This window comes from Dromiciops gliroides, chromosome 4 (genome assembly GCF_019393635.1).
Source record: "Dromiciops gliroides isolate mDroGli1 chromosome 4, mDroGli1.pri, whole genome shotgun sequence".
Classification (NCBI taxonomy): Eukaryota; Metazoa; Chordata; class Mammalia; order Microbiotheria; family Microbiotheriidae; genus Dromiciops; species Dromiciops gliroides.
The window spans coordinates 70,545,109-70,665,849 of record NC_057864.1 but is presented as its reverse complement, the minus strand read 5'-3'; the positions used below and the strand labels follow the sequence as shown (position 1 = coordinate 70,665,849).

Genomic DNA, 120,741 nt, shown 5'->3' with positions numbered 1-120,741 from the left:
TCAGAATCAAGCTGTCAGTCTTCAGGATTGTGAGGAGGGCAGGGGCAAGTCAGCATCCACCTCCAAACTCTGCAGGGAGTTAGGAAGTAAAGGCTCATTCCTGTCAGAAGAGTCAGTAGGTGTGAGTCAGGCACACAGGGAACAGCAAAATTGAGTAAGAAGGTGCCATTTTATAGTCAATTTCTTCAACCACCACCGCACAGGAATAAATAGGCTGAGAAAATGATCCAGGATAAAAGAATGATCCAGCCAAGACTCAGGCAGAATTTTTTTTTTAATCCTCTTTAAATACTGTTTCATTATTAGACTTCTTTCCTTTCACTGAATGATTTTAGCAACTGGTAGAATCATTTCATTGTTAACAGAAAGCACTGATAGCCTTGGGAACCAACTAGATTGGGCTTTGATTCCACTGCTCTGATGCCCACTTCTGCTACTGACTTGGCAGGTGAATGCGAACAAATGGATTTAGCTCCTTTTGGTCTTGGTTTCTATTAGCCGTGTAACCCTGGGTAAATCACTTAACCTCTGTTGGCTTTATTTTCCTCCTCTGTATAATGGGGATAATAATAGTATCTACCTTGCAGGATCAATGTGGGGATCAAATGAAATAATACTTGCAAAGTGCTTTGCAAACCTTAAAACACTATATAAATGCTAGCCATTGTCATCATTATTATTGTTATCGAGAAGTCTGAAAACCAGGAACTAAAACTTCCATCATTAAATAAAACTGCTATATTGTACCTGAGTTGACTTTTTAGCAACTTAAAATATGTGACCTGTGTGATCTTGGATGAGTCATTTCACTTCCCTGTGTCTCACTTTCCTCAACCATAAAGTGAAGGGGGTTGGGCTAGATGGTCTGTGAGTTCCCTTCAAGCTCTAGATCAATGGTTAATTGGCTGTTGTTTGTCCTTCACTCTCAAAGAGGACCATGACATTGGGTGATGTCATGACTTGCAGTGAATTGGATTAAAGTGAGGGAGGGAGGGGCAACTGGGTGGCACAGTGGATAAAGTACAGGCCCTGGATTCAGGAAGACCTGAGTTCAAATCTAGCCTCAGACACTTGACACTAGCTGTGTGACCCTGGGCAAGTCACTTCACCCTTATTGCCCCACCAAAAAAAACACAAAACAACAACCCAAAAACAACAACAAAAAAAAAAAATGAGGGAGGGCTGTGCAAGGTCACCTACTTTACTCTCACCTCCAGAGCCATCTGGGTGCAGTGGCAACATATATATGGGGATGACTGGAGATGGCCCCAGATGTTTTTAAGGCAATCAGGGTTAAGTGATTTCCCCAAAGTCACACAACTAGTAAGTGTCTGAGGTAAGATTTGAACCCAGATCCTCCCAACTTCAGGGCCAGTTCTCTATCCACTGTGCCACCTAACTGCCCTGGTTAATTCACACACACACACACACACACACACACACACATATATGTATATGAGGGATACCAGAGCAGTGAGGAATCCAAAAATTGTCACATGGACAATGGTTGAAGGAATTGGGGATTAGACTTGTCTTACAAGAAGGGGGTAGAAGTTGGGGCAGGGAAGGAACTAGAACCAAATGGATAGAAGTTACAGTAAGGTGGGGAGATTTTAGCTCAAAATAAGAGAAACAATACTTATAGGAGTTGTGTAACAACTCAATGGGCTAAGTTATGAGACAATGAATTCCCTGTCACTGCAAGTCTTTAAACTAAGACATAAATCCTCTGTAGATGGTCATAGAGGATTCAACAGACATTTTAGAGGCCTTTCTTTGGTTCTTTTCATATTTCAGGGATGCCAGGACAACACTTGGACCGTCCATCTGGCATCCCTCACTTTGTAGATGAGCCACCCACCTCCTTTTTCTGTCACAGACTTTGATATTTTTTTCCACTATGTCTTGGGCCTAAACCATCATTGATAATGTGCTACAGTCTACTTATGCCCACCATGTGTCTTTCCATTGCTTTTTTTCCTTTTTTAAAATCTTAATTCTATTTTCTTTTTTTTTCCAGTTACGTGTAAAGATAGTTTTCAACATTAGTTTTTATAAGATTTTGAGTTCCAAATTTTTCTCCTCTCCCGTCCCTCCACCCTCTCCAAGACATCAAGGAATCTGATATAGGTTATATATATATATATATATATATATATATATATATATATATATATACATATACATATATATATACACACATTCACATTAAACCTATTTCCACATTAGCTATGTTGTGAAAGAAGAATCAGAACAAAAAGGAAAAACCTCAAGAAAGAAAAAAAAAAAGTAAACATAGTATGGTTTAATCTGCATTAAGATTCCACAGGTCTTTTTCTGGATATGGAGAGTCCATTGCTTTAAAATAACAACAACAACAACAACAACAATTCTTTTGGAATTATCTTACATGATTCACAGTCTTTTTTTTTCAACATTTGTTTATGATTCACAGTCATATAACATCACCAGGAGAATATGGGTATTATAAATATGCATCTTTGTCATAGCTTGGCATCTTCAAAAATACTGCACGGTTTTTCAAGTGCAATCTTTTTCTGATTTTAGGTCTATTTTGAGTCCACCTACAATACCTGATCTAGATGTCTAGTGATGGTCTAAACCAACTGGTTGATGAATCTGCCCTCTGACATTTACTAGCTGTGTGACCTGAGTCATTTTACTTAACTTGTTTTTTTTTTTTTTTTTTTTTTAGTGAGGCAATTGGGGTTAAGTGACTTGCCCAGGGTCACACAGCTAGTAAGTGTTAAGTGTCTGAGGCTGGATTTGAACTCAGGTAGTCCTGAATCCAGGGCCAGTGCTCTATCCACTGTGCCACCTAGCTGCCCCTCACTTAACTTGTTTGCCTCAGGTTCCTCAGCTGTGAAACAGGAACAACAATAACATAACAATAACATCTACCTTGCAGGATTGTTATGAGGATCAAATGAAATAATATTTGTAAAGTACTTAGCACAGTGCCTTGCACATAGTAAGCATTATATAAATGCTGATTCTCTCTCCTGTTCCCCTCCTCAATTCATAATCTCAGTAATATCCTGATGGTGAATACTAAGTGGATAGTGTGCATACAAAAAGATCTGTTCCAGTTCATGCTTATTTGTTGTCATCTTTCCAGTTTCATGTTCAAATGCTCCCAGAATCATCTTCTTAGCAGTTTCTCATGCCAAATTCTCTGTACGCTTGAACTCCAATCAATTACCTGGCATTGTTTTGTGAAATTATACTGTTTAGGATATTTCATCATACTTTTGCATGGTGTTTGGCAAATGAATTTGCACTCTAAAGTAGTGTTGCTAAGTTTTTAAAAAATGGAGTATTTACTGCCTTGAGACCATTGTCTCATTGTCTCATTGTCATTGTGACACCTGTTTTGTTTGGTTGTCCTCTCAGAAATGGTGATAGTCATAGTCAATGCTTTTATTTTTGCCCATTTACCAGTTGACTGAATAATTTGTTGAAGATCAGGTTTTATCTATTATAACCATGTGTAGTTTCTTTTCTTTCTTTCTTTCTTTCTTTCTTTCTTTCTTTCTTTCTTTCTTTTTTTTTTTTTGCGGGGCAATGGGGGTTAAGTGACTTGCTCAGGGTCACACAGCTAGTAAGTTTCAAGTGTCTGAGGCCGGATTTGAACTCAGATACTCCTGAATCCAGGGCCAGTGCTTTATCCACTGCACCACCTAGCTGCCCCAATTTCTTTCTTTCTTTTTTTTTAAATTGACATTTATGTAACACTAAGGTTTTCAAAGAACATTATATACATGTTCTCATTTGATCTTCACAATAACCTGTGAGTTAGGGGTAGCTAGGTGGCACAGTGGATAAAGCACCTGCCCTGGATTCAGGAGTTCATGATTTCAAATCTGGCTTCAGACGCTTGACACTTACTAGCTGTGTGACCCTGGGCAAGTCACTTAACCCTCATTGCCCTGAAAAAAAAAAGTAAAATTGAATTTAGAATAACCTGTGAGTTAGACATCATCCACATTTTATAGATTAGGATATCAAAACTCAGAGAGATTAAGTGACTTGTCCAGGGTCACACAGCTAGTAAGTGTCAAGTGTCTGAGGCTGGATTTGAACTCAGGTCCTCCTGAATCCAGGACCAGTGCTTTATCCACTGTGCCACCTAGCTGTCTCCAGTGATGTTTTTTTAAAAGCTATGGTAACCCCTAGATATAGGTGTGGGACCCATGATTTAGTTCATATAGAGAGCTCCAAGATGAGGAAAGACCAACACCTTCTCTGTACCATATAATCTGAGAGGTTCCTGTGACATTGAGATTAAATAAATGACTTTCCATGAATCCCACAGCTAATATGCATCAGAGGCTGTACTTGAGCTCAAGTGCTCTTGGTTCTCAGGTCAGCTCTCTTTCTACTCTGCCATACTGCCCCTCAAGTGACCCATGAAACATAAAAATTCCAAAGGGCCCTTAGTACTATGGGGTCTCCTTCTGTCTCCGGGCATGCTATTGGTGAACTGATAGAAGACATCACACTGTTCTTAGACCACCAAAAAACATTTGTTTAACTGTTAGTTCTTTCAATGCATGGTCTTCATCCAATGATTGGTAACTGATGCTTCTAGGATAATTGAAAGAACCGAACCACATATGAATGGATATTCTTGAAATAAATGAAACAAGAAATAGTAGATAAATGGAAGAACAGTGGCAAATAATAGAGTTGGAGGAGGAGAGGTCAGTGTGCATCCAAAGGTCATAAGAAATGACACATGATGCTTGAAGTGCTGATGAGGAACTTATTAAGTAAATAGACTGGGGCAGCTAGATGGCGAAGTGCATAGAGCACTGGCCCTGGATTCAGGAGGACCTGAGTTCAAATTTGGCCTCAGACACTTAACACTTACTAGCTGTATGACCTTGGGCAAGTCACTTAACCCCAATTGCCTCACACACACAAAAAAGAAAAATGTAAATAGACTGTCATGAAGAAAAGTGCAGAGGATATACCACACCTTGTTCTAGAAGATGAACAAGCCATGAAGGTTTTGACAAGATTCTCTAAACAAATCCATACATGTATCTTTACACTCGGTGCCCTCAATTCTACAAGAAGCAATGATGACAATGAGGTAGAAAAATGGCTTATAATCAAGAAATGAAAGATGAACATTTTTATACTATTGAAAAGTTTTAAGCCTATACATCATGAATGGTAAAATGGTATGTATGGGTGATGTCTTTTGACTCATGCATAAATTGAATTTAAGTAAATCAGAGTTGTATGAAGTTCTCCACCTCACGTTCTCTTCCTGAGCCATTACAGTCTAGTAGCAAGACAAAAAAGTCAAGATGACTAGTGATGACTTGGGATGTGGTGGATAACCTCGGCATCTTTGATGTCCAACCAAGCTCTAAGCATTTTACAGCTCCTAATTCTGTCACCTTTATGGCCCATTGGAACAAATTGTTCACATCTGTCCATTCCACCAGGGCAGTCTTCACATGCTTGGGGGAGACACCCCATCCCCCAACTCACTGAGGGGTTTGAGGCCTATTAGTTGCCCTTAACCTGGTATAGTTTGTCTGCCAAAACAGTTTACCTGGGTGTAGCTGCTGCTTATGCTGTAGCTTTTTGTTGTTGTTTGCCCTTCATTCTCTGTGGTTTTTTTGTTTGTTTGTTCGGTTTTTGTTTTTTTTGGTGAGGCAATTGGGGTTAAGTGACTTGCCCAGGGTCACACAGCTAGTAAGTGTTAAGTGTCTGAGGCCAGATTTGAACTCAGGTCCTCCTGACTCCAGGGCCAGTGCTCTATCCAATGCTCTACCTAGCTGCCCCGCCCTTCATTCTCAAATAGGACCATGACATCAGGATGATGTCATGATTTGCAGTGAATTGGATTTAAGTGAGGGAGGACTGTGTAAGATCACCAACTTTATTCTCTCCTCCAGAGCCATCTTGCTCCAATGGCAAGACATATATCAAGATGACTGGAGATGGCCCTGGATGTTTTTTTAAGGCAATTGGGGTTAAGTGATTTGCCCAGGGTCACATAACCAGTAGGGTGAGATTTGAATTTAGGTCCTCCCAACTTTAGGGACAGTGCTCTATCCACTGTGCCACCTAGCAGCCTCACAGTTTATTGGAGCCACTAGTGAAAATTGGATGGCAGGTGGACACCAAAGGTGGAAAGCAGCCATGAAAAGGGCTTGGCAGCCCTCACACCAGGGGTACTAGTCTTCCCTGACAGTAATATACCCCCTTTTTTTCTTTTAGAAGAGAGAAAGTGCTGACTACAGCAGATACCAAATAACTTCACCACTAAATGAGCTTGACTATATTTTAGCAGACAGAAAATAATTGGCTACTTATGTTTATGAATTCATTAGCAAAGAATTGTGGATTTAAGTGTAAAAATGAACACCGATGAATTGAAACACTTCCCAAAAAAGTATTTTTTAGCAATAATCCTGCATGTTCCAGGTGAATAACTGGATCCAAGCAGTTAGCCCTCTGTCCTCCAATCTCTGACATAGGCAGCACTGACCAAAAGTCAATGTTTTTGGTTCATCCTCCTAAAAATTAGTTAGTAATTAAACTCTCTAGTTTATTATAGAGAGGATTTTTTAATCAAAGGAGTGTTACATAATGTCTGCCTCACTCCTGACACTTTCTCTTATTTTATCACAGGGGATAAGGAACTTGACCTGTGATTTCACCAGTACCAGGAAGTCCTAGATGAGGAGACTCCCTTTACTGATGCAGATCAGTTCCTTCTCTGCTATTGATAGTCTTAAGAATTGCCTAGAGCAAAAGTGTCAAGCACAGGGCACACGCCCCAGTTCCCCCAGAACCAGATAAAAATATAATTAGAAAATATTTCACAAAATAAACAAAAATGCAATAAAACATAAATAATATGTGATTTTCTAAGTCAAGATGTTGCTACAAGGATTCTCATATATGGTTTAGTGGCCCCCATTTCTAACTGATTTTAATACCACTGGCCTGGAGTCCTTTGACTTGCCCAGGGCAATATAGCCAACAAGTATCCAAACTGGATTTGAATCCAGAACTTCTTGATTAAGGCATCAACTCTCTACCATGTTGCTTCAATCGTTTTATACTATACTAGTTAGCTGGGCAGGGAAAGGGGATTAGGAGCCCCAACAGCAGGGATGAGCAGCTGGTGTACTCAGTCTTTGGGCAAACAACTGGCTCATGATAACCCATTCACCTTCCCTTGCAGGACAATGCTCTAATTAGCTGCAGCACACTGCCCAGGAACAACAGTTCTCCACCCCTCACAGGAAAAGCTTTTGCAGGAGATATCTCTTTGGGGAAGCTTGCCCGTCACACAACAAGAGGAGGAGAACATACAGACTGTTCTGATCTCTGGGAGACACACACACACACACACACACACACACACACGTGCACGCATAGTCTCAATTCTCTTGAGAATTTCAGAGGTCAATTGAGTCCATTTTTCTTCATTTTATTGGCCTGGGCTTTGTCTATAAGCACCTAACTTGAGGTGGCTAACTTCAGTATTAACCTTCCTTTCCCCTCATCCCATCCTACTTACAAACTCAGGTCTGGGACTTTGGGTCTGGCAGATAAAAACAGCTTGAAGTAGTATTTAGTGCTGAGCATTTGGGGGATGGTGGGAAGGGGACCCAAAAGGTGTAATGGTAACAAAATGGATCCTATCTTTCTGAGATTGTGTTAAAAATTCCTGGGAATTGGGATCCTTGAATACATCTTTGTGCCTCTTTTTAGTAGAAACTGTTAGTTATGAACCCAACAATCAAATAGGCGGGGCAGCCTTGAGGTCCTGGTGGGGAGTCATCCAAAAGATGATGGAAATATGCTGGGGGGGTGTGGAGGGAGGAAGAGTAAAATGAAGCTGGGGGAGGGCAGGGAGAACAATACCTGTGCATTCCTTTTACTAGTAGCACTCTTGGGATTAAAGAGGATTTTGGACTTTGGTATTCTTTTCAATAACATGTTCCCTTTTTAATTTTTTTTTCCTGATGGGGAAAATATGGAGAAAAAGGATACTTGTCAGAGTCTGTTTCTTCCTGAGTAAGTTCACTTTGGCGGGAAAGGAAATCCAAGGGCTGAAATGTTCTATTTTCGTACCAACAGGCTCCAGGCCCCTGAAGACAGACTCTAACGCTGTCAGAAAGGAAGTGCAGGGTGTGCTACTTTCTTGAAATGCAATTCAATTAAATTCTGTAACCATTTATTAAGCACCTATTAGGTACAAGGCTGTGTGCTAGCTATATAGTATTAGCACCTACTATGTGCAAAATAGTATGAACTATTGGGGAACTTTTATCTTTTGAAATCCTCTTCATAAGGCCCCCTCTTTGTGAAATTAGATTTATTTAAAAAGAGACTCTAAGTCTACAATGTAGTATGCCAGCTCTGTAAATGAGCACAGGCCCCCAGGTTGAATCCTAAAATAAATTAAGCAATGATACATTTAAAAATCAACCTAAGGGCAAATAAGAATTTCAGTACACTTAAATGGAGAATGTCTTAAAATTCCACTGACACCCCACATCTTTGGGCTTCTGAGGTTCAGTGCTACCTGTAAGGTCAATAATTGTGCCAAGTGAAAGTAACACATCTAGATGCGCAAACAGCAAAAATTTCCCAGGTTTGTTACTTTTCCTTAGTTGACATTCTTCTGATTGACTCCTATGTGCTACAGAGTAGTTATATGCCAACTCATCTTTTAAAGGCATAATGTTCCTTTTCACTGCACAGCCTCTGAAGCATGGTTTCCTGGCTGTTTCATTTCGAAATCAGTCACCTTTAAAGGTCCAGCTGTGGAAAGTCCTCTGAATGCCAAGTTAATGGAACATTAGAACTGGACAAGACCTCAGAGCTCATCTGGTTTACTGCCTTCCTTTTCATAAGATCATAGAATAATCAATTTAGAGTCACAAGGCACATCAGAGATCATTTAGGCCAAAGCTTCTTAAACTGGAATGTAATGTAACTGAATGTGGAGGTCGTGAAAAATTTGGCAACAGCGATAGCTTATATATACCTATTTTATGTACCAGTGTATGTGGAATTGGGTAAAAATTTCTTGGTTGAAAAGGGTCATGAGTGGAAAAAGTTTAAGAAGCCCTAGCTAGGTTAGCACCCCCATTTTACAAATGAAGAAACAGAGATCAAAAGAGGTTAAGTGACGACTTTAGGGGGTGAGTGACTGGGATGGGTTTCAAATCCAAGTTTTCTGATTCTATATCCAGTACTATTTCAATTACAACATTTTCACAAAAGGGAACTAAGGTTCAGAGAGGCACAGGTTGCCTATGAAAACCTATCCCTGGAGACCCTATTACTAGTTGGGTCAAAGAAAACAAATGCAACATGAAAATTATTTTCTAAACTTAATGCACCCATTCTGCTAGAAAAGTAGACGTAACTCCAGGACTAACCCAATGATGGCTACTGTCTCGCCCTTAGAACTAAAGCAGCTAGGTAGCATGGAGGATAGAGCTTTGGGCCTGAAGTCAGGAAGAGCTCAAATTCAAATCTAGCCTCAGACACTAACTAGCTGTAGTACCTTAGGTAAGCTATTATATTTCATTTTCCTCATCAATAAAATGTGGATAACAATAGCACCTAGCTCCAGGGTTGTTGTGAGGATAAAATAAGACAATATATGTTCTTAGCACATAATAAAAAGTGTTTATTCTTCTCTCTGCCCTCTTGGGACTTTGAGATGAGTCATTACTGGTCCTAGCCATTAATCTGTTGACTCTCACTGCATTTGGGAGTGTCAGGAACCAGGAAAGGCTAGAACCAGGTGGGCACAGGCAACTGGCATGGCTCTATATGGTATATGCCAGGCAGCTGGTATCAGAAGTCAGACAAAGTAGCCAACATCAGAAGATTAAGGTTTAAAGAATCCAAAGATACTAGGCCAAAAATAAGGGCTTAGAGTACTTCAGGTAGGAGCTAGATATGCTTGGATAGAGGTCTGCAAGAAAAATTACTGTGAAAGGATCACAGGGCTTTTTGTCCTTTGAGTTCATTTGTGTGACCTGAGAAAATTCACTGATCCTCTCTAGGTCTTGGTTTGCTCATCTCTAAAATGAGGGTGTTGGACTAGAAGACCCCTGAGATCCCTTTCAGATGTAAGTCTAGGAACTTATTTGGGGATGAAAAAGGAAGCCAGAAATAACTGGGTCCCTTGCTCTGATAGCCCTTGCTATCCTGCAACTCCCAAAGTTTTCTCCTTCCAAATCTCTGCAAAGAGTTCTCAATGTGTGCCAAGGGTGGGGGTGGGGATAGATATCTTATAAATATTTTCCTATCCGTTCCCTTGGTTCAGTCTTGCTCTCAACCTCCCTGTCTTTCCACCCTCACAGAGATGCGCAGATCCAAAGACCCTGGAGTGTTGCAGAGGTGGCATTTTGCATCTTTGGCTGCCCCACCTTCAGGATGAACCTGCTTCCTGGCGATGTAAACTAACCAGTTATGCGACCTTTTGTTAGTCCCTTTCCCTCTCAGGTCTTTGTTCCCTTAAAATGAGGAGGTTGAACTAAATGACATCTCACATTGCTTCCAGCTCTAACATTCAATGATTCTAAATCAGGTACTGATCGATAGGTTCTCCTCTCCCCTCTCCCCCTTCCTATCCTCTCCCTGTTGTGTTACGTGAAACAGACTTGAGCAAAGGGATCTGAGTTTTAAAAGATCTCTTCCAGGAAGCTGGTGGTTTGATTTTTGAGGTGAGAAAAGGAGAAAGGAGATATTGAATCAAATGGACTTATTGATTTGTGTCACAAAGATTTCATGTTCTACTTATTTACTAAGTCACTAGGGTGAAAGTGGTGGAACATTGGCTACCAGCATCATAAAAGGGAGCAGAAGGGAGGTCAGGCCAGACACTTGCATTTTCCAAACACAGCTAAAATGGCTGCTGAGTGAAACTTGTGGACTGTGAGGTCAGGGGTGAATAACACCCATGCTTATCTCTCCCTCTTCTCCAAATACTCCCAATTCCTTAAGGCTCATATAAAAAATTTACCCCACCCTGGACAAAACCTTGAGAGGCAGTGTGAGATAGTGGAAGGACCACTAGACTTAGAGTCAGAAATATCTGAGATGAAATCTCATCTCAGATACTTATTAAGCTATTGAACTGTGGGCAAGACAAACTCCAAGTCTCAGTTTTTTCATTTATAATAATGATGATAATACCCATAAGTACTTTGATGGAGTTGTTGTGAGGATCAAAGGAGAAAATATATGAACTTTGCAAACTTAAAAAGCTATATGAATGTCAGGTATTATCATCATTATTATTTGTAGTACTATTGCTGAGCAGCTTGTGGCACAGTGCTGGGTCTGAATTCAGGAAGACTATCTTTTTGAATTCAAAACATTAGCTGTGTGATCCTGGGCAAGTCATTTAACCCTGTTTGCCTTAGTTGCTCATCTGTAAAATGAGTTGGAGAAGGAAATGGCAAACCATTCCATTATCTTTGCCAAGAAAACTCCAAATGGGATCATGAAGAGTTGGCTATGACTGAAACAACTAAACACCAAGGTATTACCAGTTTAGCAGCATTAATGGAATAGTGCTACTTACCCTGTTACTGACTCATTGACTAAATAGGTTTTTCCCAGTATAAAAAAATCCTTCTTTGCTCTGGGTAATGTCAGTAGATGAGTAATTTTCTTTACTCTGTTAGCTCTGAACCCCCAGCAAGAGATAGTAATTCTGGCAAAACACCTGGGTGTTACCTCTATCTCTAAAGAGATAACTTTTCTCTGGGGATGTTTTCTTCCAACTTCATTCCCAAAAAGTGTAATCCTGCCTAGCTGTTGAGGCAATGTAAATGTTTAAAACAAAGAAAAGTAAACAACTCCTCCCTTTTCCCCAGCCAATAGCTAAACCATTTATGTTCTCATGAAGGAGCTCTAGGGGAAGAGCTGTCAGGGGAAAAAATATAGGATTATTGAAGTGGAGATTGTCGTGCATGTGTGCATGTGTGTGTGAATGTGTGTGTGTGTGTGTGTGTGTGTGTGTGTGTGTGTATGGAAGGGTGTCATTCAGCAACACTTACTTATGTTACCAAAGGGTCCAGGCAACCACCCATGGTCCTGGCCTCTTTATTTGTGGCTGTTGTCTCTGCCTGATGCTTTTCCCTTTCTCTATCTCCATGTGGCTTCTATGCCTTCCCCTTTTTCCAGTTTTATACTGCTTCTGTTTGTGTTAGGACCTGGGTTCCTTTTTGAGCTTATCATCTAGATTTAGTGAACTAACTTTTAGAGGACACCTGGGTTTGTCTTAGTACTTAGAGTAGAATAGATTAGCTATACAATACATTGTAATAAATGACCATAGTAATCTTATATATGATAAACCCAAAGATCTAAGATTTTAGGACAAAAATTCATTATTTGACAAAAACTGCTGGGAAAACTAGAAAACAGAATGGCAGAAACTATAGACTAACATCTCACACTGTAAACCAAGATAAGGCTAAAATGGGTACATGATTTAAACATAAAGGATGATACCATCAGCAAATTAGGAGAGCATGGAATAGTTTGCTTGTCAAATCTATGGATAAGGGAAGGATTTAAAAGAAATAAAATATAAAGAGCATTACAAAATGTAAAACATATAATTTTGATTATATAAAATTAATTTTTTTTTGCACAAACAAAACCAATGCAACAAAAATGAGAAAGAAAGCAGAAAATGGGGGAGGAGGCATTTGCACCAAGTATCTCTGATAAAGTCCTCATTTCTTAAATATATAGAAAACTGAGTTAAATTTGTAAGAATATAAGTCATTTACCAATTGATAAATGATCAAAGACAGTTTTCAGACAAAGACATCAAATCTATCTGTGGTCATATGAAAAAATGCTCTAAATTACTATGGATTAGTGAAATTCAAATTAAAATAACTCTGAGGTACCACCTCACACCTATCATCAGATTCACTAATATGATAAAGAAGGAAAATAATAAATGTTGGTGGACATGTGGAAAAAGTGGGATACTAAAGCACTGCTGGTAGAGTTGTGAACTGATCCAACCATTCTGGAGAGCAATTTGGAACTATATCCAAAGAGTTATAAAACTGCCTATTCTTTGATCCAGCAATACTACAGCTAGGTCTATATCCCAAAGAGTTTTTTTTTTTAATGAGAAAAGGACTTACTTGTACAAAAATATTTATAGCAGTTCTTTTTGTGGTGGCTAAGAATTAGAAATTGATGGGATGCCCAGCAGTTGGAGAATGGCTAAACAAGCTGTGGTATATAATTGAGATGGAATATTATTGTGCTATAAGAAATGACAATCAGGATGATTTCAGAAAAACCTGAAAAGACTTAAATGAACTGATGCAAAGTAAAGTGAACAGAACCAGAAAAACACTGTATATAGTATCAGCAACACTGTGTGACAATCAACTATGAATACCTTAGCTCTTCTCAGCAACACAATAATCCAAGACAATTACAAAGGACTCATGATGAAACATGCTATCTGCCTCCAGAGAAAGAATTGATATCTGAAATATAGACTGAGGGGCAGCAAGGTGGCGCAGTGGATAGAGCACTGGCCTTGGAGTCAGAGGACCTGAGTTCAAATCCAGCCTCAGACACTTAACACTAGCTGTGTGACCCTGGGCAAGTCACTTAACCCCAATTGCCTCACAAAAAATAAATAAACAAACAAACAAACAAATAAATTCGGTTGGGTTAAAAAAAAGGCAAAAAAAAAAAGAAATATAGACTGAAACATACTCTTTCCTTCCTTCCTTCTTTCCTTTCTTCCTTCTTTTCTTTTTGTACAATATGACTAATGTGGAAATATTTTACATGATTGCACATGTATAATCTATATCAGATTGCTTACCATCTCAGAGAGAGATCAACAGAATTTAGAAGTCAAAACTTTAAAAATAAAGGTCACCTTGAGGTGAATCCTGCCATTCTTCCTCCCTTTTTGATTGACTTAGGAAAGCCAATGGATGCCTCACAAAGGGATCATCACTTGGCTGGCCATATGATAAACAGCTCAATATCTGGTGTTATCCATGATTAGATCAGTGAAAGACCAACTCCTTTTCACTAGTCACTACAACCAATGCTGATATTTCTCATTTTTGGTTACCTATTAATGTATATTGTGAGGTAGTTGTGATATAGCAGAATGTAAAATATAGTTGGAGTTAGAAGTCTTGTATTCAAATCCTGACTAAAATTTGCCAGGTGTTGGGCAATGGGTTTAATGGGTTAATAACAATTGTACTATCCTATTCACAGGGTTTGTTTGGTTTCTCTGTGTGTGTGTGTCTGTATATATGCGTTTATGCATATGTATACCTATATGTACATGTATTACATATACACACACACATATATATGAAGTACTTTGTAAATCTCAAAAACTTCTATAATATAAATGTCAGTTATAATATTCATCATGGTATTTAGGGTCTTAGGCATTATTAGAATTAGAATGGATTTTTGAGATTATCTAGGTTAGAAATTGAAGCCCAAAGAGGGAAGTACCTTGACCTGGATCTCAAACCTGGGTCACGCTGCCTCCAGACCATTAAACTGGACCTTTCCTGGTGCCATGCTGCTTGAACATACCTGCCCCTGAATCTCTGTTAGTCTGGGGAGCTCCCTGGAACTTGCTCTTGAAGTGTCTTGAGGACCAGTGAGGTTAAATGATTTGCACAGGATCAGACAGCTAAGTTTCAGAGTTAAATTTTTTTTTCTTTTTGCAGGGCAATGGGGGTTAAGTCACTTGCCCAGGGTCACACAGCTAGTGTCAAGTGTCTGAGGCTGGATTTGAACTCAGGTCCTCCTGAATCCAGGGCCGGTGCTTTATCCACTGAGCTACCTAGCTGCCCCTCAGAGTTAAAATTTGAACCACCCCAAGCTCAGCCACTGGCTCTGCTGCTGGATTGTAACATTCAAGGTTATTTATAGGTTGTCTTCCCTATTAGACTGTGAGTTCCTAAAGAAGAGGGACTGTGTTTTACCTTTCTTCATATTCCCAGTGCTTAGCACAGTGCCTGGCACATAGTAGTCAGTGAATAGGTATTTATTGCCTGAATGACATTTAAGATTTTATTACATATTATCAATTTGTGCGTGTAAGCCTTGTATCTTCACAATTTTCTTGAAGGCAGAGAGACTATTCTTGACTTCCTTTGTATCTCCCCAGGCACTTAGCTGGGTGGTGGGTGCCCAGTATTAGGCACTCAGTAAATCCTTAAGTAAAATTGAATCGACTGCAGTAATGGAGCATACGCAGAAGAAAGCCTGTCAATCAGGACCTGGTGATGTGGCAAATTCACCAAGTTCCTGAAAGGTAACTGGAGCTTCATGCCCACTTAGCTTCCACAGCCATAAAATATATGGTGGAGTTCACCCTGGGAGCTTGGCAGCTGCTGAATAATGACGTAAATATAGTAGAAATGCTGTTCCAGGGTGCCCTCTAGTGATCCAGTACGCAGGCAATATCTCTGAGAACAAGTTTCCCCAGGAATGCAGGCTTGAGATGACGCTGAATTCATCCACACTTCAGTCATTCACTCTTGGCTGACTACTTGAGCACACCAGCTTATTATTTGCCCCTGTTGCTGCTGCTCGTGTTTGTGTGTGTGTGTGTGTGTGTATGTAAGTAAAAGACTAGGCCTTTGGTATATAGCATAGTCCAGGAAAACTTCATAGGATTCAGTGGAATGTAAATTTTGGGTCCCTCAACAACTACAACAACAAAAAAAAATTCAGGGCAATTGAAGTCAATACATTAAGTTTCTACTGTATGCCAGGAACTATACTAAGTACTAGGCATACAAGGGGAAAAAAATGAAGCCATTCCTTCTTTCCTGAAGGTGGTTCAGCAGGTACAGAACTGACTAGTTAACCCAAAGCATAGACCTAGTAATAAAAAGTGATTTCAATAGATAAATAGTGCTATTAACCAGAAGGGTTAGAAAAGGCTTTGTATAGGAGACAAAACCTGAGCTGTGCTCTGAAGGAAGCTAGGCTTTCTACAAGTTGAAGGTGAGACAGGGATCCATCCCAGGCATGGGAGGAGAGACTTGTGTAAGAACATGGAGATAGGAGAAGGAATGTAGTAGTATTTGGGGATGTGTATAGCTTGTGGCCTAACTGGAATGGAATAGAAAACTCCAGAGGCAGAGCAACTTGAAATAAGAATAAAAATGTAGTAGGTGGGAGCCAAACTATGGAGGGTGGGCACTCTATCCTAGAGGTAATAAGGAAGACACTGGAGATTTTTGAGATGGTAGTGGGAAGATCAGTGTTTTAAGACTGTTGATTTGCAACTGAACAACTTAGCTATTCTCAGCAATTCAATGATCCAAGACAATTTCAAAGGATTCTTGATGACAAATGCTATCCACCTCCACAGAAAGAACTGATGGAGTCTGAATGCAGATCTGAGCATATTAGTTTTCCCTTTTATTTGTGTGTGTGTGTGTGTGTGTGTGTGTGTGTGTGTGTGTGCGTGCATATGCACACTTCTTTTTTTCCTTTGGGTCTGCGTCTTGTTTCACAACACAACTAACATGGTAATATGTTTTGCAGGATTGAACAGGTATAACCTATATCAAATTGCTTACTGTTTCAGGGAGGGGGGAGGTGAAGGAGGGAGAAAGAACATTTAGAACTCAAAACTTTTTTTAAATGAATGTTAAAAATTCCCTTTACATGTAACTGGGGGAAAATAAAATATTATTATTATTTTTAAAAAAAACCCTTTATTTAACAGTCATGTGGAAGATGGATGGGTTGGGAAGGTGAGAACCTGGAGGCAGGAAGGGTTAGTGTCCCAACTAGGTTAGAGATCCAAGAGATGCTGTGGAGGTGATATGGGATAGCTTTTGTCACCCGCTGTTAATTGCAGAATACAGGGCAAAGCAGGCCTCCTAATTTTGGCTTGTAGTGTAGGGCTGCTTGAGCAGGGTATACATTCATTTTCTTCAAAAGATGTTATACTACTTCAAAACAAAGTATACCAGGGCAGCTAGGTTGCGCAGTGGATAGAGCACTGGCCCTGGAGTCAGGAGTACCTGAGTTCAAATCCAGCCTCAGACACTTAACACTTACTAGCTGTGTGACTCTGGGCAAGTCACTTAACCCCAATTGCCTCACTAAAAACAAAACAAAAAACAAACAAAAAACCCCCCCAAAAAACCCAAAGTATACCAAAACATTCTTCCTTCCATTTCAAATAATGCAAAAATGTAACAACATATTGTCCATCTGGAAAGCATCATCAGTATCTATCACACTCTACTTCTCACTGTTATATTTTGGAAAGAAATACAGCTTACTTAGCACAATGCCTTGGCACATAGTAGATGTTTAATAAAGTTTGTTCATGACTTGACTTGGGAATAGGCATTATGAGATAGTCTGGTCCAGGGTCTACCACTACCTGCAATAGTTGTCATTACTGTGGGCTTCCATTTTCTTATCTGGTAAACGAAAGGATTAGATTAAGTAGTTTCTCAATCACCCCTTTAATTCTCTTATTCAGGGAAACTACTCCCAGAATTAGAGAATTTGAGAGTTTGAAGGGATCCACTTGCCATCTAATTCAACTCATAATCTCATCACTAGCAAACATTACAAGTAGTCATCTAGTTTTTGCTTGAAGACTTCCAACCAGGGGGAATTGGCTACTCTCCAAGGGACCCTATTTCCAATTGTTATTGTCCAGTTGTTTATATTTGCAAAGACACTGGAGTGATTTGCCATTTCCTTCTCTAGCTCATTTTACAGATGAGAAAACTGAGGCAAACAGGGTTAAGTGACTGGCCTAGGGTCACACAGCTAGTAAGTGTCTGAAGACAGATTTGAAGATGTCTTCCTGACTCCAGGCCTGCCAATATTTCCAGTTGAATAGCTCTAATTCCGAAATTATACCTTTTAGCAGCTTTCATTCATCCTTCTTCCCAGTCCAAACAGAATTCCCTAATGTAAATTTTCTGCCTCAAGCCAATCTCTTCACAATACTTCAAATATGTCATTTCCCCTCCAGGCTTCATGCCTTTGTTCATGCAATTCCCCTTGCTTGTAAGCCACTTACTTCAACTCTACCCTTATTCAAATATTGCCCATTCTTCCCTCCCAGGCTCAAATACTGCTTCCCCAGGACTTTTCATTCTACTGTGGTCCTCCTCTGTTCTGAACTCTTAAAACACTTACTGTCTCCCTTACTCAGCTTTGCTTCTCCCCCCCCTCCCCCCCCTCCCCCGGGCAATGAGGGTTAAGTGACTTGCCCAGGGTCACACAGCTAGTAAGTGTCAAGTATCTGAGGTCAGATTTGAGCTCAGGTCCTCCTGAATCCCGGGGCCGGTGCTTTATCCACTGCACCACTTAGCTGCCCTCTCAGCTTTGCTTTTTGTTTTGTTTTGTTTGGTTTTTTTTTTTTTGGTGAGGCAATTGGGGTTAAGTGACTTGCCTAGGGTCACACAGCTAGTAAGTGTTAAGTGTCTGAGGCTGGATTTGAACTCAGGTACTCCTGACTCCAGGGCCGGTACTCTATCCACTGTGCCACCTAGCTGCCCCAGCTTTGCTTTTAATAACATCATCTTGCTTTGTTTTTCCACCATTTAATTTTGTATGCCTTATCTCTGCAATTCGATTTTAAGCTTCTGATAGATGCAATTCTGTTATTCCCCCTTGGTGAGCCTAGCAGAGGATGTGGCACAGTAATAGATAAATATTGACTAAGTCTTTAATAAATGGAAAAATTTAGGAGACTGGATTGATATTAACAAAGGAAAGAGTCTGGGAGAGTGATGAAGTCAGAAGTCAGATTATAAAGGATTGAAATGTGAATAAAGGATAAGGAAGTGGATGATCGTTTGAAGTGTCAAGGGAAGGAATTTTTTTTTTTTAAGGATAGGGAAGAGCTGGGCATATTTTTGGTTGGTAGGGAAAGAATCAGTAGTAATGGAGAGATTGGAGTTATAAGCGAAAGAGGGGATGATTGAAGTAGGAAGCTCTTGAAGCCTCTAGGAAAGCATGGGATCAAGGGGACAAGTGGAAGGCTTTGGCCAGGAGAAGGGCTAGCTGGGATTGGAGCAAAGAAGGAATGCATGAGTGAGGCTGTAGAGAGGTTTTCTGGTATGTGGGAGGGGAGAAGAGAAGACTCCTGACAGATGGCCTCAATCCATCCAAGGCTGCTGCCTTTATTGGAAGCTGGGAGTACACATACACACAAATCTATTTGTTAAGCCTGAGAAAGAGACCAATTATGTTTGTGAATCCTCTAGTTTTCAAGGGCACGGTTTTTGAAAAGATACCTTTTGATATGCTAACAACCCCTAATGAAGTCTGTTTAAAAAAAAAGGAGGGGACCTAAATTATCTAGTGAAGAATAGATTTACCAGCCCAGACATAATCAAACTATACCAATTGATTGAATTTTAGCCATTTCGTGGTCATTAGCCACAATTGAAAGCCACGACTGATTTTTCAGAATTTTAATGCTTCGGAATGGGTGGTAGAATTGCCTTTCAACATCCTAACTCTTTTAGTTTTGCTTCCATAGTCTACCCAAAAGGGGTACTGCATCTTTAAAATAAAACAAAGGCTTGATTCTGACTGATTTAAGCCTCTGCTCACTTGCCTGTCAGGAAAACTTTAAGCATAGCCTCAGAGAGCCCCTAATGAGAAATCTCATTAAAAAGTCATCTGAAATAGGAAAACAAATTGGCTGCATAACTCTGCCCACTCTTTTCCTCCTCATTTCCTCCTTCCCTTCCCAGACTCCAGGATTATAAATGGCAATTCGGAGTGAGTCATCAGGTCGGGAGACAGGCACAGTCTAAATGGGTCTGTCTTTCCCCTGCTGTCTTGATGACATTTGTCTTGCCTCACCGACCGACTCCAATGTTGCCCAAACAGCGGGAAGGAAATGTACGTAATGATGGCCTGCCTAAAAGCTTTGATTTGGGGTATTTAGGTGGAACTTGGGCTTGTAATTGGTGACGGCTCTCATCGGCTGATTTCAGAGCCTCTCCCTTAAAAGCTTGGCGAAGGGGAGCTGAAGTTTCCTTCTTTCTACGGATATTTTTATAGACCTTGGGAGGGTTTCCTTGTGAATATTGCTTCACAAAGGCAAGGATCATTTTCAAACCTGACCTGATTACAGGCTTCTTATGAGATCTGTCCCCCTTTTCTCTTCCCCCGTGAAGGAAAGCTGAGGTAAATCTGGAGGGTCATTGACTAAGGGTAGGCTTCCTGCCTCCCAGCGCAAAAGGAAGTGGGGGTGCCCATTGTTCAGAGGAAGGGATGCTTTTTTCTTCTTTTATTCTGGGGTACACAAGAGGAAGGTTCTCAACTCCAGACAATCTTTCCACACCTGGCATCCTGGATAATGTTTGTAGGGGAGAGGACATCCTTCCTGGAACTTTGCTGCCTTACTTTGCATAACTCATTGGAGTAGTGGGTTTTAATCACAAGGTTTGACTCTCTTATTGTGGACACAGATGCTACATGAAGTGTTAGACTGTGAGGTGGTCCTTGCTGATGCATAAATCTATCCCTCCATCTGCTTATATTTCTTTCTCTGTCCCCTTCCTGCTCCCCTTCTCCTTTTCCTTCCTTCTCTTCCCTTCTTTCCTTCTTCCCCTCCTCACTCATTTTTATTTTCTTCTTTTCCCCATCTTCTTTTCTTTCAACCCTCTCCCCCCATCTCACTTTTTAGTATTTTTCTCTTCTTTTACTCTCACTCTCTGGTGCTTTTTTTTTCTTTCTTATTTCCTCTCATTATAACTTCAGTTATGACCTTCCAAGAATAAACTAAGCTTTCCTGCAACCAGAGCAATTCTTCCTGTGATCCCAGATCACAACAGGAAGCTAGAGGTGTATATTTCAGGGAAGATGGCAGGAAAGACGCCAGAGCCTAGCAAATGTATTTCCAAACAATAGCAGACAGACATAATTTTTCTCTTTACATTGCTCTGTTGGCTTATTGGCATTTGATGAGGGTACGAGGATAGCCTTACCATGTCACGATTTAGACTTGGCAACAGGGAGTGGGAATGTCACCTCACAGGTGACAATAACACTCACTAATAGAGCACTTTGTAATTTCCCCCCCTAGGCTGAGTCCCCCTTATCATCCAGTGTCTAGGGATGAAGTGCGGTGGCTACTCATGGGTTAGACCTCATTGTTGCTGATCATCATGCATCTGCTACCCCATCTGGTAATATCAACTCTGCAGAACAGGATGCCCCTCCCAGGGTAAGCTCATCACTGCTAATCTCAACACCATGCCACTAACTCAAGCTTTGATTGATACCACCTTTCTCAGCCTCTTTTCCCTTCTGATTGGAGGCCTGGAAGGTGGAGTAGCAAACTCCTGCCAATGCCTTGCTTTATAGAGGGCAGATACTGGACTCTCAGATCACTCAACTTTGTGTTTGCTGCTCCACCTGGTTTCAATGCCATGTGGCCATGGTGTATGTCCCCCCCATCCCCCCTTCCTGCTGCCCCCACTTTCCCGCCTCCTTTTGTTTGTCGTGTCCCCCAATTATTAGACTGTAAGCTTCCTGAGGGAAGGGACTTTGTATCCCCAGGATTCAGCATGGTGCCTGGCACATACATAGTAAGTACTTAATAAATGTTAATTGAATTGAATTGGGCCTGGCTCAGGTGATCAATCTGATTTAGGTAAATCACTTCATTTCTTTGGGCCCTGTTTTCCTCATCTGTAAATTGGGGAGTTTGGACAAGATAAACTTTTAGGATTTCTAAATTCCAAGATCAGAGACTCCCTGACATTTCCTGAAACCAAGAAGCAGCAGAATGGGGGGAAACAATGGATGATGAGATCAGGGAAAGACCTGATTTGGACAGGAAGAGAATATACTGTACATTTGGGGTATTTTGACATGATACGTTTGAGGTGGTAGCAGGACATCAGGGTGAAAGCATCCATCAGGCAGCTTTAGATATGGTTCAGGAGCACCATGCTGAAGATGTAGCTTTATGAGCCGCCTGAATAAGAGATGACAAAAGGCTGGAGAATGGATAATACTAATTACTCGTCTAAGTCACAAACATTTTGGGAATAGTTTAGAGTTTGCAAAATGCTTTGTATACATCCTTTATCTCATTGGAGCCTCCCAATAGCCCTGAGAAATAATACAAGTAAGCTATATAAAAGAAGAAAATGAAGCCTCCAGTGGTTAAGCGACTTGTTGGTCACAGGCAGTAAATGTTAAAGGCCCAGTTTGAATCTAGCACTGGCAACACTAGACCAGGCAGACTCCCAGTGGATGAGTTCTTTAAGAGAACAGACTTGGAAGACAAGGCTTTGAGGAATGATGATAATTAAGGGGCAAAAGGAGGAAGAGATGCCAGGTGATAATAAGTCATTATAATCTCTATTCCACAAAGATCTTTCTTGAGCTTTAGTGCAAATTAACATTTAAAGAAAATTAAAATTACCATTTTATAATTTTTTTTAAAAACTGAAAGTACTTTAATCACAAAAATGAGCTCCCTCCTCCTTAAGAACAAGAAACCATGACTTTCTATTTCACCTTTGAAAGCAAGCCCTTCATGGGGACCAATCTGAATTTGCTGATTCTGTGGCTAACAATAATTCGGTCACATGGCTGACTGGACTCGGATACTTGAAGCAGGTTCCAAAAGTAACTCCCTAAAGCAGCTTCTGTTCTCTGACCCAGAGAGCTCAGATGCAATGATATGATGGTGTTGCTCTCAATAAAACAGAGTCACTGACCAGCCCAAGCAATCTTCCTCAGCCTGTGAGGAGTTAATGTATACCACTCAGCAGAAAACAAGTGGCCACTGGAGGGCGATCAAGGGCCAGAGAGAGGTGGACTGTGGATTGTCTGGTTGGGGAATGTGATGGATAGAGAATTTGAGTTCCTTGAGGACAAGAATTGTGTTTTCATCTTTTTCTCTATCTTTAGTGCTTAGCACCGTGCCTGAGAAATAGCAGGTGCTTAATGAATGCTTGTTGACTCAGTGACCCAGGAAAAATATCATTTGTAGGATATTCTCAGGGGCAGGGACTGCTCCTCCCTATTACTTTCTTTTTTTCTTTTTGGCAGGGCAGTGAGGGTTCAGTGACTTGCCCAGGATCACACAGCTAGTAAGTGTCAAAGTGCCTGCGGTTGGATTTGAACTCAGGTCCTCCTGAATCCAGGGCCGGTGCTTTATCCACTGCCCCCCCCATTACTTTGTGTGTGTGTGTGTGTGGGGGGGCAATTGGGGTTAAGTGACTTGCCCAAGGTCACACAGCTAGTAAGTGTCTGAGGCTGGGTTTGAACTCAGGTCCTCCTGAATCCAGGCTGGTGCTTTATCCACTGTGCCTCTTAGCTGCCCCCAAAATTACTCTTTTAAGAAGTAAAATAGGCAGGAAAATGGGAAAGAATGAAGGGAGGAAACATTTAATTTTTAATTTTTAAAAATCATATTTATTTTTATAACCCTCATTTAAATTTTTTTGAGTTTCAAATTCTCTCCCACCCTCTGGCTTCTCCCACATGAATTGAGAAGGCAAACCAAATGATGTCCATTATCCTGGTGAAGTCATGCAAAAGAGAAACAAACATTTATTAAGTGCTTTACTATGTGTCAGGTGCTGCAAACAGATTTTAAAGAAATAGTCTCCTGGATACTTTAGACATGTGCCTTCTTAGAAGAAAAGGAGGGAAAGCAGAGAAAAGCCAGGAGAGTCACTGCTTTGCCGTTTGTCTTTTGGGTGGGTTTCAGCATCCCAAGGTCTACACAAACATGTCTTCTTGTGGAGGCAGAACAGAAGAACATATTGCAGACTCTCCTTCCCTTCCTTGGTGATTGTCCTCCATGCATTCTACTCTCTCAGCTGTGCTCAGCTTTTCAAAGCTTTTCTTCTATTCAGGTCCAAAGGGGAGGAGGAGCCACTCTATCAGTCAAGTCAGGCTCTTGGCCAGTCCCGAGATCAGGGCAAAGCTCCCTGAAGGCTTCTAGAGAAGGAAGATTTCTGCCCAATGAGCAGACATTCATCTCCTGTGTCCTTTTTTTTTTAAATTTCTTTTTGTGGGGCAGTGAGGGTTAAGTGACTTGCCCAGGGTCACACAGCTAGTGTCAAGTGTCAGAGGCTGGATTTGAATTCAGGTCCTCCTGAATCCAGGGTCAGTGCTTTATCCACTGTGCCACCTAGCTGCCCCTCCTGTGTCCTTTTACAGTTCTGTCCTCCCCAGAATGAACATTCTCTTCCAGCCAGGCTAGTCTCCACACCCTGTGGTAATGATGGTCCCTTTACTTCTGAGTCTGTCCAAATCCTACCTGTCCCTCAAGATCAAGCCCCACCTTTTCCATAAAGCTTTCCCAACTACTGCAGCCTACAACATTTCTGTTCTTTGAACTCCTGAACTACCTATTGTGTATGCCATTCACAAATCAACAAGTATTTATGGAAAACTTATTATGTGAGTGGTACTGAGCTGCCAGGCACAAAGGAAGAATAAGCCACCTGTTGCAGCCCACAAATAGCATCTAATTCAACACATTTACTTAATACTTTAAGGTTTATGGAGGCTTTTCTCACAGCAACCCTGTGAAGTAGGTAGTATAGCTATAATTCTCTTCATTTTACAACTGAAGAAACAGGCTCAGTGAGGTTAAATGACCAGCTATCGTCAGATAAGGAGCTAAGTTCAGAGAGACTCAGAAATCAATAAGTTGGTCACTGGGAGATGAATGGTTTGGGGACATAGCGATTCCCAAGAAGACACAGCTCAGCAAAGAATGTGTGCTGTGTCTAAGGGGAACTTTTTGAGCACCTCATGGAGGGGAAAGTCACAGAGTTTCATGGTAGGCTTTATCTATATCGATATCATCTATATCTGTATCTGTATCTGTATCTATATCTATATCTAATCTATAGCTATATACACACACATATATAATTTCCTCCAATTATATGTTAAAACAATTTTTTAACATTTGCTTTCTTTTTAAAAATTTGAGTTCCAAATTATATCCCTCTCTCCTTTCCCTCCCCCACCCCAACAGTAAGCAATCAGATATAGTTTATACATGTACAATCACGTAAAACATTTCCATATTAGTCATTTTGTACAAGAAGACTTATAAAAGAAAGAAAGTGAAAAATAGCTGCTTCAATCTGTATTCAGACAATATCAGGTTTTTTTCTGGGGTGGACAGTGTGCTTCAGCATGAATCCTTTGGGATTGTCTTGGATTGTTGTTTTGCTGAGAATAGCTAAGTCATTCGCAGTTCTTCATGGAACAATATTGCTGTTATTGTATACGATGTTCTCCTGGTTCTGCTTACTTCACTTTACATCAGTTCATGTAAGTCCAGTTTTTTTCTGAAATCATCCTGCTTGTCATTTCTTATAGCACATTAATATTCCATCACAATCATATACCACAGCTTATTTAGCCATTCTCCAATTGATGGGCATCCCCTCAATTTCCAATTTTTAGCCTCCACAAAAAGAGTCGCTATAAATATTTATGTATAAATAGGTCATTTCCCCTTTTTGTGGGGGTAATTCTTTTTTTTCCAGGGCAATGAGGGTTAAGTGACTTGCCCAGGGTCACAAAGCTAGTAAGTGTCACTTGTTTGAGGCCATATTTGAACTCAGGTCCTCCTGAATCCAGGGCCAATGCTTTATCCACTGTGCCACTTAGCTGCCCCAGGGGTAATGCTTTTATTTTTAAAAAAATTTTATTTTTTAAAGTATGTTATTATTTTCCAGTTACATATAAGGATAGTTTTCAACATTTGTTTTCATAAGATGTTTAGTTCCAAATTTTTCTCCCACCCTCCCCAAGACAGAAAGCAATCTGATATAGGTTATGGATAATTCTTTTAAACAACTTTTGTTCTTTAGCACTTTAGTAAACAGTCAAACCTTAACATTTTTGTGTTTAACTTCTGCAACTTAAAGTATTCACATAATTCTATTAGTAACCTCATTTTCACTTTTGTATTGGCGACTGCATGCATTTGAGGCTGTGCCCAATAGACAAAAAAAAAAAAAGAGAGAGGTAGGATGTGTGTAAATCTGTGGAGTGGCTGGCATCCTGCTAGGCTGTCACTCAGTGGTCTTGTTCACTCTATTGTTGTAAAGAACTCCCTGTATATTTGTTGCATATTTTCATTGTTTGCCTTTAAAACTCAAGTTTTGTGTTGTCCCCAAAGCACAGTGCAAGTCCTTTGGGCTCTAAGCTGAAATGTGCAAAGTTAGTGATGTGGCTTAGTGAAAAAATAAACATATTAGATAAACTTTGTTTTGAAATGTCTGCAGCCACTACTGGCCTAATTGACCAGCTAGCTAGAGATGTGGAGCCTACAGATCCCATCAGCCATTGCTGTCTCAAAGTTAAAGGTCAACTTGTCTCTGCTATGCTTGGATACTCTTGAGACCTGTAGGGATCTCAAATGACATAGGAAGCAGACATGGATGACAGATTATTTTAAGCTGGTGTGTCCTTCATGATCTCCAGTGCCATCAACCAGCAGTGAAGGACAGTGTTGAAGGTATTGTTGGGACATCTCTAGTCTCCCATCTTCTGACAGCAGCAGCTAGAGTTCCAGCAACCTTTCCTTGGCTTTCAGAGAGTAGCCATGCTAGAGAGGTTTATAGAAGTATGGTAGATAGTCAAATATCTTCATACCACCATCTGACATAGTGGATGGTGTGAGAATATTTTTTACTGACTAGCCTGGGGGCTAATCTTACTGGGGGGCCTAATCTGTTGGCTTTTGACTGACTGGCTATCTGACTGATATTTATTTAATATGGGCCATTTATAAAATTTCCCCCACACTTGCTCCTCCCAAATTGATAAGCAAAAGAGGATTAAAATGCTTTTTTTAATGAAAGCAAATATGGGGTTTATTTAGGTGAATAAACTTAAAGTTAAATGTAGAAATGATATCAAAATCATAATACACCCTGTGAATTTCTGCCAGCGAACTCGCTTGCCATGCCTGCAACTTTCTTAGCGTCCTCCTGCATCTCCATACCAACCGACCTTCTAGCATTCCCCCTTTCCATCTCTTCCCTCTCTGCACTCCTGTGCTGAACCCCTAAGTGCTTCTTCTCTCACCAATGTCCTTTCGTTCTCCTAGTCCTCTGGTGTCCTGCTTTACTGTCTAACTCCCAGGTATAGATCTTCCTTCTCTCCCCTCAAACCTTGGGCTCCCTGCACCCCTGCAAATGCCAAGCTAATCCCCCAGCTATGCTAGGGCTGTGGCGGAGGGGATCGAGTCTCCCATGTACACCACACCCAGGGCTTGGGGGGCCCATGACCCCTGCTGTGCGCCTGGGACCTCTGCAGAGGCTGTGCCAGAGGCTGGCCTGGAGGAGCCCAGGATCTCTGGGGTAGATCCCCGTAAGGCCCACGAGGCTTTTCAGTTCTGCTGAAGCAGACGGGGAGGGGCCCCAGCCCCTCTTATAAAGAAAAAACCCCTGAGGGCCTAAGGCTTTTTAATCTCAGCCCAAAGGCAGGGTCCGCAAACCACAATAAATTCCCACAATGGTAAGATTCATATTAAAATAAGGATTTTATTTGTTGTACAGTATTTATGGTACTGTAGATTTCCTGTGTTATGAAAAGTGAATATTGTCTGAAGTCGATTTAAAAAAAAAAATTAATTGAGATGTTAGCACAAAAGGTCACAATTCTAGGGAATTACTAGCAAGAAAAAAATATCCTGTATATTTCCAGTTTTATTTTGTGTGACTGCATTTTATGGGTTACTTCATGGTTGCTGTGTTTAGAAAAGTGCATATCATCAGAATTAATGCTTTGTTATAAATGTATGCAGAAAAATACATTTTTAGCAATCTCTAGGTAAAGAGTACAGTTTTTGGTGGTTATGGGAACCTCACCCCATATTTCCCATAGGTTCAATGTTTCAACACACATTTTTGACTGTCAAGCCATTTTCCAGGAACATACTCCCATGAAATACGAAGATTCACTGTACTTCCTTCTCAAATCTAATTAGATCTGTGTGATTAATTGATAGCCAACTTGTAACTCCTGTAATTGTGGGAAGCACACTGGCAGTGGCTTATAAGGTTATATGGTATTAAGAAAAATCCTAATCCTGTAACTCTCAGGAGGGATTCAACATTCATCTTGGTACCTGACTTTTCAGTGTGAGTGTGAAGTGGCAGTTACCTCAAAGAAGATATACTACAACATAAACAAATAACAGAATAAATAGGAAGAGGTAGTCCAGGGTTATGTACTTTATTCTGTAGAAGTGAAGAGATGACAGTCTGTCCCTTAATATTTTTTTTTTTTTGTGGGGCAATGAGGGTTAAGTGACTTGCCCAAGGATGGTTAGTGTCAAGTGTCTGAGGCTGGATTTGAACTCAGGTCCTCTTGAATCCAAGGCTGGTGCTTTATCCACTGTACCACCTAGCTGCCCTAGTCTGTCTCTTCTTAAGCAAAAAGCATTTTGACCAGATAATTTTCTAGTTTCCCTTAACAATGACCAATTTTACTTAACTGAAATTGCTTGGGGGGCAGCTAGGTGGTACAGTGGATAAAGCACCGGCCCTGGAGTCAGGAGGACCTGAGTTCAAATCCAGCCTCAGACACTTGACACTTACTAGCTGTGTGACCCTGGGCAAGTCACTTAATCCTCATTGCCCCGCAAAAACCCCCAAACTCCAAAAACCCCCAAAACAAAACAGAAAACCCAAACAAACAATGACCAGTTTTACCTTAGGTTACAATTAGAGAATGAGGATATGAAAAGCAGAGACTCTGAAAAAGTAAAGTAGTGGAAGTTCTGGTGGCAGAAACAGATGTTGACCTGGAAAAGAAGAGACAAATCTCTTAGCTTTCCTGGGACTCTGTGAGAAAATGGGTAGTTGTCTCCTCTCAATGTGGATATAACAGTCAGTCATACTCCTCCTGACCTGTTTGTAGGACAAAGGTCTCTGATCCCCTCCTCCCCCTCAGGCTAGTAAGGTCACATGGTTCAAGGAACCCTGGTCTCAATAAGGTCCACTCCAGAGTTGTGTCCATATAAGGAAGTATGAGGTCCACTCCTGAGTTATGCCCATACAAGGAAGAGGGGTGGGAATACTGTGTTCTGATTAGCTAGTTTTTGCTCATAGATTGTACCCCTTGAGTAATCGGACCAATGATAAAAAAGAGGAGGGCCCATTCGTGTTAGGGACTAGGGTATAAAACAGGGCCTGAGAACCTCCTTTCTTGGCACCCACTGGTTACACACTAGGGTGCCTCCTCCTCATGAGAAGGAAATAAAGAGCCTTTGTCACATTCCTCTTGAGTTCCTGAGAATTATTGAGAAGAGGATGGTTTTTTCCCTCACAGACTCAATCTCCTCATTTGCAAAATTATGAGTCTGAAATAAATGGATGTGAGTACTTTATCTTCAAGGGCAGCTAGGTGGTGCAGTGGATAGAATGCTAGACCTAGAGTCAGGAAGACCTGAGTTCAAATGTGACCTCAGACACTATCTGTGTGACCCTCAGCAAGTCACTTAACTGTTTGACTCAGTTTCCTTGTCTGTAAAATGAGATGGAGAAGGAAATAATAAACTGCTCTAGCATCTTTGCCAAGAAATCCCCAAAATGAGGTCGCAAAGAGTCTAAAACGACTGAACACTAAGAAAAACTTTATCTTCTCTGTTTTCCCTTTTTACCACTAGATCCTGGTGGGACTTCAGAACACCTTCTCAAATATTTCTATGAATTAAGATGAGGTTAACTCTCATTAGTAACTTCCTTATCAGATCGTGATATACTTCCAAATCCCTCCAGCCAAACACAAAGACACATAACAAAGAAAGGCATATAAAGGAGTGCCAAGGGTGTCCTGAGATCACCATGCACCAGATAAAACAGGTCAGAAGGAAATAGACTTATATAGGAAATAGGAACCCAGTTATGGGATATTGGAAGACAGAATTCTGCAGTATAACGTAATCCAACACGAATTTCCAAGGTGTCCTAATGTTAAGGCAAAACTCCCATACTGTTCAGTGGGGTAGCCAGCACTTGGTCTGGGTCTTGTATCCATTCCTGCATCATTACTTCCCAATGGGAGGATTGACTTCTTTGTGGTGTATCTATAGTGTGGCCCTATGTGGAGTAACAGCTGTTCCCAAATTTCTCAGCTTCTCTGGAAAACATGAGTTACTTCTTTGGCTTCATGGAAAGAGGCTAAGGATACAACTCTAACTTGTTATCAATGCGATGTACAAAGTGTCTTCCAGTTGTAAAATTCTATGATTCTATGATTTCAGAGCAAAAGGCTCTAATAAAAATTTATTTTTATATACTATTTTTTTTTGGTGAGGCAATTGGGGTTAAGTGACTTGCCCAGGGTCACACAGCTAGTAAGTGTTAGGTGTCTGAGGCCGGATTTGAACTCAGGTCCTCCTGACTCCAGGGCCAGTGCTCTATCCACTGTACCACCTAGCTGCCCCCCCTAGTAAAATTAATCATTCCTGATGCCAGCACTAAAATGGGAGACAGCTGAACCAAGCAACCAGAGAATCATAGCACTGTAAGTAAATTCAGGGAAATTTACAGCTAAAATCCTTAGGGGATCATTGTATTACAGTAAAGTATGATAATAACTGATGCTCATGACACCAAGTCATTAAGAAAAGGTTAAATTATATTCAGAATGCTCTTTGTTAGAGTGAAAGGAAATGGATTTATGAATTTTGATTCTATGTATAATATAATTCACATTTACATATTGATTGTCTCAGCTTATTTATGCCCACAATTACCTGTGCCCAAGAAGTAGCATAAGTATTATAATGTAATAACTATTATTTATAGTACCTACCATGGACCATATACTATGCTAAGTATTTTATAAATATTATCTCATTTGATCCTCACAATAACTCTGATGTCGATGATATTATTTTTCTTATTTTACATTTGAGGAAACTGAGGCAAACAGAGGTTGTGACTTGCTCAGAGTAATACAGCTAGTAAATGTCTCAGGCCAGATTTGAACTCATGTTTTTGACTCCAAGCCTTGTGCTCTATCTACTCTGCTACCTAGTTGGAATATTACCTAGGAAATGAACGATTAGAAAAGAAGAGAGGCTAGTCATAAAATGGAAATGAGCATACCTATGGGAAGATTTAAAAAATTAAATTATTTTTCAGTTAACATAAATCTAACTTTTCTCCCTTTTACCTGTTCCCTCCCAATGGGAAAAAAAAAACCACACCAAAAACCAAAAACCAAAACACCAACAAAACCTTTGTAACAAATGTACATAGCAAGGAGCAGCTAGGTGGCACAATGGATAAAACACTGACCCTGGATTTAGGAGGACCTGAGTTCAAATCTGGCCACAGACACTTGACACTTACTAGCTGTGAGACCTTGGGCAAGTCACTTAGGCCTCATTGCCCTGCCCCCCCCCCCAAATGTGCATAATTAAGCAACACAAATTCCTTCATTGTCCGTGTCCAAAAACCAAACCAAAACAAAAATATTTCTTGATCCCTTGATTCTATCACTTCTCTGTCAGGAGAAGATTGGTATTCATCATGAGTCTTCTGAAATAGTGGGTTGATTGTGATATTGATCAGAGTTCTAAAGTTTTTCAAAGTTGTTTGTCTTTTCAGTGTTGTTACTTTATAAATTGTTCTCATGCCATTCTGTCTCGGTACATACAAGTCTTTCTGGTCTCCTCTGAGACAGTTCTTTTTATCATAGCATTCTATTGCATTCCTATAGCATAGTTTGTTCAGCCATTCCCCATTGATGAACATCTCCTTAGTTTTCAGTTTTTTACCACCATTAAAAAAATTGCTGTACATAGTTTTGTACTTTCTTTGTTCTCTTTGGAGTATAGCAGTCACAGTATGTTTAGAGGCCCAGAGGAAGATCTCCAACATTTTGAATATTAGGGAACAGGAACATGAATCATGCAGGAAAAAAAGGTGTAGATTGGTTGAGATCTGCACCACACCGATGATTATTGTTCAGTTATTTCAGTTGTGTTCAACAATTTGTGACCCCATTTGGAGTTTTCTTGGCAAAGATACTGGAGAGGCTTGCCATTTCCTTCTCCAGCTCATTTTACAGATAAGGAAACTGAGGCAAACAGGGTTAAGTGACTTGCTCAGGGTCACATAGCTAGTGTCTGAGGCCAGATTTGATTGAACTCAGGAAGAGGAGTCTTCTGGACTCTATGCGCTATGGCGCCACCTATCTGCCTTGATAATATAAATTCATTTAAAAAAAAGCAAGTATCTAGTTCTTTAAAATTTATAAAGGTTACAAAGTTTCTTCAAAATGACCCTATGAAGTAAATATGTGAGATACACAGAGAGGTTAGATAAATGTAGCAAATGTAGAAGCTGAGATCAGATCTTAAGTCTTTGTGGCTACTGTTCTCTCTCTCCCTGGAGACTGATGATTCTTTGTTTTTAGGCTTCTGAGAAAGCTGTAACCCATGACCTAGAATTGACCAGCTATTGGAGCAGAGACAGGTGGTCAAACTCAGGCAGTGATCTGAGGACTTCATTATTTGCCCTTGCAATCACTGTAGCCATAAGTAGAGGGCTCTAGTAGGTTGGCAAACAGATCAGAAGTCAAACAAATATTTCATGCTTTTTAACTCCTTTTCTATAGTAATGCACACAGGTGACATCTCATCCAACCCTTCCCTGGACCAAACCTTCATCTCCCCTATGAAGTTCCTTGCTCACAGAATCCTACTATAATTCAGGGGTGAACTCTATGACCACGAATGTGAGTTAAGTCTCAAGATTAGGATGGTACATTTTCTGGTTGGCTGCTCTTCTTTGGGAACCCAACTTCCTTTGATCTCAGCTCCCTGAGAACAGGAATTATTTCCCTTTTGCCTTTTTATTCCTTCTTCCCACCACAGTACCTGGCACACGGTAGGTGTTTAATAAATGCTTGTTGATTGATTTCTCAGAAGTAGTGAGCCTTCTTCATTACCCTTGTTTTTTCCTTGCTGTGCCAGGCCATAGTGGCTGATTTCTGCCATAATTTCAGAGAGCCAGATTATTCCTGGAGTGTTGCTACATTCTTGACCAATCAAGGCTCAGGGAGAACATTTCCCACCTGTTCCCTTAGGCCTCCATATCACGTTTTGAGCCTTTTCCTCCAGGGCTTGCTAAGACAAATGTTGCTTCACCTAGCTTTCCAGCTGGTCTCACCCCTTAGCCATATATACTTTTTTTTTTTTTTTTGCAGGGCAATGAGGGTTAAGCGACTTGCCCAGGGTCACACAACTAGTAAGTGTCAAGTGTCTGAGGACAGATTTGAACTCAGGTCTTCCTGAATCCAAGGCTGGTGCTTTATCCACTGTGCCATCTAGCTGCCTCCTAGCCATACATACTTTGATGTTTATGACAATATTGTAAATTGCACCCTTCCTTTCTTCCTTCCTCCCTCGCCCTTTCTTTCATTCTTTCCTGTTTCCTTCCTCCTCCTCCTCCTCCTCCTCCTCCTTCTTTTTTTTTTTTTTGGCAGAGCAATGAGGGTTGAGTGACTTGCCCAGGGTCACACAGCTAGTAAATGTCAAGTATCTGAGGTCAGATTTGAACTCAGGTCCTCCCGAATCCAGGGCCAGTGCTTTATCTACTGTACCACCTAGCTGCCCCCTCTTCCTTCTTTTTTATTTCTTTTAAAACATGATTACATCAAGGATATGTGATTCTAACCACATGATGAACTGATTCCTTGTATGCGAAGTATTTCTACTTAGGTGATGAAAGTTCTTGGATTTTATCTGAAGTACAGGTTAAGTAACCTGCTCAGGGTTACAGAGTTAATAACTGTTGTAATGTATTTGAACCCAGGCCTTCCCAGTTGAAAGGGTAGCACTCTATCCACTACACTATCCTGCCTTCACTTTTTTTTTATAACTTGCTGAAAATATAGTTGTATTTACTCCCTACTGCTTTGACTTGTTTCCTGATTTCCCTGTCACCCTCCAATTCAGATGTCTGCTTTTGTGTCTTCTGTATATTAAAAAGTCCTTCCAAGTGGCTTTTTCTCTTCTTGTCTCTCCTATCAGGCATCACATATCGCATTTCCCTCCTAATGAGCCCTCCAACTAGCTTCCTGTGGGGAACAAGGAATTCTTTTTCTTCCCAGAGGTTTTAAAGTCTATTTCTCTTCCTTTCCAGTAGCACAACATTCTCTAAAACCATCCAGAAAGCAGAAATAACATTGGGAATGTGCTGACATAATGCAAAGATTACTTTTGCAGCCATAGGGCCATTAAGAGCCATAACTGTGTAGCCAACTTTTGCAATACTTCCTCTGTTGGGGGGCAGCTAGGTGGTGCAGTAGATAAAGCACTGGCCCTGGATTCAGGAGTACCAGAGTTCAAATCCAGCCTTAGACACTTGACACTTACTAGCTGTGTGACCCTGGGCAAGTCACTTAACCCCCATTGCCCCGCAAAAAAAAAAAAAAAGACTTCCTCTGTTGGAATGTATGCTCTGTAAGAATAAGGCTGTTTAGGGGTAGCTAGGTGGTGCAGTGGATAAAGCATTGGCCCTGGATTCAGGAGGACCTGTGTTCAAATCCAGTCTGAGATGCTTGATACTTATTAGCTGTGTGATCCTGGGCAAGTCACTTAACCCTCATTGCCCCCCCCCCAAAAAAAGGCTGTTTAAAAAAAATCTTGCATTTACATTACCAACATAGTATTTGACAATAGTAAATTCTTTTTTTCTTTCTTTTTTCCCATATAAATATTTTATTATTTTCTAGTTACATTTAGTGATGATTTTCAACATTTGTTTTTATAAGATTTCTAGTTTCAATTTTTTCTCCATCCCTCCCATTCCTCCTCTCTCTCCAAGACAGCTAGTAATCTGATATAGGTTATATATGTACAATCAAATTAAACATATTTTTGCATTAGTCATGTAATGAGAGAGAAGAATCAGAGCAAAAAGGAAAAACCTCAAAAAGAAAAAAAAGCAACAACAAAACCAATAGAAATAGTAAGGTTCGATCTGCATCCAGATTCAACAGTTCTTTTTTTTTTCTTTTCTGGATTTGGAGAGCATTTTCCATCATGAGTCCTTTGGAACTATCTTGGACTGACAATAGTAAATTCTTTTTTTTTTTTTTTTTTTTTTTTTTTTTTTTTTTTTTTAGTGAGGCAATTGGGGTTAAGTGACTTGCCCAGGGTCACACAGCTAGTAAGTGTTAGGTGTCTGAGGCCGGATTTGAACTCAGGTACTCCTGACTCCAGGGCCGGTGCTCTATCCACTGCACCACCTAACTGCCCCAATAGTAAATTCTTAATAAATACTTATTAATTTATTGAATACTGCAATTAATAGCTAATGTGAAGTTGCTTTCTAGGTGTTCAGAATGGAATACAGAGTAGAAGAGAATAACTTTCCCTGCTCTCCCTGGGTTCTAGTCAGTGTAATGGGGCTCAGAAAAGAATGGTCCCTAATGATTGATATTGACTGGATAGAGGATATAGCTTTCTTTTATGAATAAGGCAGGACCCCTTTGATTCAAAGCTGACTCCTTGCTTAGAATAGGGAGGCAGGACCCTTCTAGTGACCTTCATGCTGTGAGAAAAACTAAAGTCTGGAGAAGTTAAGTGACTTGCTCAGGTATGTCTAGCTTGCAGTTGAGAAAGGCTGACAACAAATATAGTACAGCTAACATGAACCAAAAAATAACTTGCTTCTGGGAGGTGACCCAAGGTCCAGGTGCAAGGCTTCAAGTAAGCCTTTAAAGAGAGAATAAGGGCCATTCTAATCATTGTTGGCTTTTCAGACCTCATGGAACCCCTAGATCCAGTTGGGCCACTTCTATATGGGGCTACCAAGCTTGTCTATAGGGAAATAGGAAGACTATGGAAAGTTTTGCTTACTAGGTATACTTGTATGACTCCTTAAGATTTACTTAATACTTTGCATTTTAGCATAGTCAACTTTTGGGAACATTGTTGGATACAACTGAATAATTGGGGCAACTAGGTGGTGCAGTGGATAGAACCCTGAACCTGAAGTCAGGAAGACTTATCTTTCTGAGTTCAAACCCAGCCTCAAACACTTAGTAGCTGTGTGATTCACTTCAATCCATTTCTTTCAGTTTCTTCATCTGTAAAATGAATTTGGAGACAGAAATGGCAAACCACTCCAATATCTTTGCCAAGAAAACTCAAAATGGGATCATGAAGAGTTGTACAATGACTGAAGAAAGCCAACAACCTTTTGGAACTCCTCCACAAAGGGCTTGGACAGCTGCAGAGGAAGATAAGGGGGAAAGTGAGTTGTAGGAACTTATTCAGTTGGTATCTGACTCAGTGGATGAATAATAACTTAGTCAGCCATGTCTGTCAGAATTACCTGGTAGTTCTGAAGAGAAACTACTTGCTTGAATACCCTGAATGATACATCGTATTGGTCTGGTCTTGAAACAATTGGCATAGTTTCGATGGTCTGGTGCAGTAGCCTCATTGTTCAGAGATGGCTACAATTAGGAGAAGAAGAACCCTTCTGAAATGCAGGGATATCAATATGGGCACCTGGATTCTGTAGTGTAACGATTGGAATGACGCCACCTGCTGGAGACTTACTGTAGAAGAGTTCTGCCCATGAAGCGAAGGTCTTTGAGGGCAAGACCAGGAGTCTTTTCTTTGGTGTCAGGAAGTGACGCGGACTAGTGGGAGGAAGAAGGAAGAGACTGGCACTCAGTCTCGCGCTCTTTCCTTTGGACTCTGGTGGAGAGCGGAGCTAGAAATGTGCTCTCCCTTTAATAGATAGGAATCTAGGCCTTTTTCTCTCTCTTTACCAAATTCTTATTCTCCTTAATAAATGCTTAAAAGTCTAACTCTTGCTAAAGCTTATAATTTATTGGCGACCACTCATTAGATATTTTAGACAGACTAGCTAGAATTTTAGCCCTTAACAGTAGGAAAAGCTTCATCAGTGGGACCAAGAAGAATGTCCCATTAAGCTCAGGAATATAACCTGATGGACACACAATGAAAGGGGTTGGGAGACACAAGGCAATGTGAAAAGGAACCACCAGTTGGCTGCTTCTTGTTGTATTAAGAAACCGGGGGGGGGGGGGGGATGGGAAGGAAATAGCCTGATTTCACTAGGAAGCAAAGGAGGTATCTCCGACCTTAAGGCACTCTTGTAGGATTCGCTTCTATATCCTTATCATGCTAGAGCCAAGATAGGAAAAAGGTGATAAGATATCCAGCCAGTACCCAATGGGTAGATATTTAGATTATTGAAGCAGAGCACCAAGCAAATGAATGGTGCTAGTTTGGCTCAGGCTTGTCACCCATCAACTCTCTTCTTGAGGAAATGAGAAGCTTAGTTAACATGCCTAAAGTGACCTGTAGGCAGAAGCAGGCACCAGTCCAGGTGTGAAAGATGGTGTATTATACAGCTGAGTTATTGGGTCAACAAGGGAAAGGCTTTTTTAATGGCTTTTGTGTCTTGCCTTAGTGGTTAATCCTATGAGTTAGCCAACCTGCTGGAGCCCTCAGGTCATAGCTTTGGTAAGTGTCCTCAATAATGTCCTCAATTCACTGCCTATGTTTACTCATTTAATCTCAGGGGCAGCTTTGTCCCTGATGGCTTTGGTGGTGACAGTAGGAGGAGTAATAATGGATTCAGACATCACTGGGACTAGGTGGCAACCAGGGTTAGAAGAATTCAGGTAGGAATCAAGGAGAAGAATATCCTGGCCCCTTTTGTGCTCAGGCTCTGGGTTCAAGTGACAGGACAAGAGGCAGCCCTAAACCAACTATACAATCAGGGAGGTCTGTGAAGCAGGTTTGGGTGTTAGTAAGTCAGGGGACAGAAAGGGAGAGGTAGTAGCAAGCAGCCCAAGGAATACTGAGTGTCAGGCCATGAGGTGACACTAAAGATCAACTTCGTGGGGGCAGCTAGGTGGAGCAGTGGATAAAGCACTGGCCCTGCATTCAGGAGGACCTGAGTTCAAATCCAACCTCAGACACTTGACACTTATTAGCTGTGTGACCCTGGGCAAGTCACTTAACCCTCACTGCCCCGAAAAAAAAAAAGAGATCAACTTCGAGACCAGAGGTAATCAAGGGGCATTTGGCTCCTTAGTAAATATTCAGATCTCCCTTAGCATGACCTTGTGACTGATGCTTGTGGTAGTTACAGTGACCCTGATCACATCAACATCCACATAGTTCCAGGCCAGTGCTGTCCATGAACTAGACATTGCAGACCTGTCAGCACAGGAACTGAGGATGGCTTTTTGTGATTGGAACTTCCAACAATACAAATATCCAAAGGACATTATGGACAGGGGGTTGCAAAGTCGCATTTAACTACTTTGTACATATTTATTAGCTTATTCTTTATGCTGCATCTATTTCACAAGTGCTTGTCTTACCCATTAGAATGTAAATAATTCATATCAGGACAATCGCAATAGTCTGCTGGTTGGTTTCCTGGCCTCAAGTCTCTTCCCCACTCCAATCTATCCTCTTCTCTTAAAAATTTTTTTCTTTCTTTTTTCTTTTCTTTTCTTTTCTTTTTTTGTGGGGCAATGGGGGTAAAGTGACTTGCCCAAGGTCACACAGTTAGTGTCAAGTGTCTGAGGCCAGATTTGAATGCAGGTCCTCCTGAATCCAGGGCCGATGCTTTATCCACTGTGCCACCTAGCTCTCCACTGCACCACATAGCTACTCCCTCAATCTATTCTCTTCTAAGCTGACAAAGTGATCTCCCCAAACCACGGGTCTGACCATATCATCCCCTTATTTAACAGACTCCAGTGGATCCATATTTGTTCAGTTATTCCAGTCACATTTGGCCCTTAGTGGCTCCATTATATTTTCTTAGCAAAGACATTGAAATGGTTTGCCATTTTCTTCTCCAGTAGATCCAATGGACCCATTTTTTTTGGGACAATTAGAGACTTTTCCAGGGTCACACAACTAGAATGTGTCTGAGGCTGGATTTGAACTCAGCTCTATCCTGACTCCAGGCCTAGTGCTCTATCTACTGAGCAACCAGCTGCCTCCAGCTCCCTATTACCTCCAGGATTAAATATAAAATCTTCAGTTTGGCTTGCAAAGCCTTCCATAACCTATTCCCTTCTTACCTTTCGAAGTCTTCTTGCACCTTACTCTCTTCCAGGTACTTAGACATGCCTTCTTGCTATTCTTTGAGCACTATATTCAACTTTATGATTCTGAGCATTTTTGCAAGCTCTTCCCCATGCCCCAAACTCTGTCTCTCATCTCTTCCTCCTAGCTTCAAGTCTCAGTTAAAATATCACTTTTGTCTTAGCGCTTTGGGAGCAGCTAGGTGGCACAATGGATAAAGTACCAGCCCTGGATTCAGGAGGACCTGAGTTCAAATCCAGCTTCAGACACTTGACACTTTCTAGCTGTGTGACTCTGGGCAAGTCACTTAACCCCCATTGCCCCACCAAAAAGAAATAAATGAATGAATAAATAAATAATTAAATAGTCTTAGTGCTTTCCCTTTGTGACTACCAATTTAGCCTATATATTTTTTATTAGTACATAGATGCTTACATGTAATTTCTCTGTCTCCTACCCTGTCCCCCTCCCCCTAATAGACAATGAGCTCCTTGGGGAAGGGAGGAACTGTTGGGGTTTTTTTTAACCTTTTTATCCCTAGCACTTAGCACAATGCCTGGCACATAGTAAATATTTAATAAATTTTAGTTGACTGAGTGACTTGAGGCAGGAATTGATTTATTCTTTATATTTCTTTATCTTTGCTTCCTCATTGCCTATCACCATGCCTGGAACATAGCAGACTTTTAATAAATTTTTGTTGACCAGGTGATTGAATAGAGAACTTTCCCTAGGGAGATGCCCCATAATGTATAGTCTGGCCTGAAGTTGTGCTCATATATCCATATATGAGGGCTCTATTATTAATATCTTAGTAAAACAATAGCTTATTCCCAATACCTAGACTCCTGAAGTCTGAGCATTTAATTGCTCTGAAATTGATCCTTGACTGAAACACTGATAAATGTTGTTTGTCCTTCATTCTCAAAGAAAGCCATGACAAATGTCAAGACTTGTAATGAATTGCATTTAAGTGAGAAGGGCTGTACAAACTCACCAGCCTCACTTTCTCCTCCAGAGTCATCTGTGTCCAGTGACAAGATATACATCAAGATGACTGGAGATGGTCGTGGATGTTTGAAGCAATTGGGGTTAAGTGACTTGCTCAGGGTCACACAGCTAGTAAAAGTGTCTGAGGTGAGCTTTGAACTTAAGTTCTTCTAACTTCAGGGCCAGTGCTCTATTCACTATGCCACCTAGCAATGAGAATAGTGAAGTCATTCATCTTTATTACTCACTTTTGAACCTCCTGACAAATATGAAAGTATATTTCATAGAAGTATTTAAAGATTGGGTGACAGAAAGGGAAGGACACATATATAGGATTAGTATTATGTACTGTGTAGGCCAAGGATTAATTTCTTATTAGGAAACTCGGATTATAGGGGAAAAAACTTCCCTAGGAAAGGGATCTGAGTCCAAACTCAGCAACCTGAATACCAAGAGGTGCCTAAGGAAAATGGAAGTTTCACTAAAAGGTATTTGTTGTTAATTGATTTCAGGTTATTTCTGTTATTGACACCCTCCTGATGAACAAGGAGACTAGAAATGTCATTAGTTATAGTCTTCTCATTGAATTTTAGAGATGGAGGTGATCTTGTAAACCAATCCTCTTATTTTTTATAAATGAGCAAACTGAGTGCTCATATTAGTAGACATGATGTCTCCATAGTCAGTTAATGGTAGAGACAGGATCTAGAGTCAAATATTTTTTTTTTCAGGGCAATGAGGGTTAAGTGACTTGCCCAGGGTCACGCAGCTAGTAAGTGTCAAGTGTCTGAGGTCAGATTTGAACTCAGGTACTCTGAATCCAAAGCCAGTGCTTTATCCACTGTGCCACCAAGCTGCCCCCTAGAGTAAAATCTTATCTAATTCCTTAGGTATGGCATTCTGGCATTCTGGCAAGATGATTGCATCAAGGACCAAGAGCTACAACTCCTCATTTTACAGAAGAGGAAATTGAGGCAACGATTTGCCCAAAGTCACACAGGAAATGGGGGAGATGGGAGCCCCCAAATAAACTATATTAACTAGTCTTCAGCTCAAGGAAAGGAGGAAAAGATTAGACAGTATTTTCCATTGTTAGTAGATTACAAGCTCCTTGAAAAGGTCACATGAAAGTTATTGAGGAAAACTGAGGAGCCATAAGAGCTCAGATTTATATAAAGCTTTGAAATTTGTAGATTACTCTCCTCACAACAGCCTTGTGAGGTAAGGAGCAGGAGGCTTAGGATCTTTCTTTTCCATATAAGAAAACTGAGGCTCAAAGTGCCCAGAATCACACAGTAGTGTCTAAAGCAGGCGTCAGCTCTTACTCCTGACTTAATGTTTAGCATTCTTTCCATTGTTTCTCACTGACTCTCGTATCATAAACTGCCATGGACTTGTGTTTCAAGAGTCTCATGAATGCAGACACTTTTGACTTTAGCAATAGAGTTTCTTAGATAATTCTACTCAATAATTAACAATCTCACAGGTCCTTCTCTTCAAATGAAAGTATAAATTCATTGAACATACAGATTTAAGGTATTGTTGGAGTTTTCTTGGTAGAGATACCGGAGTGGTTTGTCATTTCCTTTTACAGCTCATTTTATAGATGAGGAAACTGAGGCAAACAGGTTTTACTTGCCTAGGGTCACACAGCTATTAAGTATCTGAGTCCAGATTTGAACTCAGGTTTTCCTGACTCTAGGCTTGGCACTCCATCTACTGTGCCACCTAGCTAACTCTATATATTGATTAACCTTGAGCAAATTTTAGCACAAAGATAATGAATTCAACTTGATCCACAATCTTTATTAAGTCCCTACTATAAAATATATAAGGCGTTATTGTGCTCTATATGCCACCTATTTTTCAATCCACAAACAGGTTAGTGTTCAGATTGGGATATATTTTAAATGATTACAATATTTTACTATTTCAGTGAATGTTCTGTTAGTATGGTTGCTATAGTTAAATCTGCTCTCAGCTGACCTTAGGTGTTCTCAGTAAGCCTGGATGGAGTCCCAGAGCAAGCTGAGGCATGAGGTTTTAGAGATAAAATTCTCTCTTGAAATAATAAATGCATGTAGGCAGAAGATGAAATGCTGGGTTTGAGAAAGAGCTAATAGTTCAGTTTTTCTGGAATGTGCAGTATATGAACAGAGATGGTAGAAGAGAAGGGAAAAAGAGACTCTTCTAGTCAAGAGAAAGATTCTCCTTGAATCTATCTGAAAGGCAGATGGCAGGGACAGAAAGGAATTGCCTTCCATACCTCTGTTAAGCCAACTGACTTGACCCCTATTTTTCAGTTGGATATTAATCCTGAAATAGCAACACAACACATTTATTGGGGCTTTCCCCCTCATATTAATTGTACTGCTAACATTTAATTTAAATGTTTTTTGAGGTGGGATCTTCTTCTCTCACTCAGGCTGGAAGTACAGAGGTCACTTATAGGCAGATCCCACTATTGATTAGCACAAAAAAAATTTGACATTTTCCATTTCCAATCTGGACTGGCTTGCCATTCCTTAGGTAGCCTGGTGACTGTTTATTCTTGGGGGCTCACCATATTAGTGCTAGACTTGGTAAAGATGCACAAATGCTTTAGACCTACAGCAGCTCAAAACCCTCACTCAAGGAAGCCAACATCTCCTCCCTCCTCAGTAGCTGGGATGACAAGACTGTACTATCATACTAATTGTAATTTAAATATATTATGTATACCATACCATTTAATTTTTAGAAATATACATAAATATATGTAATATAGGTATATGTATACAATATATAATTCTCTATATAATTATAAAACATGTGCATGTATAAGTATATATTCTTATATTTACGTGTGTATATGTATGTATAAGCCTATCTATCAATATAAAGGGCTTTAGAACTAAAAGAGGTATGACAATGTTTCCAAACCCTAACAATTGGGCAAGAATGGGGAAAATGTTATATGAATATATTATATTTATGTATAATTTTACATATGCTTATGTATATTTACACACAAATAAAATATATATAGACATGTGTTTATATCTGTATATACATATATACACAGACACATATATATGTGTATATATGATATAATATATGTGAGTATATTTTATATATTATATAATATGTCTATAGGCAGGAATGAGGGGAAATATACATGCATATGTATATATGTATACCTATATATACATACACACATCTCTATCTATCTATCTATCTATCTATCTATCTATCTATCTATCTATCTATCTATCTATCTATCTATCTATCTATCTATCTATCTACCTGTATATAAAAGAGAGCCTGTAATTGACACAAAAGCATCAGTGTCCAGCTTCAATTAATGGGAGGAAATAAGCTTTATATGGTCCCTGCATTCAGAGGTTGTTGTTCAGTTGTGTGTGACTCTTCATGATCCCGCATGGGGTTTTCTTGGCAAAGATACTGGAGCAGTTTATGTTTCCAGTAGATTAAGGCAAACAAGGGTTAAGTGACTTGCTCAGGGTCACACAGCTAGTGAGTGTCTGAGGCTTAACTTGAATGTAGGTTTTTCTGACTCTTGGCCCAGTGCTCTATCCACTGAGCCATGTAGCTGCCTTCTGTGGTCAGAGGACTTATATTTAATCTCACCTCCCTAACACTGAGTACCTGTATAATCTTGGGCAAATTACTTAACATCTCTTGGTGTTGGTTTCTTCATCTGTAAAATGAAAAGATTGGACCAGATGGCTTTGGAGGTCTCTCTTAGCTCTAAATCTATGGTTTTTGATCCTATGATCTCAAGTTGCAGTAGAAGAAGAAGGATATGAGTTGAAAGAGAAGAAAAAGGAATTACAAAGGTAATTTGGAGTGTTTGGAAATTTGGAGAAGGTCAGAGTTTAAATCTGCTGAGGGAGAACTTACAACTCCTTCTACTTCTCAAATTATTCTAAGGGACTAAAATTCTAGCTAAACTATCTAAAATCTAATGAGTGGTTACCAATAAATTAAAAGCTTTAGCAAGAATATTTAAATGTATAAGTATTTATTACAGAGCATTAGGATCAGAGAGAAAGGTACAAATCTAACTATTTCTAAGAGACCCTATCATCCGACCCACCAGGGCGAGGTCAGGAACCAAAAAGAGACAAAACCCCTCCACCAGCATCCTCTTCCTACTTCGTGTCCTCCTCCCAGAAATGGGAGGCTCCTCACGTTGATTGGCTGGTAGCCTTGATAGACAGTACCCACAAGCAAATGTCACTTCCTGATGCTAAGGACCTTGACCACATGGCTTGCCCTCAGAGGCCTTCTCCTCATGGCAGAGTTTTGCTACAGTAAGTCTCCAGCAGGTGGTGTCATTCCAATCATTACAGAGTCAAGGTAAGGGGGAAATAGCTTGGAGCTCAAGGATAAGATTCTATGAAGAAAAAGTCTGGGCAAAAGGAGACCAGAGCTGAGAGAAGTATGAGTCACTAGAGTAGGAGGAGGACTTAGAAGGCAATTGCTTAAGACAACATAAATAAGAAAAGTGGTTTAAGAGAAGATTGATTGGTAAGAGAAGAGACAGGAAATTGGGTGTGACTAGGTAGGTATTAATAAAGTGTTAAAGGGGATGGACGAATCACAACTCTGAGTTGAAGAGATTCCCAAGCAGTTTAGTAAAGTTTTGTGTGTCTCTGTGTGTGTGTGTTTTAGGACAACTAACAGTTAGAAAAACAGGCACTGAGGATCTCCTAATAAGTAGAGAGCAGAATAGATTTTGTAGTGTCCTACATTGAGTATAGAAAGTTCTGATTTCTGTCATGGTCAGATGGTTCAGATCAGTCTGGGCATGAATGGAGAAAGTAAAGGGGAGCACCTTTACATTCACCAGGTTATCAGGGAGCATATAGTGTTCCTTTTTAAAAAGATGGAAGAAGGGCTTCAATGTCAGAACAAAGACATACCAGGATTGGAAGAGGCAGAGGGGAATCATGACTTGTGTCAGGGGGCTGAGGGTAAAAGAATGTCAAGTCTGGGAAAAATGGAAGAAAAATAATCAGTAGTTGTAGTTAAGAACAGATATAATAAGCCTTTACCTGAAGAAGGAACAGCTTGTCTTATGGATGTGAATTCTTACATGCTATGAGGTAAGGAATCATCTAATAGTGATCCCTTATCGCTATTGAGCATGTGATAGTGGGTGATTCCCTTCTGAGCAATATCAAGGTTGCTATTTCTTTTTTTCATCATAGAAGTATCTTATTATTTCCAGTTACATGTAAAGATAGTTTTCAACATATGTTTTCATAGGATTTTTAATTCCAAATTTTTCTCCCACCCACCCTTCCCATCCCCCTCCCTAAGACGGAAAGCAATCTGATATAGGTTATATATGTACAATCACATTAAACATATTTCTTCATTAGTCATATTGTGAAAGAAGAATCAGAACACAAGGGGAAAACCTCAAAAAAGAAAAAAAAACAGCCAAAAAGTAGAAACAGTATGGTTCAATCTGCATTCAGAATCCACAGGTTGTTTTTTTCTGGATGGTGAAAACATTTTCTATCATGAGTTTTTTGAAATTGTTTTGGATCATTGGACTGTTGAGAAGAGCCAAGTCTATCACAGTTTATCATCACACAATGTTGTTGTTACTGTGTACAATATTCTCCTGGTTCTGCTCATCTCACTCTGTATCAGTTCATGTAAGTCCTTCCAGGTTTCTCTGAACTCCTCCTGCTCATTGTTTCTTACAGCACAATAGTATTCCATTACATTCATATACCACAACTTGTTTAGCCATTTCCAATTGATGGACATTTCCTCGATTTCCAATTCTTTGCCACCACAAAGATAGATGCTATAAATATTTTTGTACATGTGGGTCCTTTTACCTCCTCTATGATTTCTTTGGGATATAGACCTAGCAGTGGAACCACTAGGTCAAAGGGTATGAACAGTTCCATAGCCTTTTGGGCATAGTTTTAAACTGCTTTCCAGAATGGTTGGATCAGTTCACAGCTCCACCAACAATGCATTAGTGTTTCAATTTTTCCACAGCTCCTCCAAGGGTTGCTATTTCTTGATCTAATAAAAATAGTAAAAAGGACTAAACAGAGGTCTGTTATTTCCTAGGGTACATTTTCTTTTTAAAATTAGTCTTTTTTCCCCCAATTATCAAGCATTTATTGTTCTTCTACTCCACCTTCAACCCCCAATGGGTGGGAAAAACAAATAAACATGTGTAACAAATATGTATAATCAAATGAAAATTCCCACATTAACAATATCAAAATATGTTTCTCATTTTCCATATTTAGTCCATCACCTCTCTGAAGGGTTTGGCGTGGAGAACCCAAAAGGCTCTCTGTCACCCCTCTGGCTGAGTTCCCCTTCCTCAGACTCAGGCCATAGTCACTGATGCAACAAGAGTTTCCTGGGAGAGTTTTGTGGTTAAAGCTTGAATTCTAGTGACAATGAATGCCTGGCTGGTCTCCTAGGGTCCAAGGAGTTAGTTGTGCAAGCCTCGCCTTGTTAAGGCCTGGAACAAGTTTGGTCATGCTAAGGCTGAAAGGTTGATAAATTTTCCTATTCTATAGAATTATTCTTGTGGAGATTTTATTTGATTTCTTTGTGTTTTTTTTTTTTTTTGCTTTAAATACTGAGCTATCCTAATAAAGGGTGCACACAGTTACTTACTCACAAGGTGGTGCTGATGTGTCAATTATTTATCATCTCTGATCCTCAACCTCCTTTGGCCTGAACCCCTGACCCTGACAGTTTGAGTACAATATCATCATCTGACCTTTGGAATTATGGTTGGTCATTGCATTGATCAGAATTCTTAAGTCTTTCAAAGTTGTCCATTTTTTTTGGCAAGGTTGTTGTTATTGTATAAAACCTTCTCTTTGTTCTTCTCCTTTTACTGTGCATCAGTTCATACAAGTCTTTCCAGGTTTATCTGAAACCATCTCTTTCATAATTTCTTATGGAATAGTAGTATTTGATTAGATTCATACATAATATTTTGTTCAGCCATTCTCCACTTGATAGGCACCCCCTTAGTTTTCAGTTCTTTGCTATTACAAAAAGCACTACAAAGATTGATTTTTACATATAGGGCCATTTTTTTTATATCTCTTTGGGGTATAGGCCTAGTAGTAGTATCTTGGAGTCTGAGGCATGTTTCCAGCAAAGACAAGAAACCTTGATATTTTCATGCCAACTCCAATTTACCACATTGAAAGAAGAACTAATGGGTCTAGGTAGATCAGGAAAGGACCTTAGAGATCATCTAGTCTAGGGATTCATACCTTTTTTTGTGTCATGTACTCCTTTGGAAGTCTAGTGAAACATATGGATCCTGTCTCCAAATAATATTCTTAAATGTATCAAATTACAAAGGAAACCCATGATATTGAAATGCAACTATCAAAATGTTTAAAGTTCTGAGTTTGTAAAACCCCTGAAATTTATCCAGACCTCTCAGGCATTCATGGACTTTAGGAAACTCTGTTCCAGTCTAATCACTTAATCTTCCTGATGAAGAAATTAAAACCCAGGAGAAATTACTTGCCCCATATCTTAGAGGCAATAAGATGTAAGCCCTTTTCCTTGCTAAATCCTGGTTCTGTTGCAACAGTACCCAGGTTAGAGTACATTAAGATTATTACCTCCCACATTGTGAACAGTCTACTTTGGTATTTGAAAGCTGTAAGGGCCAAATTTAATATGGGGGAATTATTTGGCAACTAGCTGTAATATTGGGGTAAGAAAAGAGAACAGCCTCTTTCAGAAAAAAGCAAAACAGGGTTTATTGATGGGAACAAATTCAAAACACAAGTAAGGTTAATAAAAATAGGGACAAAGAAAAAGGGAATAGGAGAAGGAAAATTATATGACCTGCAATCACACCACCTGGACTCAGCAGTTCCCAAAGAGCAAATAGCTGTGTCTCGTCTCTCCCTCTCGCATGCCAGAATGAATCTCTCTTCCCTTCTCCTTCCCAGAAAACCCCCTTCTCAACAGGAAACCAAGCTGTCCACACTCAGCCCCAAGCTAATTGGCTGGCAGCCCTGATTGACAGAATTAACAGGTAGATGTAGAACTGCCAGCCTTCCCAACTTCCAGACACTGAAGGTCACCTGACTGCCCACACCAGGCTTCTAGTCATGGTAATTTGGCCAGGTCCATATAGGCGTCAGCATGTGGTGATGATGTGAGCTGCAGCGCCATGGTGATGGCCACAGTCAGTGGGTGGAGCACTATGCTGGTGGAGGTGGCAGCACCTGAGGCTGCCCTGGGGTGAGCACTAGGGCTTCTAATTTTAGCCAAAGATGGGGTCAAAAAAAACCTCAAATCACAATTAATTATTTTTTTTCACAATTAATTCTTTACAAACCTTAGCTAGTTTTAGCCTTTTTTGACTCCCATATCACACTGCAATTCATTATTACTCCCAGGTCTTTTCCCCATGAGCTTTTTTCTATTCATTTCTGTTGTGAAAACCATCAGGCGACTGAGGGATTACTGTGCTGGGAATAAATGAAAAGTCAGTCAATATGAGAGCATCATAGGAGAGAGTTCCCTCTGCCACCCCCAATAATACCAGACACAGCAAACAATTTTTAAATACTGGCATTTCCCTGGGAAGATACTAGTATTTCCTACTTACAAAGAGTACAAAGTTTGCTAGTATGAATGATTTGGTAACCACCTTTTTATAACCAGCTTTGTGGAAACTGACTTCTACTTGGGCATGAGAATATGATTGTGAGAGGCAAGGAAGAGGGGTCAGAGGCCTCCATGGTGTTTGGTACATGGAATTTAGTACTCTTGCATTGTAATTGCAATCAATGGAGGCATTTATGGATATGTGGATATAAAGGTTGGTCCTGGTCCCTCCCTTCTCCTTGTGCAGCCTATGCTGAGCATGCACTAGCATTGGGAAGCACGCAATGATAAGAGCCCTTATGTCACCTGTTCCAGCCTTAATGCTGCTTCTTTGCATTACATTTGCTAAGCTTTTTTCCTGGCACCTGTTCCTATACTGTGCGTCAGTAGAACCTCATTTTGATAGTCTTCCATGCTTCTAAGGCAGGAAGGAGTTCTTTTGGGAATCACATGAATACCTAAGGATCCATGGGTAGATTTTAGTGAGTCATTGTACTTGGATGGGAAAAAAATTACCCTTTATTTTCAGCAACCTTTGGTTTCCTTTTTAGTCCTATGTATTTTATTTTATGCATTAAAAAACCATTATTCCAAGGAAGGGTCCATAGGTATCATTAAAATTCCCAAAGGGTCCTTTACCCCACAAAGAAGAAGCAGAATGTAATAGACACACGTTTTAGTGTTTTGTATCCCTTTTAGAATTGGAGTAGTCTCATTTGCCCTTGGTATTTCCCTGGGTATATAACTTTTTCAGATTTTTAGTTCCATAGGGAAAAAGATTCCACTAGAGACCTACTTACACATTAATGTAGTACTTGTGCTGAACTACTCTTCCAGCTTGCAATTGTCCTCAGATAGTTGTAGACAGAGGGCAGATGTTAACTAAGATTCTAGTGGGAACTTAGGGGATGGGAATATAGAATATATTCTTATTTATATTATTCTTAGAACTATATAGCTCAGCTCTCACTGTTGTGCTTCCAGTTAACAATCAGCCAATAGACACAATAGCTCTTAACAAAGACGTTTAATATGACAGCATATTAAGACAGTATCTGCAAAACTTCCTTCCCCCCTCTGCAATAATTGTAGAGCACATTCCATCACAAATATATATATCTGTGGAAAGAGTGATTAAGATAGAGGATGATGGTGTGAGGCACATGTGTAGAGGCTGATGATCTGTGCCAATCCCTGTCCTTTACCTGCTATCACGGTTTGCCTAGGCTTCAGCTCTGAGGGAAGTCCAGCTTTTCAATAAGGGAATCAGGTCCTCTCAGTTCTCACATTCATTGGCTCTTTATTTCCTCCTTGGCTTCCAGAGGAACGTTCTTAATTTATTTATAGGAATGTTGCTTTTCACTCTAGTCTAGGTTTCCCTGAAAAAAGGGAGACAGTTAAAAAGTTATCCAACATATACATATGAATCAGGTATAAAACAGTGAGTTTATTCCCACATGGACAAAGGAAATGTCTATTTCCTAAGTAATAAAGGGCCCTAAAATGATTAAAACAGAATCTAGTCATTTCTCTTTAATAGTACAATCAATTGGATGGTTAACACTCAAATTTTGTTGAGATATAAACAGTTTCTACCGGGTTGCTAATTAGCTAGTCCACATTTTACCTACACTGAGCACAGTTTGATCAAATACCCAGTGGGTTCCTCTTTCCGGTGGTTTCCCTCTTTAATGCTGGTTTCCTTATCTCAAGTTTAATCATGCTACTCTGCTATAATCACAACGACTCCCCTGGACACTGCCCTTTTCTTTGCTGTAGCATCTCACATTTTTTCCAAGAGGAGGGAAGTGTGTTACAGTATCATTCTCCATGGTTACGATAGTAGGCCTCCACCAGTCGCGGACGACCATGGACCAGCGCCTTGAAGAGCCACAGACCACAGTGTGGCTGTGCAGTCCGATAAGGGAGCCGAAGCTCCTGAGTGACTTATAACCGGTAACTGCCGCATCCTGTGTTGTATCCACACCATGAGGAGTAGCTGGAGTGTCCTCTCCAGGGTGCTGGCCTGGGTAGATCAATATGGAAAACAAGCTGTTGCCTATGAAGCAGTTTTCCCTCTCCTCGACATTGGTGGATCCAAAGGAGAGGCAGAGCCAATACAGTTTGGCACCAGTGCCGCCGCAGGAGTTGCCAGAGGGATGTGACGTCCAACATCCAACTGCCTAAGGAACTCCGACTCCTGATTTTTCCTCGGGGTTAACTCCCTAAGCCTTTCCCATATATAAGTATAGCCGCAAGGCAGTGGAGGTTTAAAATCAGGGTTTCCTTCCCCTAGGGCTTGACTGCCAAGGCTAAGGAGCCCCACCTGCCTGAAGTGACTGGTTTTAAGGTGCCAGTGACTCACCTTCGCCCCTTCTCCTGTTAGTAGAAACAGTTCCACCACGAGAAGTCCAGGAGTTGGGCTTCGGTTGTCAGAGGCTATTTGAGACGCACGCCATTGGAGCATATTATAGAGAGTGGGATCTTATCCCCACTCCCACCCTGGCATGACAAACCTTTGGTTACGATAAGTTACTGCAGTTGATCAGAGTTTAGTTGATTTTTAATGTGGTTTTCATCAACATTATTGTGGTCATGTGTGTTTTTCTTCTTGTTCTGCTTTCTTCAGTCATTATCAGTTCTTACAAGTCTTGCAATTAAGTATCATTGCACTCCAAAGTATATATATCTTATATTTACTTATGCATAAATTTTACTTGTCTCCAATAGGATATAAGCTCCTTGAAGGCAGGGACTATTTTATTTTTGTTTTTGTATTTTTAAGTGCAGAATATAGTGCATGATAAATGGATAACACAATAAATGTTATTGTTCTTTTTGAATTTTTCATAATTATCATATCTTATGGCATAGGAATATAGTTCATGAAATTCATATACCACAATTTTTTCAACCTTTTCCTATTTAGTGAGAATCTGTTTTGTTTCAAGGTTTTTTACTACCATAAAAGTGTTGCTGTGAATAATCTTTCTTTGATATACTTGAAATATATGCCAAGAAGTGGGGCAACTGGGTCAAATGATGAAGTTTGGTAAATTGTCTTAAATAATTCCAAATTGTTTTTCAGAATAATTGAACCAACAATGTATTAGTTTGTGTTTCCATTGCCCATTGCCCAATTTCCATCTTTCATCATCTTTGCCAGTTTGAGATATGTAAGGTAAAATCTCAAAGTTGTTTTAATTTATAGTCTTCTTATAAATAATTTAGGACTTTTTCATGTAGTTGTTTATAATTTGCATTTCTCCTTTTGAAAACTATCTGTTCACATCCTTTTTAATCTACAATCTATCGATGGTGCCTTAACTTATGTACTATATTTGTATTAATCCCCAAAATAGGTAAATGTTGCATAGCATAAGGGCTAAAATTCTAGCTATACTGTCTAAAATATCTAATGAGTGGTCGCCAATAAATCATAAGCTTTAACAAGAGTTAGACTTTTAAGAATTTATTAAGGAGAATAAGAATTTGGCAAAGTGAGAGAGAAAGGCCTAGATTCATCTATCTATTAAAGGGAGAGAGCATTCCTAGCTCTGCTCTCCACCAGAGTCCACGTGAAAGAGTGTGAGACAGAGCACCAGCCTCTCCTTTCTTCCTCCCACAAGTCAATGTCACTTCCTGATGCCAAAGAAAGCTGCATGGTCCTGCCCTCAGAGGCCCTCTCCTCATGTTGGAGCTTTCCTACAGTAAGTCTCCAGCAGGTGGCGTCATTCTAATTGTTACAATAGGTTCTCTCCGCCCCCCCCGCCCCCAAATGTCACAGTTTCATTTCTTACTTCATCATACTGTATTTGTGCAAAAATACTTTAACTTTATTTAAAGCTGTCAGTTCTCGTGTGTGTGTGTGTGTGTGTGTGTGTGTATGCATACGCATGTGCGTACATGCACATGAGATTTCTGTTGCTTGTTTGATTATGATTTCTCCTAGATTTTTGTTGATTTGCTTTCCAGCTCTTTCAAAGCTTCCAGAGTTGTAGTCATATCTAGATTCAACAGAGACAGAAGTGACAGCAGAGTCATGTGCTCGTGGGTTTGTGCTGGCTCTTACTGAAAGGGCCTTTTTCTACCCAGAAGCCTACAGTAGTTTGTTCTCCTTTCAGTCAGGCCAAAAAAAAGATTAATACTCTAAGACTTGTGTTAGCTGGTTTGTACTTTTTTCTCCCCTCCATCAATGGTTGGCCCATTTTATTGAAACTCATTTATATCCCTCTCTCAGAGGAGAACATTTTTTTGGGGGAGGCGTGGCAATGAGGGTTAAGTGACTTGTCCAGGGTCACACAGCTAGTAAGTGTCAAGTGTCTGAGGCTGGATTTGAACTCAGGTCCTCCTGAATCCAAGGCCAGTGCTTTATCCACTGCACCACCTAGCTGCCCCCTGGTTTGTACTTTTTGAATACACCCCAGTTACAGGTCCATAGCCAATCAAAAAAGGCTCTTTTCCACCATATGGTTAGCAAACCAGAATCAGGTACAGAATATTTACTCATGCCCCAGTGTCCATATGGGATTTTTATCAACCCAGTATGTAGCACGTATTTGTATGTAGTAGTTTCACTGGCCAATTTCAGAATCAAAGTCAACCTTCTTAGCCTACAGTTTGGAGACACTACTCTCTTCCCTGCTTTGAAACTGACCTCCTGGTCCTTAGTCCATTACTCTTTCTATTCTGCTATAATGTTTCTTATTAAAAAGCCATTAAAAATTACTCAACTGTTCAATATTGGAAATGAATAAACTTAGAAATGGTATAAGGAAAAATATTGGAAGGAAATTAAATCACTGGGGTGCATAATATGCCATAGAATTATAGAAACAGAACTGGAAGTAACTTTAAAGGTCAATTGGTATAATCCCTTTATTTTATGCACCAAGAGACTAAGGTCCAGAAATATTGTGACTTGCCCAATCAATATAAATTTATTAAATATTTCCTTTGTGTCAGGCAGTGGTCTATGGTGCTAGGGATACAAAGGCAAAATACAGCCCTTATTTTCATGAAACTCACAGTCTAATAGAGGAGACAGTATATCAATAAGTATGTCCAAACAAGATATGGGATGGGCCAAAAGTAATTAAGTCATGAAGGGTTTCGATATTTAATAATTCCTTTATTTTTTGTTTTAAATTTATACTCTGATAGCATCATATACAGTATACACAGGAAATTATATATATGAAATAAAAAATAATTTTCAAGAAGTTATTAAAACATCAGACCCCTTTGTGACTTTTGGCCCACCCTGTATATACAAGATAAATTGAGATAATTAACAGAGGAAAGGTAGACCAGCAAAGACTTCCAGGAGAAAGTGAGATTTTATCTGGGACTTGAAGTAAGCCAGGAAAGCCAGGAGGTGGGAATGAGGAGGGAGAGCTTTCTAGGCATGGGAGGCAACCAGTGAAAATGCCAGGAGTCTTAAGTTCTGATTTTTTTGCTTGAGGAACAGCAAAGAGGTTATTGTCATTAGACCTTAGAATATGATGTAGGGTAGGGGACAGTAAGGTGTAAGAAAACTGGAAAGGTAGGAAGGGAACAAGTTGCAAAGGACTTTCTTTTTCTTTTTCTTTTTTTTTTTTGCAGGTCAATGAGGGTTAAGTGACTTGCCCAGGGTCACACAGCTAGTAAGTGTCAAGTGTCTGAGGCCAGATTTGAACTCAGGTCCTCCTGAATCCAGGGCCAGTGCTCTATCCACTGTGCCACCTAGTTGCTCCCAGCAAAGGACTTTCAAAGCTAAATATAATTTTATATTTGATCTTGGAGGCAATAGAGAACCACTGGAGTTGATTCAATGTGTGTGTGTGTATGTGTGTGTGAGATATGTTGAGCCCTGTACTGATGGACTGGAATGTGGAGAGACTTGGGACAGAGAAACCAACTGACCAGCTATTGTTTTAGTCCAGTTGTGAACTTGATGAATATGGAAATATGTTTTACATGACTGCACAAGTAAAACCTATATCAGATTGCTTGCCTTCTCAATGAAGTGGGACAGGAGGGAGGGAGGAAGAGAATGTGGAACTCAAAATTTTAAAAAAGGAATGTTAAAAATTTTACATGTAATTGGAAAAATAAAATATTTTTCTAAAAAACATAGTCTAGTTATGAGGTAATGATGGTCACTGAGTCAGAGGGAAGAAGGGGACATATAATAGAAATGATGCAATGGTGAAATTGACAGGCCTTGGCAACAGATTAATTGGGGGTGGAGCAGTGAGAGAGTAAAAGGAATTGAAAATGATATCTAAGATGTGAGTCTGGATGACTGGGAAGATGGTAGTGCCCTTGACAATAACAGGGAAATCTGAAATTGAGGAGAGTTTGGAGGAAAAGATGAGTTCTATTCTGGATGTGTCAAGTTTACAATATGTATGGGATATCCAGTTTGAAATGTCTACAAAGCAAGTCTGGAAGTTAGGAGAGAGGTTAGGGCTGGATCAGTAGATCCGAGAATTATGTGCATAGAGAAGATAATTGAATCCTTGGGAACTGATGAAATCACCACATGAAATAGTATAGGGGGAGCAGCACCTAGGACAGATCCCTGAGGGACTGCCATGTGTAACAAGTTTGATCTGGATGAAGGCAATGCAGGGGAGACCGAGAAGGAACAGTTATGTAGGAGAACCAAGAGAGAGTACTATAATGAAAACCTAAAGAGAAGAGATTATTAAGGAAATGAGGGTGATCTACAATGCAAAAGGATCCAGAGTGTACAAGAAAGATCAAGATTAAAAAAAGCCATTTATTAGATGTGGCAATTATAGGATAATTGTTAACTTTGGACAGAAGAAGGCATCTGTGTAATGTGAGATAATGAGTAAGGGAGAAAAGGTAGCTCTTCATAAATTGCCTCAATTTTTTTCACTGAAATATGAGGCAAGAATCTCAGATGAGAGGATGGGGACAGAGGGAAATATGGGAAGTCTGAGGATGGATGAAAAGGTTTGGATGAGTCAGTGTGGTGAGTGGGATAGTGCTAATAGATAGCTAATTAGGGAGGTATAAAAGAATTGCCTTGACACAGTGAGGGCCCAGTTGAGACTATACAATACAAATTTGTAGTGGACACAGCTTAGTTTCATGATTTTCTTCAGCTTCATTCAGCAGCATATGAATAGGAGAGATGGTTGGAGTAATCCAAGGCTGAAGCTTAGCAGGGCAATATTGGCAATAGGTTGAGAGGGCAAGGGATTCAAAATAAGAGAAAAATGTAGAGTTAATTGGTTCACCAAGGGGTCAAGATGAGGAAGGGAGGAGAGGGTAGCAAGTGCAGGGTGATAGCCTGGGAAAAACCTGAGGGATTAAGGTATTGGAAATCACAGTAAGAAACTGAGACTTGCACTGAATTTCTCTAATTTAAATTTTACATATATGTATGTGTGTGTGCACACACACATACCCATATATACATATATATGCATATACATGTACACACGCGCACATATGCATGTATATACATATACACACATACACATATACACATATATACATGCACATACACATACACACAGACACACACAGAAACAGCTTCCATTGTCCCATGCTGCCTTTTCAGTTTCTGTCTAGATTCAAGTGCTGGATCTTAAGTGATAATTGATAACTCAGGTATGCTTTCAGGCATAATCCCTTACATCTGTAGTATTTTAAGATTACAAGTCATATTCCCTGCAACAACCTTGTTAGGCCCAAATGAATTAGATTTTCTTTTCATCTACCTGTAAAATCATTGTTTTGACTTCCATTTTCTACTGCTTTATCCTATTAGATGCCCGCTTTTCATAGGTTCTAAGTATTAATACCCAAGACTTATACTAATGACTTTTCTCCATCCTTACTCTCTCCTCACCTTATTCCTGACTCTGAAAAGCCTGTCAAATGTTCTGGTTTTCTTGGAATCAATTTTGAACAGAAGTTGAATAAACTTTCAACAGTTTTCCTATTTCTGATGAGGTCACTATCATTTTTCCAGGTTCCCAACATTTGACTCTTCCCTTTTCCTTATTCCTCATATTCAACCAATGGCCAAGTCTTATTCATTCTACTACTGCATCATTTATTATATGTGTTCCTTTCAAAGCCATTGCCACAGTTCAGGTCCTCATAGCTTCTCCCCTGGACTACTGTAATAGCCTCCTAATTGAACTCCTTTCTAATTTATTCTCTAATTTATGGTAAAATAAGCTTCTTAAGGCAAATTTCCAATTATGTTCTTTCAGCATATCCTCTGGGATAAAACACAAAATCCTCAGCCTGGCACGTCTCTCTAATCTACCTTTCCCAACTATCTTTTTTATCCCTATTGTGTACTCTATGTTATGGGCAAACTGTCCTGAATTTGGCATTGCATTTCCCAGTGTCTTTGAACAGGCTGACCAGCATTCCTAGAATGTACTGTCTCCTCCCATGTACCTCCTAGATGCCTTAGTTTCTTTCATGTACCTTGCTCAGGTACTTGTCCTACAAGTCTTTCTGGTTCCTTGGTAGATTATAAACTCTTTGAGTTCAGGGATTGTTTTGCTTTTGTATTCTCAGAGTGCCCCGTAAACTAGCTGTGCTATTCAGTTATTTTTCAGTCATGTCTGGTTCTTTATGACCCCATTTAGGGGTGTTCTTAGCAAAGATACTGGCCTGGTCTACTATTTTCTTTTCCAGTTCTTTTTTTTTTTTTGGCAGGGTAATGAGGGTTAAGTGACTTGCCCAGGGTCACACAGCCAGTAAGTGTCAAGTGTCTGAGGCCGGATTTGAACTTCAGTCCTCCTGAATCCAGGGCTGGTGCTTTATCCACTGCACCACCTAGCTGCCCCCTCTCTGGCTCATTTTTACAGATGAAGAAACTGAGGCAAATAGGGTTAAGTGACTTGCCTAGGGTCACACAACTAGTAAGTGTCTGAGGCCACATTTAAACTCATGAAAATAAATCTTCCTGATTCCAAGTCCAGTACTGTACCCACTGTGCTGCATGCCACCTGGGAGGAACTATATAAATACTTGTAGCAAGATACTTTCTGGAATTGTAGGTACACTCTATCCTATTGGGATATTCTGAGATAATCATGTCTTTATACAACTAGCTTGTGCATTTAGAGATAGTTGTCTGATGCTTGGCCTTATGGTATACTAGAAAATTGCAAAGATTAGTGGTTCTTTAACTTAACAGATAACTGTTATTCACTTGTTGGATATGTTCTAGTTGTTGCTCATCTTTTGTTCTCAAGGAGGACCATTGACTAGGGATAAATTTTGGTTATTTGTTGGACTAGATGACTACCAAGGTCCCTTCTGACTCTCACTTTCTCTGATTCTGTGATTCTATGACTCTATGAAAATGCATTTTTGGACAAAAGAACCAATCAGTTTCAGCCTGCCCTAATTAGGATATGCTTGTCTTTTGGGTGGTCGAGAATTTTCTGATACATTCAGTATTGGCTTTTTTTTCCCTTGGCGGGGTGATGAGGGTTAAGTGACTTGCCCAAGGTCACACAGCTAGTAAGTGTCAAGTGTCTGAGTCCAGATTTGAACTCAGGTCTTCCTGAATCCAGGGCCAGTGCTTTATCCACTGCGCCACCTAGCTGCCCCCAGTATTGGCTTTCTTAAGAGGAATAGATTACCATTTTTTTGCATACTCATACTGTAGGCTTAATTCAACTAATTAGATTCATCGAATATTTATTGAGCAAATTTTACGTGCAAATCATCTTCTGAGGCCCTAGGAGAAGGCACAATGATGAATAAGATATAGTCTCTGCCCATAGAGTTTATGGTTTTGCGGATGAATGAAACACAATTAGCTTCTCTTATTCCACCTACTGGACCCCCCTGCCCTGCTCCCTTCTGGGTAATGTAATGTAGCAATTAATGAGGTAGGAGTGCTACTACCTCACCAAGGATGGAGATGGGAATTTGTCCAGGCATGGTACATTTATTGTTTATGGTTACAAGGAGTATCTAACTCTCAGCTCTTGGAAATTTCTCTATTTACCAATAAATCCAATAACTCCATCTTGTAATCACTGCTTTCCAAAGTGTTAAACTGAAGGGGTAGGGGAACAACAGGAGCCCCAAAGCAATGCAGCTCCTAGACTATTTGCTCGTCTTCTTCCTACATGGCCTTTGATGGAAGTTCTTTCTACTTCCTCTTCTCAGAAGCTTCTAAAGCCAAGTTTAAAAAGATGCAAAAAGCTGGTGAATTTTGGCCCTGAGTTAATCCTCCACTTCCAGAGTTTGATATCTCTGTAGCATTCTATGGGAGCTCAGGAGGCCAGGATTACATAAGTATAGAGAAAGATGGAACACTACTATCTTTAATATGATGCTAATTTAAAAATCTGGACAAAATAATACTTTGAAAAATTATAGATCAAAGTCTCCAGTGATTTTTATATACATATATGTATATATACATACATATGAATATATATGATATCGCATAGATCTCTATCTAAATTATATATGAATAGGCAAGAAAATATAAATGAGCAGAATGCAGTAATACATTAACAAATATACATCATGATCATACAGGGCTTATACCTAATAGGAAAGTGTCATAGGAGTATTTCATTCTGTCCTGGGATCCTGATGTTACAGCACAACACTAGTTGCATAACCTCGGGCAAGTCACTTAACCCTGTTTGCCACAGCTTCCCCAACTGTAAAATGAGCCAGAGAAGGAAATGGCATACCATTCTAGTATCTTTGCCAAGAAAACTCCAAATGGGGCCAGAAAGAATTGGACACAATTGAAATGACTCAACAGAAAGAACAATCTGATGCTACTCTTGGGTTTCATTCCATATTGATTTTTCTTTGGTGATTTTTCTATTCCTTTCAGAAAACCTTGCTTTGGATCCTGCATCTGCTGCTTGGTAGCTCTGTGATCTTAGCTACCTTATGTAGATCTTGGAGATCTTCATTTCTCTGGGTCTTAGGTATCTCATCTGTAAAATGAGGGGATTTGACTAGGTAGCCCCTTCCTATCTTTCCAATTTTCTTACCCTTTACTATCCTCCACAAACTCTATTTTTTTTTTGTGGGACAATGAGGGTTAAATGACTTGCCCAGTGTCACACAGCTAGTAAGTGTCAAGTGTCTGAGAACAGATTTGAACTCAGGTCCTCCTGAATCCAGAGCCAGTGCTTTATCCACTGTAGTGCCACCTAACTGCCCCCCTCTCCACAAACTCTAAATCCAGCTATCCTTGCATCCTTAGAATACCTTGACACTCTCTTTCCCATTTCCATGCTTTGTATTAATTGTCCTTCATTCCTGCATGGTTCTCCATCCTTACCTTTGCATCTTAGTTTTCTTTTTCTTTTTAGGCAATTTGGATTAAGTGACTTGCCCAGGCTTACATAAGTAATAAGTGACTGAGGCTGGATTTGAACCCTCATCTTTCTGCTTTTAGGCCCAGCACTCTATCCATTGAGTCACCTTACTTTAGGAACTATGCCTATTTTCTTCAGGGTTGTGTGTGTGTGTGTGTGCACACACATGTGTACATACACATGCTCCTATGCTTGTGGGAGAAGGTAAGGAGAGGATGGTAAGAGGAAGAATGGCATAGTGGCCCAACCTTGCTGTTTTTGCCAGTATTTCCACTGGTACAACAAACTGGTCACTCCTATATAAGGCTATTTTAAACTAGGAAAACTAAAGCTATAAGGCAACTTTTTTTTTGTATTTGAATAGAATTTTATTTTCCAAAATACATGTAAAAACAAATTTTAACATCATTTAAAAAAAAAAACTTTGTGTTCCAACTTCTCGTCCTCCCTCCATTCCCACCCCTTATTCACAAGAAATCAAGCAATTCAAAATAAGTTATACATGAGTAGTCATGGAAAAATTCCCATATTAGCTAGTTGTGAGAGAAAATAGTCAAAAAACCCCCAAAACTTCAGATTAAGGAATAAGACAACATATTTTTTTAAAACCCTCCAAAAATGTCATGATTTTATTAATAGATACAGATGAAGTCTTTAATAAAATCCAATATTTATTAACAACAGTTTATAAGCTTTTAAGTTTTAAGCTTTTTTTAAGCTTAGAAATAGGTAGATTAAAAATAATACCTATGGGGCAGCTAGGTGGCGCAGTGGATAGAGCATTGGCCCTGGAGTCAGGAGTACCTGAGTTCAAATTCGGCCTCAGACACTTAACACTTACTAGCTGTGTGACCCTGGTCAAGTCACTTAACTCCAATTGCCTCACTAAAAAAAACCCCAATACCTTAAATAGTACCTTAAACCAAAAGCCAAGATAATATTCAATGTGGAAATATTAAAAGTATTTATATTAAAAACTGATAAATAGGGGCAGCTAGGTGGTGTGGTGATTAGAGCACTGACCCTGAAGTCTGGAGGACCTGAGTTCAAATCTGGTCTCAGACACTTGACGCTTACTAGCTGTGTGACCCTGGGCAAGTCACTTAACCCCAATTGCCTCACCAAAAAACAAAAAACAAATCCTGATAAATAATAAGAATGTATAATAATAATGATAAATAATAAGAATGATAAATAATAAGAATGACCGCTTGCATCACTTTTATTTGAAGAAGTGTTGGAAATTTTAAGAATTGCAATAAGACAGGAAAAAGCTTTTAGAAGAAATAACACTGGAAATAATGAGGTCACAATATCATTATTTGCATGTGGCATGATAGTGTTTCTAGGAAATCCAACAATCTAAACCAGAAAATTAATGGAGATAATTAATGAATTTAGCAAGGTTGTAGGAAATGATATCAATCCACAAAATATGCCATATTCTTATTTACTAACAATAAAGCCCAAGAAGACATCATAAAATCCGATTTTCAATAGCAACAAAATCTCTTAACTATTCAGGAATTAACCTATCAAGAAATACATACGACCTTTTTAAGGACGACTATAAAATGTTAATAACTGAAATAAAATAAGACCTTAATAACATTTAATGTTCATGGATAGGTCAGATTAGTGTAGTAAAAATGACAATATTCCTGAAATTAATTTGCATAGTTAATGCAATACCAATCAAACCTCAAGAGATTCAGTAGTAATGGATTACATTATAATGAAGTTTTATATGGAAAACAAACAGACAAGAAAATCAAGAGGTGTCTTGGGAAAAAAGGCTGATGAAAGTGTTATCTCAGATGCTAAAACATAAAGTCCTCTTTTTTTTTTTTTGCAGGGCAATGAGGGTTAAGTGACTTGCCCAGGGTCACACAGCTAGTGTCAAGTGTCTGAAGCTGGATTTGAATTTAGGTCCTCCTGAGTCCAAGGCCAGTACTTTATCCACTGCACCACCTAGCTGCCCCTAGTCCTCTTCTTTTAAGAAGTTCAAGGACGATCTTCTGCATGAAGCCTTTCCTGATGTCCTCACCCAACAAAAGCTAGTGCCCTGGCTCCCAAATTACTTTGTATACATTTGTATTTATTTGCTTCATATTTATGCTGCATACATTTGTATATGTACTTGCTGTCTCCCCCAATATAATGTAAACTCTTTGTGAGTAGGGATTATTTTGGACTTTTACTTGTATCTTAGAGCCCATCACAGTGTTTGCTACAATGATAGATACTTAATAAATACTGGTTGATTGAAAATGATTATCATAAAATCTTATAGATTCTTTGCCAAAAAACTGAAAAAATATATGAATGGAACAGAAAAGAGACATGGCATCTAAACAAATATATATAAATGCTTAGTCTTTGAAATCCCTATAAATAAGAAAAATTAGAAAATGAATGAATTAACAAATATCTGAGAATTTTTTTATATCAGTTTTGCAGGAAATGGATTTAGACTAGGGGTTCTTAAGATGAAATCTATGATTTTAAAAAATGTGATAACTATCTCAATAGAATTAGTTACATTTTTAATCCTATGCATTTTGTTTCATGCACTTAAAATATTTTTGTGGCAGATTCATAGTTTTACCAGACTGCTAAAGGGATCCATGACACAAAATTGGTTAAGAACTCTCAATTTTGATCCACATCTCACACTATATGCCTGAATTTTAGTTGACTGTCTTTAAAATAATAATTTTATTTAATTTAAAAATACTAAACATTTTTATTTAAAGTTTTGAGTTCCAAATTTTATCCCTCATTCCCTCCCTCCTCTCACTTCTCCCTGAGGCAGTAAGTAATCAGATATAGGTTATACATGAACAATTATGTAAATCAATACCATGTCAGTCGTTTTGTATAAGAAAACTTGAATAAAAAATGAAAGAAAGTGAAAAATAGCATGTTTCAGTCTGTATTTGATCAGTATCAGTTCTTTCTTTGGAGGTGGATAGTATGTTTCATCATTAGTCCTTTGGTATTGTCTTGAATTCATTGTATTGCTGAGGATAATTAAGTCATTCACAGTTCTTCATCAAACCATATTGCTATCTCTGTGTGCATTATTCTCTTGGTTCTGCTCACTTCACTATACATCAGTTCATGCAAGTCTTTCCAGGCCTTTCTGAAATCATCCTGCTTGCCATTTCTTATAGCACAATAATATTCCATCACCATCCTATGTCACAGCTTGTTTAGCCATTCCTCAATTGATGGGCATTCCTTTTTAAGTCCAATTCTTAGCTACCACAAAAAGAGCTACTAGAAATTAAAATAATAATTTTTAGAAGGGAAATAAAAATAGAATAATATATTTATTTCAGTTGTAGCTGAGATATATGTTTTTAATTACAATTGAAGGAATTATTTAGGACTATATAGATGTGCTAAATTTAAAAGAAATTTCTATATTAAATGTTTTTTTAAAATGCAAATATTTTACTTAAAAATGTCTCTTAGCCACATTATTAAGAAACATTTCCAACATAGAGAGAATAGCATGAGTTACCCATTAACTCATGGAGAGATAAAAATCTAAGAAAGGACATAACAATATGAATCATGGGCCCAGATGTTTCCACACAAACAATTGTATAATATATGGGTAACAAGTAAAGCAATCTAGTGATACTAAAGCAAGGAAGCACATTTGACTTTATATGAAATGTTATAATCAAAAGAAAAGGAACTTTAAAACTTTGACATTGAGACATATGTTATAAAAATTATTGATAAAAACATGAAATGTAAAATATATAAGGAGCTCCTAATTTGTAAAGAGAACAACCAACCCATGATGGACAAATTACCAATGGATTAAACAACAGTTTTCAAAATAGGAAAAATAAATTGTAAGAAAAATCACTTTAAAAAGTGCTCCATTCACTGATGATAAAAAACAACACTACTTTTAAAAAAGTCAGTTAGTCATGTTCAACTCTTTGTGACATCATTTGGGGTTTTCTTGGCAAAGATACTGCAGTGATTTACATTTCCTTCTCCAGCTAATTTTGGTGATGGAGAAACTGAGGCAAACAGGGTTAAGTGACTTGTTCAGGGCCACACAGCTAATAAATGTCTGAGGTCAGATTTGAACTCATGAAACTGGCCCTAGTGAAATAAAAGAGTGAAATAATGCTATCAGGGTATGGAGAAACCATTTTCCTCCTTCACACCTGGTTGATTATGAATCTAGTCCATATTTTTGGAAAGTAGTTTGGCATTACATAGTGAAAATTACAAAGAGTATAATCTTGCACCCCATGATCTAATAGTTCCATTGTTGGGAATATACCCTGATAATATTATAAAATAAAAATGAAAAACCAAAAAAAAGCTATCCCTTCAAAGAAGTTTATAGCAACATTATTTTTAAAAACTGCAAGCAACCTTAGGGTTCAACAACAGGAAACAGTAGAATAAATTTCAGTACATTAACAGAATACTGTGATGAAATTAAGATAGATGCATACAAGGCATATAAAGAAATGTGAAAGGACCTTTGTGAAATAATGAAAACCTTTTTTTTGGGGGGCGGGCAATGAGGGTTAAGTGACTTGCCCAGGGTTACACAGCTAGTAAGAGTCAAGTGTCTGAGTCCAGATTGGAACTCAGGTCCTCCTGAATCCAGGGCCGGTGCTTTATCCACTGTGCCACCTAGCTGCCCCTAATGAAAACCTTAAAAAGCAGAATCAGAACAATAGAGTATACACTAAGGATGACCATATAAGAGAAAAAGTTAATTGGAATGAATGGACTCATGAGTATTTAGAGGGAGTGACAAAGTTATGGCATTTTATGCACTGAATTTCATTAATATAAATATAGTCATGAATCAAGTTTAGTAATTAGTTGCTTATTAATATGATTTATAATTAATTATTATAAATGGCACCCTTTAATTGATGCAAACACAGAGATCACTTTACTTAAATATCCACTGATTATTCATATCAAGGGGAGCCTAAAGCAGGGAGATATGTTCACCAAAAATTTCCTCCACTGTCATGTTTTCTCCACTCTCTTCTGTGTAGAGTTCCAATCGATGGTAAGTTCCTTTAGATGTACCTGTTTGCAGCTAATGTTATGCAGATTGCCACAAACCCCAGCCTTTCCATCCTGTTACAATGGCAAGGTCCCTCTCTCCTGAGCCAGAAAACACAAGGTCAGCATGGCATGGTGATAAGGGTGCCACTGGATTTGGAGTCAGGAAGATTCAGATTCCAATGCTGCACCCCACACCATAATTCTCAATGGTGATTTTCCTCAAGTAAGCAGAGACAAATGGCTAGGTCAGATTGCCAGGGACAATTTTTTAATCTTTAAGGGTTAGAGACTTCTTGTAGAAGAGAGTGTTGTCTGTTGTATGACTCTGTTCCTTCTCATTCTCTCCTTTCTTCACCTGCCCTTTCTGCTTTCTTGGTCCTGACACCCCTTGACAGTTCCCTGTCTGGTACACCCTTAACTCTCCTCCATCCCTCTCTTTCTCTGGCTTCTACTTCCATGATGTCCTCTGGAGCTCCTATTCTATCATCGTCAAATACCCCTTCCCTCTATGTATCTTCCTCTTACATTGTATTCATCTTTTAGTTCCCAGGAAATCCTAACTTCTACTGCTGACCCCTCACTCCTTAGTATTGGCTTTCTCTTTCCTCACTCCCCAGACACAGAGTCTAGAGGAGTTGGGGCTGCTTCAATAACACCTCCAGATCATCCATGGTCATGTCAATCCCCTTCAGCCTTACTTCCTTTGAAGTTCTCTCTGTCTCATCACTCTATCTAGACCCTTGTTGACATTACCTACAGACCGCCTGTGCATTTTCTGGCCTTTCTCAATGAGTTTAATAAATAATAGTGTTCCTTCCTACTCTAATACCTCTTCACATTTGGTAACTTCAGAATTCATGTTCAACAACTGACACTTCTCATTTTGGTGGGGAAAGTCCAGTCTTTTCCTTCTTCACTCCTAACTTCATGCTGCTGAGTGCTCCTGGAAGTCACAAAACCATGTCAACCAGATGCATGAAAAATTTGCATCATCTGACCTTGACTAGGCTCTCACCAATGTATGGCAATTCTTCTGTAAGGTGAGTAAAGTGCCTTTGCCATGTACCAGGCACTGTGGTAAATGCTGGGGATACAATTAAAAGCAAAAGACAGTCTATGCTCTCAAGGAGATCACAATTCCCTGCCCTACAACTCTCTCTGCTCTATGATTCTCTGCCACAACTAACCTCACCTCATCATTTTTTTAAAGTCCTTCTCTGAAACTCTCCTATACCTTCATTCTTTACCTTGTATCATGCTAATCTGAGCACATTTATTATTTTTAAGGAGAGTATAATCTCTTTGAGAGCAGACAGTGGTATATTTTATCTTCATATCTGTACCATGATGCTTTGGCTCTTAAGTGGGCCAATACTTAATAAGTAATTGTCTAATGTGTGAGTGAAAGTGGGAGAGAGATTAAAAAAAAGAGACAGAGACTGGTCAGAAAGTTATGATAATTCAGAGTTGTGATCAAAAGAAGTTATCCAGTAGAGATGTGGACAGGTAAATCCACTATTAACAGCAGGCAATTATATGTTCAGATCCAGGTCAGACTAATAATGATTAATAACAAGCTATTATGTGGGTATGCAGATTCCAAGCCAATAAAGTGCTCCAGGGGCTGACAAAAGAGAGTGGGTGAATTTGTTTCTGTTAGTCATGCCTGGGAAAGGAAATTAGGGAATGAAGACAATGGAAAACTAGAAGAGGGCAATACTGGGTAATTATAAAGATCAGTGTAGAATCATAGATTTAGAACGGGAAGCATCTTAGAGATTTAGTCCAGTCTCTTCATTTTCAGACAGGAAACTAAGACCTAGGGAGCTCAAGTGACTTGGCTAAGGTCACACAGCTGAAGAATGTAAGTCCTTTACTCAATGTAACTTCCCCCCATAGAGCATAAGCTCCCAGAGGCAGGAGCTATTCATTTATGTCTTTGTACACTAAGCATATAGCACAGTATATACATAGCACTCCTTTAATTAATGCTTATTGATCGATTAGGTGAGGAAAGCATCCCCAATCTATACATAGAAGGCTTCTGAGTAGTCTATGAGCCTTTGGCCTCTTTCATTTTCTTGATTCTGGACCATTTTTTCTTTCTTTTCTCATCTGTTCATCTGCTTAGAGTCATCAAGTATTGTGGTGTGTGTTGACTTAGTTTGGAGGACTTAATGGAATTGTTCATAGAATGTCTTGACTTCTATTGCACTCAGTGCCTTCCCGGTCATGAGTACTGCAAGCAGGATAGGTCCCCCAAGATGATGTTTCTAGTTGCCTTTGGGAATACAATAAAAACACCTCTACCAACTTAATTTCTCAAAGGACAACGTGGGAGCCATTCTTCTATTTACCTGAAACTTCTTTCTGACTCCTAGTTTCAATCATAGCAAGAATGTCAATATAGTTTTAGTCTAGTTTCTCGAGGATTATATTGCTATCCTTGTCAATCAAAATGGCAGCCAAGGCAATCACTGGCTTAGTATATAAGTTCATTTACAACACAGGTTGAAAGATCAGTGGTCCCTCACTAGTCTGACCCTACCCTTGATCAAGATGAGAGTTTTGACTTGTTCCATTTCTGGCCTGGGCCAGTTTGTCCCATTTTGCCCTTTAGGCAGCCACTCCCCCCCAATTCCTCTTCACAGGCTCAACATATTGGTGTTGAATTTAATGTGTACACATGATAGGTGATCCAACCTGCCTCAGCTTCCCCTAGCAGAAGGGACTAAAGGCCTGTACTACCAAACTTAGTGATTCAGTTTTAATTATAGTATGATCACAGGCATCTCAAATACCCCTGTTCCAAGAGTAATTCTGCATTACTTAGAAACTGACCAACACCCTTGCCTCAACTTTCACACAAGGTAATAGGAACATGCCCACGCCTGCCCAATTAGGAAAGAAGGGAGAACTGAACTCATTCATCTCTTTATTAAATAGGAGAGTCTGGAACTAAAATGATTCTTTTCTTGGATTTTTTCCAGCTATGAGCCCAGATGGGTTGGAACTTCCTTGTTGTCCTGGATTCCATTTTGAATGTGGCTCAGAAACCAAATGAAATAAACATACAACTCATTGATTCTTATCTTAAAACAGGGACCTAAGATTGTGCCATGGAATCCTAATTTTACTGAGGAGTGAACTAAATTATCTTATCTCCTACCAGAGCTAGGGATAGGGATATTTTTTTTTTTTTTTAGTAAGGCAATTGGGGTTAAGTGACTTGCCCAGGGTCACACAGCTAGTAAGTGTTAAGTGTCTGAGGCTGGATTTGAACTCAGGTACTCCTGACTCCAGGGCTGGTGCTTTATCCACTGCGCCACCTAGCTGCCCCAATAGGGATATCTTTTTGAAGTTCTTAGCTCCTCAGGGTATAACCCACAAAGGACAGGAACTTTTAGATACTGTTTTTAATACATGCAAATATTTTTAGTGACAGAAACTCATACTCTTGGAGTCACACAAATGTATATTTTGCTATTATTGTGTTACAATGAAGGCTCAAAGTCTTCTTGGGACAGTAACATACAAGGGAAATTTTCATAAATGACTAAGAGGTTGCCTTCTAGACTAATCAAGAAACATATATTCTTTGCTTTGCTCCCTTTCTTCTAGCTCTTGCTAGTGTAACAGTGACTATCCTAACCCCCTGCTGCCTGAAGGTCAGGCATGTCACATTTCACCTCTCTCCCAGAGTTTTCTGGTGTGTCAAGGGCATTGGAATGGGTCTAGTTGCTGCCATTGGCTCAAGTCCATACCAATTGTGTTCCCCCAATGTAGGGGTCCAAGAACCCTAGTTCCTTTTAACTATTTAACATTCAGTCTAGCTTTTGCAAAGGAATATTTATTTCAAAGATATAGCAGAAACAAATAGATATTTCTCTCCTACCTCCCAATATCTAGGGGAAGGGCATAATTTTTACCTTATACGACTCAGAATGGGGAGAGCAGGGGGATTAGGTTCAAAGTTTAAATCAGTTCCAAAATAGCATAATCCTACCAAGTGCCAATTCCAAAGTCCCGCTGTACTTTTTACCTGACACATTGGCTTTTCAGATTTACCTGCAGGGTTAGAAGCAACACCTTGCTTGGAATCTTGGCTCCAAGTTCACTCATAGTTGAGTTGAGCTCATAGGTTTGTGACTCCATTCCCTGCTGCTAGAACCGAATAGGAGAAAACAAGTCTAAACCACCAAGCAATTTTTATGGTCTCTAAAGGGGAGGGGAAAAGTGGCCCTTCTCCCACCCAACTTGGTGCATGATCCTTATACTGTAAGTAGTACTTTTACCCTGGATGCTCTTAGCAATAGAGGGAATGACTATCTTTGTCTGGTAGTTTTAAAGAAACAGACAGCTCCTGCTTCCATCTGTGTAGCAGGGAAACGCAAGATGTCTTTGCCCAGAAGCAGGTCTCTAGCATCTCCCACATGAGTCTCTCCATCTTAGGTGAGATGGGCATGTGTCAAAGCCCTATTACACTAATAATTCCTAGGATTTACAGCTATAAGTGACACTGAATACCATCAAGTTCAACTTTTCCCCATTTCCTTTTTTTTTTTGGTGAGGCAATTGGGGTTAAGTGACTTGCCCAGGGTCACACAGCTAGTAAGTGTCAAGTGTCTGAGGCCAGATTTGAACTCAGGTCCTTCTGAATCCAGGGCTGGTGCTCTATCCACTGCACCACCTAGATGCCCCCCATTTCCTTTTTACAGATAAGGAAACTGAGGTTCCCAGTATTGGAAGTGGTTTCTTCAATGTTCCACAGGTAAGCTAACTAGTGACAATCACTTAGAGTAACTAAGCGAAACTTCACTGTGGACATATTCAATTAGGGTTGTGACAAGCACTGAAAGCCTAGAGGTGATGAGCAGGTGGGGAGGCTGGGGGTGATGAGCAGGTGGGGTGCCTTCTCATGTGAGCTTGAGATGAATAGAAGAGAAGGAGTTCACTTTGGAGAGGGAGCATTGAAGGGCACCTCTGTTAGTATGTGGGCACCTAGAGTAGAACTGCTTTGCAATAAAAGCAGATGCATAACCATCTGCGGTGCCTCTGTACCCTAAGGAAGATGGAGCCTTTCCATCTGACTTGTGCCTGGAACTTCTATCTACTGTCTTCCTCCTATTGTTTTTATTCATTCATTCATTCATTCATTCATTCATTCATTTATTTGTTTATTTGTTCGTTCGTTCGTTCATTTATTTATTTATTGGTGAGGCAAGTAAGGTTAAGTGACTTGCCCAGGGTCACACAGCTAGTATATGTCAAGTGTCTGAGGCTGGATTTGAACTCAGGTCCTCCTAACTCCAGGGCCGGTGCTCTATCCACTGTCTTCCTCCTATTGTAAGTCCTCTGTAAGCAAGAACTGTCTCACTTTTTCATTCATTTCTCCAGCACTGAGCACAGGGCTTTCTTTACACACACTAAGGCCTTATTAGATGCTTATTTTCTGGTTGTACTGTAACCATTATATAAAGATGATAATGATGCTTAGATTAGGTAAGTAGAAGAGAGAAACTGCTAACATCCAGAAGAAGAGTAGAGATATCATCAGGTCTTTAAAAAAGAATCAAACAAACTTCAAAGCCTCTTTATATGCCTCTGTGATTTCTTTGCTGCTATTAATACAAGAAGTAGCCCTGTCAGGATTGAAAAGTTGGCTAGCGTTATGCTTGAGTTTTCCAGCTTTGCTCAAGGAAAAATGAAAAGAACACCAAGAACAACAACTCAGATGCTGAGAAGATTATTGTCTGGGGAACAAGTGCGTATTTAGTTCTTTTTAACTGGTTTTTCCTCTCTCTCCTTTCTCCCCTATCTAGGCACTGCATTAATAGAGACTTTGGGTCACTCCTCAGTCAGCATCCCAGAGAGCCTAATAGAAGAAGAAAGGGCTGCAAATAGCCAGGGGGAGTTCTGCCCACACAGCTGTGATTCAGCTTTCCCTCCTTGGCTCAGGTTTGCTGTTGGGTGGGTGTGGGATAGGATTAGGGATGTGGGTGGCACAGTGCTGTGGCCCATACATTTCTCTTGGCCCCTTTTTCTATTCAGGAGAGAGTAGCCTGAGACTTGGGCCTCTTTCTGTCTCTAAGCAGTTGTCTTCTGTTTGAAAACTCTCCCCAGAGTGTGGAACCCAGAGAGCATGGCTACGACTGGGCTGGCCCGGGGTCTGTCCTCTGGTCTAGTTCCTAGGACTCTCCAATCTTGGCTGCTGTACAGGTAGGACCCCCCTCCCCCCAGGGCAGGGGCTTGACTTTCTGTCACAGGAGATGGAAAGGTCCGTTTGGTGGGGTAGTTGTGAACCCCTTTTATTGTCTTGCAGGATGGACAAGCCTGGCTGTTCTCGCTACTACCGGGCAGCAATCTGCAGGAAGCTGAAGGTCCCCCTGGCTATTGAGGAAGTGCCCACTCGCCCAATCCAGCCGAATGAGGTAGGGCATCTCTAGGAACAAGAGAACATGCTTAGAAGGACCCATGGCCTTTCCCCTACCCTAGGCCACTGGGTGCTTATGCTTTAAATATTATAAGTTCCTTAAAGGCAATTACTGTCTCTTTTTGTATTTATATCTTCAACTCTTAAAACAGTGACTCCTCTCCCTCCCTCCCTTCCTTCCTTCCTTCCTTCCTTCCTTCCTTCCTTCCTTCCTTCCTTCCTTCCTTCCTTCCTTCCTTCCTTCCTTCCTTCCTTCCTTCCTTCCTTCCTTCCTTCCTTCCTTCCTTCTTTCTCTTCCTTGTCTTTCTTTCCATCCTGGGCCAGAAAGTTGCTGTAGACTGCTGCTGAACCTTCTCTTAGTATTAGATTTGGACTTTAAGTGAATTCACTGAAATGCTTCCACTACTTCATCCTCTGCACAGAGAAAGAGAGTGAGAGAGAGAGAGAGAGAGAGAGAGAGAGAGAGAGAGAGCAGTCCTGTTTCTAAAAACACAATAACTGTTACTTTAGAAAGAAGACATAGAGCTTTTTTAAAGTGGGGAGAATAACACCTCTAATATCTGACTCTCATAGTTGCTGTGAAGATCAGACATATGCAATTTCAAACCTCCAAGCTCTATATAAATGTCAGTTGTCATCATCATCACCATCTAATTCGATGCTGGAAATAGTTACTCCTTCTTTCTCCTCCAATTTGTTACATCTCTTATTTTCAAGCTTTGTAAAATGTAAAGTGCTGTACAAATGTCGGTTAACTATGATGCTTATTTATATAGCACTTTCAGTCTTACAAAGCTCTTCTCGAGTTATCATTATTATTATCATCTTCACTGCCATCTTGTTCTCATCTATTTTGCTGAGGTTCAGACAGAAATGGTCCTCGGACTCTATCTTGCTATTATTCTTACATTTTCAATGTTCTACAGATTACAGCACAGGTGGAAAAAATGACTTCTTTGGGTAATTGGATGAATATTAGGATATAAGCTCAGATTCTGTAGAAGCAGTGAGTATTGCCTAAGTGGTATCTAATACTTCTCTTGATAGGTTCTGCCTTTCTATTCTTTGTTGCTGCCAGCTCCTGCTTTACCAAGCTGAACTGCCAGGACCAAGAGAAACTCCTGGGTATAGGTTGTCCTGGTGTATTAGATAGAGGTCTGGGTTTAAAGTCAGGAGAGACCAATGTTTGAGTCCTGGATGTTCTTGTTTTTCTTTTCTCTTTTAAAATAGCATTTTATTTTTTCCAATTACATGTGAAGGCAATTTTAAACATTCGTTTAAAAAATTTTTGAGTTCCAAATATTCTCCCTCTCCCTCTTCTTCTCTGTTTCCTCCTCCCTAAAGTCATAAACAAATTGATTTAGGTTATATACGTGCAATCATGTAAAACATACTTCTATATCAGTTAGGTTATGAAAGAAGAAACAGACCAAAAGGAAAAAAAAACATGAAAAAATACAGCAAGTGAAAATAGAATGCTACAATCTGCATTCAGACTCTATTGGTTCTTTTTCTGGATGTGGATAACATTTTTCATCAAGAGTTTTCTGGAATTGCCTTGGATTATTGTATTGCTGAGTAAAGCTAAGTCAATCATAGTTGATCATCATACAATATTGCTATTACTGTGTATTCTGTTCTCCTGGTTCTGCTCATTTCATTTTGTATCAATTCATGTAAGTCTTCCTGAGTCTGGATGTTTTACTTGCTGTGGTATAATAGACAAATAACTGGACCTTTTGGAGTCTCAGTCTCCTCACCTGCAAATTGGAGAGAATAATATTCATGGTATTTCCCTCACAGAGATCTTTCAAGGAAAGCCCTTTGTAAAGTTGAAAAGTTGAAAAACTGTAAAGCTGACCTTTCTCTAAGGGTCTTGCTTAACTGTGAGGTTGTAGAGAAATATGGTAGAGGGAGGACCAGACCAGCGGTTTCTAGATTTCTTGTTCTGCTTTTTCTCCACTAAATCAGATTGCTACCTTCACGGTTGCCCTGTTTTGTTTTGTTTTGTTTTGTTTTTCCTTTGCAGGTCAGAGTTGATGTCCATTTCTGTGGAGTTAACTTTGCAGACATCTTAACTTGTCGGGGACAGTATCAGGAGAGTCCTTCACTTCCCTTCACACCTGGTGAGTAAAAGTGCAGTTTCTTTGGAGTTAATGTGGTTGCCAGGGATTGCCAGTTGACTTTTTGGGAGATGGCATAGTTAGGAAGTACAGTATAGTGGTGGAGGAAGATTCCAGGCTGTTGTTTGTCCTTCATTCTTGAAGAGGACCATGACATTAGGGTGATAGCATGACTCACACTGAATTGGATTTAAATGAGGGAGCACTATGCAAGGTCACCAACCTCACTCTCTCCTCCAGAGCCATTTGGATCCAATGGCGATATATATGTTAGGACTACTGGAGGTGACCCCAAATGTTTGAGGTAATTGGTGTTAGGTGACTTGCCCAGGGTTACATAGCTAGTAAGCGTTTGAGGTGAGATTTGAACTCAGGTCATCCTAATTTCAGGGCAAGTACTCTATCCATTTTACCACCTAGCTTCCCATATATACCAGGTAGTCTTTGAGATAGTGGCAAAATTCTAGTTTCTGATCAGATATGATGATAAAGCATCCCTGTGCTAGTGTTTGTCCTAAAGATTGTGTATCCTCAAATGAGGTGTCTCACACTGAAGAAATAACTGTTTGAAGTAGTAGAGTGTCTGCCAGTTCGGGGGGATAGAGAGGGTTGTATTTGTGACTAATAGAATTGGAAGACATCTCTAGATCATGTTGTAGTTAATAAGACTGGCACCCTGAAGGATTTAGCTATTCAAAGAGGCTAATGAACAGCACTAAAACCTAGGTGGATTTTAAAGTGGAGTTAGTGAGATTATTCAGTGGATAGAGGGCTGAACCTGTAATTAGGAAGACCTGAGTTCAAATCCTGCCTCATATACTCACTGGCTGTGTGACTTTGGGCAAGTCATTTGACTTCTTTATGCCTCAGTTTCCTCATCTGTAAAGTGAGTATAATAATAGCACTCATCTCACAGGGTTATTGTGTAGATTGTGAGACAAGACATGTATAGTGTTTTGCAAATCTTAAGGCATTATAGAAATGCTAAGTATGATTATGTTCACATAGAAAAATACAAAGATCTATAAAAAGTGGTTTTGAGGGGAGCACTAGTAGCTGGGGGCATTAGAAAAGGCCCAGGAAAGCAATATAATAGAGAGGAAAGAATCCTAGCTCTGAGGTTGGAGAAACAGGTTTGAATCCCATGTCTGCTGCTTGCTGCTTGTGTGACCTTGGCCATGTCACTGAACCTCCTCAGACATCAGTTTTCTCATCTGTAATATTGTACCTGGTGGCCTCTGAGGGCCTTTCCAGTTCTAGGTCTATGATCTTTTCACTATATTGAAGGTGGCCCTTGAGTTGAACTTCAAAGGAAACTGGGAATCTCTATATACATGTCCTAAGTATAAAGTGAATAAGTGTAAATGTGTACAAAGTAGGTAAAGACAAAGTAATTTGGCAAAAGGCATTAGTAGTTAGGGGAGGGAAAATTTGGCAAGACAGGCAGAAGATGGTACCTGAGATGAATCTTCTTTCTTTCTTTCTTTCTTTCTTTCTTTCTTTCTTTCTTTCTTTCTTTCTTTCTTTCTTTCTTTCTTTCTTTCTTTCTTTCTTTCTTTCTTTCTTTCTTTTTTTTGGGGGCAATGAGTAACTTGCCCAGTGTCACATAGCTAGTAAGTGTCAAGTGTCTGAGACTGGATTTGAACTCAGGTCCTCCTGAATCCAGGGCTGGTATGCCACCTAGCTGCCCAATGAATCTTAAAAGAAGAGGGAGGGGGCAGCTAGGTGGTGCAGTGGATAGAACACCAGCCCTGAAGTCAGGAGGACCTGAGTTCAAATCCGGCCTCAGACACTTAACACTTACTAGCTTAGCTGTGTGACCCTAGGCAAGTCACTTAACCCCAATTGCCTCACCAAAAAAAAAAAAAAAGAAGAAGAAGAGGGAGACTATGAGGTAGAGGAGGTAATGGGTCAAGAGACACCTGGGTTTGTATACTGCTTTCAATGCCAAAATAAACTCTAGGCCCTTGGTCTTGTCATTCCATACTTCCAAGACTATTTGCTCAGTCATAAAATGGGGTGAAAACTGAAGAGGTTTGTTGTGAGACTCAGAAAAGATAAGAAATGATGCCATTCTAAAGTTTACAAAAACTTTATAAATATAGTCATATTCATTCAAGTATTTGAAGGACTATCACATGACCCCGGTGGAGAAACCTAGGAGCAATGGGCAGATGCTGCAAAGAAGCAAAATAATCTTTTTTAGAAGAAAAAACCAAATTGGACTATTTTAATTATGTAAAGTTAACAACCTTTTACATGAACAAAATACAGATACAATTAGAGAAGCAGTTAGTTGAAAAATCTTTGTGGCAAGTATCTCTGACAAATGTCTGATATTCAAGTTATAAAGGGAATTGATAGTAATATAAAATATACATATGAATATTTCATTGATACAAAAATATGAAAATTATTAAGAATATAAAAAATAATTTCCTAACAATCAGGGATATCACAGAGTAGAATGGGTGAAGCCAGGTCATAGTGTTTCCTTCTTTGAGATTTTTCAAGCAAAGGTTGGTTGAACACCCATCAAGAATGTTCTAGAAGGAATTCTTCTTAAGGTTAGACTAGTTGACCATTGAGATCTTTTCCAACTCTGAGGGTTTGTGATTTCATGAATAAAGTTGCCGATATCTCTCAGGAAGGTAACACAGAAACTTAGACCAGTTGCCATAGACTTGGGATATAATCAATTTTAGGTGCATCATCCTTCTTCCTTCACTCTAGATTCCAATGGTTCTAAGGGATTTTTAGCTTTGAGTCCATGAACTTGTTTTTCCCCCCTAATTCACGATAAATGTATTTTAATACAATTGGTTTTCTTCACAATCCAATACATTTTATGTGTTTGAAAACATATTCTGAGAATGGGTTCATAGACTGTCAGAGATATCTATGGTGCAAAACAGATTAGGAACAGCTACAGGGAGGATCAGAGATGAACTTCCTGTCTCAATAAAGCTGATTGGAAAATTGGCAAAGAAGAATGATCTCATTAGACAAATGATCTTATCTCCCTTTTAGGATTAGAGCTTGCTGGGCAGGTATTGGAGATCGGCACAAATGTCAGCACAATAAAAGAGGTAACCCAGCAGATCTGGAAGACCAAAAGGATCAATGCATGTTATGGGATATGTGGGAAATGTGTTGGTGTCATCAGTGTTTTTTATTTTTAAATCAGATCCTTGCCTGCCAGGGGCTTTGCAAGGAGACAGTGAAGCCAAGAGGGATTAAAGGCAAATAGATTTACAGTTGGAAAGGACTGAGTCAAACCCCCTCATTTTACAGATTAGGAAACCGAGGCACAGAGAGTCCAAATGCTGTGCTGAGGTTCATACAGCTGATATTTGAGATAGAATTAGAACCCAAGTTTTCCTGATTCTAGGCACTCTATTCACTACTCCTAGTAACAAATTCTAAGGTAGACTAAAGAAATCAACGAAAGTTTCTTGTTCCATTTACACCTTCAGTGTATGGATACCAAGTTGGTCTTTCATTAGAAGAATGTCCTTAAATTCATGTCTTCTGTGATAAGAATAACAGCAGCCTTCGATTATATGTCACTTGGAGGTGGGCTAAATAAGCCCTGTCCTTACTTTTGCACCCCACCTCTCCCATTCTCTGCCCACACAATAGTTCAGATTGGTTTGACAATCTGGTATTGGAATTTTGATGGTAGCTATCTTATTCTGAATAGGTCACCAAAGAAGTTGAGTCTCTTAGTGTTGTAGACAGGATAATTGTTCAGACTGTGAATTTAAATGTACTACACACACACACACACACACACACAGACATATATGTATATGTACACACATAATATATTATATATTTGGTACATTTCTGTGTGTGTATAAATATAATTTTTTCTTACAGGGTGATCGGGTCATTAGTGTGAATAACTTTAGTACCATGGCTGAACAATGCATTGTTGATCAAAAGGTATGTTTACCTCTCAGTAATAATTTTTTTCTTTTCTTTCTTTCTTTCTTTTTTTTTTTTTTTTGGTGGGGCAATGAGGGTTAAGTGACTTGCCCAGGGTCACACAGCTAGTAAGTATCAAGTGTCTGAGGTCATATTTGAACTCAGGTCCTCCTGAATCCAGGGCTGGTGCTTTATCCACTGTACCACCTAGCTGCCCCCTCAATAAAAATTCTGAATGAATTCTTCTCTCCTTTTACTTCCCCTCCCCCTCTTCCCCACTTTTCTTTCTCCTCTCCCTCTTCCCTCTTTTGCCCTGCCCTCATTCTCCTTTCCCTTTCTCCTCTTCCCTTGCTCTCTCATTCCCTCTTCTTTCTTCCCTGTTCTCTTCCTTTTCTTGCCTCCCTTCTCTTTTTCTTCCTTCACTTTCCCCCTTCCTTTTCCCCCTTTCCTTCCCTCTTTGTCATCTCCTCCCTTCACCTCTCTCACTCACTTCATTCTTCTTTCTGCTCTCCCACTCTTCTCTCCCATTTTTTGTCTTTTCGAATTCTTTTCCTTTACCTGCCACATTTCCCCATCACACTACTTGGACTAGGGGTGGGAAAGGGGCTCTGAAAACCTTCCAATATATCATGTTTCTTTGCCAGCTCTTTTTCTTTTTCACTTGCAAAGTCTTCTCTATTTATCCTGGAGATGCTGATGATGCTAAGGGGAGAGGCAGAGCCATTCTACAAAGCTGTATTGGGTAGAATTGGCCAATGAAGAAAGGAAATAAAGTTCACTGAGACTTGGAGCTATTGGTTTGTTGTTCAAACACAACTTTATTTCATCCATGTCAGTAGCAAAACTGGTTTGGTGAATTGATTTGAATGTGACAGGTTTTCTTCCCCATTAGAGCTTGTGAAAGAGATAAAATTAGGCTTAAAGTCAGCCACAGAACGGACCATATGCCATCTCCTGTCACTTAGATCTTAATTTATAGTTGAGACTATATTTGAGTTTTTTAAACCTGGGTCACTGAAATCCTATGCTTTTACATGGCTATACCAAAAGTGATTCACTTTTCACTTAATAGGAACTTATTTTCCAGTGTTTCTTTCCCTTGGTAAATCAAGCAATCAATAATAGTCCTTTATATATTTTAGCTCATTGGATCCTCACAATAACTTTATGAGTGCTGGAGGTATTATTCCCATTTTACTCATGAGGAAAATGAGGTACTGAGGAATTTACTGATTTGGTGACTTTCCCATAATCCCACAGCCAATAAGGACAAGAAGTAGGATTTGAACCTAGGACTTTCTTGACTACAAGTCCAATGCTCTTTCCAGGATACAAAACCTTCTCCCTGAATCAATTTATTTATTTAATTTAATTTATTGAACATCTTCTCATCATGGGAGATACAAGAAACTGTTCTTATAGGATCACAGATTTGGAGCCAGAAGGGATCTTAAAAGGCATTGAGTCCACCTCCTTCATTTTTTTTTTTTTTTTTAGTGAGGCAATTGGGTCACACAGCTACTAAGTGTTAAGTGTCTGAGGCCGGATTTGAACTCAGGTACTCCTGACTCTAGGGCCAGTGCTCTATCCACTGTGCCACCTACCTGCCCCCACCTCCTTCATTTTACAGATAGATAAATGAAAACAAGGGAGGCTCTGAGAGGTTCTTTTAATTTCCTTGAGATTCAGTTTCCTAATTTGTAAAATGGGGGAGCTACACAAGATGGTCTCTGAGGTCTTGTCCTCTTCTAGTTCAACAATTCTACATCTATGTCTGTTACACAGATAGTAAGTTTTCCAGGTAAAACTTGAACTCAGGTCTTCCTCCTCTTCTATGGTATCCTGCCTCTCCAAGTAAGAAACTCCAATTTCTTTGCATGTAGAAAGTGTGGCAGATTCCAGAAGGGATCTCCTACCAAGAAGCCGCCGCACTTCCCGTATGTTATGGTACTGCCATCCTGGCCCTAGAGCAGCGTGCACGGACACAGCCTGGGTAAGTGTTCTTTTGTTGTTATTGTTGTTGTTATTGTTGTTGTTGTTGTTTTGTTTTTGGTTAAGTGCAATTGGGGTTAAGTGACTTGCTCAGGGTCACACAGCCAGTAAGTGTTAAGTGTCTGAGGTCAGATTTGAACTCAGGTCCTCCTGATTCCAGGGCTGGTGCTCTATCCACTTCGGCACCTAGCTGCCCCTGGGTAGGTGTTCTGAGCCTTGAGAACAACAATGACAAGAGCCCAGAGCCTTGTAGGTGGTCATGAAATACTTTCACATTGCTAGAAGTCATCTGTCCTTGGGTGATAAGTAGTGACTTTCACTTCATTTGCATTTTATGGATTAGGAAACTGGTTCAGAGATAATAAGGGACTTTCCGTAGCTTGTGATTGAAAGGAATGGGTTTTAGATGCTGATCTTCTGACTTCAAGGTCAATTCCTGCCCCACCTCCCCCCATGAACCAAGCTCTCTTTTTCTCTGCTGAAGAATAAGAAATTAGAGGGATCTTGTATTTTAATGTTGTCAGCATTTCCCCTTTCCTTAAATCTGACAGGTTGAAGAAAAACTCAAGGGTAGCCCAAACCAAGCAAACTCTTGTTCCCTGGGTTGGAATCAGAGAATATTAGAGGTGGAAGAGATCTTAGCTGGGTTCTTCCCTAGAGAAAAGGAAGGAGACTAGAAGATATTTCCAAATCTGGGAAATAATCCCAGATGCTTGAGTCCTGGTTTGCTCTGTTGTGGAGGCGTAGAGTAATGCTGATCTTTTTTTCTGACACAGGGAAACTGTTTTGGTGACAGCAGCAGCTGGTGCCACAGGCCTCGCCTTGATAGATGTAGCATCCAACATTCTCCAGGCCAAGGTATCTGCTGTCATGTTCTCCTTTCACCTGGTACAGAGTACTTCTTTCAAATGGAGGTCTCCTTTCAGAACTAAGTCAAGGGATTCATTTCAGTAGGAATGAGTTGTCCCTTACATATAGTTAAAGTCAGTCTACAAACATTAAGTGCCTACTACATGCCAGCACTGCTAAAGCACTTGGATAGAAAGACAAAAGATATTCTCTATCCTCAAGGAATTTACAATCTAATGGGGAAAGACAACATGCAAACAACTCTTTACAAACAAGATATATATGGGGGGGAAACGGGGATAATTGACAGAGAGAAAGCACTAGCATCAAGGGGGGTTTGGGAAAATCTTTGTGCAGAAGGTGGGATTTTAGTTGGATTTTGGAGGAAGCCAGAGAAACCTGGACACAGAGATGAGGAGAGAGGGAATTACAGGTGTGGGAGATAGCCAGTGAAAGTGCCTGCCTTGTCTGAGGAACAGCAAGGAGGCAAGTACCACTCTAGAAAGAGTATGTGAAGGTGAGTAAGATATATGAAGACTGGAAAGGTGGAAGGGGGGGGAGGGTCAGGGGTCAGGTTAAGGAGGGCTTTGAACACCAAACATAGAATTTCATCTTTATTTCTAACAATGATAGGGAACCACTAGAGTTTTATTAAATGATATGGATGGCATGGTTAAGTGACTTGCCCAGGGTCATGCATCAAGTCAATGGCACAATTAGAACCCGGGGGTTCCTGACTCTGAGGTCAAATCTATAGACACTATCCCATAGTGCTCCTTTGGTCACTACTGTATTGACTTAATTAGGACCCTATTCTTTCATAGTGTAAGCTCAAGGGTGCTGAAGGAACTACCAATAAGATCTAAAGTAGATATCCTCTTTCACCTGTTAAGGTGAGGAGCCTTTACTCTGACAATGTAAATGGTGGAAGAAGAGATTAAAGAGGACCTGGTTTCTGAATCCTGCTTCTCACACTGCCTAGCTGTGTGATCATGACGCATTTACTGAACATGTCTTACTTTCGATTTCCATATCCGTAAATGAGGCTAGTAATACCTGCCTTAGAGATTTGTTAAGAAGTTCCAATGAGACAAAGTATGTAAAGTGCCTTTCAAACTTCAAAGTTGGAAACTTCAAAGTACTAAGTAAACGTCAGATATTATCCACCATATTATGAGATAAAATTCACTGTAATTTTCTAAGTCGGATTCAGTCAGCCCATAAGCATTTGTTAAGTCCTTACCATATGCCAGGCATTGTGCTAAGCTATAGAGATGCAAAGAAGGGTAAAAATATGGCCCCTCTCTCATGGAGCTCACATTTGAATGGGGGAGAAAACACATAAATAACTGTACATACAATATGTCTACAGTATAAATGGGAGGTAATCTTTCTTTTTTTTTTTTTGGTCAAATATCATGTGGCAGAAGTTTATTAGGGTGTTTTTTTCAATAGATTATCATTACACTTATGTTGGCTATGCTCTTTCCCTATCCTGAACTGAGGGTGAATCAATTCAACAATGCTCTGTCTTCTTTTTTTTTTAAATAAAAGTATTTTATTAGTTTCCAGTTACATGTAGAGATAGTTTTCAACATTTGTTTATATAAGATTTCCAATTTCAAAATTTTCTCCTTCCCTCCCCTCCCTCCCCCCCTCCCCTAGACAGCAGGTAATCTGATATAGGTTTTATATATATATATATATATATATATATACATATATATATATATATATAAACATTAAACATATTTCATTATAACATATATATAATAACATTAAACATATTTCTGCATTAGTCATGTTATAAGAGAAGAATCAGAGCAAAAAGGAAAAACCTCTAAAAATAAAAACAACAGCACCAAAAATAAAAGAAATAGTACAGTCCAATCAGCATCCATGTTCCACAGTTCCTTTTTCTTTTTGCTGGATTTGGAGAGCCTTTTCCATCATGAGTCCTTTGGAACTTTCTTGTACCGCTGTATTGCTGAAAAGAATCAAGTCTATGACAGTTGATCAACGCATAATGTTGATGATACTGTGTATAATGTTCTTCTGGTTCTGCTCATCTCACTCATCATTAGTTCATGAAAGTCCTTCCAGGTTTCTCTGAATGCTTCCTGCTCATTGTTTCTTATAGCACAATAGAATTCCTTTACATTCATATACCACAACTTGTTCAGCCATTCCCCATTTGATGGGCATTCCCTTAATTTCCAATTCCTTGCTACCACAAAAAAAGCAGCTATAAATATTTTTGTACATGTGGGTCCTTTTCCCTTTTTTATGATCTCTTTGGGGAAAAGACCCAAAAGTGGCATTGCTGGGTCAAAGGGTATGCACAGCTTTATAGCCCTTTGGGCATAATTCCAAATTGCTCTCCAGAATGGTTTGATCAGTTCACAGCTCCACCAACAATGCATTAGTGTTCTAATTTTTCCACAGCTTCTCCAACATTTATTATTTTACTTTTTTGTCATATTAGCTAATCTGATAGGTGTCAGGTGGTACCTTAGAGTTGTTTTAATTTGCATCTCTCTAATCAATAATGATTTTTTTTTTGTGGGGCAATGGGGGTTAAGTTACTTGCCCATGGTCACATAGCTAGTAAGTGTCAAGTGTCTGAGGCCGGATTTGAACTCAGGTACTCCTGAATCCAGGGCTGGTTCTGTATCTACTGCACCACCTAGCTGCCCCCATCAATAGTGATTTAGAGCATTTTTTCATATGGCAATAGATAGCTTTGATTTCTTCATCAGAAAACTGCCTGTTCGTATCCTTTGACCACTTCTCAACTGGGGAATGACTTGGATTATGATAAATTTGATTTAGTTCCCTATATATTTTAGAAATGAGGCCTTTATCAGAAATACTGGCCATAAAAATTGTTTCCCAGCTTTCTGCATCCATTCTAATTTTGGATGCATTGATTCTGTTTGTACAAAACCTTTTTAATTTAATGTAATCAAAGTCATCCATTTTGCATTTCATGATATTCTCTATTTCTTGTTTGGTCATAAACTGTTCTCCTTTCCAAAGATCTGAAAGGTAGCCTATTTCTTCTTCTCCTAATTTACCTATGGTATCACCTCATGTCTAAGTCATGTACCCATTTTGACCTTATTTTAGTATAAGGTGTAAGATGTTGGTCTATGCCTAATTTCTGCCATACTATCTTCTAGTTTTCCCAGCAGTTTTTGTCAAATACTGAATTCCTATCCCAGAAGCTGGAGTCTTTGGGTTTATCAAACAGTACATTACTACAGTCATTTACTACTGTGTCTCCTATGCCTAGCCTATTCCATCGATCCTCCACTCTGTTTCTTAGCCAGTACCAGAGAGTTTTGATGACTGCCACTTTATAGTAGAGCTTCAAATTTGGTACAGCTAACCCACCTTCCTGTGCATTTTTTCCCACTATTTCCCTTGATATTCTTGACTTTTTGTTTTTCCAGATGAATTTTGTTATTATTTTTTCTAGCTCTATAAAATAATTTTTAGGTAGTCTGATTGGTATGGCACTGAATAAGTAAATTAATTTAGGTAGAATTGTCATTTTTATTATATTAGCTCAGCCTATCCATGAGCAATTCATCTTTCCAATTATTTAGATCTGATTTGATTTGTGTGAAAAGTGTTTTGTAATTGTGTTCATATAGCTCCTGGGTTTGTCTTGGCAAGTAGACTCCCAAGTATTTTATATTATCTACCATTACTTTAAATGAAATTTCTCTTTCTAACTCTTGCTGCTGGACTTTGTTGGTCATGTACAGAAATACTGATGATTTATGTGGATTTATTTTATATCCGGCTACTTTGCTAAAGTTGTTAATCATTTCAAGTAATTTTTGAGTTGATTCTCTAGGATTCTCTAAGTATACCATCATATCATCTGCAAAGAGTGATAGTTTTGTTTCCTCCTTGCCTATTGTAATTCCTTTAATTCCTTTTTCTTCTCTGATTGCTAAAGCTAACATTTCTAGTACAATATTAAATAATAGAGGTGATAATGGACATCCCTGTTTCACCCCTGATCTTATTGGGAAGGCCTCTAATTTATCTCCATTACATATAATGCTTGCTGATGGTTTTAGGTAGATACTGCTTATTATTTTAAGGAAAGCTCCACCTATTCCTAAACTCTCTAGTGTTTTTATTAGGAATGGGTGCTGTATTTTGTCAAAAGCTTTCTCTGCATCTATTGAGATAATTATATGATTTTGGTTAGTTTTCTTATTGATGTGGTTGATTATGTTAATAGTTTTCCTAATGTTGAACCAGCCCTGCATTCCTGGTATAAATCCCACCTGCTCATAGTGTATTATCCTGGTGACCACTTGCTGTAATCTCCTTGCTAATATCTTATTTAAGATTTTAGCATCAATATTCATTAGGGAAATTGGTCTATAATTTTCTTTCTCTGTTTTTGCTCTACCTGGTTTTGGTATCACCACCATATTTGTGCCATAAAATGAATTTGGTAGAACTCCTTCTTCACCTATTTTTCCAAATAATTTATATAATATTGGAATTAATTATCCTTTAAATGTTTGGTAGAATTCACCTGTAAACCCATCTGGCCCTGGAGAATTTTTCTTAGGCAGTTCATTAATGGCTTGTTCAATTTCTTTTTCTAATATGGTCTTATTTAAGGATTTTAGTTCCTCTTCAGTTAACGTGGGCTTTTATTTTTGTAAATATTTATCCATTTCATTTAGATTGTTAAATTTATTGGCATACAGTTGGGCAAAATAGTTCCTAATTATTGCTTTAATTTCTACTTCATTGGTGGTAAGATTACCCCTCTCATTTTTGATACTGGTAATTTGGTTTTCTTCTTTCTTTTTTTAAATCAAATTAACCAGTGGTTTATCTATTTTATTGTTTTTTTCATAAAACCAGCTCTTGGTTTTATTGATTAATTCTTTAGTTTTCTTGCTTTCAATTTTATTAATTTCTCCTTTAATTTTTAGGATTTCTAATTTAGTATTTAATTGGGGATTTCTAGTTTGTTCTTTTTCTAGCTTTTTAAGTTTCATGCCCAATTCATTGATCTCTTTCTCTTTTTTATTCATGTAAGCATTTAGAGCTATAAAATTTCCACACAGCACTCCTTTGGCTGCATCCCATAGATTTTGGTTTGTTGTCTCATTATTGTCATTCTTTTGGATAAAGTTATTGATTGTTTCTATGATTTGTTGTTTGATCCACCCATTCTTTAGAATGAAATTATTTAGTTTTCAATTGATTTTCAGTCTACCTTTCCATGGCTCTTTATTACATGTAATTTTTATTGTATCATGATCTGAGATGGATGCATTTACTATTTCTGCTTTTCTACATTTGACTATGATGTTTTTGTGCCCTAATACATGGCCAATTTTTGAGAATGTGCCATGCACTGCTGAGAAAAAGGTATATTCCTTTCTATCCCCATTCAACTTTCTCCAGACATCTATCATGTCTAACTTTTCTAGTATTCTATTCATCTCTTTCACTTTCTTATTTATTTTGTGGCTAGATTCTAATATCTAATTCTGAGAGGGGAAGATTCAGATTCCCCACTAGTATAGTATTACTGTCTATTTCCTCTTGTAACTAATTTAACTTCTCATCTAAGAATTTGGATGCTATACCACTTGGTACAGACATGTTTAATATTGATATTATTTCATTATCTATAGTAGCTATTAGCAAGATGTAGTTTCCTTCCTTATCTCTTTTAATTGGATCTATTTTTGCCTTTGCTTTGTCTGAGATAAGGATTGCTACCCCTGCTTTTTTGACTTTAGCTGAAGCATAATATATTCTGCTCCAGCCTTTTACCTTTACTCTGTGTGTATCTCTCTGCTTCAAATGTGTTTCTTATAAACAGCATATTGTAGGATTCTGGTTTTTAATCCACTCTGCAATTTGCTTCTGTTTTATGGCAGAGTTCATCCCATTCACATTCACAGTTATTATTACTAGCTGTCTATTCCCCTTCATTCTATTTACCCTCTTTGTACTTTCCCCCCTTCTTTTACCCTATTCCTCCTCACCAACATCTTGCCTTTACACCTGCCTCCCCCAATCTGCCCTCCCTTTTTTAATCACCCCCTCCCTTTTCTTTAACTTTTTCTCCCTTGCTTTTGCCCTCCCTGCTATCAGTCCCCCCTTTCCCCTTACCCTTTTACTTCCCTACAGAATAAGCTGTTTCTTTATCCAAGTGAACATATATGTTATTCCCTCTTTGAATCAAATCTAGTGAGAGTGAAATGTTCACCCCTCCCTTCTTTCCCTCTATTGTAATAGGTTTTTTTCACCTCTTTGTATGATATAATTCACCCCATTCCACCTCCCTTTTTCTCTTCTCCTCATAAACTCCCTTTTTAACCCCTTAATTTTCTTGATATCATCACATTAAAGACAGTTTATATTTATACACTCTGTGTATAATCCTTCTGTGTGCCAAATACATACACAGTTCTCAAGAGTTTTAAGTATTATCTTCCCGTGTAGGGATGTAAACAGTTTAACCTTATTGAGTAACTCCCCCCCCCCCCATTTACCTTTTTAAACTTCTCTTGAGTCGTATGTTAAGATTGAATTTTCTATTCAGATCTTGTCTTTTCATCAGGAAACCTTGAAAGTCCCCAATTTCATTGAATGTCCATCTTTTCCCCTGAAAGAAAATGCACATTTTTGCTGGGAAATAGATTCTCAGTTGCATTCCAAGCTCCTTTGCCTTCCGGAATATCATATTCCAAGCCTTGCAGTCCTTTAATGTTGAAGCTGCCAGGTCCTGAGCAATCCTGACTGTGGCTCCATGATATTTAAATTGCTTCTTTCTGGCTGCTTGGAGTATTTTCTCCTTCACCTGATAATTCTGGAATTTGGCTACAATATTCCTTGGAGTTTTCCTTTTGGGGTCTCTTTCAGGAGGTGATCAGTGGATTCTTTCAATGATGATTTTATCCTCTGATTCTATAATATCAGGGCAGTTCTCCTTATATAATTTCCTGGAATATGTTGTCTAGATTTTTTTTTTGGTGAGGCAATGACGGTTAAGTGACTTGCCCAGGGTCACACAGCTAGTAAGTGTGAAGTGTCTGAGGCCGGATTTGAACCCAGGTACTCCTGACTCCAGGGCCGGTGCTCTATCCACTGCGCCACCTAGCTGCCCCCTGACTCTTTCTGATCATGGCTTTCAGGTAGTCCAATGATTCTCAAATTGTCTCTCCTGGATCTGTTTTCCAGATCAGTTGTCTTTCCAATGAGGTATTTCACATTTTCTTCTATTTTTTCATTCTTTTGATTCTGCTTGACTGATACCTGGTGTCTCATGGATTCATTATCTTCCCACTGTCTGATTTTAATTTTTAAGGCATTGTTTTCTTCAATGAGATTATGAACCTTTTTTTCCATTTGGCCAGATAAATTTTTTAAGGAATTGTTTTCTTCAGTCAATCTTTGTGCTTCCTTTTCCAAGCTGCCGATTCTTTTTTCATAATTTTCCTGTGTTGCTTTCATTTCTCTCCCCATTTCTCTCAATTGATTTTTTTTTTTTAGTGAGGCAATTGGGGTTAAGTGACTTGCCCAGGGTCACACAGCTAGTAAGTGTTAAGTGTCTGAGGCCGGATTTGAACTCAGGTACTCCTGACTCCAGGGTCGGTGCTCTATCCACTGCGCCATCTAGCCACCCTTCAATTGATTTTTTTTTTGCAGGGCAATGGGGGTTAAGTGACTTGCCCAGGGTCACACAGCCAGTAAGTGTCAAGTGTCTGAGGCCGGATTTGAACTCAGGAACATCCTGAATCCAGGGCCGGTGCTTTATCCACTGCACCACCTAGCTGCCCCTTTGATTGATTTTTAAAATCCTTTTTGAGCTCTTCCAAAAAGGCTTTTTGGTCTTGAGACCAATTCATCTTCCCACTTGAGGATTCACATGTAGGCAGTTTGGGAGTATTGTCTTCATCTGAGTTTGTGCTTGCCTCTTCCCTGTTGATACAGAAGCTCTCAGTGGTGAGACCTCTTTTTTGTTTCTTACTCATACTTCAGCTTATTTTTTTTTTAAAGTTGAGATCTGCTCTGGGGTCACCAGGGTCCCTGTTTCAAGCTTCTTGTGCTTGGGTATAGGGGTTGTGTCACTGGCTTTTTACACTGAGGCCTCTATGGCTTCAGGATTTCTTACCTCCCTGGGCTTGTTGGCTGCACACTGGGATCTGTAGGCCTGGTCACATCTGTCCTATGGATGGCCGTCCAGCTGGCAACCTGCCCTCCTGGCTGGTGCAGGTGAGTTTTGCCACTGTCCTGCTGCACCACCAGCTTGTTGAGCCAGGATGCCAGGATCCAGGGGCCTCAGTTGCTTGGCTGTGGCCCATAGCTTCCTGCTGACTTCCCCCGACCCTCTCCATGTTGCCCAAGTGAGACTGACCTTTCCTGAAGTCTTCTAAATTATCTCTGGTTGGAAGACTGTGTCTCTCTGTCTCTTTGCAGGTTCTATAGTTTCAGAATCTGTCTAGAGGCTTGATTTAATGTTTGTTTTGAGGGAACAGAAGGAGAGCTCAAGCGATTTGCTGGCTACTCTCCTCCATCTTGTCTCTACCAGTAATCTTAAGAGGGTATGAATTGGCAGGGGAGGAAGAGAAACAACATAAGATCACATCTCAAAGGTAGGACTTGAGCTGAATCTTGAGGTAGAGAAGAGGAAGGAGAACTTTCTAGGAATGAAGGACAGACAGGGAAAATGCTTAGAGTTGGGGGATGTCTGGCAAGATAGGGACTAGCCAGGAGGCCAGGGTCACTGGATCACAGAGTGCTGGAGAGGAGTAAAATGGAAGAAATTCAGAATGGTAGGAAGGGACCAGGTTATAAGAGGCTTTAAAAGGCAAACAGAAGGTTTCATATTTGATCCTGAAGATAATAAAGAGTCATTTTACAGATGAGGAAACAGAGGCAAACATGGTTAAGTGATTTGCTCAGGGTCACTAAGCCAGTGTCAGAGGTCAAATCTGAACTCAAATCTTTTTGACTCCAGGCTTAGTGGTCTATAGCTACTGGGCTACCATGCTGCTCATAGCAAAACTACAAGATCACCTATCTCAGAATCAGACAAGACTAAAGACTAGCAACCCTTTCTGAGGATAATGTCTTGTCTTTTTTTTTTTTTTGAGAGGCAATTGGGGTTAAGTGACTTGCCCAGGGTCACACAGCTAGGAAGTGTCAAGTGTCTGAGGCCAGATTTGAACTCAGGTCCTCCTGAATTCAAGGCCAGTGCTTTATCTACTATGCCACCCAGCTGCCCCGTAGATAATGTCTTCAAAAGAAATCATAATTGATGGAAATGCCAAATTTCAGTTAGAGGTGAGTGAAAAATGAAGATGTCATTAAAAAAAAAAAACTTATCCAAAGTCACAGACTCCTTGCCATTTCATGGACCCCAGGTTAAGAATCCCTGATTTGGTCCAACCCAAACCCATCACACCTGATCAAAAGTTCTAACAAGTTATCCTTCAGTTTTGTTTGAAAGTCTCTGAGGCAGGAGAACTCTTTCTCTCCCATGGTAGCCTATTCCACATGTAGGTAGCTCTAATTGTTAAGGAAGTTTTTCACCAAGTCTAAACCTGTCTCCTTTTAATTTCCACCCATTGCTTATAGTTCTGCCTTCTGTTTCCAAGGAAAACAAGTCTAATTCTAGCCTGTCAGTTAATTACAGTCGTCTCCTTAAGGCATGTCCCTCCCTGATTCTTCTTTCCTCCTTGTGAAACATCTCCATTCCCACCAAACAGTCCATATGGAGCCTAGTTTCTTAAACTGTGGGCCGTGACCCCATATCGAATTGCTAACTGAATGAAGGGGTTGTGAAAAATTTGGCAACAGTAAAAAGTTATATGTACCTATTTTATATATTTTTTTACATTTAAATAAACATTTTAATTTAAAGTTTTGAGTTCCAAATCCTATCCCTCCCTCCTCACCCCCAGGCAGTAAACAATCACATATAGATCATACATGTGCAATTATATAAAATATTATCATATTAGTCATTTTGTATAAGAAAACTCAAAAGAAAAAAATGAAAGTGAAAATAGCATGCTTCAGTCTGTGTTCAATTAATATCAGTTCTTTCTTTGGATAGTATGTTTCATCATACTACTGTTTCATCATACTGTTTTGGATCATTATATTCCTGAGAATGGTTGAGTCATTCGTAATTCTTCATCCAACAATATTGCTGTCGCTGTGCACAATGTTCTGGTTTTGCTCATTTTACTATACATCAGTTCATATAAGTCTTTCCAGGTTTTTCTGAAATTATTCTGCTTGTCATTTCTTGTTGTTTTATTTAATTTTATTTTTTGTGGGGCAATGAAGGTTAAGTTACTTGCCCAGGGTCACACAGCTGGTAAGTGTCAAGTGTCTGAGGCTGGATTTGAACTCAGGTCCTCCTGAATCCAGGGCCGGTGCTTTATCCACTGTGCCACCTAGCTGCCCCTGTCATTTCTAATAGAACAATACTATTCCATTACAATCATATACCACAGATTGTTTAGCCATTCCCCAATTGATGGACATTTCTTTGATTTCCAATTCTTAGCCACCACAAAAAGAGCTGCTTTAAATATTTTTGTACAAATAGGTCTTTTTCTTTTTTCTTTCTTTCTTTCTTTTTTGCTGGGCAATTGGGGCTAAGTGACTTGCCCAGGGTCACACAGCTAGTAAGTATTAAGTGTCTGAGGCCAGATTTGCACTCAGGTCCTCCTGAATCCAGGGCCAGTGCTCTATCCACTGCACCACCTAGCTGCCCCGTCTTTTTCTTTTTTGGGGGAATGTCTTTGGGATATAAACCTAGCAGTGGTGTATATCTCTTTTATATACCTATATACCCAGGGTCATGTAAAAAGTTGGACAAACAGGGTTGGGAGTGGAAAGAGTTTAAGAAGCCCTGGTCGGGGGCGGCTAGGTGGCGCAGTGGATAAAGCACCAGCCCTGGATTCAGGAGTACCTGAGTTCAAATCTGGCCTCAGACACTTGACACTTACTAGCTGTGTGACCCTGGGCAAGTCACTTAACCCCCACTGCCCCGCAAAAACAAAACAAAAAAACCAACCAAACAAACTAAAAAAGAAGCCCTGGTATACCGCGTGATCTCAGAGTCGGGTTTCCTGCTTTCCTCTTGCAGGTGATCGCAGCGGCTGGAAGTGATGAGAAGTGCAAGCTGGCACTGCAGAGAGGGGCGAAGGCTGCTGTGAATTACAGTCAGGGCAATCTGAAGGAGGAACTGAAGAAACTAACAGGCGGTCAGGGGGTCGATGTGGTCATTGATGCTGTGGGAGGAGATGTTTGCCTCACTGCCCTCCGCAGGTACATTAAAGTCACTTCTTGGGAGGGCTTAGAATTGTGGTTCTTAACTCAAGGCTGATCAATGGTCGGGCTAAAATTTCTGATGACCATTCCTCTCCTTCTGGCTCTGACTTCCTGTTTTGTCTGGTGCACATTTCTGCTTTAGGGATTTGTAGCACTGAAATGCAGGTGGGTGGGTGAGAAGGGAGGTTCGAAAGAAAAACATCAAGAGATGCAAATCATCATAATAATAACTATTAATATGTATAATATGGCTCTTAAATAATGGCTAAATAATATTTAATAGTGCTTTAAGGTTTGCAAAGTGAATATTAATTCATTTTATCCTCAAAATATCTGTGAGAGGAATGTGCTATTATTATCACTCCCATTTTACAGATGAGGAAGAAAGAACTTAAGTGACTTGCCCAGGGTCACACAGCTATTGCCAAGTGTCTGAGTCCTCCTGACTCCAGGGCCAGTGCTCTATCCACTGTGCCACCTAGCTGACCCTATTGGATTTTCTTAATGTGGGGTATGCTTATATAGACAGGTATTCATAATGAGGAAAATTAAGGAAGGAAAGACTTTGTTCACCTAAAGGCTCAGATTACCTTTCATCCTTAATGCCAAATGCACTGGTTTCCTTTTCTTTGCTTCACTTAGTAAACCAACACAAATAAGAGTTACCATTTGCGTCCTGCTGGATAGAGTACTGGCCTCAGAGTGAGGAAGACCTGGGTTCAAATCTTGCTATTAGGTAATTACTGTCACCCTGAGTAAGTCACTTCTCTATGTCTTGATTTTTGTCATCTATAAATATTATGAGGATTAAATCAAATGATGTATGTAAAGCCCTTTGCAAATCTTTAAATGCTATTATTGTAGTCTAGGTGGTGAAGTAAATAGAGGGCAGGGAATGGAGTCGGGAAGACCTGAGTTCAAATCTGACCTCAGATAGTTACTAGCTCTGTGACCCTGGGCAAGTCAGTTAACCCTGTTTGCCTCAGTTTCCTCATCTGTCAAATGAGCTGGAGAAGGAAATGGCAAACCATATCTTTGTCAAGAAAACCCCAAATGGGGTCACAGAGTTGGACACAACTGAAACAAATGAAGAACAACAAATTCTTGTGGCCTACTGGGATTTCTAGAGGCAGAAATGATGCACTTTGCTTTTTTGTATTAAAACATTTCTTGGTATCTTCCACCCCCCACCCCCTTTAGCCTGGCTTGGGAGGGCAGGATGGTGGTGATAGGCTTTGCAGGAGGAACAATTCTGTCTATCCCATCCAACCTGCTCCTGGTGAAGAATGTGACAGCCATGGGCGTGTACTGGACCCGATATCAGAAAGAGAACTTCTCAGTCTTCTCGAGGTGCATGTCCTCAGCTCTTCAGTACTGCCAGGAAGGATCCATCAGGCCACACATTGGAGGAGTCTTTAAGCTGGAGGAGGTGAGAGGCTACTTGCGGAAGGGCAGGATGAGATAGGCCTCCTGGGCCTCCAAATGGCCAGGAAGTCATCTCTGTGCCACACCACTGGGTGCTATGTGTTAGGGAAAAGTCTAAATTTAGCTTTCTTTTCTTTTTCTTTTTTTTGGAATATGGAAAGGAAAAAGAATCCAGGCTAAATGAATAATACCTCATAGACTGCCAGAGGGCAAGCTTTTTTTTTTTTTTTTACCAGTATTCCAGGGTAGCCTAGCCAAGGAGATTGATATTCTCAGAAGTCTCCAGGTGCTGGGCATGGATACCCCAGAGAGTGAGAAGATGACTAAGCTCTGAAGGACAGACTCTGTCTTACTAGGCCATGAAACAGGAGTAAGGTAACTGTATTAGGGAAAGTAATTTACCATGTAGAATCATAGATTTAGGGCTGTCAGTGACCTTAGAGACCCTGTAGTCTAACCCTTCATTTGATAGGTGAGGAAACTGAGGCAAACATGTCAAGTGACTTGCCCAAGGTCATACAAATAGCAAATGTCTAAGCAGAATTTGACTTCAGTTCCCTTAACCATTAATCTTTTCATTCTACTGGGCCGTCTTTCTCTCTGGTGCTGTTGCTGATACTGTACTCTTCAACAAGTAATGTAAAAAACAGACAATAATGTGATAAAAAAAATCAATTGGCCAGTATTTATTGTTCACTGTTGGTAGGTTATTCTTGGGAGCACAATTACCAAGAATGAAACAATTCCTACTTCTATGGTCCTTACCTTCTATCAGTTGTCTGTCCCCAGCAGATTACCCAGAGGAAAAGGGACTTTTGACCTTTGATGTTTTTCAAAACACATTTCAAAGTTCTACTCGATGACATAAAATGGGATTCTGTGAAATGAATGCTAAATCATGTTGGGGATCGTGGGATGATATAAGTCTATTAGTCACTGAAATTAATTTTGTTGGCAGTTAGCTTCTTTTTTTCAGTCCCCCACAGTCCCATTTATGTGGCTTTAAGCTTTCTCCAAAGTGTAACTATGTGCATACATCTCTAATAAACTTGCAAATGTGAATCTGTTTTGCATATGCTATAGAACATTTTTTGGGAATACTTGGCTGGCATTATTTAAAACCACCTAAAACTCTTCTGGTGACTACAAATTAAAATTGTGTTTCCAGTGGGGGATTATTCAAATGGAGATAGATCATCTGGACTCCCCAAGCTGGCTGTGTGAGCTTCCTGGCCCACGTTTTTCCCAGGGAGACAGCTTTCCTCTTTTCTCCCTCACTGTGGAGAGGTGTGTTTCTCCATTTCTTTCTTTCTTTCTTTTTTTTTTTTTTTGCGGGGCAATCAGGGTTAAGTGACTTGCCCAGGGTCACACAGCTAGAAAGTGTTAAGTGTCTAAGGCCAGATTTGAACTCAGGTCCTCCTGAACCCAGGGCTGGTGCTCTATCCACTGCACCACCTAGCTGCCCCTCCCCATTTCTTTTGAGGCCTGTCAGTGAAGAAGATTATATTTACCTTCCCACAATTTTTTGGTTGCCTGTCCCAAATAATAATTAAATAAATAAAAATAAGGAGGACAGGATGGAGCAAAGTGTCAAAATATTCTTCTTTTCATTTTTCTGTCCCTTTGGCATTTGCTTATGTTTTGTCTGTTCATGAGTGGGTCATTTAATTTATCTGAGCCTCAGTTTCTCCATAGATAAGACGGTGATAACAATAGCTGTAATTTCTACCTGTTGGGACTATTGTGAGACTGAAGTTTGAGGATGGATATAGAGAGCTTTATAAACGTTAATGCACAATGTAATTTTCAACTGGTTGTCATTGTTCTTGTATTATTATATTATATACTAATTTTCATATTTTATTTATGTAACACTATCAACTGAGAGGCAAGTGTGATGGAATGGATACAGGGCCAGGCTAAGACTCAAGAGATCCAAGGTAGACATTCTTGGCCAGTCTCTGATACACCTATTGGTCTGTTTACTTTGGATAATTCACTTAACCTGTCCTGGGGCAGCTTTGTAAGAGTAGAAATAAAATTAAAGTTAGAATTAAAATCATGCTAAGAGTCACCTGGGGCTTAGAAGACTTTTCTAAATTGTGCCAGACATTAGGTTAGCCTGGATCTCAGTGTCTTCTGTCTCCAAGGATGGGAATCCCATTTGCTTATAGTGGAAGTTCTCCAAGAGGCAGAAGCCCCCTCAGATTGGAAGAGATCTTTGACAAGTTTCCAAGTCTGGCAAGGGTTCATTTAGATCTCCCCCCTTTTTTTGCAGAGCCTTCTTCTTCCAAAAAACTCTGACACTCAACGTGCATCACAGTAGAGCATAGAGCATCCAAAACCTTTGCCTGTCAGGGCTTATTAGATATAAAGTGAACTCATCATTTAAGTTTGTGGTCTTAGGCAGGGGGTAGAAAATGCTGGTATTGAGGGAATTTTTTTTTAAGAAAAATGTTTTCTTATGACTTTGTGGCAGGTGTTATGGGATCAACTATTTTAGAAGTTAGTGGAGGGGGGGCAGCTAGGTGGCGCAGTGGATAGAGCACTGGCCCTGGAGTCAGGAGGACCTGAGTTCGGGTCCAGCCTCAGACACTTAACACTTACTAGCTGTGTGACCCTGGGCAAGTCACTTAACCCCAATTGCCTCACCAAAGAAAAAAGTTAGTGGAAAGAGAGATGGAGTTGGGAGGGAGTCAAAGGACCTAGGTTCAAATCCTGACTCTGCCACTTACTACCTATGTGACATGGGGTAAATCATTTTAACATTCTGGGTCTGAGTTTCCTCAACTATAAAATGATGGGGTTTGACTAGATCCTAGCTTCTTCTTCTTCTTCTTTTTGTTTTAGATCCTAGCTTCTTAAACTGTGGGTCACGACTCCATGTGGGTTAGCCTAACTGAATGTGAGGGTGGCAAAAAATTTGGCAACACTAAAAGGTTAAGAAGCTTTGTTATATACCTATATATCTGGGGTCATGTAAAAAATGCCTGGCTGGAAAAAGTTTAAGAAGCCCTGGACTAGGTAACTTTAAAAGGAATCTTCCAGGGGCAGCTAGGTGGTGCAGTGGATAGAGCACCAGCCCTGGAGTCAGGAGTACCTGAGTTCAAATCCGGCCTCAGTCATTTAACACTTACTAGCTGTGCAACCCTGGGCAAGTCACTTAACCCCAATTGCCTCACACACACACACAAATAAATAAAAGGAATCTTCCAGTCTGAAGATGGAGCTCAATACATTTTTTTTTTGTGGGGCAATGAGGGTTAAGTGACTTGCCCAGGATCACACAGCTAGTAAATGTTAAATGTCTGAGGTCAGATTTGAACTCAGATCTTCCTGAATCTAGGGCTAGTGCTTTATCCACTGTGCCACCTAGCTGCCCCCAAGCTCAATACTTTTGCTACTGCATGGACTGAATAGGCAAAAAATGTTTGTGCATGTATGTATACCTGTGTGACCTTGTGGGATCTTGTTTTCTTACAGATCAATGATGCCTTTGAGCACGTGACCCAGCGCAAAACTACAGGCAAAGTGATTCTCTCTGTTAAATGAACCCGTTTGTTAAGACCTGGATGTCAAAGCCCTTCCTTGCTGCTCCATAGGAATATGTTGTTTTCACATTTCTGCAGTCTCAGAGAGAGAGTGTGCAGCAAATGGATCCTCCAGCCACCATGCTTTTGCACCACTGGTTGGCCTTGTCTAGAAGGCACTTCTTTCTCACCTCAGTCTTCTAAACACAAATTGGATGCCACCTCCTGCTTCTCTTCCCCCACATTCTTCTTTAGAACTCTTTCTCTAAATTATTTAGTTTCACTTTCTATGTATACTTTTCATTTGCACTTGCTTATCTATGTAGGAGAATAAAAGCTCCTTGAGGCCAGGCTGTTACTTTAGTTTTTGAGGGAGTGGATAGATTTAGTAAGGGTGGATGTTTCTCTAGCACACAGAACAGTCCCTTGTGCAAAGGAGGTGATTAAAGTAGAGCAGCCAGGTGGCACAGTGGTCAGCTAGGTGGCACAGTGGATAAAGTGCTGGGCTTAGAGTCAGGAAGACTCATTTTTCTGAGTTCAAATCTGGCCTCAGACACTACTTGGCTGATCCTGGAGAAGTCACTTAACTCTGCCTCACTTTCCCCATCTGTAAAATGAGCTGGAGAAAGAAATGACCAGAAAAAAAGAAAGAAAATGCCCAAAGGGGTCACAAAGAGTCAGATATGACTGAACAACATCCTGCTCTCTCCTCCAGAGCCATCTGGGTCCAGTGGCAAGATATGGATCAGGACAACTGGAGACAGCCCCAGATGTTTTAAGGCAATGGGGGTTAAGTGACTTGCTCAGGGTCACACGGTTAGTAAGTGTTTGAGATATGATTTAAACTCAGATCCACCTAATTTCAGGGCCAGTGCTCTATCCACTATGCCACCTAGCTGCCCTGAACCTCTCTGTAGAAGACTGTTTGATAGGGAAGATAAGAACTAGGCCTATCCATAAGTGCCACATATTACATTGGGTCCTGATCCACAGACAGTGTACCTAATACTTCTCTCGAGGTAGATAGCAGCCATTACTGTTATCTGGTATGATACACTTATCTCATTACCTGCAAAAGATGACACAGACACATCTTCTGGATGACATCAAGCTGTGTCACCTGCTGGGGGAGAGTTGAATTTCTTTGTTGCCCAAGTCTGCATTTGAGAAAGGTAGTTGAAAACCTTCAAAAGTGCTAAGGAGTGCTTGGTTGGTTGGTTGGATGGTTTTGCTTTCACAAAAACCTTTCTAGTACTAGAATATCACTAAGCAGTAGGGGTTAGTAATTGCCAAATTAATTGGAAATAAATAATGAGCAGGAGGTTTGATGAATTAAAATAGGGAAATAATCCTGGCTTTTAGTGTGGCCACACATCTTTCTCCATGGGTCTGCTTTTCCACATCTCTTTTCCTTTTCCCCTTCCCATGCTCCAGCTGAAGCATTCTCACCTTTGAGAATTTTGTAACATCATGGTGCCTAGCTTGCCTTCTCAAAATGCTATATGGCATACTGTTTATTTCTAAAGTCAACTGAATTAAAATTAACTCCAGTTGGAGAATCTCATGATCCCCACTCAGATAGGAAGAGATATCCCAGACAGCAAAGGGTCACAGAGGTAGAGTTGGCAGTTCTGAATTAGAATGTGCAGTTGGTAGATTTTCCAGTGCTTAGCACAGTGCTGACTGGCATATAGTAGGCACTTAATAAATGCTAGATGACTGACTTCCAAAGCTGATCAGTTGGTGTCTTGACTGATGAAAATGGAGAACATTGCTTGCTTAGGTCAAAGTGACTTAGCTAAAAAGTGACAATAATTAAAGAAGGTGAGTTTCTCTACTTTTTTTTTTAACAACTCTAGGCAAGAATCTCTAATGAACTGCTTTTCTGCTATCTCCATGTTCCTGCTTCACTGGAGAGATTTGATTTGAAAGTATTTGACTCATCTTCTCATCATAGATTTCTACTTGCACCATTAGTTAGTTTAAAAATCAATCCAGCTCCAAGAGACAGAATGTATTCTAAAATTCCCAAGTTTGCCTGGTTTTCTCTTCTAGGTTGGTTACTGTAGAAATCAATCCTGCCTACATCTCTTCTTTGTTCAGTAATATTCGGCTAGCTGTCCACCCACACAAACTTTCCTTATCAAAATGAATGGAGGATTTGGGCTAAGATGTTTGCAGTAAGCCATGGGATAACTCTACACAATCTACTTGCTCTTCCTTCCTCTGTAACCTTTCCCACTTAAGCTATTCAGAGAACAGCAAGAACTTTGCTATCCACCAGGTTGAGAAACATATAGGTACCTCCACTTAGTCAAAAGTTCCAATTAGCTCTTGCTTTTCCTCCAAAGGCTACATTAGTGAATGAAAAGAGTGATTAAAAAAAAAAGTCACCATTATTTGCAAAGAGATTTGGAGTTAGAAGTCTAACTTATTTATATTTAATTCTGGCAGAATCTGAATAATATATTCAGTTTAGCCTCCAGCATTAGTGTGTATTACCAGTGTGCAGATTTTAATTGGGAATATCAGAAATTCAAGTTTCTGGAGCTTTCTGGGTGATGGGGTATCAGAGATAAAGATATTTTGGGGGGTTATTTTCTATTTGGAAAATGGTTAAGTTGCCTATATTTTTAATGACTCTATTTGTTACAGTTTAAAATAAATGTTTATTGAAGCTTTTTGTTTTTTATGTTGCTGTTACTTCCTTAGACCATGCTCCCCTTTCACCTTCTCTTGTGATAAAGTATAATCAAGGAAAAAATGGACACATTGTTAGTATACAATGATCCTTAGTCTCAGTAGAGAGATAGAGAGATCTGTAGATCTCTCTACTGAGAAGAGGGGGGTATGTTTCATTATCAGTCTTCTAGAGGCCATCGGTCATTGCATTAATCTGAATTCTGATGTCTTTTAGTATTCTTCCCCTTTCCTTTCATTCTTTGGCGTTGGGAATCCATGAAACACAGAAAAATGCAAAATGGCCTCAGTCCTGTGTGGCCCCTTTCCACTTCAATAGTAACAATGGTAGAATGGTTAGAAAAGAGGATAGAAGCTGTTAAGAATCATACAAGAATATTTTGGTAAATCTAGGACACTTTTCTTCATCTTTTGGGAATGTATTTTCAGCAATCAAAGGTTATGAAAGTCAAATCATTTTTCTAGCATAATTCCAAAATGATTTCCAGAATGTTTAAATCAATTCACATTTCCACAAACAGTGCATTAGTATGCGTGTCTTCCCATAGTCCCCTCCAACATCAACTATTTCTGTCTTTTGTCATTTTTGCCAATATCCTGGGTGTGGGTTGAAACCTCAGAGTTGTTTTAATCTGCATTTTTCTTATTGTTATTGCTTTGGAACATTTATATGTATGATTATTTATAGCTGGAACTTTTTTTTGAGAATTGTCTGTTTCTGTCCTTTGACCATTTACTTACTGGGTTCATGACTCTTAGTCATTTGTATTATTTGAAATCAGACTTCTGTCAGAGAGTTTTGTTGTAGTTTTTTTCTCCAATTGACAGTTTTATTCTAGTCATATTGATTTTGTTCTTGCACTTCCTTTTTAATCTTATGTAATCAACATTTAAAATTCTATTTTTTGCAACCTACTTTATCTGTTTTATTTGGTAATTTAACCTAAAACTTTTGGTATTACGCTTTGGGATAATAGTATTCTTTTCCTGATAAAATGATTTAAGAAAAATACATCTTTATAGAGTTTTCAAAAATCCAAAATGCAAATAGAGTTGAAAATGTGTTCTTTTTTATGTGTGTCTGCATATGCCAACATAGGGATCTTATAGATTGTTTGAACTAAAAGCAAAGAACCATTTTCAATGATTCAGTCCCAGTTCTGTCATCAACTTTCCTTTGTGATTTTGGGAAAGTTTGTAAAATGAAGGGATTGTAGCAGATGTCCTCTAAGCTACCTTCCAACTCTAAAATTTTAATTCAAGGATGTAAATCAGACCTTGTCGTCATTATCACTGAGACTTGGAAGGGTGAGACACATTAGAATATGGTTCTGGAAGGGTATACCTTATTTAAAATGAACAGAATTAGGAAAGGGGTGGGTTGGGCAATGGGGGCATAGTAGCAGTGTGTATTCAGAAGACATTTTCAATTGAAGATAGATAGACTTTTAAGTGGGGCAGCCTTGTGTAGAGTATTTGAGTGTTCAAAGGAGACAAATAGAGATGATATTATCTACATATTATACTATAGACCTAGTTGGACAGAAAGAAAAAAACATATCAAGGATACTAGAAACAGTTCCCAAACCTGGCATGGAGACATAATATAGTAGAAATGGGGATGTGGGGGAGAAGAGGGGTAGAGGAACTTCAATTATCTGACCTTTTGATGGAATTCTTTCAACTGTAAGTAAATAATAATAATAATAATAATAATTATTATTATTATTATTATTATTTCTCAACTTACTTTAAAGATAATTTCATTCTTCAGAAGATGGAGTGATTCTCACTTAGAGAGAGGATCTTACCCTACTAAGAGGTAGAAATGATAAGAACCTTAGGGAATCTTAGAATTAGTTATGGAGAAGTAAAGGAAAGTTGGGGAGAATTTAACTGCTTATTAATTTTGGAGAGAGCAAATTTCACAAGGTTCAAAGGAAGGGTACTTAGGATCTAATAGACTAAAATTCTATAGGGGAAATCAGACCAAGAGGGATGGGAAACTCTTGTGAATGAAATTCTACTGTAGGGGTGGGGGAAGTAACATATCCACAAATAAGTAAATACAAAGTACATAAATAGAAATAAGACAAAGAAACTTTCCTAATTTCCCCAATCATGTCCCTTTTATGAGCATGACTGGAGAATTCATGAGTTCTAAGCAAAAGGCATTTTAGTAAATAGGAGAGCAAAGTAAATGACAAGGAATATCCTCCGAGGTACACAAGGCTACAGTCACTCTGTTACTCTTCAGTGCACCACTGATGGTAATAGAGAACACATTTAAGGAAAGTATGGACAGGAATCATGTTTGAGGTGAGCACAAACATGGGGTAGGGAACATCCTAATTTATCCTAGAAGAGCAATTTCCCTTGCTTCTGGTACTGTTGCTGGCTGTTCCTTGTGCAAAACTTCTGATACCATTTGGCTGTCTAGAGATGCCATTGAGTTTTCAGGCTGCTGGGTTCTGATGCTCCACCTTGCACTGCTTCCTCCACGATTGGGTTGCTCTCTGCTGTCATCTGCTGGTCTTCTATGTCTGAACAGGTTGTTGCTCTCTATAGTTCCTTTGATGCTCTCTGCTGCCACTGCCTGGTATCAACCTGAATTGCAACTGTTATTAGACTATGTCCATGAATTCCCCGTCCCCACCTTTAGTTCTTTCGAACAGGTCTAGAAGAAAGGGACATCTTTGGAAGCAGAAAATATATTGTGTAAGAGGTGGTATCAAACAATAAATACAGGGGGCAGCTAGGTGGCATAGTGGATAGAACACCGGCTCTGGAGTCAGGAGGACCTGAGTTAAAATCTGGCCTCAGACACTTGACACTTAGTAGCTGTGTGACCCTGGGCAAGCCATTTAACCCCAATTGCCTCTAAAAAAATAAATATAAAAATAAGAGGCTGTATCTCAGTTGCGTTTTGAAGGAAACTAAAGATTCTAAGGATGGAGGTGAGGTGGAAGTATGTTTTGGACATCAGGTTGTTGTGCAAAGGGAGGAAATGGAATACCATGTACAGGGAGTAGGTAGCAGTCTAGTTCAACTGGAATGAAGAGTATTTGAAAGGTAGTCATATTTAATAAACTCAGAAAGGTAGACGGGAGCCAGATTGTGGAATTAAATTTTAAAAATATTTACTTTTTATTTTATTTTCTTCTTAATTACATGTAAATGCAAATTTTTAACATTTGGCTTTTTAAAATGTTGAGTTCCAAATACTCTCTCTCCCTCCTGGAGAAGGCAAGTGATTTGATATAGATTTTACATGTACTGTGGTGGAAAACATTTTGTGGAATGTTTTAAATACCAAGCTATGGGGTTTATACTTTATACTAGAGGTCATAAGGAAACACTAAAGATTTTTAAGTAGAATGACATGCTTAGTTCCATATTTTAGGGATATGAATTTGGCAGCTTTGTGGAGAATACAAAAGCTAGAGAGTGGATTGGATGCAGGGAAACCAGCTAGGAAATGATTAAAATAGTTCAGGAAAAAGGTGCCTTTCATAGGACAAATGATTGTTTATTGAACAGAACTGATCGAAGATTAATTTGATCTTAAGCCACAGTGAGAGGCATAAAGAAGTGATAACCATGCTTCCTATTCTGCACTGGTCAGACCAGTCAGGAGTTTTGCATCCAGTTCTGGCCACTGCATTTTAAGGTCCCTGATAAACAGAAGAGGTATCCAGGGAAAACAGAATGCTAAAGAGTCTGGAGCTCATGCCATCATAGGATTAGTTAAAGAAATCAGAGATGTTTATCTTAGAGAAAATTTATAAAGAATGTTGTTGCTGTATTCAAATATTTAAAGGTTTGTCACATTGAAGAGGGATGAGCTTTGCTCACTTTGGCTCTAAAGGGAAAGACTAAGAATAAGGAGTCAAAATTGCAAAGAAGCAAATTTAAAATTGATATGTGTAAGGAATACCCTATGCACTCTTGTAAATAAAGATCTATTTTTCCTGGTTTGTACCAGGGCTCAGACAGATAATTGCAAATCATCTCTCATGGTTAATTCCCAGTGCCTTTGTCTTTTAAATATATTTAAATAAAGTTACGAATTGATTTAGTGAGGCAGCTAGGTGTCTCTGTGGATAGATCATTGGGCCCAGAGTCAGGAAGACTGAGTTCAAATCTGGCTTCAGACACTTACCAGCTGTGTGACTTTAGGCAAGTCAATATACCTCTGTTTACCTTAACCCACTGGAGAAGGAAATGGCCCAGTATCCTTGCCAAGAAAACCAGATGTTGTGCTATGGTCCACAGGGTCATGAAGAGTCAGACTCAACTCAACAACAATCTGTTTAGCCCCCACCTACTGGTCACTCCTATTTCTTCCAAATATAAAATGTTGTTTCACTCACTGACATGTTCATGGTTAAGCAAATAGTCAAATAAATTGAATAAAAGTGTGATCAAAATGAAATTAGCCAGTTTGAAACCCCAGACTCAACTCAGGGGCTCCTTCCTCCATGAAGCCTTCCTTAATGTCCCCAACTGAAAGTGCACTCTTTTTCCTTAAATCTCTTATAACACTTTGACTTCCTCTATACTCATCACTAATTACCTTTTTTTTTTTTTTTTTTTTTTGCAGGGCAATAGGGTTTAAGTGACTTGCCCAGGGTCACACAGCTAGTAAGTGTCTGAGGCTGGGTTTGAACTCAGGTCCTCCTGAATCCAAGGCTAGTGCCTTATCCATTGCGCCACCTAGCTGCCCCCTACTAATTACCTTTTAAAAAAAATTATTTATTCAATAAGAGTACTTTATTATTTTCCAGTTACATGCAAGGATAGTTTTCAACATTTGCCTTCATAGGATTCCCAGTTCCAAATCCTTCTCCCACCCTCCCTTCCCTCACCCCTCCCTTAGATGTAAAGCAATCTGATATAGGCTACACATGCACAATCACATTAAACATATCTCTGCATTAGACCTCAAAAAAGAAGGAAAAAAGAAATCCCGAAAGTAGAAACAGTATAGTTCAATCTGCATTCATAATCCACAATGCTTTTTTCTGGATGTTGAGAACATTTTCCATCATTAGTTCTTTGAAACTGTCTTGGATCTTTGCACTGTTGATAAGAGCCAAGTCTGTCACCATTGTTTATCACACAATGTTGCTGTTACTGTCATCACTAATTACTAATGCACAAGTATTATCTGCCTATTTGATTGGAAGTACTTAGAGGGTAGGATTCTATCCTATTTCATCTTTGTAGGTCCACGGCCTGTCCCAGTATATATATATATATATATATATATATTTTTTTTAGTGAGGCAATTGGGGTTAAGTGACTTGCCCAGCTAGTAAGTGTTAAGTGTATGATGCCAGATTTGAACTCAGGTCCTCCTGACTCCAGGGCTGGTGCTCTATCCACTGTGCCACCTAGCTGCCCCTTGTCCCAGTATTTTAATAAATGTTTTTTGAATTACACTGCGTAGAGAGAAGTGGGTAGGGTTTCATATTGGATAGCATGCTGGACATATTCTTGCGAAAGTATAGATTTCAATCTTTCTTTTAATATTGACTAGCTGTCAGGGGCAGCTAGGTGGTACAGTGGATAGATCACCGGCCCTGGAGTCAGGAGTACCTGAGTTCAAATCCAGCCTCAGACACTTAACACTTACTAGCTGTGTGACCCTGGGCAAGTCACTTAATCCCAATTGCCTCACTAAAAAAAAAAAAAATTGACTAGCTGTATGATCCTGGGGAAGTTACTTAAGTTTCCTAATGTAAGGGTAGAGAGGTTGCTTGACCCAATCAATCACCTCTACCCCAATTAACTAGCTGAATATTCTATGCCTATACCTTTAACGGGTGAGAACACTTCTACTGAATTAGTGAATAAACATTTATTAAGATCCTATTATGTGAGGGGGCACCTAGGTGGTGAAGTGGATAGAGCACTAGCCCTGGAGTCAGGAGTACCTGAGTTCAAATCCGCCCTCAGACACTTAACACTTACTATGTGACCCTGGGCAAGTCACTTAACCCCAATTACCTTACTAAAAAAAAAAAAAAAAAGATCCTATTATGTGTCAGGCATCGTGCTAAGAAATGGTGATACAAAGAAAGGCAAATGACAGTCTCTCCTCTCAAGGAGCCCCTACACTAATGGTGTAGTCAACATTTGAATAATTATGTACAAACAAGAGACTTACAGGATAAATTGGAGATAATCAACCAGGGAAAGCAGTAGAAGTAAGGGAGATCGAGAAAGGCTTTTGTGGAAGGTGGGATTTTAGCTGGCACTAAAAGGAAGCCAAGAGTCAATGAGGAGGAGGGAGAGAATTCCAGGAATGCAGGATGGACGGCAATGAAAATACCTGGAGTCTGGAGATGGAGTGAATTGTTCCAGGAACAGAAAGGAGGTGGAGGACACTGGATCAAAGAGTATGTGGGGAGGTATAAAGTGTAAGGAAACTGGAAAATGTTTTCTGCTTCCAAAAGTTAATTCATTTTGACTTGTCTAAGTGATATGAAATGATCATCAGTGGGGGGTGGGGTGGGGGGGAGCATATCAATGAGGGATTAGATGACCCTATCAAGGGAGATCAAGGCCTGACCTTACATTGTGTGTTGATTTGGAGATTGACCCCAGGGTCTATGTGCTGCATTAATCTGTAAAATAAGGATAATAATACTTGATAAAGTAAGATCAGATTTATAAAGTGCTTTGCAAACCTAAAAGTGCTATGTGAATGCTTATTAGTGCCATTATTAATTATTATTATTATCTGTTAGGGTGTTTGTGAAGCTCATATGAGATAAATTATATTATATTAATTTATTATATATTATATTAAAATTATATTATGTTATAAAATGATTCACAAACTTTTAAATCATCATATACATACCAATTATTTATTTTTGGGGGGGGGTGAGGCAATGAGGGTTAAGTGACTTGCTCAGGGTCACACAACTAGTGTCAAGTGTCTGAGGCTGGATTTGAACTCAGGTCCTCCTGAATCCAGGGCTGGTGCTTTATCCACTGCTTTATCCACCTAGCTGCCCCCACACATGCCAATTATTAAGAGAAGTATTGGGGAATCATATATGTGTTATACTAGTTAAGCTCAGGAACTTTTTGGAATTCCATATCTGGAATTCTAGCATTGGAAGAAAGATTTGACCAAGGACAATAGATATTTTTTTCTGTTTAAAAAAAGATACACACGGGGGCAGCTAGGTGGTGCAGTGGATAGAGCACCGGCCCTGGATTCAGGAGTACCTGAGTTCAAATCTGGCTTCAGACACTTGACATTTACTAGCTGTGTGACCCTGGGCAAGTCACTTAACCCCCATTGCCCTGCAAAAAAAAAAGTGTACTAAAAAAAGATACATACAAAAATATTAATAGCAGCTCTTTTTGTGGTGGCTAAGAATTGGAGATCAAAGGAATGCCCATCCATTGGGGAATGGCTAAACAAATTGTGGTTTATGATGGTGACGGAATATTATTGTGCTGTAAGAAATGACAAGCAGGATGACTTCAGAAAAGCCTGGAAAGATATGTATAAAGTGATGTATAGTGAAGTGAGCAGAACCAAGAGAACATTGTGCACAGAGACAGCAATATTATTTGATGATGAACTGTGAATAACTTGACTATTCTCAATACTATAATGATCCAAGACAATCCCAACATACTATCCACCTCCAAAGAAAGAACTGATATTGATGGAACAGACTGAAGCATGTTATTTTTCACTTTCTTTCATTTTTTTCCTCTTAATCAAATTGTCTCATACAAAATTACAAATATGGTAATATTTTACATAATCATACATGTATAACCCATATATGATTGTTTTCTGCCTCAGGGAGGGGGGTGGAGGGAGGGAAAGAGGGATAAAACTTGGAACCCAAAACTATAAATAAAAACATTTATTATTAACAAAATTTAAAAAAAGGAAAAAAAGATACAGACAAAAAAATCCCCTGATAAAATACAATAATCCATTTCAGGAGGCAAATAGTTAAGAGATATCTTATAGGATCACAGAATTTATCAAGTTTTAATCTAGGTAATACTTCTTACAAAGGGCTGGAGTAGCCCCTGTTGTCTCCTGGTTTATCAAATACATCCACAGATTGAAATGCAAAATAGAATTTGTTCTCTGGTCAAGTTTTAGCCAGTGCCTTCTTTTGGCTGAAAGTCCATGATAGGGGGAGACTGAGTTTTCTGTCTCCATAGCGGAAAAAAAAAAAAAAAAGACCTGTGACCTTCTTTGCTTGGACCTTCTCAATATGGTGAAGGGAATCATCCTTCCAGGCTTTTGTTCTACTTGCTAAATCGTCCCATCAGGAAATGGTAGCTGTAGCAGAAAGGTTCCTGGCAGCTGACGTGGCAGCTGAGCATCTCTGCCAGCTGTGAGTCACACTAGCAGAGGCTATGAGCATGGGGTGTAGCAGCTGCAGAAACAGCAGGCATGGGAACAGTGGCAGCAGTGGCAGCGGCAGCAGCTGCATCTTCTCTTTAGGTGCAGAAGATGTAAGTATACCCTTTCCACCATTAACTAAGGAAGTGGAGCAAAGGGAGCAAAGGCAGGGGGGGTGGAGTGGGGTGGGGTGGTGGGACACCTATCCAGCAGATACATTGAAAAGCTTTAACTTGTTCTGAACCACAACACAGGACAGAGGGACAAAAGTGAGGAGACTTACTTTGTAAGGAAGCTAAAATGCACACCTGGGTTTGTTCCAAAAACTAGTTCGAAGGGTGGTTAATGCCAGATGTCAAAGGCTGCTGCCTCATTGAAGTGCCCATGCTGGCCTGGAGGGCCTCTCTGCAGGCGGGCTAGAAATGTTTCTAGCCTGTCTGTGTGTGGGAGTGAAGGTTTCATCCTTTTATTCACCGTTTCTAGCAGGCAGGATCACGGAGAGTTGAGAGGATATTGACAAAAGTTGCATTGTATAGGAGAGTGCCCTTTAAATATTTCAGGAAGGATTCAAGTTAGTTAAGAGACAGCTTAGAGGCTGGCTGGAAACTTGGAGCTGTAACTGATAGGTCTGGTAACTGACAAAATGCTATCAACTAGGGACAGATTAAGCTCTGGAAACTGCTTCCCCTAGTCTCTTATTCCCACCCTTACCTCAACTGACTTTGGGGCTAATGGCCGTTTTCCGCCAGCCACTATGGTTCTGGAGACCCTCAACTTCTCTGATAAGAAATCCCAAGTATTCCAACTGTTCCAAGTGTGTGTGTGTGTGTGTGTGGGGGGGAGTGCAGCGGCCACTGCCTCTGAAATACACACAATCTGGGTTTTAGGGTTGACTTGTAGAGGTTATGAAGTAATAATTTGTCATATTCCTGTAGCCTTCTAAGGTTAATAAAACCCTTTTCTCACAACAGCCCTGGGAGGGAAGGAGGTGAAGCATGATTATCCCATTTTACAGATCACAAACTGTAAAGTATCTCAGAAGACAGCCTTGGGGTCTTGGGAAATCTATTGAATCTGGAGCTAGAGGAACTAGTTTGGAATCCTGCCACATCACTTATGAGCCATGTGACCCTGGGCTATTTCCCTTTTCTGGCCTCAGTGTTCACCTCTCTAAAATGAAGAAATTGGGCTAAATGATCTTTTCATCTCCAAACCCTAGGAGAGGCAGTGGTACAGTGGGGTGAGCTCTGGATTTGTAGTGAAAGGACTTGGGTTGAAATCCCATTTCTGTCCCTGATGACCATGGGTAAATCACTTCCCGCTTCTGTGCCTCAGTTTCCTTATCTGTAAAAAGAGAGAGGTCTTGAACTAGACAGCCTTACTGACCCTTTCCAGCTCTGAGCCTATGATCCTATGATCCTATGAAATATCACCTAGTCAGAGAATCTCAGAGTTGGAAGGGGTCTAAGAGACAATCTAGTCTAATTTGTATTGGATCAGGAATGCCTTTGGCACCATCTCTGACAAGTGGGCAAGCTTGGTAGAGTGATGGACCTGGAGTCAGAATGACCTAGGTTTAGATTTTACCTCATACACTCGAAAGCCATGTGACTGCAGGCAAGTCTTCCTCATGTCTCTGAGCCTCAGTTTCCCCATCTGTAAATATGGGAATCCTAGCAGCACCTAGATCACTAAGGTTTTGTAAGACTCCCATGATATGGTGGGAGGAACGTACATTGATTTTACTCCTTTAAACTGATTTTCTCTGATGGTTTAGTCTATAGAAGAATCCTATAAATCAATAATCGCCACCCGACCAGGGTCATATTGGATTCTTCACAGCCTGAACTTTTCATTGTAGATTTGGCTTTTTATCTCCTAGTCCAGCTTCTGCCTGGGGCCTCCAAATTGTTTGGATTTCTCTTTCGGTAAGAGTGCCTTCTCTGCATTAAACCACTTGTATGTGTCGGCAGGACCTCACTAGGTTATAACATGAAAATAAAAGTTCTTCCCATTAGTTGAATTTTTTTTTTTTTTGGCAATGGAAGTGGGGGAGGTGGGCAGAGCCTGAGGGCTACATAGAAAACAGGAAACAGTTTGGGTCTGGAAGGAGATTGCCTAGTCTAACCTTATCATTTTTACAGGAGAGCAAACTAGGGCCCAGATCTTAAATGACTTCCTCAGTCATATAGGTAGCGAGTGCTAGAGCTAGGATTTGAACCCACATCCTCTAAATCCAAAGACAGGACTTTTTTTATTATATTGCAGGAGATATATTATTGATGGGAGCTATTAATACTAGATGGAGGGGCAGCTAGGTGGTACAGTGGATAGAGCACCGGCCCTGGATTCAGGAGGACCTGAGTTCAAATCAGACCTCAAACCCTTGATACTTACTAGTTGTGTGACCCTGGGCAAGTCACTTAACCCCAATTGCCCCCCCCCACACACATACACACATACAAAATTACTAGATGGATTCATTTGAATAATCTCTATCCATTTTCAACTAGTATCCATTAAAACAAGCGCATCTTTCTAGTTGCCTAGGGTACAAAGATATAAAATGCTGAATAAAAGGAAAATGATATTGCTTAAAACAAGATGGCTGGGAGACTTTGGAAAGAATTAGGGTGGCTACATGAAATTGGGTTGTCATTCTAATGAAAATTGCAAATACCAATGACCATACTGGTATTGTGTGCCCTCCAATGCTCATTGTCATCAGTGGAATCCTTGCCTTGATATTGACGAGGGGAAAGACCAATAAACTAGAAATTAAAAAAAAAAAGTGATTGATATTTTGAACCTGACACAGAGCTGGCTTAGAACAAAGGCAATTTCCTAAACATAAAGGTGTACTTTCTTATTCCAAATTCAATAACACATGTTGAATGCCATGATTCAATAGCCAATAACAGACTCTGGTCTTTTTTACATTAGTTTTGATTCAAAGAGCAGCTGGGGAGTTTAGAGTTATGCCAATGCTTAATTGTGAAATACCAGTCTGCCCCAAATTTCTAAGTACTAATTATAATTAGTGATCTTCAAAATACCCTGTGAAGGTGATAACTGGTAGGTTGACAAGTGCCTTTTTTTTTTTTGTGGGGCAATGAGGGTGAAGTGACTTGCCCAAGGTCACACAGCTAGTGTTGTGTCTGAGACCGGATTTGAACTCAGGTCCTCCTGAATCCAGGGCCAGTGCTCTATCCACTGTGCCACCTAGCTGCCCCAAAGTGCCTTTATTTTTAAGCTGGGGAGAATGAAGTGTAAAGATAATTGGCTTATAAATTTAGAACTAGAAGGGAGCTCAGAGGTCATCAAATTCCACCCCCCCCAGTTTTACAAGTGGGGAAACTGAGACCCTAAGAGATTTTTGAGGTTCTAAAGGCAGTCATTAGCAGACACAGGATTCATTTTCTTTCCTTCACTCTGTTCACACTTACCCCTCATTCTCATTATTGTGACTGTTCAGTCTTTGAAGATTTATTTCAGATTTTGTGAGTCAAGCTCAAAGGTGACTATCTGAATTGACAGAAAGTGATCATTTGGAGACCCAAATGATTAATCCAGTGTTACCCAAACTTAAGTGAGGAAGAGAATTCCCCCCCTTAATTTATTAATTTATTAAGTGCTGGGCATTGGGAATACAAATACTAGGCCTTGACCTCAAGGAGCTTACATTCTAATAGGGGAAGACCTCTCCTAAAAGGGAAATGAAAAGGAACTGGGGAGATTTGATGTATAGGATGTCCAGAGGGCAGTTCGGAGAAGAATGACACTAGACTAAAGAGAGCATATTGACTTTTTGTTTGTTTTTTTTTGTGGGGGCAATGAGGGATAAATGACTTGCCCAGGGTCACACAGTTAGGGTTAAATGTCTGAGGTCAGATTTGAACTCAGGTCCTCCTGAATCCAGGGCCTGTGCTTTATCCACTGCACCACCTAGCTGCCGCCCCCCCATATTGACTTTTAAAAGGTCTCCTGAGTGAGGCTGATCCTTCAGCCAGCCTATAGCTAGCCTACTTCTACTTTCACTTAAATCCAATTCACTTGGAAAAAATGGAAGGACCAAACAACAACAAGAAGAATTGTATCTAGCTTGAATGAATAGCTTCATACTTCATGAAGGGTAGCGAAGACTTCTTTGCACCCAAAGACCACAACACCTTTTTGTCTTCGTTATTTGCCTTTCACAATCTGTAATTTCTGGATTGGGATGGGGTGGGAGGCTCATTCAATTAACCAACTGTTCTAGTTTCCCATCACACTACACATGGAAATTATTCTAAACTACTTTTGGATGGGGTGATGATTTATAAAGGGAAGGGGATGGGAGAGATGAGTGGTAAGAGAATTTGATACTTCTCTAGAATGCTGAATTAGAGTATTAGAAATGAAGATAATTTTGTATGGGAAGATGTGACCTCTAGCTTTAACTAAAAGTCTAAGAGAGATTGGGGCATCTAGGTAGTTCAGTAGATAGAGCACTGGGCCTGGAATTAGGAAGACTCATAATGAGTTCAAATCCAGCCTCAGATACTTACTAGCTGTGTGATCCTGGGAAAGTCACTTAATCCTCTTTGCCTCAGTTCCTCATATATAAAATGAGATAGATAAGGAGAGGTCTAACCACTCCAGTATCTTTGCCAAGAAAACCCCAAATGGGGTCACTAAGAGTCTAAAATAACTCAACAAGTAAAAAAGCTTGTTGTAAGCACCTGTTTTCTCACCTATTTCCTTGAAAGGTGATAGGCAGATAATGCTTTCTGTGTGTTCACCATAACCCTGAGTGTTCAATAAATGCTCAATGATAACATATGAGCTAAGCATTTCTATGAGAAGGGTTGGAAAGAGTATAGTATTTATATTTATATTTTATTTTATTTTTTTTTTTAGTGAGGCAATTGGGGTTAAGTGACTTGCCTAGGGTCACGCAGCTAGTAAGTATTATGTGTCCGAGGCCAGATTTGAACTCAGGTACTCCTGACTCCAGGGCCAGTTCTCTATCCACTGCACCACCTAGCTGCCCTGAGTATAGTATTTATAGGACTGTAAATGAGATTTGTCCCCTTTTGGGTCTTTCTTGTCAATTAAAAAAATCTTCCCTATTTGTAATGCTTATCATATTGGAATGAGTAAAGTATGAACTTAGTACCCTCAGATGCTTTGCTTAGCCCACCAACTAGAGCTGAACCCAGAAAGAAACTATCTTGATGTGTGACCCATCCTTCCTTTGTCCCTCAATAACCATTTATCAAGTGCATACTGAATGCCAGGCACTGAGGAACAGACAAAGTTTAGGTAATCCATAGTCTCTGTGCTCATGGCACTTAACTAACTAGTAGAAGAATAAGAAAAAATTCAAATAACGTGATCACATGATTATAAGTTTATTAAAGAATGATACAGGGGCAGCTAGGTAGCGCAGTGGATAAAGCACCGGCCCTGGATTCAGGAGTACCTGAGTTCAAATCTGGCCTCAGACACTTGACACTTACTAGCTGCGTGACCTTGGGCAAGTCACTTAACCCCCATTGCCTCGCAAAAAAAAGAAAAAGAACAAAAAAACCCTCAACAACAACAAGAATGATACAACAAACTGTCAAAGAGAGAAGAGAATTACTGAGAGATCAGGAAGGTGATGGCACTGAATTTGTCTCTTAAGAATGCATCTTCTTCTTCAGCAGGCAAAATGGCCCAGGGAAGACATTATGGGCATGGGCAACAATGTGAGCAAAAGCACCATGGCGAGAAAGCATTGGGGCGTATGCCTGTGTAGGAAGTAAAACCAGTTTGACTGTAGCATAGGGGTCAGAGAAGGAAATAATAGGAGATAAGCATGGAAAAAGGAGTTTCTGTATTTGTATGGCTGCAAAACCAGAATGCAACAACTTCTAAAGCATTGAAAATGAATATCATAGAGAGGGCAATTGAAAGGTACATGGTAGGTTTGGGCAGGCTGCAGTGTCCAACATTTGGGGATCTTTGAAGAAGAGGAGTAAAGAATATCATTGGGGACATGGACAATAGAAGAGGAAGACACTCTGGTCACATGGTGAGAGTGAGGGAGGTAGCCTCAATGTTCTCCTAGCTCTCTCTCTCTGTCTCTGTCTCTCTCTCTCTTTGTGGGGCAATGAGGGATAAGTGACTTGCCCATGGTCACACAGCTAGTAAGTGTCAAGTGTCTGAGGCTGGATTTGAACTCAGGTCTTCCTGAATTCAGGGCCAGTCTTTATCCACTGTGCCACCTAGCTGCCCCTCTCCTAGTTTTCTCTTGATTCAGTAGAAAGGAAGCCAGTCCTCTAGAATGCTTAGTAATCTCCTTTTGGCAAACTTATGGGAGCACATGGATAAGAGTTGCATGGGATGGGCAGAAATAGATGGGTCATAATCTTTGCCATTGGACACAACGTTCAAATCCATGAAAACTAAAGAGAATTGGAAAAAGCATCCTGTGGAAGTGATATTTTAGTTGGAAGAAAGCTAGAGAAGCCAGAAGGACCATATGAAGATGGAGAAAATTCCAGGCATTGGGGGCAGCCAGTGAATATACCTGGAATAGTTGTATTATCCTGTTTAATTTTCACATGAATCACGTGAAGTAGGTGGTCTTGTTAGTTTTGTTTTATAGATGAGAAAACTGAGGTTCAGAGAAGTTAGATGATTGTCCCAGGGTCACCCAGCTATTAAGTATCTGAGGTAGGATTTGAACCAAGTTATTTCTGACTTCAAGTCCAGCCCTTTATGTACAAAGTCACACTGCCTGTTGGATTATTAAAAGGGCTTATGCAGAATTTTTATTTAACTAGAATACCAAACACTCAGGTGGGTATTTCCTTATTTACCTTTTCTATCCTTTCTACCTTCTATGGAACAAGAACAGAACATGGTATCATCACCCACATTTTAAAGATGGGAGAAATGAGGCACAGAAGGACTTCTATAAGGTTTTCTTTCCTTATAGCTGAGCCTGAAATTTTGCATGTGCCTAAAGAAGCACACATTGTAAGGTGATAGAATGCAAAACCAGGAGAAAGCAGTGTCAACCTGGATAGATGAGAGTATCAAGGAAAAGAGAGTGATTGCCAGTGTCAGAGGTTACCGAGAAGTCAAGACAGACAACGATTGAGAAAAGGCCCTTAAATTTGGCAATTGAGAGATCTTTAGCAACTTTAGAGAGAGAGCAGTTTTGGTTGCATGATGAGGAAGCCAGAATGCAAAGAAAGTGAGAGCAAAAGAAATGGAGTCACTCACTATAGATGATCTATTCAAAGGGTTTAGCCACAAAAGGGAGGAGAGATATAGGATGATGGCTTGCAAGGATGGACAGATGAAGGGATGCTTTTTTTCTTTTTTTGAGGATAAAAGAGACATGAGAATGTTTGTAGGCAGCAGGGAAGCAGCCAATAGAGAGGGAGTAATTGACGATTAGTTAGACTAGGGGTGACGGGGCAATCTGCTAGAGAAGATGGGATGAAAAAGGATCACTTGTGCATGTAGAAGGGCTTGCCTTAGTAAGAGAAGGGCTACTTCTTCATATGAAACGATTGAAGGAGGAAACAGTAGCAGAAAGCAGTTGAGTGAAGTGAGATGAAGACATGACTTCAAATTGTTTTTTCAATGAAATGAGGGTAGGGGTTGGGGGAACTGTGGGAGATTTAAGGAGGGATAAAAAGGTTTGGAAAAGACACTGTGGTGTGTGTAATAGTATGTTAATGGTTGATAAATGAGTTCACCAAGGTTAACATAGTCCATAGAGGTTCAGCCTGGGAATGGATTTGTCCCAGAGTGTCAGGGTGTGGCTGAAAGCAGGGTGATTTGAATGGTTTCTGGCCAGGGGCAAGGCCAGCTCTATGAAGTTGTAGCTGGCCAGAGAGTGTGTTTGGAGCAGGAAGGTAGGTCTTGGACAAGATGGTCCTCGTGGAAATGTGTGTGACCAGAGAGGGTGCCTGCCTGGAGTGAGATGAAATTATGGAGTCCAGACAAGCCCTGTAGGTGGCCCCAGAGGGTATCTTACCCAGGCAGTACATGTAGTAGTAAAATCAAAAGGCGATGATGAGAAAAAGAGCTAAGGTGAGGCACCTTTCATTACAGCCATGACTGATGGGTGGAAAATGGAGTTATTATACATACAGAGGATTGCTTCATTCTTTTCAGATTGTGGCAATTTACTTCTGCTCTTAGGGCCACAGATTTAGAGATAGAAGAGACCTTGGGGGAAATCTGGACCATCCCTTTCATTTTGTAGATGAAGAACTGAGCCCCAGAGGAGTTAAGTGACTTGGGTAAAGGAACACAAGTAGTAATCAGCAGAGTCAGGAGTTGAACTCAGGTCCCCTTTCCCCAAATCAAGTACCCTTTATATGATCCCATATTGCCCCTCTTGGCAACAGGGATATAGTTAGAAGATGTACACATGTGCCTTAGTAGATGGCTCTTTGGCCTTGGGCCATGTACCAACAGAACATATATGTAATGTGATTGTACCTAACCATTCCTAACCATTTTTGAGTGTGTCTTGAACTCCTTTGTCAGGCTGGTAAGGCCTATGGGACACTTCAGAAGCTTGTTTTTAAATCCATAAAATACAAAGGACTACAAAGGAAACTAATTATGCTGAAATACAGGTATCTCTATATTTTTTGAAAGTCAAATTCTCTGGGTCCAGGTTAAGAAACCCTGTTTTAGAAAGATAACTAGTGCTGATACCAGGCCTTCACCTCTGTGAGATTGCAGATTGGGAAAGAATACCTCTTACAGACTCCAGCAACCTTGGGTGTTTATACTGAATATGGAACATGGGCCAGTTTTCTTTGGCACCCAGAATGGTAGCGAGCTGTGGCAATAGATCCCATCCCTGTTGCTTTCCAGCTGGCTCATCCGCACCATCTTCCTACTCCCATCTTGTGGGAAGGAAAAGTGTAAGAATTTCAGCATGACAGTTTTCAAAAGTTATCAGCTGGTTTAGGCCATTGATAACTAGACCTGCTGCCATGTGGTGACTTTGGCTCCTTGAGTCTATCAGTCGCTTCTCAGATAACTTTTGCTAATTGCCAGGAAGTTGGATGTACCAGAGGTCATTGAGAACACAGTGGTTAGCATCAGCATAAAGTCTCGGAATTAGCTAGTTAGACCTGTTGGCTATGGACCTATATGAATGTAACTATTCAGTTAGGCAGTCTTTGTACATCGGTTTGTGACTCAGTTAAGGCATCTGTAAAGATGACATCTATGTCTATAATCTATATACACATACAACAATAAATGCACACACACCATACACACATGTGTACACAGGCATATATGTAGATATACATACATGCAGATGTGTGTATATATATATACACACGTACATAGAAAATGTATTTATATGTATACATATATGTATATACATGCAAATACATATATACACACATTTTCTATGTAAATGTCTTATCCCATTGCTAGTCTACAGGTTCCAGTAGAGCAGACTTTTGAACTTTGTCTCTCACAGAATCTCAGAGTTGGGAGAGACCTCAGACACCATTTAGCCTGACTCCTACCTAGAAGAATCTTTTCTCTAAAAGATCTGAGAAATGGGCATCCAGCCTCTGCTTGAAAGACTTAGGGTGAGGGGGAACCTACCACCTCCCATCCCATTTTACTTTTGGCTGGTTCTTATCCTTAGTATGTTTTTCCCTGTGGCAAGACTAAGTTTGACTCTTTGGGGGATAAATTTTACCTATCTCCTCCAGATCCAAGTAGAACAAGAATATTTCTTCTTATATATGACAGCCTCTGGTCCCCAGCACAGTCCTCTGCTCATAGTAAGTGCCTGATACATATGTTTTGTTGGAATTCCTTCTCTTTTATTCTCTAGTTAGAGTAATTTCCTTAGGTAGTTGGAGGGTTCAGTTCAACCTACGAATTCCAGGTCATATAGGTATTTCTAGCCACATTCAGAAGGATAGATGCTATATTAGTGGTGGGAGGTCAAGATAGACTGAAATCTCTTTTAGTTCCTTATTAACTTGACCTTTTACTGGTATGAACAAAAGCATGTTGGGATTGGTCAATTGTTCTGAACCCAGCTGAACTTTTATCGCATCCTATTTTTTGTTTATTTGATGTCCCCTTTAAAGTTCATTATTTTTAAATAACGATGCCACAAAGATGCCCACCATTGGGCAATCTTTGTCCTAGGGATGGAAGATGAAGTTGTTAAAGATCAGAAATGTGGCTTTGAGTCTGAAGTTTAAAGGACACATTATCAGCATTTCTCTTCGATGTCTTCTTTGTCTAGACTTCAGAGTAGTACCTGCCCTGGATGTGGGGGATAGGAGACATCTGGGGAAATACAGATCTAAGCCATAAGCTCCTGGCTGCCTCCCCTGGAGGTTCAGCAGTAGAGCCACCTGTAACACTGAAAGAGAGAAGAGAGGAAACCTAAGCCACGGAGCTGCTTCAAACTTCTCCAGTCTTTTTTTTTTTTTTTTTGGTGGGGCAAGGAAGGTTAAGTGACTTGCCTAGGGTCACACAGCTAGTAAGTGTCAAATGTCTGAGGCCAGATTTGAACTCAGGTCCTCCTGAATGGAGGGCCTGTGCTTTATCCACTGTGTCACCTAGCTGCCCCGCTTCTCCAGAGTCTTACCTGGCTTTTGACTTACCCTCCCTTCTAGACCCTGTACTGTGAACCTTGTCAGGCAATACAGGGATGGTTTAAATATCTGCTTTTTTCCGTAAGGGGTTATTAATGGAGCCCCTAATTTTCATTTCCAGTACATTGCTCCAGCTATGTTCCCCACCTTTCACTTGATGGCAAATTAAAATGAATTACAATGCCTGTCTGTAAGATGATATATGACTTAGATTTTAACAGATATAAGGCTTATATTTTAACAAGTTTACCAGAACCTATAAATCCAAATAAGTGTGATGTGTTCAAGTAATCATCATGGGAATCACACTTATTTGCTGCCATTGCTTATTTTTAGAACTCTTCTTTTGAGACTTGCCCTTGGAACCTATCAACAAGCTCCTCAATAATAGCTGATAGTTGTTTTTTTTGTGTGTGTGTGTGTGTATACACACACACACACACATTTTTGTTGTTGTTGTTGTTGTTATTATTTTTTTGGTGAGGCAAAACTCAAATCCTCCTGAATCCAGGGCCAGTGACTTATCCACTGAGCTACCTAGCTGCCCCCAGCTTTGTCTTTTAAGGATCTCCAAGTACTGTTGTGAATATCAAATGAGAACACAGATGTAAAGCCCTTTGCCAACTAATTTTATCTATCTATCTATCTATCTATCTATCTATCTATCTATCTATCTATCTATCTATCTATCTATCTATCTATCTATCTATCTATCTATCTATCTACCCATATATCTGTGCTGTGCTGTGCTGGCTCGGTCATGCGCACCACATGCAAGACAGGAGCATTCCTAAAGAAAAAGAATGTGCCCCACGGATTCTGAAGGTGGTTTTAGTTCCCAAAGAGGTACTCCAAGGGTGTTTTGTTTTAAGTGGTGATGGACTAAGTGCTTTGCCATCCAAGTCCCAGGGAGGTTAGGGCTGCTGCTGCTGCTGCTGCTGCTGCTGAGGACTAGAGGGGGGGCACTGATCATTGGCCCTGGTGACCATACCCTCTTAGCACCTCGGCTTTCAAATCATTTTCCTTCCTATCTCAAGTAATTCAGTGCTTGGCTCACAGTCTTCTTCTCCTTCCCAATGCCCGCCCTCATACTTGGATGGTTACTATTTGTGTCACCATGCCTCCAAACACCCTAGCCTGCTAATTTATTAACCTTGATTACCAAGACCAGCATCTTGACTCTATCTCAGCCACCTGCAGGGGAAGTCACACCTTTGATTATAGAATCACAGAATTTGAGAGTCAGAAAGGAGCTCAATGGTCAATCCAGGGATTCCCAACCTTGGGTACAGGTACCCCCAGGGAGAGGGCAGCTAAATGATGCGGTGGATAGAGTGCAGCCCTGAAATCAGGAAGACCTGAGTTCAAGAAAACCCCAAATGAGGTTATGAAGATTCAGACAAAAAAGACTCAGCAACAATAACACCCCTGGGGAGAATGAGAAGTTTGTCAAGGGGATACTGGTAGTGATGTGCTGGTAAATGTTTAACAATTAGTTGTCCAAAAAATGTATTGCAGAACAAATTTTTAAGTTTAATGTGAATATTAACATTTTCTTTATGACTTTCTTAAGAGGAGACCAAAAAGTGTCAAGCCTCGTTTTGTAGCGTTTGCCAGTTTCAGAGGGGGTAAATCCTTATACTGAAAATTTAACAACCAGCTCTCAGGAGCTTGTACAAGTCAGTTCCAGAACACCCCTGGATACAGGGAATATTTGATAAATAACTATATTATCCTATTTTAGTTAATCTCTTTATTATAAAAAAATATGCTTTGCAGGGGGCAGCTAGATGGCACAGTGGATAAAGCACCGGCCCTGGATTCAGAAGTACTTGAGTTCAAATCCGACCCAGACACTTGACACTTACTAGCTGTGTGACCCTGGGCAAGTCACTTAACCCCCATTGCCTGCCCCCCCCCAAAAAAAGAATGATCTAAAAAAATTTGCTTTGCATATACATAGTAAGCTCTAGAATTTGTTTCATTTTACACTGAATAGGATTTATTTTCTGCTGAAAGTCAGAGGGTATGGAGATTATTATAAGGTGGGGACCTTTATCTATTCCAAGCCATACACAAAAGGAATGGGTATACAAATAGAAACAAGAAAGGATAGAGCCCTGGGCCTGGAGTCAGTAACACTTGAGTTCAAATC

General features: G+C 39.8%; 1 protein-coding gene across 2 annotated transcripts; it reads left to right on the top strand.

Annotated features, from left to right (window-relative positions):
* The first annotated feature begins 19,924 nt into the window (after positions 1–19,924).
* On the top strand, positions 19,925–97,410 carry LOC122755883 (quinone oxidoreductase-like protein 2). Of its 2 annotated transcripts, XM_044004810.1 has the most exons (13): positions 19,925–19,956; positions 21,146–21,286; positions 71,043–71,178; positions 71,344–71,439; positions 71,543–71,651; positions 73,683–73,779; positions 76,807–76,865; positions 77,659–77,724; positions 79,590–79,699; positions 80,475–80,556; positions 91,712–91,893; positions 93,097–93,325; positions 96,805–97,410. In XM_044004810.1, the coding sequence occupies exons 4-13, from the start codon at positions 71,363–71,365 to the stop codon at positions 96,871–96,873; spliced, it is 1,080 nt and encodes a 359-aa protein (XP_043860745.1). In that variant the 5' UTR covers positions 19,925–19,956; positions 21,146–21,286; positions 71,043–71,178; positions 71,344–71,362; the 3' UTR covers positions 96,874–97,410. The 2 variants fall into 2 exon arrangements, with proteins under 2 accessions (XP_043860745.1, XP_043860744.1); XM_044004809.1 differs by lacking the exons at positions 19,925–19,956; positions 21,146–21,286; positions 71,043–71,178 and having other exon boundaries at positions 71,287–71,439.
* Positions 97,411–120,741: the final 23,331 nt, after the last annotated feature.

What these genes read in the sequence shown, in the direction of transcription:
- LOC122755883 (XM_044004810.1), top strand. Translation starts at nt 71,363, where the DNA reads ATGGCTACGACTGGGCTGGCCCGGGGTCTGTCCTCTGGTCTAGTTCCT. An exon ending in ATGTCAGCACAATAAAAGAG is followed by an intron (nt 76,866 to 77,658) that starts GTAACCCAGCAG and finishes TTTTTCTTACAG; the next exon opens with GGTGATCGGGTCATTAGTGT. An exon ending in AATGCATTGTTGATCAAAAG is followed by an intron (nt 77,725 to 79,589) that starts GTATGTTTACCT and finishes CTTTGCATGTAG; the next exon opens with AAAGTGTGGCAGATTCCAGA.